This window comes from Saccopteryx leptura, chromosome 5 (assembly GCF_036850995.1).
Source record: "Saccopteryx leptura isolate mSacLep1 chromosome 5, mSacLep1_pri_phased_curated, whole genome shotgun sequence".
Lineage (NCBI taxonomy): Eukaryota > Metazoa > Chordata > Mammalia > Chiroptera > Emballonuridae > Saccopteryx > Saccopteryx leptura.
Genome location: NC_089507.1, coordinates 120,595,475 through 120,699,590, shown reverse-complemented (window position 1 = coordinate 120,699,590; position 104,116 = coordinate 120,595,475). Strand labels below are relative to the sequence as shown.

At 39.1% G+C, this 104,116-nt stretch overlaps 1 protein-coding gene and 1 pseudogene across 2 annotated transcripts; one reads left to right on the top strand and one right to left on the bottom strand.

Moving 5' to 3' along the window:
- Positions 1–12,905: 12,905 nt before the first annotated feature.
- RAB18 (RAB18, member RAS oncogene family) lies at positions 12,906–65,718 on the top strand. Of its 2 annotated transcripts, XM_066384543.1 has the most exons (7): positions 12,908–13,118; positions 18,368–18,423; positions 49,364–49,425; positions 58,498–58,570; positions 61,097–61,215; positions 61,645–61,711; positions 63,453–65,718. In XM_066384543.1, the coding sequence occupies exons 1-7, from the start codon at positions 13,051–13,053 to the stop codon at positions 63,626–63,628; spliced, it is 621 nt and encodes a 206-aa protein (XP_066240640.1). In that variant the 5' UTR covers positions 12,908–13,050; the 3' UTR covers positions 63,629–65,718. The 2 variants fall into 2 exon arrangements, with proteins under 2 accessions (XP_066240642.1, XP_066240640.1); XM_066384545.1 differs by lacking the exon at positions 61,645–61,711 and having other exon boundaries at positions 12,906–13,118.
- LOC136405608 (iron-sulfur cluster assembly enzyme ISCU pseudogene) lies at positions 59,788–60,973 on the bottom strand (annotated as a pseudogene).
- Positions 65,719–104,116: the final 38,398 nt, after the last annotated feature.

The window sequence follows — 104,116 nt, the reverse complement described above, 5'->3', positions numbered from 1 at the left end:
ACTGTCCTTATGGTGATCAACTTCTTCACCTGATCTTGGGAATCTTTTAATTAGAAACGACAAATACTATTTGTGGTGACCAGTCCCATCCTAAAGCTATCCAGGAGCCTAGCAAGAGTTGCCTCATTAGAACAAAAGTTGCTTCTTTCATCCAAGAAATTCCAAAGGACTTAGAAGATGCTCCTCTAACTCCCATAACTCAGGAAATTATAAGGGTTTTAAGGGCTCTGTATCAGGACCTAGGGGCAGACACCAAATATACCTTCCTTATTATGTCACACTCCCAAATCTTTTATTTTACCTGAGGAAACACATCAGAAAGACTAAGTGATTTACCAAAGGCTACAGAGTAAATGTGTGGCAAAGCCAGGAATATAACTCAAGTATCCTTACAGAACAGTAACTTTATCACTATGTGATTTTGACTTCTAGGTATATCCATGCTGGGTTTATCTCTGTTTTAGATTCTCATACTACACTGACTAATAATTTACAACTAACTTTACAATAAAAATCATACTAACCTCTAATACTATATTTTCTATTGATGCTGAAGGAAATGTTTAACTCATGTTCTTTTCTTCAACTAATTCCCAACCCCCTTCATTCAGATTCCTCCTCGGGAACAGAATGAGAAACAGCTAACCTGTTTACCAATCCCCCAACCCTCTTTGTCCAGTCATCTGGTTGTTTCTGACCATTCCTCAACCCCCTTACCTAGTTAATGATATCCCCATCTCTCCTTTCCACCTTTGTACGGCCATTTAAACTAGCCAATCAGGAAAAAATAAGATTGTACGGTCAATACTCCAGGAAATGGAGCAAGATTCATCATCCTAAGGCCTGCGTTTGGGATAAAAACAGAATTTGCCCTCTGCCTGGGGCCTTGATGGATAGCTTTCAACAGCGGCAGCACTCCCTTCTGCAGAAGTTATTAAAGTTGCCTTGCCGAGGTATTTTGTTTCCACAAGTCTTGCTTAATTTAATTTCTAATAATGCTATCTCTTGTTGGCTTTTAGTAGTTCAAGTGGTTGGCTATTGGCACCATATTCTTCTTATCAGTCACTCCAAGTTTAACTATTCCCTTAATATATCTTCAAGAAAATCTACTGCTTATCTTAAATTGTGGTACATTTATTCTACCCATCATCAAATATCATCAGGCTGTTCACACAGCACTTGGAACTTAAAGTATCAGCATCAACATGAAATATTTAAGAAGTTCTAGTCAGTCGTGAAAATGAGAAAAATGCAAATATTTGAATAACACAGAACTCATATCCACTTAATCAATGTTCTTCAAAGTTAATTTCTCTTCTTGGTGGTTAAGAGGTGGAACTAGAAAAGAACCAGATTGATGGGGGAACTCAAGAGTAAAAAATGTTAGCTTTAGTCATAGTAGCTTTTCATTATAATTAATAAGCTTATTATTAATGCAAGTAAACAGCTTTGTTCCAGGAACTGGGATATATGAATGAGCTTACATGACTTCATAAGGGTTGCAAGCAATCCACCCTTTGTGACCCAGAAGTTTGCAAGGAAAGAATTTGTGCTCTGGGGATGGAATGCCTGCTGACCATCATGCAAATAAAGAATTACTAGTAGTACTAGAAACATATCTAGAATGCAACTTTTATATGATTAACTTTCCCCTGAGTTCCAAACCCCTTACCTACCATTTTCTTTCCCTTATAAAAAAGTTGGCATGAGATGAGATGTTAAGATGGTTTTTTTTTTTTTTTTTTTTTTCTGAAGCTGGAAACAGGGAGAGACAGTCAGACAGACTCCCGCATGCGCCCGACCGGGATCCACCTGGCACGCCCACCAGGGGCGATGCTCTGCCCATCCTGGGCGTCGCCATATTGCGACCAGAGCCACTCTAGCGCCTGAGGCAGAGGCCACAGAGCCATCCCCAGCGCCCGGGCCATCTTTGCTCCAATGGAGCCTTGGCTGCGGGAGGGGAAGAGAGAGACAGAAAGGAAAGCGCGGTGGAGGGGTGGAGAAGCAAATGGGCGCTTCTCCCATGTGCCCTGGCTGGGAATCGAACCCGGGTCCTCCGCACGCTAGGCCGACGCTCTACCTTAAGATGGTTTTTAGGGTACATAACCTATGGTCTTCTCCAATCACTGGCCCTCTGAGTAAAGTATCCATAACTATTAAGTCATTGCCTCTACTTATTTGGCTGAGTGGTGACAGGCATCACGAATGTCATTTTTTCTGGTTTCAAGATTAGTTAGAACTCATCTTCTTACCACTGGGTACTGATAGTTGGGGAAACAAACTTTTCAATGTCCAGCTAAAGTGTGTATGATTACAGTGATGTGGTGAAATAATGAAAATATATCAGGAAAGCTGGATTTAATTCTCATCCCCTGTCCTATGACCTAGGGGAAATCCCTTCAACCCTGTATGACTTCATTTCTTTAATTGTAAAGGGGAATAATACTAGGTTCCCAGTTCAATGAAGAAATGATGGGAATGGCTGCATCAATCAGGGCCTCAGAAAGAGACACAATCTAGCTCAGGTGTCTCAAGAGACTATAATTAAGAGATTATTCATCATGGTCAGGATAGGACAACCAAAAGGGGGAAACTCATAGATTAATTTAGTGGGAAGCCTTTTCTACTCTAGATTTGAAGGAGAAGAGGCAGAAAATAGTGTTAAAAAGCCCAGTGAGAACTGAAGCTATGGCCTGATCAGATGGTGGCACAGTGGATAGATTGCTTGAGACACTGGGGACCCAGGTTCAAACCCAAGATCACTGGCTTGAGCATGGACTCGTCTGGCTTGAGCGTGGGCTCACTAGCTTGAGTGTGGGGTCACCAGCTTGAATGTGGGATCATAGATATGACCCTATGGTCACTGGTTTGAACCTAAAGGTCTCTGGCTTGAAGTTCAAGGTTACTGGCTTGAGTCCAAGGTCACTGGCTTGAGTAAGGGGTCATTTGCTCTGCTGTAACCCCCTGGTCAAGGCACATATGAGAAAGCAATCAGTGAACAAGTAAGGTACTGCAATTATGCAATTATGAGTTGATGCTTCTCGTCTCTCTCTCTTCCTGTCTGTCTCTCTTTTGAAAAAAAACAAAAACAAAAAAGAACTGTGCTATGGTAAGAACACATAGGAGAAACATCTCATATAGACTTGAGAAGTCAAATGCTCCTCGTTGACTATAAATTCTATTAGAAAAGCAACATTATTTGTATGTTGCAGGATTAAAGTTTTTATTATATCATGTAAAACAGCAACTGAACCTCACGGGATATTGTCATCTTGCTGACAGTTAATTGAGCCTACCATAGGCTGTTGAGTCAATCAGACCAGCTCTTTCTGGATGGTGGGGTTTAGTAATAACATCTATAAAGTCTAAGGGCATGCATGAGCCCACTGCCACATTTCTTTTGCTGCAAAATAAATTCTTTCGCAGGAAGTGAAATTGTATGGATTATAATGGGTCTGGTCAAATGAAGAATAACAGCACAATTGCTTTCTTCCCAGTCTGAGCTAAACTGTCCCCAGGGCCCTGACCACAGCACTGTTTGTGTCAAGCTACAAAACTTTATCAGGTTCTTGACCCTGACCCTTTTTATCTTCGGGGTAAAATTACCCAAAAGGATACACTGTTTACCTTCTCTAGGGACTTATCACCCATCTCTCCCAAGTTCCCAGGGCTTTATCAAAACAACAACAAAAATATGAAATGTTCTCTCCCTTGATTGTAAACCATAGCTTCTGTGCTTACCAACAGAAGCAAAAAGATATTTGGAAGGGAGGGTGTAGTTTTGACACTTCTACTGGGGGGTGGGTAAGAGGTGGAGAAGAATGATGTAAAACTCCTACTACCAGTAGCACCTGAACTCCACCCACAAAGGCCTGTTACATTTGGACATAGCAGCCCTATACATGCTATGAGTCACAATGCTCATGCTGCTACCTGTTCAGAGCATGTGAATTCTGCAAGCTGCTTTTCTATTCTTCACCACTTCTAAGTGTTTCTTAATTAAAATCCCTTCCTCTATACTGGACTTGCTCATAGATCATGTTAAATCTCAGGTCTTAGAAATTCCTTATTGAGATAATCATATCTTTGAATGTGGCCAAAAAGAAGAAGAAGAAGAAGAAGAAGAAGAAGAAGAAGAAGAGGAGGAGGAGGAGGAGGAGGAGGAGGAGGAGGAGGAGGAGGAGGAGGAGGAGGAGGAGGAGGGAGAAGAGGAGGAGGAGGGAGAAGAGGAGGAGGAGGAGGAGGGAGAAGAGGAGGAGGAGGAGGAGGAGGAGGAGGAGGAGGAAGAAGAAGAAGAAGAAGAAGAAGAAGAAGAAGAATAAGAAGAAGAGTAGGTTATGTCTGAAGTCTAGAATGGAGGACTGTTTTTTTCTAAGGTTTTAAGTATAAGACTATATACATGAAACGGAGTACCTCAGTCAAATCATTGGTTAAGAATGTCATCTTCCTGATTCTTCTGTTTCGGTGTCTTGTTATCTGCCCTGAATGTTAGAGCCACTGCTCTAAAACAGTTCTGAAAAATTTTGCTTCCAAGGCCTACCTTCACATAAAATTCAACATGGTTAAAATGACATGCTTCTTCCCATTTCTGTCATGAGTTGTCTTGGCTCTGAGGTTTAAATCATTAGAGAAGTGCTTGATATTTTTCTCTCCTTTTTCTTCTTGTCCTTCAGTGGGGCAATTATTCCTTGTGCCTCTTCATAGTCCCTCCATTTTTCAGCTCCCACTTCCATCACCACATGTAGGTCTTCCAACAGTTTCCTATGAGGTGTCTATGCCTTTACTCCTGCTCTCTCCCTAATTACTGTCCAGATCTAAGACATATAGATATATATAATGATATCCAATACATATCATCTGATACCTTCATTTTTACTGAACTCATTCTGCCTGAAAAGTCTCTTGTATTTTCCTAAACTTTACCTTTCTTTTAAGTCCTGCTTCCTCATGAAGCCTTTTATGGGTGTCTTAAACTTCAGTGACCAATTACTCTTGTCTGAATTTCTGAAGCATGTGTTGTCTGTATCAGTGATTTTCAATCTTTTTTTCCATGGCACAAACACACACTAATTACTAAGGTCAGTGCTCCTGACTAAATACAACCATTTTCATCTCATGGCACAAATAAATTAGTTACTAAGGAAGAAGAGGCCCCTTTTTCTTTAGTAATTAGTTTATGAGTGTGTGAGAAACAAAGGTTGAAAATCACTGGTCTGTATCACCCATTTAGCACAAAAAATACTACTTTGCCTTATCTGTATGTGAATGCTCACTTCCTTTCTAGCAGTACCTGGCAATGGTTGTGCATTAAGAGTAACTGAGGGTTTTTTTTAAAATCCTCCCTGATGTTCAATATAGAGATTCAAGAGACATCTCAATCTACAGAAACAACAAATAATTAATTAGATTAATGTTCCAAACTCCTGAGATTTAGTTGAGGTTTTTATATTGCTATTTTCTGAACTGCTCTAGGATAAGGCATTGTACTAGATGCTAGAGGCAGAAAAATGAACAGAATATTAACCAATTCTGTTTTCAAAAAACACACACATTCCTATTGAGGAACAAACAATAAATCATGCAATTATAACACTGTGGAGCACACACCATAATAGATATATAGGACACTATCAGAACACAACAGAGGAACATGTAATGCCAATCTGGGAGGCCAGAGAAGTCATCCCAGAGAAAGGGATCCAAAAGCTAGACCATGAAGGATGAGTAAGAGTTGCCTAAGCAAAAGTGTGTGACTTTGTGCATGGATTGGGAAGAGGGGTTGGAGGACAGAAGAGTGCTTCAGGCAGAAGAAACAACACACTGAAGGTCCTGGACACAAGAAAAACTTGGTTTATTGAAAATATGACAGTTTAATTTGGTCCGAAAATACAGTGCAAGGCATGGGATATCAAGAGATGAGGTTGAAGGGATAATCAGGGCTTAATGATAAAATAAGGGCTTGTAAGGGCAGCAAGCAGTATATGGAAGGTGGGATGACTCAATCAGGTTTGCAACTTATGAATACCACTTTTGCCACAGAGAGCTATGAAAGAAGAGAGAAATGGAGGCAGAAAGGCCAGCTGGGCAGCTGATATAATAGGTAATTCTACTAAAAAAGATGATAATGATTACCTGACCATAACAGTGGTAGTAGGGTTGGAAAAAATAGATAAACTTCAGGGATGCTTATGGAGCAGAAATGTGAAGACTAAATGTTTGGGTATGAAAAGTGAGGGAGAGAAAGTTAAAGGGTAAAATGGGAGAGGATAAAGATCCGCAATAGCAAACAAAGGAGGATAGACTGCAGAAGCACTCATGAGATAATGGACACTAGTAAATATGATAAGTGTATTTTAATAACCTAAGGGTCACCATTCCCAAAAATGCCACTACTGAAACATATAGCTTAAAAAAAGAAGAAACAGAGGAAAGAAGTATGAAATACCACCAAACAAAAATAACTGACAGAAAAACAAAAGAGAAGAACCAAACAAGACACAGAATCATCAGAAAGCAATATATAAAATGGCTATAGGAAACTCTCAAGTGCCAATAATTACACTAAATGTAAATAGATTGAACTGACCAATAAAGAGACATATAGTAGCAGATTGGATCAAAAAGCAAAACCCAACCATATGCTGTCTTCAAGAGACACATCTAAGCTACAAGGACAAAAGTAGATCCAAAGTGAAAGATTGGAAAATGATTCTCCAAGCAAATAATATCCAGAGAAAAGCAGGTGTAGCCATACTCATATCTGGCAATGCTGACTACAAGACAACAAAGTTAACCAGAGACAAAGATGGTCATTTCATAATGAGAAAGGGCACATAATATCAAGAAGACATAAAAGTTCTTAATATATGTGCACCAAACCATGGAGCATCAAAATATTTAAGACATCTAATAACAGATCTAAAAATAGAAACTGACAAAAATACAATCCTACTTGGAGATCTCAGTGTACTATTGATGGTTCTAGATTGCTCATTGAAACAGAAAATCAATAAAGAAATATCAGCCTTAAATGAAACACTAAAACAAATGGACATAATAGACACATCTACAGGACATTTCATCCCAGAACCTCAGAGCACATCCCAGAACCTCCAGTGTACATTCTCAAGAATATATACCATATGTTGGGCAACAAAATTAACATTTACAAATTCAGAAAGATTGAAACTATACCAAGCATATCTTCTTATCATAAGGCTTTGAAATTAGAATTCAACTGCAAAAAAAAAAAAAAAAGCAAATCAACCCACAAAAATGTGGAAATTAAACAACATACTTCTAAAAATCACTGGGTCACAGAAGAAATAAAAGCAGAGATAACAAGATATATACAGACAAACAAAAATGACAACATGACATAACAGAACCGCTGAGATGCAGCAAAAGCAGTAAAAAGAGGGAAGTTCATCTCATTATAGGCTTATATCAAAAAACAAGAGAGAGAGCCTAAGTAAACAATTTAACAACACATCTTAAGAAACTAGAAAAAGAACAAACATAACCCAAAGCCAGCAGAAGAAAGGGCATAATAAAAATCAGAGCAGAAATAAATGAAATAGAGAACAGAAAAACTATAGAAAAAATTAATACAACAAAGAGCTGGTTTTTTTAAAAGATCAACAAAATTGGCAAGCCCCTGGAAAGACTCACTAAGGAAAAAAGATAAAGGACTCATATAAACAAAATCCAAAATAAAAGAAGAGAAATTACCACAGGTATCATAGATATACAAAGAATCATTGTAGAATACTATGAAAAACTATGTATATGTCACCAAATTCAACAATCTAGAAGAAATGGATGAATTCCTAGATCTATACAACTTTCCTACACTGAGTCACAAAGAAGCAGAAAGCCTAAATAGACCCATAAGCAAGGAGGAAATAGAAACAACTATCAAAAACCTCCCCAAAAATAAAAGTCCAAGGCCAGACAGCTACACTAGTGAATTCTACCAAACATTTTAAAAAGATTAGGTTCCTATCCTTCTCAAAGTCTTCAAAAAAATTAAAGAAGAAGCAATAGTTCCAAACACATTTTATGAGGCCAACATAACCCTCATACCATAACCTGGCAATGACAATACTGAAAAAGAAAAGTACAGACCAATATCTCCAATGAAAAAATAACACATCACAATCAAATGGGATTCATCCCAGGAGCACAAGGATGGTTCAACATATGTAAAATGATTAACATAACACACAATATCAACAAAACCAAGAACAAAAATCATATAATCCTATCAATAGATGCAGAGAAGGCATTCAGTAAGATACAACATCCTTTTATGTTTAAAACACTCAATGAAATGGGTATAGACGAAAAATACCTCAATATAATAAAGACCATATATGACAAACCATCAGCTAACATCATACTAAATGGTGGAAAACTGAAACCTTTTCCTCTAAAATCAGGAACAAGACAAGGCTGCCCACTTTCCACTCCTATTCAACATAGTGCTGGAAGTTCTAAGCAGAGCAATCAGACAAGAGAAAGAAATAAAAGGCATTCATATTGGAAAAGAAGTAAAGGTTTCACTTTTTGCAGATGACATGCATATAGAAAATCCCAAAGTCTCCACAGAAAGACTATTAGAAAAATAAACCAATACAGTAAGGCAGGGGTCGGGAACCTTTTTGGCTGAGAGGGCTATGAACGCCACACACTTTAAAATGTAATTCCGTGAGAGCCATACAACAACCTGTGTATGTTATGCATGAGCCAATAAAAATTTGGTGTTGTCCTGGATGACAGCTGTGATTGGATCCAGCGACCCGCAACCATGAACATGAGTGGTAGGAAAGGAATGGATTGTAATACATGAGAATGTTTTATATTTTTAACATTATTACTTTTTTATTAAAGATTTGTCTGTGAGCCAGATACAGCCAGCAAAAGAGTCACATCTGGCTCGCGAGCCATAGGTTCCCGACCCCTGAAGTAAGGTCACAGGATACAAAATTAATATACAGAAGTCTATTGCTTTCATATACACCAAAAATGAACCTTTGGAAAATGAACTAAAGAAATAATCAATTTTACAGTTGAAACAACAATAACAAAAATACCTATGAATAAACATAACAAAGAATGTAAAGGACCTATATACTGAAAACTACAAAGCATTATTAAAGAAATCAAAAAAGACACAATGAAATGGAAAAATATCACATGTTCTTGGATTGGAAGAATAAATATAGTTAAAATAGCTGTATTACCCAAAGCAATATACAATATACATTTTTTAAAGAAATGGGACAAAAAACTGCCAGGTTTGTATGGAACCATAAAAAACCCCGAGCTGCTAAAGTAATCCTGAGAAAGAAAAAAACAAAACCGAGGCCAGAGGCATTATAATACCTGACTTCAAATTACACTACAGAGCCATGATAATCAAAGCAGCGTGGTATTGGCAGAAAAATACACACACAGACCAATGGAACAGAGTTGAGAGACCAGAAATAAAAACACATATATATGGAGCAAATCATCTTTGACAAAGGAGCCAGAAACAAAACACAATGGAGAAAAGAAAGCCTCTTTAGTAAATGCTGCTAGAAAAATTGGAAATCCACATGCGAAAGAATGAAACTTTACTCCAGTTTGTCCCCTTGCACAAAAATTATTTCAAAATGGATCAAAGACCTAACCATAAGATCTGAAACAATACATTACATACAAGGAAACATTGGTACTAAACTCATGGACCTTGGCCATAGAGAACATTTTATGAATTTGACCCCAAGGCAAGGAAAGTAAAGGCAAAAATAAATGAATGGGACTATATCAAACTAAGAAGCTTCTGTGTAGCAAAGGAAACTGAGAACAAAACAGACAGCCAACTAAATGGGAGATGATATTTTCAAACAACCACTCAGATAAGGGGTTAATATCCAAAATACATAAAGAACTCACAAAACAAACTATCCAATAAATAAATGGGAATAGGACATGAACAGACACTTCTCCCAAGAAGAAATACAAATGGCCAACAGATATATGAACAGATACTCATCTTCACTAGCTATCAGAAAAATGCAAATCAAAACTATGATGAGATACCACCTCACACCTGTTAGATTAGCTATTATCAACAAGACAGGTAATAACAAGTGTTGGAGAGGCTGTGGAGAAAAAGGAACCCCCATTCATTGTTGGTGCGAATGTAAATTAGTACACTACTATGGCGGAAAGTATGATGGTTCCTAAAAAAATTAAGACTAGAACATATGACCCAGCAATCCTCTACTGGATATATATATCCCCAAAACTCGAAATCATTGGTACATAAAGACACATGCAGCCCCATGTTTATCGCAGCATCATTCACAGGGACCAAACATGGAAACCAACACGCCCTTTGATAGATGATTGGATAAAGAAGATGTGGTATGTATATACAATGGAATACTATTTAGCCATACGAAATGATGAGATAGGATCATATACAACAACATGGATGGACCTTAATAACATTACAGTGAGTGAAATAAGTAAATCAGAAAAAGCTAAAAACTGTATGATTCTACACATAGGTGGGATTCCAAATTGAGACTCAGATATAGATAGGAGTGCAGTGGTTACCATGGGGAGTGGGGGTTTGCGGGAGGTTATAAAGAGGGACAAATATAAGGTGAGTGAGAATGATTTGACTTTGGGTGATAGATATACAACATAACTGACTGTCCAAATGACGTTGAGACCAATGTACTGTTGTTAACCAATGTCATCCTGTTAAATTTAATTTTCTAAAATAATAAAGAATGTTAAAGGGGGTGTTAATCATTTCTTAACAATGAAATCAAGAGGAAAAAACTTAGTCTAGAGGGAAAGATAATGAATTCAGTGTCAGACATGTTTCCCTTGGCATTTTCCACCTGGGCATACCCACATGGAGATGTCTTAGCAGTTGTGTATGTTAGCTTGAACCTCAGGACAGAAATCTCTACCAGAAATGTAACTTTGAGAGTCCAGGAGTAAAGGAAAAATCTAAGAGATTATAGTGTTGCTGAAGTAGGTCAATGACCTTCCATGCAGCATCAATAAAGCCAGGCATGGTGTTTAAATTTAAATTTTTATTTTATAATATTGTGAATAGTACCATGTAACAGATCTCATAGTGTTTGGTTGTACAAATTACTGTATACGCTTACAAATTACTGAGGACTCAAAAGAGCTGATTACGTGGCTATATGTATTAATATTTACTCAGAATTTAAAACAGAAAAACTTAAACATATATATTAATTTATTTAAAGAAAACCTAATACTAGTTAATTTATGAAATAGTTTTTTTAATACAAAGTATTAGTGAGAAAAGTGGTACTATTTTACATTTTTTGCAAACCTCTTTAAGGGCTAACTTAATAGAAAATAGTTGGTTTCTTATATTAGGTTCTGCCTTCAATCTGTTTTGCTGTCATGATTTGTGGAAAATTCCATTGTAACCTCAGAGAACAAGCATGAAAAAAGTAAATAACATCTTGATAATTATGAAAATAGTTTGAGCAGGAGTCTGAGGACCTGCGGAGTATAGTTTTATAATTATTGCCCTAGAGTGAAAGAGCATAACAATAGCATGAACCTCAGAAATATGGTCATTATGCTACAGCCTGGACAGACTTGATTGAGGTTTCAAGAACCATTTTATGAGAGGTTGAGGTTGTTTGGATTACATCACCTTCCAAAGTTAGGAATGGACTCCAGAATACTTATTTAATTAATTCCTTCAATAAATATTTACTTAGCATATATTATACATATGCCAGGAACTACTCTAGGCACAGAGGTTACATAACTAACCAAACAGACAAAAATCCTTGCTTTCATGAAGCTTGCCTTCTTTTGGGGGAAGATTAAACTAGTTTCAAAAATCTATTATATGGAAGAGTGGTGCTATGCAGACCAATAATGCAAAGAGGATTTGCAAATTTCTGTAGTATGTACAGGGATGTCCTCATTAAGAAAGTATTGTTTGAGCCAAGACCTGAAGGTGGTGAGGGAGCCATTTGAACTTCTGGTGAAAGAGCTTTTCCAGGTATTAAAAAAAAATTAATTTCTTAATTTATCCTGTTTTATTAATATGTATCCTTTATTCAAATATCTAGCAATAGCTGCAAGTATAAGAAGATAAAATCCAAGAACTAATTTTTATTTAGCGTCTGTCATGTTACCATTTTAATCGTTAATATGTATGCGGTTTGTGAAGAAGACAAAGTGTATACTGTACATACAATTCCTGCGGTCGTGGTGTAGCAGTCCTTGTGACGAGTAATAGTTGAAGTTGCACCACCAAAGGTTTTACGCACCGGATCTACCCGAAGTTTACATCTCCCTTTCAAGATGACCTCAAGGATGAAGAGTACTCTTCAATCTAACAGAGGATAAGCCACGTGATGAATAACACCCAATCACATCTTTTATATAGCACTTGAGTTTACTAAGTGCTTTCACAAATTAACTTAATCTTCTTAACAATTCTATTCTGAGGTATTGCGTTGACTGTGAGATAAGAAACAGGCTCAGAAGGCCAGGTAATATTAAGTGGTAATACGATGGAGTTGGGACCTAAATTTAAAATAATCTGCCTTCATGCTAAAAAAAAAGATAAGAGTTAAAAAACACACACAGTAAAATAATCTGCCTTTAACCACAAAATTTTTCGAACTGTAATGCAACTGTGAGAAGCAGCTGCTAAATTTTTAAATAAAGCTTTATAGTCCCTCAACTCAACGCTTTGCCAAGCGCACCACCAAAGGGGGTGCTGGGAAGGAGGTGGAATCACACACGGCTTTCCCCCCCCCCCCACCCCATCTGCGCTTGCGCAAGAGAGGCAGGTCGGCTAGGACCCTAGTTCTGCGCAGACGCAGAAGTACCTCAAGGCGGAAATAGGGCTTCAGCAACTAAACACCCGCTGTAAAAAGGTGGCGGCCTCGGAGCATTGCGCATGTACGGCCAGCCCTCTCGGGTGAAGGGTTGAGAGCCAGACCCGGGCGGCTGGGCTCGGAGCCGACAAGGGTCAGGATGGACGAGGACGTGCTGACCACCCTAAAGATCCTCATCATCGGCGAGAGTGGTGTGGGCAAGTCTAGGTAAGGAGGGTCTGCGGGCTGTGACGGGGCAGCTGGCTCCTCTCTGCCTGGGTGGCTGCGGTCTCCCGGGCCGCGTCGGGAGGTAACTGGTGGCGGTGACCTCCGCCCGCGGCCCCGCGCCCAGTCCTCCGCCAGGCCCGGGTTCTCTGGGTCGCTCCCCTGCTGTGGCACCAATAACGAAACAGTTCCGAGGCCGCTCTCAGCCGGCGTAGTGCAGGGCGTGGCGGCGCCTTTAGGCCGGAGTCTCTCCGGGAGCGGAGCCTCCGCCAGGCCCCTGGGGCTTCACTGCCTGGCACTTCGCGAGTTAAGAGGGGTCACTTGACCACTTCGGGCTTTGTCTCGACATGTAGTGCTCTAAGCTGGAAGTTTCGCGACGCCTTGGGTCACATTCCTGGCATGTTTCGGTGCACCCCGTCGTCGCTTTTTTTTTTTTTTTTTAAATGAGTCAGCTGTGAAAGAACTTTGTTAGAAGAGTTCCCTTTGGTCTGAGACGGTAGAGATTACGCTCTGCTCCACCTTTGAAAATAAAGGGTCATTGTTCCTTCTCATTCTGCCACGCTATATAGAGGTAGAAGAACAAATTACTGTTGTGCTTTTTCTTTCTTGACACTTCTTTTTGGGGGAGGGGATAACATCTACACTTGTTAGAGCTGGGTATAATAAGGTAAGATGTGAAGCTGGGTGGGTGTTGCAAGAGGGTAGTGATTTCATCAGGTCTTAGAACAAAGTTCTCCAGGTGAAATTATCCTTGCCATCTAATTATGAGTCGGTTATATTCTAGGGTGCCTTTGTCTTTAAACAGTATTCAAATTCCAGGAGCTGTGAGCAGTTTCACATTTTAGCTATACCTCCTGATTAACTTCTCTTTCAAGTCACTTCTTTCAAGTCATACTTTTTTAGATACCTAAGGATTTGAAATCTTACTTTGAAATTTTATATACGGTATTTTTGAAATATGACAACACATAGTTTTCCTTATTGAAAGTACTCTGTGTATATTTGAGTAAGGGATATTTGTACATAACAAGGAATAAATTAATGAAACACTGTGGGCTAGCCAAATAGTGTGATTTGTTTGTGTGTTGTGTGTGACTCAGAGGGCTAAATAAAATAATTTTTATGATTACCATTTATTATGTTTGAGTGTTAAAAAGTTAGTTACGTAATATATTGAACATTGTCTTCATAGGAATTCGATAGCCTTGCAACCTTTCTTTCCTTTTCTTTTTCTTTTTTGAGATGTGACCCTTATTTAAGTTGATTTTGAAGTCAGTAATTGGTGAATGTCATATTATGTGGTTCAACCCAATACATGGTTGGTTGGCACTTCTAAATATATTGGATGGATGATTAGTTAAGCTATGTTAAAATTTTCTGGAAGCTTAACCGGAGGTACGTGCAATGTTTACATAATTGTGGTTCTTCCTCTAGAATAAAATCTATTATGTGTAATTTTTGGTTTCCTTGGTTCCCTTCTCTCATACAAACTGATTTGGATCTAATTGCCCTCCCCCCAATTTTTCTCAGTACTTCGTGGTGAGTTGTCAACTGCTCTCTGCAGAATTTTTAACACTTTTAACTATCTCTTTCAAGAAAGGATGGCATTTAAGGAGAAAGTTGGCTTGTTTTTCTAGCTAGATAAACGTTATTGTATATGTAGTATGCTATGGAAAACACTTGTCTTTCTGGATGAGAATAAGTGACTCGACTAAAATAGAAGCTTGTGCTTTTAAGACCAGTTAGTACGAAAACATATGTCATGACTGTAGTCTTAAAGAATTTTAACTGATAGTTCATTTCTATTTCTTTACATATCTAGAGTTAATGGAAGTGAGATATCACTTGTTGAAAAATCATTGCACACAAAAGATATCTTAACTAGTTCTAATAGTAGATTATTTTTCCAGTTCATTTCAGACTCTTGGAGTGTAATGAGCATGTATGTTAGCAGCCAGGAGATCAGGATTGTAAAACTAGTGCTGTCACTTAGTGTGACCTGTCTGTCATACTTGAACACTTGAGGTTTTCATTTCTTCATTTGAAAATGAGGATGGAATAGAAATCTCTCAAACTTTATTTAATGTTAAATGTGTAAGATTCTATGATTAGCCAGGGTGAAATAAAGAAGTTGCAAAGTGTTTTAGAAACTGGAAGGGATTCTAGAGATCTTCTATTATTATCTAAGTTGCTGTCCCTCCTGTGTACCTTATATCCCCATCCTTTTTGGCTAATTTTATTTGTAAATTAAGAAATACAGATTAGGCCTGACCTGTGGTGGCGCAGTGGATAAAGCGTCGACCTGGAAATGCTGAGGTCGCCGGTTCGAAACCCTGGGCTTGCCTGGTCAGGGCACATATGGGAGTTGATGCTTCCAGCTCCTCCCCTTGTCTCTCTCTCCTCTCTCTCCCTCTCTGTCTCTCTAAAAATGAATTAAAAAAAAAGAAGAAATACAGATTAGTTATAATCACAATGTTTATTATAAATTTGATCTCCTTTTAGTGGAATGGTGGTAGTTACTCTTTCCAGCTCTGCATAAAGAGTATTTTGCTCCTTTAACTTTGAAAATATGAAAGCTTAAACTACATACTTTAGAGCAGTGGTTCTTAATCATTTTCAGGTTGTAGATGCATTTCAAAATCTAGTGGAGAAATGGACTCTCTGTATAGAAGAATGCAAGCATAGCATTTTGGATATATTTTGAGCTACCAATGTATTCTTGGCGCTAAGATCTGCTGACTTTTATTCAGAGCCTATATTAAAATTTTTGTTTTATACCATACCAGTTTCCTGACAAAGTATCATGGACGACAAGGTTGTAAGGATTAGCACCCTTGGCCCAATGTCTGGCATTTTGTGTATGTTCTGTAAATAATAGTCAATACTGTTATTATTTAGGTCAGTGATTTTCAACCTTTTTTGAGCCGTGGCACATTTTTTACATTTACAAAATCCTGGGGCACACCACCTACCAAAATGACACAAAATGACACTCTAACACAGTACATATTATACATATAGTTAATAATATAGTTTCTAAATGTATTTATACCCAGTGTGAAACCTGGGCCTGTTTCGATGAACACAAAAGGGATATCCTGGCAGGAATGGTAGAAAGACACACACGAAGCTCTTCCTTAACAGTTCTCAGTCTCTCTCTGTTTTTAGTTTTTATCGCAGTCAAGCTTGAGAAGCTCAGCTTACATAGATATGTGGTTGAAAATGGGAGCAATGTCAAAATAGCTTTGTTGGCCAGAATGGGGAACTCCTTGGCAACAGATAACCAAAAACTGTCCAAAGGAAGATCAGCAAACTTTAGCTTTAAAGTTAGATAACATTGTGATGCATTGTATATCACCCTCTGCGGGGGCCTCTTTTTAAAAAGAAAAAGGTCAAATATCTATATACACCAACAGGATAGACATAACCAGCTGAGGCTGAGGCTTCATCTAGTGGTGGCAACATTTACCTCCGGTCCTGACCAGGATTAGAAATCTGAGACCATGGGGAGGAGTAGCAGCTTTAACTACTCGCTGTGGCCACATAATGACAATCGGGGGACCTTCCTGGGTGTGGATGAGAGGCGGCCTACTATTGGTTCATTGCTAGTGGTTGGGATGAATCCTAGAAGGTGATTGGTCAGTGAGTGTTCCCTGTGCCTCCACTCTTCCTGTCACTGATAGCTGGAGGGATTGTGAGGGGAATGTTTATGTTCAGACGGGGGTGGCTGGCGGCAGGCGGGATAAATAGCCTCCGCAGGCCGTATCTGGCACACAGGCTGTAGTTTGGGGACCCATATTTAATTTCCCCATGGCACACCTGACCATGTCTCACGGCACACTGGTTGAAAAACACTGATTTAGGTAATACTACCGTTACTGCTCTGTAAGGTTATGTTAATTTACGTTTTTGTAATGAAATTTTTTATGGTGACCAGGTACAGCTACATACATGCTTTTATTAATTTAAATTTTAATGTTATAGAGAAGAAAATTTTTGTAAGTAGTCTTTTAGAATTTTAATTGCTGCTGTTGCTTAACTCATGTTGAAAGTAAGTAAAAATAGTTACAGGCAAGTGGGTTCAATGTTACGTATAAGAATTTGCAATTTGACTCCTGTTTTTGCTTTGGTGGTGCTGGTTTTATGGTAATCTTTTAAATACAATCAGTGAGACTAGGTTTGGACATTCTTACAAGCCTACTCTGGAGGGGAAAATCTCTGACAGCAATAATTATAATTTATAGAAATATTTTTCTATAGCTCAGACATCTGATACATATTGCCTTGATTCTATTCATGATTTTATTCATGCAAACAGGTCAATAGAACAATCTTGTTCTACCTTAGAGATAATGTGAGGGAAGATTGATTAACTTTATAAATCTAGGGTTTTAATAAAAGCTTAGATTTTATTTTTGAAGAGCTTCTAATTGACACTTCTGCCTTATGTTAAAATAATTCTGGGAGATGTAACTGAGAATATTCTTCTACTTTGATATCTTTTGCTTTCATTTCACCCCTTCCTTCGTTTCTTAGCCATTTCCTAGCTTTAATCCTTTTTTAGTCTCTCACCATAACCATGACAGTGGTCTTCTGTTGATTTTCCTACATTTTTATGCAGCAGAACTTTTCAAATGTATGGCAGTTCTTTCTTTAAAAACCTTCAGTAACTTCCTGTTGCCTACTTGGTTTCACACACCCTGCTTATCATTCGCCAGAGTATATATACTCTGGACATTGTGTGTTCTGTCTGTCCTACGTTTTTTATCTGACTTAGGTAGTAGTCATACTATGTCACAAAATACTAGATGCTCACACTTTTCTACTTTACTTGAGTTCAAAGTGGATTACACATCAGATAAAACATTAATTCATCGCATCCCAAGACACTTCTTTCCCCCGTTTGTCCTATCAGTTAAAGAACAACATGCTACTGTGTCCTGCTCTCTGAAGGACATACCAGTAGTTAACAAACATGCACACAGACCTTTCACACTTAGGGGGTTGTGTAGGGGAGCCTGGGGAATATGTTTTCGAGTATACTTTGCTCTTGAGATTTCTTTAATTGCCTTTTTAATAATTTAATTTGTCTGTATATACCTGCACTGAGACAATATTTTGAAAGCAAACCTACAACAGCTATTCTTAGATGCATATAATTCATGACAAAATACTATAATCATGAACACATTTATCAAATGATCAGAAAAAAAGGTCTAATGTCTAATCTGTCTTTTTAACATCTCTTTTAGCTTGCTCTTGAGGTTCACAGATGATACTTTTGATCCAGAACTTGCAGCAACAATAGGTAAGCCTATGTTTAAAAATTCAGTAGAAATGTCAAACATTTTCTTACCTTCAGGCTGTTTTATCTAACTCTCCCTACTCTCCTCTCTACACCCCATTGCTTTTATGTCTGTTGAAATCTTATTTGTCTTTTGAAGCTTAGTTTTGGTGACATTAAATTTATGAAGCCTTTGTAGATCTTACCAAGCAAAAATAACTTCCTTATCTGTTGTCTCATGGCACTTTGTTAACACTGGATATTATGATTATCTGCAAACACAGTTTCAGTCCTGCACTGTGGATTGTCTTTTATTCAGTAGCATCCAGTTACCTGAATATTTATTGTATGCCAGGCATTGTCCTGAGAGGTGAGGTTATAATCATGAATAATACAGACTTGATCGCTATCATCATGGGCTTAGCAGTGTCACCTTATAGTTGAATGTGTCAATTTTGTATGTTTAGCATTTTCCATAGTATCTGGCATGAATTCTGAACTCAACATAGTTATTAATATTAGTTATTAAAGATTGTTAGGAGCAGTGATACCTAAATGCCTTTTAAAATTGAAATTTAGATTGCCTAACAGTGGTTTGCCACACTAGCTCCTTAGAATATACGAGAAGATAGAGCTAACATTTTGATATCATAGGTTTAGGGAGTAGGCATCAATATATAGATACCAAGAGATAGCTTGTCATAGTTGAAAGAACTAGTCAGCAAGATAGCAGTTTGGGTTTTGCCTTGAACTAGTTGTGATTTTGAACAAGCATTTAATTTTATTTTCTTCATCTAAATTTTAAAGTTTTTGTGAGGGAGAATGCATTTTTCTTTCAGCTCTAAAATGTCATGATCTGATGAGTAGAGTGTAGTAAGGATGATCCTCACATTGCTGTTAGGGAAAATGATTTCTCTTAACTGGCTTCATTTGTTGTCACCTATTGTGGGTGTCTTTATTTTTATTTAAAATAATTTTATACTTAGAGAAAAGTTGTAGGAATAGTACAAAGAATCCTGTATAAGCTTAGTCAAATTCCCCAAATGTTAATATTTCTCACATTTGCTTCATCATTTTCTCTCTACATACAAACAATGTTCTTGTCTTTTTCCAAATTGTTTGAGAGTAAATTGCAGATCTGATGCCTTTAACTTTTAAATATTTTGTTTTGTATTTCTTAAATGAATATGGATATACTTTTACTGTATACAATCAAATTTCATTAGTTTCTTGTTCAGGATCCAGTCTGAGATCACACATTGAACATATATCGCTGTCATTTCTCTTTAATCTCCTTTAATCCAAACAGTTCTTCAGCCTTTATTGTTCATGGCCTTGACATTTTTTAAAAATAATTTTTCATTTTTTAGTTAGAGTTGACATACAATATTATATTAATTTTAGGTGTACAACCCAGTGATTAGACATTTTTCTAACTTATGATCGATCACCCCACTAAATCTAATACTCATACTCATCTGACATTATACATAAGTCTTATAGTATTATTGACTATATTCCGTGTGCAATGTCTCTGACTATTCTGTAACTACCAATTTATACTTCTTAATCCCTTTACCTTTTCTACCCATGTCCTCTACTCCTCTCCCATCTGGCAACCTTCAAAATGTTCTCTGTATCTATGAGTCTGTTTCTGTTCTGCTTGTTCATTTATTTTTTTTAGATTCCACATATAAGTGAAATCATATGACATCTGTCTTTCTCTGTTTGACTTATTTCACTCAGCATAATACCTTCTAGGTTCATCCATGTTGTTGCAGGTGTCAAGATTTCATTCTTGTTTATGGCTGAGTAATATTGCAGTCACTTTTTAACCATTCATCTATTAATGGACACTTAGGTTGCTTCCATAGCTTATAAATAATGCTGCAATGAACATATGGATGTATATCTTTTCAATTTAGTGTTTTGGAATTTTTTGGATAAATACCCAGAAATGGAATTGCTGGGTTCTTTTTTGTTTCTTGTTATAGCCATTTTTTTAAAAAAAAATGTATTTAGATGGTTAAATATAACAGGGTGGCATTGGTCAGCTAGAGTACATAGATTTTGGGTAAACATCTTCACAGCATTTGAACAGTCGATTATGTTGTGTAGCCATCACCCAAAGTCAGATCATCCTCTGTCGCCTTATATATATTTGTTCCTTTTTATGACCCTTCCTCTCCCCCACCTCCCTCCCCTCACCAACCCCCTCTCTCCCCCAACCCCTCCCTCTACCCCACCTCCCTCCCCCTGATAACCACTGCACTCCTGTTTATGTCCATGAGTCTCAATGTTGTGTCCCACCCATGTATGGAATCCTACAGTTCTTAGTTTTTTTGTGATTTACTTATTTCACTCAGTATAATGTTCTCAAGGTCCATCCATGTTGTTGTAAATGATCCGATGTCATCATTTCTTATGGCTGAGTAGTATTCCATAGTGTATATGTGCCACATCTTCTTTATCCAGTCCTCTATTGAAGGGCACTTTGGTTGTTTCTGTGTTTTGACCACTGTGAATAATGCTATGATGAACATGGGGGTGCATGTGTCTTTACGTACCAATGTTTTCGAGTTTGCGGATTTATGTACCCAATAGAGGATTGCTGGGTCATATGTTCTAGTCTTAATTTTTTTAGGAACTACCATACTTTCTTCCATAATGGTTGTACTAATTTACTTTCACACCAACAGTGAATGGGGGTTCCTTTTTCTCCACAGCCTTTCCAACACTTGTTATTACCTGTCTTGTTGATAATAGCTAATCTAACAGGTGTGAGGTGGTATCTCGTAGTTTTGATTTGCATTTCTCTGATAGCTAGTGAAGATGAGCATCTTTTCATGTATCTGTTGACCATTTGTATTTCTTCCTGGGAGAAGTGTATGTTCATGTTCTCTCCCTATTCTTTTATTGGATGGTTTGCTTGTTTGTTGCGAGTTTTGTGAGTTCTTTATATACTTTGGATATTAACCCCTTATCTGAGCTGTTGTTTGCAAATATCACCTCCCATTTAGTTGGCTGTCTGTTTTGTGTCAGTTTCTTTTGCTCTACAGAAGCTTCTTAGTTTGATGTAGTCCCATTTATTTATCTTTGCCTTTACTTCTGTTGCCTTTGGGGTCAAATTAATAAAATGTTCTCGACGGCCAAGATCCATGAGTTTAGTACCTATCTTTTCTTCCATGGAATGTATTCTTTCAGGTCTTAGATATAGGTCTTTGATCCATTTTGAATTAATTTTTGTACAAGGGAACAAACTGTAGTCAAGTTTTGTTCTTTTATATGTGGATTTCCAATTTTCCCAGCACCCATTTATTGAAGAGGCTTTCTTTTCTCCATTGTATGTTGTTTCTGGCTCCTTTGTCGAAGGTGATTTGCTCTGTATATATGTGGTTTTATTTCTGGGCTCTTGATTCTGTTCCATTGGTCTGTGTGTGTATTTTTCTGCCAATACCATGCTGTTTTGATTATCATGGCTCTGTAGTATAATTTATTTTTATTTTTTATTTTTTATTTTTTTGTATTTTTCTTAAGTTGGAAACAGGGAGGCAGTAAGCCAGACTCCTGCATGTGCCCGACCGGGATCCACCCGGCACGCCCACCAGGGGGCGATGCTCTGCCCATCTGGGGCGTTGCTCTGTTCCAACCAGAGCCATTCTAGTGCCTGAGGCAGAGGCCACAGAGCCATCCTCAGCACCCGGTCCAACTTTGCTCCAATGGAGCCTTGGCTGCGGGAGGGGAAGAGAGAGACAGAGAGGAAGGAGAGGGGGAGGGGTGGAGAAGCAGATGGGCGCTTCTCCTGTGTGCCCTGGCCAGGAATCGAACCCAGGACTCCTGCACACCAGGCCGATGCTCTACCACTGAGCCAACCGGCCAGGGCCTGTAGTATAATTTGAAGTCAGGTACTGTAATTCCTCCAGCTTTGTTTTCTTTTCTCGCAGGATTACTTTGGCTATTCGGGGTTTTTTAGGGTTCCATACAAGCCTGGTGATTTTTTTGTCCCATTTCTTTAAAAAATGACATTGGAATTTTTATGGGAATTGCATTAAATTTGTGTATTGCTTTGGGTAATATGGCCATTTTAACTATATTTATTCTTCCAATCCAAGAACATAGGATATTTTTCCATTTCATTGTGTCTTTTTTGATTTCCTTTAATAATGCCTTGTAGCTTTCAGTATGTAGGTCCTATACATTCTTTGTTATGTTTATTCCTAGGTGTTTTATTATATTTTTGTTGGAACTGTAAAAGGGATTATTTTTTTGAGTTCATTTTCTGAAGATTCATTCTTGACCTAAAAGAAAGCAGTAGACTTCTGTATATTAATTTTATATCCTGTGACCTTACTGTATTGGTTTATTGTTTCTAATAGTCTTTCTGTGGAGTCTTTGGGGTTTTCTATGTACAGGATCATGTCATCTGCAAAAAGTGAAACCTTTACTTCTTCTTTACTAATATGAATGCCTTTTATTTCTTTCTCATGTCTGATTGTTCTGTTTAGAACTTCCAGCACTATGTTGAATAGGAGTGGAGAGAGTGGGCAGCCTTGTCTTGTTCCTGGTTTTAGAGGAAATGTTTTCAGTTTCTTACCATTTAGTATGATGTTAGCTAATGGTTTGATGTAAATAGCCTTTATTATGTTGAGGTATTTTCCTTCTATACCCATATTATTAAGTGTTTTAAAATAAATATTGTTATATCTTACCAAATACCTTCTTTGCATCTATTGATAGGATTATATGTTTTTTGTTTTTTGTTTTGTTGATACGGTGTATTAACGTTAATCATTTTACATATGTTGAACCATACTTATGATTCTGGGATGAATTCCACTTGATTGTGATGTGTTATTTTTTAATGTGTTATTCTCTTTGATTTGTTAGTATTTTGTTTAGGATTATTGCATCTGTATTCATTAGAGATATTGGTCTGTAGTTTTCTTTTTCAGTATTGTCCTTTGTCCTTTGCCATGTTTTGTTGTGAGGGTTATATTGGACTTATAAAATGTTTTTGGAAGTATTGCTTCTCCTTCAATTTTTTCAAGACTTTGAGAAAGATAGGAACCAAATCTTCTTTGAATGTTTGGTAGAATTCACTAGTGTAGCTGTCTGGTGCCGGACTTTTATTTTTGGGGAGGTTTTTGATAGTTGTTTCTATTTCCTCCTTGCTTATGGGTCTATTTAGGCTTTCTGCTTCTTTGTGACTCAGTGTAGGAAAGTTGTATAGATCTAGGAATTCATCCATTTCTTCTAGATTGTTGAATTTGGTGACATATACATAGTTTTTCATAGTATTCTACAATGATTCTTTGTATATCTATGATACCTGTGGTAATTTCTCTTCTTTTATTTTGGATTTTGTTTATATGAGTCCTTTATCTTTTTTCCTTAGTGAGTCTTTCCAGGGGCTTGCCAATTTTGTTGATCTTTTAAAAAAACCAGCTCTTTGTTGTATTAATTTTTTCTATAGTTTTTCTGTTCTCTATTTCATTTATTTCTGCTCTGATTTTTACTATGCCCTTTCTTCTGCTGGCTTTGGGTTGTGTTTGTTCTTTTCCTAGTTTCTTAAGATGTGTTGTTAAGTTGTTTACTTGGGCTCTCTCTTGTTTTTTGATATAAGCCTGTAATGATATGAACTTTTATTACTGCTTTTGCTGCATCCCAGAGATTGAGATGTCATGTTGTCATTTCTGTTTGTATGTATATATATATTTAAGATTTTATATATTTATTTGAGAGAGAGGAGAGAGAGAGAGAGAGAGAGAGAAGGGAGACACAAGGGGGGAGGAGCAGGAAGCATCAGCTCCCATAATTGCCCAGACTTGGCAAGCCCAGGGTTTTGAACTGGTGACCTCAGCTTTCCGGGTCAACGCTTTATCCACTGCGCCACCTGTATATATCTTTTGATCTCTGCTTTTATTTCTTCTTTGACTCAGTCATTTTTTAGAAGTATGTTGTTTAATTTCCACATTTTTGTGGGTTTTTTTATTTCTTCTTGTAGTTGAATTCTAGTTTCAAAGCCTTATGGTCAGAGAATATGCTTGATATAGTTTCAGTCTTTCTGAATTTGTTGATTTTAGTTTTGTGGCCCAACATATGGTCTATTCTTGAGGATGTTTTATGTGCACTGGAGAAAAATGTATACTCTGAGGTTATGGAATGAAATTTCCTATAGATGTTTTTTATATAGATTTGTTCTAGTGTTTCATTTAAGGCTGATATTTCCGTATTGATTTTCTGTTTAGATGAATGATCTAGAACCATCAATGGTGAATTGAGATCTCCAAGTGGGATTGTATTTTTGTTGGTTCCTATTTTTAGATCAGTTAGTAGATGTCTGATATATTTCGGTGTTCCCTGGTTTGGTGCATATCTATTAAGAAGTGTTATGTCTTCTTCGTACAGTGTCCCCTTTCTCATTATGAAATGACCATCTTTGTCTCTGGTTAACTTTGTTGTCTTGTAGTCAGCATTGTCAGATATGAGTATGGCTACACCGCTTTTCTTTGGATATTATTTACTTGGTGAATCATTTTCTAACCTTTCACTTTGAATTTATTTTTATCCTTTCAGCTTAGATGTGTCTTTTGAAGGCAGCATACAGTGTGGTTTTGCTTTTTGATCCAATCTGGTACTCTGTACCTCTTTATTGATGAGTTCAGTCCATTTGTATTTAGTGTAATTATTGACACTTGAGGATTTCTTATTGCCATTTTATATATATACAGCTTTCTGATGGCTCTGTGTCTTGTTTGGTTCTTCTCTTTTGTTCTTCTGTCAGTTGTTTTTGTTTGGTGGTATTCTATCCTTCTTTCCTCTTTCTTTTTTTAAGCTATGCTTTTCAGTGTTGTCATTTTAAGGGGTGGTTACCATTATGTTATTAAAAGAAATTATATTTATTAGGTTCTATTATCTCATGAGTGCTTCTGTACATCATTCTGCTTTGCTAGTGCTGATCTTTGTCCTTTCCCCTTTTATGTATTGTTGTCACATATTATCCTTGTTTTTATTGTGGTTTTGTTGGAGCTTTTACTTGTAGTTTTGTTTTGTTTTGCTTTTTGTATTTGTATTTGTATAATCCCTTTTAGTATTTCCTGAAGTGGGGGTTTTCTGGTGATAAATTCCCTCAGCTGCTCTATGTCTGCAAATGTTTTTATTTCCCCTTTATATTTGAAGGATAGTTTTGAAAGATAGCTTTGATGGATATAGTATTCTTGGCTGGTATTTCCTCTCTTTTAGTACTTTAAATGTTAGGGTCTACTCTCTTCTGGCTTGTAGAGTTTCTGCTGAGACATCTGATGATAGCCTAAGGGGTCTTCCTTTTATATGTTACATTCTTCTTTTCCCTAGGTACCTTGAGGATTTTTTCTTTGTCGTTGATTTGTGATAATTTCATTACTATATGCCTTGGAGTAGGTCTGTTTGGGGTGAGGTAACTTGGTAATTCTGTTTGCTTCTTGTAATCTAGGCTCTAACTCTTAGTGCAGGCTTGGGAAGTTCTCGATTATTTGTTTGAATATGTTCTCCATTCCCTTTTCCCTCTCCTCTTCTTCTAATATACCCATTATTTTTATATTGCTCTTCCTGATGGAGTCAGACAATTCTTGTAGGGTTTTCTCATTATTTTTAATCTGTAGGTCTCTCTCTTCTTCTTTCTGTAGTACCTCTAGTTGCCTGTCTTCAGTGTCACTAATTCTGTCATTTATCTGGCCTGTTCTATCAGCTAAGCTTGTTAACTCATTTTTCAATTCAGGTATTGAGTTTTTCAGCTCTGGTTCTTTTTTTGTAGTTTCAATTTCCTTGTTCATTAAATTGTTTTTTTTTTTTGAGTTCACTAAATTGCCTTTCAATATTTTTGTATTTCATTGAACATTTTTAGAATTTGAATTTTGAATTGTCATTTAACTTCAAGGTTTCCATATAATTGAGATTTTTTTCCGGAGATATTTTATCATCTATCTGACCTATGTCTCTGTCTTGTGTATCCATGATATTTGATTTCTTTTTCCTTGGTTGCATTTGAGAGTGATATTGCTAATAACACTAACAGATAACTAAAAAGAATAAAAATAAGAATTGAAAACATACAATGAAAAAATGGAAATTTTATAAATAATGGTAAGTAGAACAACAACTACAGAGAACAAGTAGCAGGAATTGAGGAAAAATGAAAAAAGAGAAAAAGTGAAGTAAAAAACAGAATGCCACAAAATAGTATGATTCCAAAATATATATAATGATTTGTCGAAAAAGGGCGTTCAGATGAGAGAGGAAAGAAAAGAAGAAAAGGGAAGAGAGAAAAAAAGTAAAAGAGTCAAATGAAAACTTCATAAAAAATAAGAATAAAAATATAACAACTATGGATAATGAAGTTCAAGTGGGAAAAAGAGAAAGAAGAAAAATGATAAGAAAAAATTGTTTTGAGAGGTAACTTTTTCTTTTTCTAGCAGGTGGCGCTGTTCTACAAGCTTTGCCTCTGTGAGGTTTTTGGGTGGAGTTCTGCTGAGGCGTTGCTGTGGTAATGATGTAGGCAGGGCCGCAGTCACGTTGGTAGGAGGGACTTGTTAGGGCTTTGCAATTTTGTTGCTTTAGCAGTAGCTGTCTCAGGTTTCTCAGTGCCCTTCCTGACGCCCCAAAAGAGCAGGGAATCAAACCCTGGGCACCTCTGCCTCTCATTGGAGAGAGCAGCTGGAGATTCAGTTGTGGGCGATATGCTGCTGCCATTGTTGGCAGCAAGGGTAGCAATGCGGAACTTGGGAGGCGTTTGGGAGACACAGCCGGGACCTTCCACCAATGCCATTCAAAGTGAGGTCCTGGTCAGGACAGGGGCTGCGCAAAGGTTCCCTCCTGAGCTGAGCTTCTGGGGCAGGTGGTGCACAAATTGCAGATCAAGCGTGCCTTCATATCATGTAGGCCAAATTCCGTGGGTTGTAGATGGAGTACATCTCAGTGGCCCAGGGCGATCTTCTCAGCTTACTTCTGCGCCCATCTGTGGGGGTGGGGGTGGGGGTAGGGAAATGCAGCGGCCTATGTGCACGCCCAGTTCCTGCAATGGCAGATGGAGCTCAGCAGTGCGGACAGACTGGGAACCCACTGTGCTCCTTCTCTTGGTTGGGCGCTCACCTTTATTCAGTTCCTTCTCATCTGCCCCTCAGTTTCCTCTTCTCCCAGCTCAGAAACAAAACCCATGCTAAAAGTGCCTCCCTCCCTCTGTCAGATCAGTGAGGAAAGAGAGAAATTCCACACTCCGGCGTTTTTCCTCCTTGAGTGGATTCTATCTTCGGCTGCCTTCTCACCCAATCATACCTTTTTCTGGTGTGTATATATTTCAGGTTCATCTGAGTTTTTTTTTTCTGCATCTAGGTTTTGAATTTGTTGAAATTTCAAGGAGAGAGATTGGGAGTATCTCTCATGCCACCATTTCTCCTAGAGCCTTTGTTTTAAAGCCTCTTTTAACGTCTGTTACACGTTTTAAAGTCTTAAGTATTCCTTCACAATGTTTTTTGTTTTGTTTCCATTTTCATGAAATATCTTTTTTTTTTATCCCTTTCGGTCTCTGTGTGTCTTTAGATAGCATACGTTTGAGTCATGTTTTCTTACTTCTTCAGCCATCATGTCTTCTGATTGGAGCATTTAATCCATTTGCATTTAAAGTAATTGTCAATAGATTATTGCCATTATATTCATATATTTTATCTTTACTTTTGTTAAAGAAGTCCCTTGAACATGTCTTGTAATATTAGTTTGGAAGTGATGAACTCACTTAGTTTTTTTTCTGGGAAGCTCTTTATCTGTTCTTTGATTCTGAATGATAGCCTTGCTGGGTAGACTAGTCTTGGTTGTAGGTCCTTGCTTATCACTTTGAATATTTTGTGCTAGTCTCTTCTGGCCTACAAAGTTTCTGTTGAGAACAGCTGACAGTCTTAAGGGAGCTCTCTTGTATGTAACTGCTTTTCTCTTGCTGCTTTTAAGATTCTCTCTTTGTCTTTAACTTTTGGCATTTTAATTATGATATATCTTGGTGTGGGCTATTTGAGTTTATCTTATTTGGGACTCTCGGCTTCCTGGGCTTATAGGTCTATTTCCTTCACCAGGTTAGGGAAGTTTTTATTGTGTTGTTTTATTCTGACTGATTCTTTTTTTATGTTTTATGTCTCTGCGTTGAAGTTCTCACCACATTCATTTATTCTTCCCTAAATTCATTGAGCATCCTTATAACTGGCTTTTTGAAATGGAAATAAGCGTCATGTAGATTGCTTATCTCCATTTTGTTTTGTTCTTTTTCTGGAGTTTTGTTCTGTTCTTTCATTTGGGACATGTTTCTTTGTCTTTTCATTTTGGTATCCTCTCTGTGTTTATTGCTATGTATTAGGTAGAACTGCTATATGTCCAGGGTTGGTAAAGTAACCTTATATGTAGTAGGTCTCATTGGGCGCATTGGTGCAGCCAGTCCTATCACTTAAAACTGGATGTTCCAGGTGTGACCTGTCCTATCCCCACCCTTCCTCCTGTGTGAGCTGTGTATACCCACCTGTGGTAGTTGAGTCTTTATTGCTGTTGGCAACTCAGTGCAGGGGGTTGACCCCCTGGCCAAATGGCTGTGACAATCAGCCGTGACTACATCAGAGGAGCTGCTGTTCAGGGGCCCACCCCACAGAGCAGGACTTACTTCACTAGGGCTCTGGTGCCAGATGAGTCTTTCCCTTGAGCATGTCACTCGTGGAGGTGGTTGTGTGGTGCTTTGGAGTGGTCTGAAGATGTCTATCAGGTGTGCTGGGTATGGGGCCTTGTAGGAGTTGCACACTAAGGTCAGCCATCACCTGTGCTGTGCCTGGGACCACAGGGTGATCTGCAGATGGCTGCTACTTGTGCTGGGCGTGGAGGTGCCAGGAGAGGCCACGCTGCAAACAAGAGCTGGCTGCCACTACTGCTGGGCCCCGGGCCACTTAATGAGTGGTATAGAGCATTTCAAGGTCAGATGCTGTTAGTTGGGGGTTTGTGGAGATTTTAGGTGAGTCCACAGCATGAACCGAGACAGCCTTGACATTTTGAAGAGTACACGCAGGTCAGTTATTTTCTAGAATACCCTTTAGTTGCACTTGTCCATTGTGTCCTCACAGTTAGACTCAGGTTATGCATTTTTGGCAGGAATTGCACAAAAATGCCTCTCAGCATGGTGTGTATTTGTTCCATTGCTGGTGATGGAACTTTGGTTACTTATGTGCCAGGTTTTTTTATTGTAAAGTGTCATCCTGGCATTCCAACTATGGTTGTCAGATGGTGATTTCAAAATCATTAGTCTGTGTATATTTTTAATTTAGAATTCTGTGAGGAAGAGGTCTTTGTATTAATAGGAACTCATAATGCCTCTCTACATGTTTTAATAAGTTATGTCAGGCATTATGTAGCTTTTGTCTGGCATATAAGCATTTATAAGTTGACTCATGTGTGTGAAAGGGAATCATTTAATACCCTAGTAATTCAAAATTCATTTTGATTTGTCTTTGGTATATTATTTGTTCCTTTGAAAAACTAGTTAGGGCCCTAGCCGGTTGGCTCAGTGGTAGAGCGTCGGCCTGGCGTGCAGAAGTCCCGGGTTCGATTCCCGGCCAGGGCACACAGGAGAAGCACTCATCTGCTTTTCCACCCCTCCCCCTCTCCTTCCTCTCTGTCTCTCTCTTCCCCTCCCGCAGCCAAGGCTCCATTGGAGGAGAGATGGCCCAGGCGCTGAGGATGGTGCCTTGGCCTCTGCCCCAGGCGCTAGAGTGGCTCTGGTCGCAACAGAGCGACGCCCCGGAGGGGCAGAGCATCGCCCCTTGGTGGGTGTGCCGGGTGGATCCCGGTCGGGCGCATGCGGGAGTCTGTCTGTCTCTTCCCGTTTCTAGCTTCAGAAAAATACAAAAATAAATAAATAAATAAATAAATAAAAACACTAGTTAGTAGTAAAACTTTATTTTGTTCAGAACATCCCTGATAATTGGTACCAAGGAGTAAAAGAAGAACATCTGGCAGGGAAATAAACTTGCTTAGAGCTAAAATCTTTGTAAGGCAGTGATCTGATATATTATGTAAAGCACTTTGTCTTCATTTCAAATGGAATCCGGGGACTTGCAGAATGACAGATCATATGTTGCCCTTATTACTAAAAAGGCTTTGTTTGCTTTAAAAACAGATACCATACTAAGATCGTAGCATACTTATAAGAATACATAAATTTGTTCCCTAAATGGAACCTGGGTCTGAAAAGTGTCCTTTACATTTAGGCATCAGATTATTTTCTGCCTTAAGTTATAAGCAGTATACATGTGAGTTTGTAAAATAAACAGTTGAATTCCTGATGGCCTTGTGAAAATTAGTGTTTTGTGGAAAATTAGTGTTTTACTTCATAGTAAAATAGTAAAGAAAGCACACTTTTATCTTCCAGTACCAGGGTGAGACATTTAAATATCTTTCTTGTAGAAAATATTCTTTTAAGATAATTGTTGGATTTAGGGTGTGACGATGGTAATATAAAGTTGGCATTTCTTGTTTTCTGGGAGTTAACTATTAATAACAAAGAGAGGGAAGAACTAAAATGCAAACCCATGTTCCACTAAACAAGACAGCTAAAGCCCCGGGCCACAGAACAGGTGGAAAGCTTGCCAACAGCAGGGGAGCTTAAGCAGGTGGAACATGGGAACATATAGGGAGATGCCTCAGCTGCAGGGCCCAGTGCTAGTGACGGATGCTTCACGAAGTCGAGAGGCCCACCCTGAGACGCAAAACCCAGAGTCTGTGTTACAGAAACAAAATGGGTTTCTTGAGCTAATGGCAGGAGTTTTCCCTGAATCTGGCTTGATTCTGAGAATTAGAGAAATGAAGCCAAAGAGTTGCACAAATGAGCTACTTCTGGTTTGGATGTGTCTATTTTGAGGTGCCTTTGCAGAGTGAAAAACCACACGCTGCCTATCTTCGTTGGCTGGTGAGAAGTAAAAAACAATTCTCAAGTAAAATCTTAAATCAAGAAAGGATATAGCTGGTTCAGCACTGGAGCCACTTTGACTTTTTGCATGACCCTCCTATAAATAGCTTGTCCAGGAAAATCTCACCTCCTTCAAAGATGAAGAATCAGAAGGAATCCAGCTCTAGGCCACTTCCACCATTCAAGAATCAAAAAGGAAGAAAGGAACGGAAAAGGGACAAATGAAGAATATTCCCCAGGAAAATTGCTGTAAAGAAGATGACAGTTATGACCAAACATTTTGCCATGAATTTTAAAACTTTAATGGAAGTACCGTATTTCCTCATGTATAAGACAGACCCTTTTCCAAAAAATTTGGGGTCTAAAAACTGGGTTTGTCTTATACAGTGGTTGTGGCATTTCAAATGCCATAGGTAGAACTGAGGACAAGGCAGTATATGAAGACAGTGATTCATTATCAGACAAAGATGAGTATGAGCTAATGCATGGGAGTTTTGACAGTAATGAGGAGTTGTATGAACTTTATGATGAATAAAACTTGAGTTCAATAACTATGTAATACATTTTTTTTTTTCAAATTTCAGGCCCCCAAATTAAAGTGCGTCTTATACATGGGGAGATATGGTATTTACTGCTGACAGCACAAAGCTGTGATATAAGAAGCCAGGGAGGAGATAGTATGACTATGAGAAAATGAAATGTGAACTTATTGAATGGAAAGAAAAATGAAATAAAACCATAACTGAAATTCAGGTGAAACCAAGAGGGTCAAAAAGGCCAATAGGTACTTGGAAAACCCAATAAAGGACATAGAAGCTAGAAATGAATGGACAAAGTAGGTAAAATTTACCAAAATGAATAAAAATGTTAAAAAGTTTTAAAGAGAAAATGATAGCTATAGAACTAAGAAAAAGAAGAACCAACATATGCATGTTTGAATCTCAGAAGAAGAAATATAATAAAACACAACGAATATTTAAACATAGAATTCAAAGTAACATTTCTGACAAAAACACACACACTTAACTCACACACACCACACATGCACACACCACATCACACACACACCATACCACACACACCACACGCACACACAACATTGTAAGAATATTTTGACCATGTTCTTTTTGTTTGTTAAACAGTAGTGTTTTGGAGGAAAAGATAACAGACTTATTTTTCTGGTACTTAATAACCTGTGTAGATAAAATTGGTTGAAAATTTTTTTTAAATTTTATTTATTTATTTTATAGATTTTTATTAATGTTAATGGGTGACATCAATAAATCAGGGTACATATATTCAAAGAAAACATGTCCAGGTTATCTTGTCATTCAATTATGTTGCATACCCATCACCCAAAGTCAGATTGTCCTCCATCACCTTCTATCTAGTTTTCTTTGTGCCCCTCCCCCTTCCCCTTCCCCTCTCCCTCCTTCCCTCCTGCACCCCCCCCCAACCACCAAACTCTTGTCCATGTCTGTTCGTCTCGTTTTATGTCCCACTAATTCACTCTGTATAATATTATCAGGATGCCACCATTTTGTTGTAAATGATCCGATGTCATCATTTCTTAAGACAGAATAGTATTCCATAGTGTATATGTGCCACATCTTCTTTAACCAGTCTTCTATTGAAGGGTTTTTTGGTTGTTTCCATGTCTTGGCCACTGTGAACAATGCTGCAATGAACATGGGGCTGCGTGTGTCTTTACGTACCAATGTTTCTAAGTTTTGGGGGTATATACCCAATAGAGGGATTGCTGGGTCATAAGGTAGTTCTATTTTCAGTTTTTTGAGGAACCACCATACTTTCTTCCATAATGGTTGTACTACTTTACATTCCCACCAACAGTGAATGAGGGTTCCTTTTTCTCCAAAGCCTCTCCAGCATTTGCTATTACCTGTCTTGTTGATAATAGCTAATCTAACAGGTATGAGGTGGTATCTCATTGTCGTTTTGATTTGCATTTCTCTAATAAGTAATGAAGATGAGCATCTTTTCATATATCTGTTGGCCATTTGTATTTCTTCCTGGGAGAAGTGTCTGTTTATGTCCTCTTCCCATTTTTTTATTGGATTGTTTGTTTCTTGTTGAGTTTTATGAGTTCTTTGTAAATTTTGGGTATTAGACTCTTATCTGAGCTGTTGTTTGAAAATATCATTTCCCATTTAGTTGGCTGTTTTTTCTGTTGTCAGTTTCTCTTGCTGAGCAAAAACTTTTTAGTCTGATGTAGTCCCATTCATTTATCTTTGCCTTCACTTCTCTTGTCTTTGGAGTCGAATTCATAAAATGCTCTTTAAAACCCAGGTCCATGAGTTTAGTACCTATGTCTTCTTCTATGTACTTTATTGTTTCAGGTCTTATATTTAGGTCTTTGATCCATTTTGAATTAATTTTAGTACAAGGGGACAAGCTGTAGTTGAGTTTCATTCTTTTGCATGTGGCTTTCCAGTTTTCCCAACACCATTTGTTGAAGAGGCTTTCTTTGCTCCATTGTGTGTTGTTGGCCCCTTTATCAAAAATTATTTGACCATATATATGTGGTTTTATTTCTGGACTTTCTATTCTGTTCCATTGGTCTGAGTGTCTAGTTTTCTGCCAATACCATGCTGTTTTGATTATCGTGGCCCTATAATATAGTTTGAAGTCAGGTATTGTAATGCCCGCAGCTTCATTCTTTTTCCTTAGGATTGCTTTGGCTATTTGGGGATTTTTATAGTTCCATATAAATCTGATGATTTTTTTGTTCCATTTTTTTAAAGAATGTCATAGGAATTTTGATGGGAATTGCATTAAATTTATAAATTGCTTTGGGTAATATGGCCATTTTGATTATATTTATTCCTCCTATCCACGAACAAGGAATATTTTTTCATCTCATTGTATCTTTTTCGATTTCCCTTAACGATGCTTTGTAGTTTTTGTTATATAGGTCCTTTACATTCTTTGTTATGTTTATTCCTAGGTATTTTATTTATTTTTTGTTGCAATTGTGAAGGGGATTATTCTTTTGAGTTCGTTTTCTGATATTTCATTGTTGGCATATAGAAAGGCTATGGACTTTTGTATGTTAATTTTGTATCCTGCGACCTTACTGTATTGATTTATTGTTTCTAGTAATCTTTTTGTGGATTCTTTGGGGTTTTCGATGTATAGGATCATATCATCTGCAAAAAGTGATACCTTCACTTCTTCTTTTCCGATATGGATGCCTTTTATTTCTTTCTGTTGTCTGATTGCTCTAGCCAGAACTTCTAGCACCATGTTAAATAAGAGTAGAGAGAGTGGACAACCCTGTCTTGTTGCTGATTTAAGGTGGAAAGCCCTTAGTTTTATACCATTTAATATGATGTTGGCTGATGGTTTATCATATATGGCCTTTATCATGTTGAAATATTTTCCTTCTATACCCATTTTGTTGAGTGTCTTAAACATAAAGTTGTGTTGTATTTTATCGAATGCCGTTTCTGCATCTATTGATACGATCATGTGGTTTTTGTTCTTTGTTTTGTTGATATGGTGTATTACGTTAACCGTTTTACGTATGTTGAACCATCCTTGAGATTCTGGGATGAATCCCACTTGATCATGATGTATTATTTTTTTATATGTTGTTGTATTCGATTTGCCAGTATTTTGTTTAGTATTTTAGCATCTGTATTCATTAGAGATATTGGTCTGTAGTTTTCTTTCTTTGTGCCATCCTTGCCAGGATTTGGTATGAGGGTTATGTTAGCCTCATAAAATGTGTTTGGAAGTATTGCTTCTTCTTCAATTTTTTGGAAGACTTTGAGTAGAATAGGAGCCAAGTCTTTGAATGTTTGATAGAATTCACTAGTGTAACCTTCTGGGCCTGGAATTTTATTTTGGGGAGGTTTTTAATAGTTTTTTTCTATTTCCTCCCTGCTAATTGGTCTGCTTAGGCTTTCTACTTCATGACTCAGTCTAGGAAGGTTGTATTGTTCTAGGAATTTATTCATTTCTTTTGGATTGTTGAATTTGGTGGCATATAGTTTCTCATAGTATTCTACAATAATTCTTTGTATATCTATGATGTCTGTTGTGATTTCTACTCTTTCATTTTGGATTTTGTTTATATGAGTCCTTTCTCTTATTTCCTTGGTGAGTCTTGCCAAGGGTTTGTCAATTTTGTTGATCTTTTCAAAGAACCAGCTCCTTGATTTATTAATTTTTTCTATAATTTTTCTGTTCTCTATTTGATTTATTTCTGCTGTGATTTTTATTATTTCCTTTCTTTGGCTGGTTTTGTGTTGTCTTTGTTCTTCTTTTTCTAGTTCCTTAAGGTGTGAAGTCAAGTGGTTCACTTGGGCTTTCTCTTGTTTGTTCATATATGCCTGAAGTGATATGAACTTCACTCTTATTACTGCTTTTGCTGCATCCCAGAGATTCTGATATGTCGTATTGTCGTTTTCATTTGTCTGTATATATCTTTTGATCTCTGCACTTATTTCTTCTTTGACCCATTCATTTTTTAAAAGTATGTTGTTTAGTTTCCACATTTTTGTGTTTTTTTTTCCCTCTTTTTTGCAGTTGAATTCTAGTTTCAAGGCTTTATGATCAGAAAATATGCTTGGTACTATTTCAATTTTTCTGAATTTGCTGATGTTATTTTTTGGCCCAACATATGGTCAATTCTTGAGAATGTTCCATATACACTAGAGAAAAATGTATATATACTTTGTCGCTTTGGGATGAGGTGTCCTGTAGATATCTATCATATCCAGGTGCTCTAGTGTTTTGTTTAAGGCCAATATTTCTTTATTGATTCTCTGTTTGGATGACTGATCTAGAGCCATCAGCGGTGTATTGAGGTCTCCAAGTATGATTGTATTTTTGTCAGTTTTTGTTTTTAGGTCAATAAGTAGCTGTTTTATATATCTTGGTCCTCCTTCGTTTGCTGCATATATATTAAGGATTGTTATGTCTTCTTTTTTTTGTGTGTGTTTTTTTTGTTGTTGTTATGTCTTCTTGATTCAGTGTCCTCTTAATCATTATGAAATGACCATTTTTGTCTCTGAGTACTTTTGCTGTCTTGTAGTCAGCATTATTAGATATGAGTATTGCCACACTTGCTTTTTTTTGGATGTTATTTGCTTGGAGTATTGTTTTCCAGCCTTTCACTTTGAATTTGTTTTTATCCTTGTTGCTTAGATGTGTTTCTTGTAGGCAGCATACAGTTGGATTCTCTTTTTTAATCCATTCTGCTACTCTGTGTCTTTTTATTGGTGAGTTTAATCCATTTACATTTAGTGTAATTATTGACACTTGTGGGTTCCCTATTGCCATTTTACAAATTGCTTTTTTTTAGTTTTGTATCTTTTTTTTTTTTTTTTTTTGTATTTTTCTGTAGCTGGAAACAGGGAGAGACAGACAGATTCTCGCATGTGCCCAACCGGGATCCACCCGGCACGCCCACCAGGGGGCGATGCTCTGCCCATCCGGGGCATCGCTATGTTCTGACCAGAGCCACTCTAGTGCCTGAGGCAGAGAGCACAGCGCCATCCCCAGCGCCCGGGCCATCTTAGCTCCAATGGAGCCTTGGCTGCGGGAGGGGAAGAGAGAGACAGAGAGGAAGGATAGGGGGAGGGGTGGAGAAGCAGATGGGCGCTTCTGTGTGCCCTGGCCGGGAATCGAACCCGGGACTTCTGCACGCCAGGCCGACGCTCTACCAGTGAGCCAACCGGCCAGGGCCAGTTTTGTATCTTGTTTGATTCTTCTCTTTTGTTTTTCTATCATTTGTTTTTGTTTGTATTTCATACTTCTTTCCTCTGTTGCTACCTTTTTTAGTCATGTGCTTCTGTGGTGGTTTTTTCATGGGTGGTTACCATTAAGTAATGAAATGGGTACTTACCATATATTCATTGTAGTACCCTATCTTATGAGTGTTGCTGCACTTCATTGTCCTTTGCTACTGTTAATCTCCCCCCCCCCTTTTTTTTATTGTGTTCTTGATGGAGCTTTTACTTGTGGTTTTGTTTTGTTTTGTTCTTTGAATCTGTTTGGAAAACCCCCTTTAGTATTTCCTGGAGTGGGTGTTTTCTGATGATAAATTCCCTCATCTTTTCTGTATTTGTGAATGTTTTTATTTCTCCTTCGTACTTGAAGGATAGCTTTGATGGGTATAGTATTCTTGGCTGAAAGTTCCTCTCTTTCAGGACTTTAAATATTCAGGTCCACTCTTCTAGCTTGTAGAGTTTCTGCTGAAAAATCTGATGATAATCTAATAGGCCTTCCTTTATATGTTGTATTCTTCTTTTCCCTGGCTGCCTTGAGAATTTTTTTTTTGTTGTTGGTTTGTGCCATTTTCATTATGATGTGCCTTGGAATAGGTTTGTTGTGGTTAAGAAAACTTGGTGTTCTGTTTGCTTCTTGAATTTGAGGCTTTAGTTCTTTCCACAGGCTTGGGAAGTCCTCATTTATTATTTGTTTGAATATATTCTCCATTCCATTTTCTCTCTCTTCTACCTCTGATATACCTATTATTCTTATGTTATTCTTTTTGATGGAGTCAAACAATTCCTGTAGGGCTTTCTCATTTTTTTAAATTTTTGAGTCTCTTTCTTCTTCTGTCTTTTGTGCCTGAAGTTGTTTGTCTTCTATGTCACTAATCCTACCTTCAATCTGGCCTGTTCTATTAGCTAAGCTTGTTACCTCAGTTCATGAATTGAGTTTTTCATCTTTGTTTGATTTGTTTTTATAGTTTCAATTTCCTTGGTAATATATTCTTTGTGTTTGTTGAGCTCCTTAAATTGCCTCTCTGTGTTTTTTTGTATATCTCTGAGTATTTTTAAGATTTCTATTTTAAATTCTCTGTCATTGAGCTCCTAGGTTTCCAATATATTAAATGTTTTCTCCATAGATTTTTTCATCTATTTGTGTTACTTCTCTATCTTTTGTATCCATGATATTTGATTTCCTTTTTCTTAATGGCATCTGAGGGTGGTCTTGTTGAATGCACTAATGAGAATTAAAAAAGAATAAAACGTGGCCTGACCTGTGGTTGCTCAGTAGATAAAGTGTTGACCTGGAAATGCTGAGGTCGCCGGTTCGAAACCCTGGACTTGCCTGGTCAAGGCACATATGGGAGTTGATGCTTCCAGCTCCTCCCCCCTTCTCTCTCTCTGTCTCTCTCTCTCTCCCTCTCTCCTCTCTAAAAAGAATAAATAAAATAAAAAAAGAATAAAAAGGAAAAAAAAAGGAAAAAAATTTTGAAAAAAACACACACAAAAAAATAATAATTTATTATTTCCCTCCCCTTATCTTTCTTTGCTTCTCCTACTCTCCCCTCCTCCTTAGGAAAATATTGTGATGAACTGTGAATTATGCTAAATGGAACAAAAACTGCGTATAATGGAGGGCCTGAGTTGGGGGGAAGTGTTCAAGAGGCAAAAAAGGAATTGGGGCCCACAAAATGCAAAAAAGGAAAAAATTTGGGTCAAGTATAAAATGATTTGCTTGTAAGTGATGGTCGACTAAGAGATATAATGAGAGGGATAAGAGGGAAACAAGAAAAAGGAAAAAAAAGAAAAACTATTTTATTAAGTGGAGATCCTGGGTTGGGAGGACTGTTAATGAGTTAAAAAGCGAAGTAAAAAGCACCCAAAATGCCACACACAAAGAAAACTTGAGTCCCAAATTAAATAATTTGTTCGTGATTGAGGATTGAATGAGAGGAAAAGTAAAAGGAGAAAAGAAGAAAAACGGGAAAAGGAAAGGAAGAAAAAAGAAAAAAAACGAGAGAGTTAAGGGTTTTGGAGTGTAACCCTCATGGAGAGTAAGGAAGAAGAAAAGAAATAAAATGTAACACTTATGGGTAGTGTAGTTTAAGAAAAAGAAAGAGTAAGATGGTCAGAGAATAAAAGGACGAAGGTGGAGGAAATAGAAATAATAGTAATAAAGGCAAGAAGATGAAAGAAACAAAGAAATAGTGGAACAAAGTATAAAGTCTGTGCATTTTTCTTGATTTTGAGAGGTTAACTTCTTCCTTTTTCTTTCCTCTCCCTCTTCCTGTTCGGTGACTCTGTACCCCAGGCTCTGCCCCTGTGGCATGCTTAGGTAGGGATTTGCAGTTGATGAGACTCTACGGCAGGGGTCCCCAAACTTTTTACACAGGGGGCCAGTTCACTGTCCCTCAGACCATTGGAGGGCCGGACTATAAAAAAAACTATGAACAAATCCCTATGCACACTGCACATATCTTATTTTAAAGTAAAAAAACAAAACGGGAACAAATACAATATTTAAAATAAAAAACAAGTAAATTTAAATCAAGAAACTGACCAGTATTTCAATGGGAACTATGGGCCTGCTTTTGGCTAATGAGATGGTCAATGTGCTCCTTTCATTGACCACCAATGAAAGAGGTGCCCCTTCCGGAAGTGCAGCGGGGGCCGGATAAATGGCCTCAAGGGGCCGCATGTGGCCCGCAGCCGTAGTTTGGGGACCCCTGCTCTACAGCAATGTCATATATTTGGCTTCAGTCTCATTGGTAGTCAAGGCTTGTTAGCGTTTGCAGGCTCCGGGAATGAGAGAGTCCGTTTTCCCAGAACCTCTCTCCTAGTCTCTCCTTCCTGAATTAGCAGCCTGATGATCCAGCTCTGAGGCTACCGCTGCCTCTGCCTGGGGAGTAAGAGGCTCAAAGAGCTGGCAAATCCTCATTCTATCCCCACTCAATGCAGGGCTCTGGGTAGGGCTTTGGCAGTCAGAGCCACCAGCGTAATCAGGTGGGGCTGGGAGCCAATTGCTCTCAAGGCGACTTTCTATGAACCTCCAGGCCTGTTCAGCACGCCTAGCACTCTGTGGGACCACTCTCCCCAGGCTTTCTGCACTTTGTAGCCTGTTTTGGCTGGGAAGAAGATGCCCTAGTCATTGCCCGCAGTACAGGAGGTCTTAACATCTGCCAAGTCCCTCTTTTTATTTATTTATTTTAGTTATTTATTCGTTTTTTCAGAGAGGAGAGGGAGCGACAGAGAGAGAAAGGGGGGAGGAGCTGGAAGCATCAACTCCCATATGTGCCTTGACAAGGCAAGCCAAGGGTTTTGAACCGGCGACCTCAGCATTTCCAGGTTGACGCTTTATCCACTGCGCCACCACAGGTCAAGTCCATCTTTTTAGCGTAAATTCCTTGAGTATGGAAGCTCTGCCAATCAGAAGTTGCCCCCACCCCTTTAGCAAGAGACACTAAAAAATATCACGCCTCTTGTCTTGGATCGCTGAACTGAGAGAGATCTTGTCAGTTAGAGCTGCGTAGGTCAGTTGGGAGGTGAGCAGACTGTGGGTTAAGCTAATTTCAGCTATTGGATCCGCTGATCTGCTCCAGAAAGGACTGCAAGCTGCCCACGTGCCCCTCCCCCGAGGCTTGATTGTTAGCTTGAATGGCTGGGTGAGGTGCCCCGCCCGCTTAGAGAAGCTCGGGCGTAGGGAAGTTCGCTTTGGTGCACTCCCAGCACGCCGCTGGCAGCTGCTGCTCGTGGCGCTAGATGTTGCTCACCCCCCAGGGCGGGCGGTTTCTCGCGTGGGCTGATTCACCACAGGCACACTCCTTCCTCGGCTTGAATGAACGTCCTTGCTGCAGCCCAGCTTCCTCCACACCTTAGCCCCCCCCACTCTCAGTTCCAAGTGAAAGCAGCCTTTGCTCAGGTTAGTGAGGAAGGCAGAGTGTTCCTTTGTCCGACTTACTTCCTTCAGGGTTGACTGTATATTTAGTCATTTTTTTGCTCCATCCTACCTTCGCCTTCAGTGTGTGAAACTTCCATACGCTCCAAGGATAGATTTTTCTGTCTCTGGTTGATGAACTTGTTGAAATTTTGGGGAGATTTGTCGTTCGCTCTCCTCACGGCACCATTTCTCTGACGTCACTCTCTTTATTTTAGAGAGAGAGGGAGAGAAAGGTGGGGGTAAGAGTGGACACATCACCTTATAGTAGTTACTTCTCATATCTGCTTTGACTGGGCAAGCCTGGGGTTTTGAACTGGTGACCTCAGCATTCCAGGTTGACTGATGCCTTATCCACTGTGCCACCACAGGCCTAGCAAAATTGGTTAAAATTAAACATGGAGATTAGATCCTTGGAGATATTAAGATATTAGTTGCACTCATGTTATATAATTTGGTTAAATAGGCAAAATTTGCTTCATCTTCAAGTGTTCTTTTTTTAATTTAGGTAATCTTTAAATATAAAAGCGTAACTAATGTGAATATAAAAATTCAAAATAAAAATGAAATTTCAAAATAAACATGAGAAAATTTAAAGCAGTTCTTTACTTAAGACAGGCTCACAACCTATTTCTTCATCTGTTTTTAAGACTTATAATTGTTAGACTATGTGAAAATGCTTTTTGATGGTTGATATATTTTAACTAAGAAATTTTTGTTGACTTACATTTTTTTTTTTTTTTTTGACAGAGAGTCAGAGGGAGGGACAGATAGAGACAGGCAGACAGGAAGAGAGATGAGATGCATCAATTCTTCATTGTGGTATCTTAGTGGTTCATTGATTGCATTCTCATATGTGCCTTGATGGGGTGAGGGCGGCCACAGCAAAGTGAGTGACTCCTTGCTCAAGCCAGTGACCTTGAGCTTAAGCCAGCAAGCTTGGGGTTCAAGTCATCAACCTTTGGGCTCAAGCCAGTGACCATGGGGTCATGTCTATGATCCCACGCTCAAGCCAGTGACCCTGTGTTCAGGCCGGATGAGCCTGTGCTCAAGCCAGCGACCTTGGGGTTTTGAACCTGGATCCGTCATGTCCCAGTCCAGTGCTCTATCCTCTGTGCCACCACCTGGTCAGGCTGACTTACATCTTTGATTCTTGTCATGCCCTCAGTGATCTTTTAAAAAAAATATCCATGATTATGCACCACCCCCCCCCCCCAAAAAAAAAAAAAACCACAATGAGAAGGAAGGTTGAAGCAGGGATTTTTAAATCCCTTGATAAGAAGGGGAAATTGACTTAAAGCAGGGGTCTCAAACTCGTGGCCCACGGGCCGCATGCGGCCCGCCGAACAATTTTGTGCGGCCCGCAGACTAATCCACGAAGTTCAAAATATTTTGGATAAAATTAAGTAAGCCTAGGGGCCTACTTGTATTTTTCATTTCTCTAGCATCCTAGCTAGATATTAGCTTAGTTAACAGCAGTTGTGATGCGAACTACAGTTTCTGGTCGTTTTGTGACACTGAGTAAACTGCATGTACGATTGTGCTTGTTGTACTGATTTTTTTTTTGTTTTCAACTGCAGTGAGAAAAGTGTTGTGTAACAGTTGCCTTTTGTAGACCTAGTGCAGCCCACTGATCAGCTGTGATCTTGCTCTGCGGCCCACATGCTGAGTTGAGTTTGAGACCCCTGACTTAAAGGGATTAAATTTACCTATCTAGATTTTAGTAAAGTTGCTAAGACTAAACCCAGCCTCTTCATATCTAACTCGGTATTCTTTTAATCACATCACAGTAATACAACTCATCAATAAGAAGCATCACACACAGATTTGAACAGAATGTCAAAAATGCTAAATATAGAAGAAACAACAATTAAATATACAGGCTAATTAAATGTGAATAGGGCCTGACCAGGTGGTGGTGCAGCGGATAGAGCATCAGACTGGGATGTGGAGGACCAAGGTTCGAGACTTTAAAGTTGCCAGCTTGAACGCAGGATCATCTGGTTTGAGCAAAGCTCACCATCTTGGACCCAAGGTCACTGGCTTGAGCAAGGGGTTACTCGGTCAAGGCACATATGAGAAAGCAATGAATGAACAACTAAGATGTTGCAAGAAAAAACTGATGATTGATGCTTCTCATCTTTCTCCATTCCTGTCTGTCTGTCCCTATCTGACTGTCTCTCTGTCTCTAAAGAAAAAAAATGTGAATGGGTCCTATTCTCCTAATAATTCTTATGTCAGGTACAGTTGAAGAGCACTTAAATAAGGAAAGGTTGAAAATAAAGGGATGAGCAAGGCAAGTGCAAATAATCCTAAAGCAGATTTGGTGATATAAAATAGGGTAGAATTTGAAGTTAATGCACTGGACAGAATAAAGTAGTATATTATGTAATGATGGATGAAAGGTCCAATTAACAAAGCAGCTATAACAGTCATAAACAAGTAGGTACCAAACATAGAAGCCATGTATGTATTTTTATATATATGTATATATGTGTTTGTGTGTGTGTGTATATATATATATATATGCAAAATATGTCTATACATAAGAGGATTTGATTAAAATAGTTATATTAGATTTGTTACATTTCTTTTATAATTAGATCGATCCAAAAGACACAAATAAGGCTATAGGGAAATAGAATAACATAATCAATAAGTCTTTTGAATGAAGAACTTCATTAGTTTAAAAGCCCATGGAATTCTTTTGCAGAATCAGTTTTGGACTTGCCAACATAGTAAATCTTACATTGGAAAGAAGCAGAAATTTTACAATACAAGTTATCTGATAATTTATTCTTTCAGAAAATATTGTTGACCTAGTATGTTTTTGACATACGAGTTAGTAAGCCATATTTGACAGTATCATACAGTAAAACTGACTTTTTTGAGGTATACAGATACTGAATTTTAGCATATGTATTATAACAAATGTGTATAGTCCTATTTTTACCCCCACAATTGGAATACCATACAGCTGTATCAATCCCCCAAAATTGTGTAAATACTCAGTAATGAGATTGCAAGATTATATGGTAAATGCATATTTAACTTTGGAAAATAGTTTGTCCATTTTAAAATAAAGTATCATTTTACATATTCCCACTAATATTATATGAAAGTTTCTGTTCTTGCACATCTTCACCTTTTATATAGGGGTTGGCAAAAGTAGGTTTATAGTTGTTGGTTTGGAAAATAATACAATAATAAATAAATAACATAAGAATAAACCCTGTGTTTTGCATACTCACAACTATAAACCTGCCCTTGCTCCATCTCCTATACTTCGTATGATAAGCCTTTTAAATTTTAACAATTCTAGTAGGTGTGTATTGATATCTTGTAGTTTAATTTGCATGATCTAATGACTGATAAGGTTGAGCATCTTTTAAAGTACTTACATACCATACACCCACATGTGTTTGTCAAGTGTTCAAATCTTTTGTTCCATTCCTTAATTGGATTTTTTCTCATTGTTGAATTTTGAGAGTTCTTTATATATTCTATATATAAGACCTTTATTAGATGATTTATTCTTTGCAAATATGTTCCTCCAAGTCTGTGGCTCCTCTTGTTATTTTCTTAACAGTAAAAGTTTTTTATTTTAATGAAATCCAATTTGTCAATCTTTTCTTTAATGGATGATTTCAGTGTTGTATCTTTTGCCTAACAGAAGGTTGCAGTGATTTTTCTCTATGCTTAATTCTAGAGCTTGTATACTTTCATGTTTTACAGTAGGTCTGTGGTTCATTTTGAATTAATTTTAGATCAGTTTGGGGAGAATTGACCTTTTAACAACATTGAGCCTTATGATCCCTGAGCAAGTTCTCTCTCCATTTATTTATGTCTTTTAAATTTCCTCTTGAGTGTTTCCTTTCTTGTCTTTTGCATCTTTATTTTAACTCAGCCCTAAATGGTTCATAGATTTTTATATAAAATAGTATTTAAATAAATTTTCAATTTCCCTTTTGTTCATGACTGGTATGTAGAAATAAAGTTGATACTTTAAAAAAATGTTTATTTTACATCTTCCAATCTTGCTAAACTTGGTTATTAGTGCTAGCTTTGATGATGATGATGTATATGCCATTGGATTTCTACATTCTTCCTTTTCAATCTGGATGCCTTTTATTTCTTTTCTTATACCCCTTGCTAAAAATCTTCAGCACAATGTTGAATAGAAGTGGTAAAAGCTGGTATTATTCTTTTTTGTGATATTAAAGGGAAAAGGTTCAGTCTTTACCATTAAGGACAATGTTAGCTGTGTGTTTTTATTTCCCTTCTGTTCCTAGTGTGCTGTGAAAGGGTTTATCAGGAATGTGTGTTGATTTTTTTTATTGCATTTTTGGCATCTGTTGAAATGACCATATGAACTTTCTTTTTAGTTTAATGTCATAGTAAACTTCACCATCTGAATGGTGGTGGAGGGTGGGGAGTGGAGAGTGGGCATCTGAAGTGAGGAGGTCCTAAGGGGTTGACCACTCCCCTCCCCCCCCCCCCACCATTCAGATGCCAGTTGAAATTCCAGGTTGTCACTTGTGCTTCTGAGTTGCTATACATGGGGGTTCCCCACAAACCGCTCCTTAGATTTCAGATGTCAGTCAAAAGATCAAGTTGTTACCTGTACTTACGAATGATTGGCTATAAATTGGAGTTTCCCTCGAGTCCCTCCTCAGGTTCAATTAATTTGCTAGAGCATCTCACAGAACTCAGAGAAACATTCTACTTACTAGGTCACCAGTTCATTATAAAAGGAACAGGCAGATGAAAGGGCTGCATTGGGCAAGGTGTGTGGGAAGGGTGTGGCGCTTCCATGCACTGCTGTTCCCGAATTTCTCTGTGTGTTTACCAACTTGGAAGCTCATGGAGCCCCCTGCTTTTGAGTTTTTATGGAGGTTTCATTACATATGCAGGATTGATTAAATCATTGGCCATTAATGATTGATTCAATGGTGAGAATTGGTTCACCTCCAGCCCTTGTCCCTTGTTCTAGAGGTCAGGGGTGGAACTGAAAGTTCATTCCTCTCATCCAAGATTTGGTCCTCTGGCATCCAGCCCCCATCCTTAGGTAGAGACTGAAAGCAACTTCATATACATTTCTGCAAAAAAGCTGTTGGCACTTTTCCAGAGATGGTGTTGAATCTGTAGATTGCTTTGTTTGGGTCACATTGCTGTCCTCACAAGTCTTTCAGGTCATAAACACAGCCTGTCTTTTCACTTACTTAGGTCTGAATTTCTTTCAGCAGCGCTTGTCAGGTGTCAGTGGATAAGTCAGACCTCCTTGATTAAATCTATTCCTAAGTATTTTATTCTTTTTTATATTAATAGAAATGGAATGGTTTTTAAAAATATTCCTTTTGGATTGTTCATTGCTAGTGTATAGAAATGCAACTGATTTTTGCGTGTTGATTTAATATTCTGCAACTTTGCTCAATTTATTAGTTCTTGTAGGTTTTTGTTTTGTTCATGTATGGAATAGAATCAGTAGGATTTTCTATGTATTAAAGAGTATATTGTTTGTGAATAAGCTGATTTTACTTCTTCCTTTCCAATTTGGATGCGTTTTATTTCCTTTCTCTTTCCTAATTGTTCTGGCTAGAACTTCCAGTACTCTGTAGAAGTGGTGAGAGTAGGCATCCTTGTCTTACTCTTGATCTGACAGCAAGAGCTTCCGTGTTGGCAGACACTTAGCGGTGCTGGGAGGATGGTGGGCTTGGAGGAGGGCCGGAACTCCTGTGCCCTTCCTACATATCTTGCCCTCCATCTTACTGTTCCTGGGTTGTATCCTTTTATATTAAAATTATAGTCTAAATACATGGTTTTCCTGAGCTCTGTGAGCTGCTGTAGCAAATTAATCAAATTGAGGGGATCGTGGCAATCTAATTAGTAATCAGTTATTCAGAAGCACAGGCAACAACCTGAATTTGCAGTTGGCATCTGAAATGGCGAATGTAGCAATCTTGTGGGACTGAGCCCTTATTCTATGGAATCTGACTCCTAACTCCAGGTAGAGAGTATCAGAGCTGGGTTGAGTTGTAGCACACACAGCTGGTGTCCCTGGAGAGCTGGAGAATTGCCTTTTGTGGGAAAAATCCACACACAGTTGGTCACAGAAAATGTGCAGTGTGGTCCTAGAGGAGAAACACAGGACTGCTTTTTCCTAGACATTCTGTTTCTGTTATGAGCTCCTTATTATCCACATGAGGAGGTTGGTTTAATCAAATCTAGTAAGAAGTTGGCAAAATCAAATTTATCATAAAGACTGCTGCCACCAAAGAAGACACATACACCTGGAAACAGGAGAACTAGGCTTGGTAAAGGAACAGTTGAGCGTGTGAGAGCTAAAGAGCTCAGTGTCAGCACGTGAGAATCACTGGAGAAGACGAGATGAATAGGGACCTTGAGGAGCTGGGATCCAGATGACATGCCCTGTTAGGCTAGCAGTGTCTATTGACATCGATGGTAGGACTCAAGTGGGCAGTGGTTCCTGATGGTGTTCTCTGTAACTTGGAGACAGTTATCAACATACAAATTACACATGACAGAGACAGTCATTAGGCTGTCCACAAACATGCCAAAACAGGAAATTATAAAAGAGATTGGGGGAAGGGAGGAAAACAAACATTCTGGGAACAGTGAGTTTCTTTTCTTAGGTAAACTAATTAGCTGGTAGCTAGCAAAAAGGCCAGCTCGCCCCTGATCATGCTATCTGGGGTTATTAAGGAAAAAAATAAATTCTTCACTCTCTGAAAACCTTGGGAATTTAACTGTAGAATATATATTATAGGCTATCTCTCTGTAGTGTCTACCAATGGCCTTCATTTATACTTGGACCAAGTCAGAACCATTTCCCTCATCTGGATTTTCTTAGGTTTTGTTTTTTAAAGCAATATGAATAAAATGTAAGTTATTTCGTATTATTTATGTAGGTGGTGTGGCGCATGTACATATATTTAATCTAGACCTGGTGAATACAAGATTATTTAACATGGGATTTTTTTTTTCTTTTTCTTTCTTTTTTGGACTGCCAAGCAACTTTATACTTAGGTTTTCCTTGGACTACATAATTGACACTGTCCTTTAATGGTTACTAATGGTTGCACATCATTCTAGGCCTGGCTTTATCAATTCCTTGATTACTCTAGCCCAAAACACCAAACTCTTTTTCTTAATCTTTGGTATACAGAAAGACAGAGACCTGGTATAATGCGCATTGTGAAATGCATTTTTATTTTGGATGTGTAAAATATAAATTTCTAGTGTAATGGAACACTAGAAATCATCCAAAAATTACTAATATATTTCTAAATTGGTGACAGGTGTTCTATTAAGCATTTAGTATATGATGAGGTGCGGTTTATCATAGTTGTGGCTTTTCTGAATTAATTGTGACAAGCTAATAAGATCTTTTGAAAGTTTCTTTCCAAGCTTCTTGAGCTGATGTTTTTTACCTTTGGCCAGTGGGGTAGACTATATATTATTTTTGATACTCTTTAAAGACATGTGGGGACTTACTGTTCACTTAAGCCAGATGGCATTGTCAACTTCTTTTCCTGAAAAGGGAGAGCTTTGGGGGAGTTGCAACAGTAAAACCTCATGTGCCTTTTAATGAAGCTCTTCTCTTGACATAAATTAGTACAATAGGAGGTTTTTACAGAACTGACCACTCCTCTTTCATGTATGAAGATTCTTAGAGGGCTGGGCACAAATGTATTTGTGGGTAAATTCTCTTTGTGAAATTTTGCAGTAGCAAGTTCATAAGGTTGTATAAAAATAATACTGTTTTATAGGATAAAAACAAGCAAAGAATTTACAAGCTAAGGAGTAGCTCTTTTATATTTATACCAGTCATCCAATTGGCCTGTAGTCAGAATCCAAGGTAGGGGTCCGTCAGGTGTGAACAACACTTTTAATAATAGTGTGTAGATGCATTGGGAGTCCCTGAAAATTGCCTGGATCCACAGTCAGCCATAGTTTTTTTCTACAGTAGCACCATGAATATCACTTTTGGCTTTTAATGTGCATAGTCAATCTGCACCTTAAAATGAATTTTATTTTTTCAATGATATTTTTAGTTTTTCAAGAACACTGATAGGTGAGTGTTTGAATTCTACAAACAACTGGTTTTCAAGTATCCTGACTAAATCCTAAGGTGCTAAGTTTGGTGATACTTTTTCTTTTATCTTCACATCATAACTCTTAAGAATTTGGGGTATGAATTAGGGCATTTGATAAAGTGGCATTTCTGTTCTCTGGTTTTCTTGGTAATTGATTTAAAAAAATATATTTTACTGGGATTCTTACCAAAATTTTCATTTTTTCAAGGTGTTGACTTTAAGGTGAAAACAATTTCAGTGGATGGAAATAAGGCGAAACTTGCAATATGGGTAAGAGTTTTAAAAATGTGTTTGTATAAATATTAAGTTGAACTTTTTAAAGAGGCACATATTAATGTATATAGTGTTCTGGAGGTGAATGAACCATTTGTATTAAATAATTTCGGGGAAATTTGATGTTGACTCAAGGATAAGCAATAAATAGGTGTGTCTTATAATTGGGTAATTAAGCAGAAACTTGTTTTACTTTTTAAAATATATAATCCCTTCATAATATTGAAAAACTGAACAAACTATTTAAAAAAAATCATCCTGCCTGCCAGAGAGAATCATGGTTGATGAATGTATTTCTTTGAAATTTAAAAAAGACAGCTTAGACTGAACTAACATAACACTAAAGACAGTCGTTGGGGAGAAGGGGAATGCAGTCATACTTAGAAAAGAATTTATTTTTTCATGTTTGTTAATATAAATATTTATAAAATTTGAGTTTGCCAACTTTGAGCTTATTTTTTAATGCTGGTGCCCAATTTTTATATACTGGCTTTGTTTTTGTTTCATTTGCCCTTGAACCAAACCATTCTCTTCCACACTGCTCTGCTGACAAGACCTGTTCATGTTAATGCTGAATGGGTAGCTGTATTTAAAAAAAAAAATTATGGACTTTATTGGGGTGGCATGATTAATCAAATTACATGGGTTTCAAGTGTACAGTTCTATAATATGCCATCTGCATATTGTGTTGTCTGTTCACCTCCTAAAGTCACGTCTCCTTCCATCACCATTTATCCCCTTTACCCTCTTGTACCTTCCTTCACCCCTCTGGTAACCGCCATATTATTGTCTGTGAGTTTTTCTTTCTTTCTTCCATCAAGCCTCCAACCCCCTCTAACAGCTGTCAGTCTGTTCTCTATATCTGTGAGTCTGTTTTATTTGTTAGTGTATTTTATCCGCTAGACTCCACATACAAGCAAAATCATGTGGTACTTGTCTTTCTCTTGACTGACTTATTTCACTTAGCATAATAATCTCCAAGTCCATCCATGCTGTTGCAAAAGGTAAGATTTACTTCTTTTTTATTTAGAACAAGTGTTTCACCTTTCTTCAGATAAATTCCCAGAAGTGGATTGCTGGGTCATAAGGCAGTTCCATTTTTAGTTTTTTGAGGTAACTCCATACTGTTTACAATGGTGGCTACACCAGTTGCTTTCCCACCAACAGTACACAAGGGTTCCCGTTTCTTTCTTTCTTTTTTTTTCTTTTCTGAAGCTGGAAACGGGGAGAGACAGTCAGACAGACTCCCACATGCGCCCGACCGGGATCCACCCGGCATGCCCACCAGGGGGCGACGCTCTGCCCACCAGGGGGCGATGCTCTGCCCCTCCGGGGCATCGCTCTGTTGCGACCAGAGCCACTCTAGCGCCTGGGGCAGAGGCCGAGGAGTCATCCCCAGCACCCGGGCCATCTTTGCTCCAATGGAGCCTTGGCTGCGGGAGGGGAAGAGAGAGACAGAGTCCCTTCTCAGAAGGAGAAGGGGAGGGGTGGAGAAGCAGATGGACGCTTCTCCTGTGTGCCCTGGCCGGGAATCGAACCCGGGACTTCTGCACGCCAGGCCAACGCTCTACCACTGAGCCAACCGGCCAGGGCGGGTTCCCGTTTCTTTACATCCATGCCAGCACTTGTTTGATTTATTGATGATAGCCATTCTGACAGGTGTGAGTTATTATCCCATTATGGCTCTAATTTGCATTTCTGATGATTAGTGACATTGAGTATCCTTTCATGTCTATTGATCACCTGTATGCCTTCTTTGTAGAAGTGTCTATTCAGGCCGTTTGCTCATTTCTATTTATTTTTATTTATCTTTAATTTTTTTTATTGAATTTACTGGGGTGATGTTGACTAATAAAATTATAAAAGTTTCAAAGGTACAATCTATAACACATCTTCTGTATATTGCACTGTGTGTTCACCACCCCAGGACAAGTTTCCCTCCATCACCATCTATCGCCCTTCTCCCTTCCAACTCCCCCCCAGCCCATTTGCCCATTTTTAAATTGGATTGTTTAGTGTTGAGTTATATGTTTTTTATAGATTTTGGATATTAATGTCTTATCAAATGTGTCATTGGCAGATATGTTCTCCTATTCATTGGGTTGTCTTTTCACTTTGATGGATTCCTTTGCTGTGCAAAACCTTTTTAGTTTGATGTAGTTTCAGTTTATTTTTTTCTTTAGTTCCCCTTGCCTTGGAGAAGAAAAAATAGGATTTTTATGGTTTCAAGTTTTATATTTAAGTTTTTAATTCTATTTTTAGTTTATTTTTGTGTATGGTGTAAGAAGTGGGTCTGGTTTTCATTTTTTTCCCTGTATCCATCCAGTTTTCCTAGCACCACTTATTGAATAGACCTGTCCTTACTCTGTTGTATCTTTTTGCCTCCTTTGTCAAATATTAATTGGCCATTTTAGGTGCTTGATATGATTTCATTCTTCTTAAATTTATTGAGACTTGTTTTGTGTCCTAACATGTGGTCTGTCCTAGAAAATGTTCCATGCCCACTTAAAAAGATTTTATATTCTGCTGCTTTAGGGTAGAGTGCTCTGAAGATAACAATTAAACCCAGCTGATTTAGTGTATCATTTAAGGCTGCCATTTTCTTGAAAGATCTATCCATTGTTGTCAATGGGATGTTAAAAATACCCTACTGTGATTGTATTAGTGTGATTCCTTCCCTTATGTGTTCATCAATTTGTTTTACGTATTTAGGTGCTTCCATGTTAGGTGCTTAAATGTTTACAAGGATTATATCCTTTTTTTTGGATTGCTCAGTTTATCATTATGTAGTGTTCTTCTTTTTTCTTTTTAAAGCTTTTGTTTTAAAGTCTATTTTCTTCTATATAAGTATTGCTACTCCAGCTATTTTTTTTCCTTTCTATTTGCATGAAATACCTTTTCTTCCATCCCTTTACTTTGTGTATATCTTTCGTTTGAGGTGGGTTTCTTGTAGATGGCATATATAGGTTCTTGTTTTCTTATTCAGCTACCTGTGTCTTTTGATTAGAATATTTAAGCCATTGACATTTATAGCCAAGTGGTTATTTATAGCTATATATTTATTGCCATTTTATTCTTTATAATTATGTTCCTCTGTTTTCTTTTTTCTTTTTTTAATTCTTCTTAAAGAAGACCCTTGAATCTTTCTTGTAATACTGGTTTGGTGGTAATGAACTCCTTTAGCTTTTTCTTGCCTGTGAAGCTCTTTATTTCTCCTTCAATTTTAAATGATAGCTTTACTGGGTAAAGTAGTCTTATTTGTATGTTTTTTGCTTTTCATCACTTTGAATAATTTATGTTAATTTCTTCTGGCTTGAAATATTTATGTTTTAAAATTTGCTGATTGTCTTATGGGAGCTCCCTTGAAAAGGTAACTAGCTGTCCTTCACTTGCTGCTTTTAGTTCTCTTTGTCTTTAACCTTTGCCATTTAACATGATATGTTTTAGTGTGGGCCTTTTTGGGGTTCCTTTTGTTTGGGACTCTGCACTTCCTGGACTTGTGTGTCTTTTTTTTTTTTTTCCTTTATCATGTTAGGGAGATTTTCAGCCACTATTTTTTTAATTGGTTTTCTGTCCCTTGCTCTTTCTCTTCTTTGGTTCCCCTATGATGCGAATGTTATTACACTTCAAAAGGTCTCTTAAACTATCCTCATTTTGAATAGGTAGCTTTAACACTCAGAAACACCCAAGATGCTTAGTGTCTTTGCCTGCCTGCCTGTCTCCCTCGCTTCTGTATACCTTCCTGTTTGTCTTTCTCTCTATCTAAATACTATTGCTAACATATTAAAAATGTATATTATATATATGTTATAAAAGAGTACTATATTAGCCTGACCAGGCGGTGGCACAGTGGATAGAGCGTCAGACTGGGATGCCGAGGACCCAGGTTCGAGACCCTGAGGTCACCAGCTTGAGCACGGGCTCATCTGGTTTGAGCAAAAAGCTCACCAGCTTGGACCCAAGGTCACTGGCTCAAGCAAGGGGTTACTTCGTCTGCTGAAGGCCCGTGATCAAGGCACATATGAGAAAGCAATCAATGAACAACTAAGGTGTCTCAATGCACAACGAAAAACTAATTATTGATGCTTCTCATCTCTCTCCGTTCCTGTCTGTCTGTCCCTGTCTATCCTTCTCTCTGACTCTCTCTCTGTCTCTTTAAAAAAAAAACAAATAAATAAATAAAATAAAATAAAATTTTATTTTATTTAAAAAAAAAGAGTACTATTTTATATATCTCATTTATCTACTGTGATAATATATAAATATATTTTTATAGCATAAGGTAAATAATATTAGAAGTGGTCAGCAATTCTCAAACTGAGACATACTTCAACATGATGGTTAAATATTAAGAGCTGTCTAGATGTCAGTTACAGATTGAAACAAGTATTCATGCATTGTATGATCTCATTTATTTTCCTGGGATTCTTTGAATGGCACACTATTCCTAAGAAACTTTTTATCCCAAATAAAAAGTAACTATGTAAGTATGTCTAATGTTTTCCTGTTATTTTTTTCAAACAAACAATATTTTACATGGTTTTTTAAGTTGGGTCCTGATATTTTATATTCTTGAAATGATTGATTTGTCACCTTTCTCTGCCCCTGCTACTGCTCAGCGCCTGGCCTCTGTGCTCTAACCAATCGAACCATGGCTGTGGGAGGGGAAGGGGGGGGAAGGGAGGGGGTGGAGAGAGAGAGGGGTGTAGAAGCAGATGGTTGCTTCTTCTATGTGCCCTGTTTAGGAATCAAACTCAGGACATCTACATGCCGGCTGACACTCCACCACTGAGCAAACCAGCCAGGGCCAATGGAATCTTTATATATTAAAAACATTAGTTTTTGCCAAAATACTAATTTTTTCCACTGTCAGTTGTCTTTAAATTTTACTTAAGATGAATATATATGTTAATGGTTTTTTAAGATGAATATATATGTTTATGGTGTGTAATACTCTGCATATACTACAAGTTTTTTGTTTTTTTTTAACTAGTCTCGTTTACCTTCAAATCTTGTTCAGGATAAGAGTGTATGGCTGGGGAATATGTGGAGGCAGGGGTCAGGGGAGAAGTGTTCTTGCCATACCATGGTTTTAGAATTTATGTAGTCAGATCAGTTATTTTCTCATGGCATTTGGGTGTCATGTCATATTTAGGAAGACCCTCTCACCCAGTATTAGAATTATATGGGCCTGGCCAGCTTGCTCAGTGGGTAGAGCGTTAGCCCCACATATAGATGTCTAGGGTTTGATTTCCAGTCAGGGCACATGGGAGAAGCTACTATCTGCTTCCTCCCTCTCCTCCTTCTCTCCCTCTTCCTCTCCCGCAGCCAGTTGCTAAATTACTTTGAGCCTTGTCCTGGGCTCCGAGGATAACTCATTGGTCTAAGCATGTCAGCCTCAGGCGCTAAAAAATAGCTTGGTTGATTTTAGCATTGGCCCCGTCAGGGGTTGCTGGATACCCAGTCGGGGAGCATGCGAGTGTCTGTCTTACTATCTCCCCTCCTCTCCCTTAAAAAAGAAAAGAAATATCATATATGAACCTATAGTTTCTTCTAATTCTTTTTTGGTTTTATTTATATAAAACCTCTTCCACTTGGAAGCTCTTTCTAGAATAAATCAAATAGAATAATCAATCATAGCCCTGCCCTCACTGCCTCCTGAAAGTGCTGCCATAGGTATTTACTCTTAAGGTTGTTTTTCTCTATATTTTCTTTCACTTCCATTCCCACATTCTGTTATTTAGCCTTTCTAGATCCTTTCTATTTCTTTATACATCTCTATCTTTAATAATCTCTTTCCATTGGAAAATAAAACTGCAGGATAAAGATAATAAGCTCTATTGCTTCTGTCTTACAAAGACTTTACACTTACTGCATGTTCCTGTTTTGAAAACAAACACAAGCGCCTTACCAGGCGGTGGTGCAGTGGATATAGCGTCGGACTGGGATGTGGAGGACTCAGGTTCAAAACCCCGAGGTCGCCAGCTTGAGCGCGGGCTCATCTGGTTCGAGCAAGGGCTCACCAGCTTGAGCCCAAAGTCACTAGCTTGAGCAAGGGGTCACTCTCTCTGCTGCAGCCCCCCAGTCAAGGCACATATGAAAAAGCAATCAACGAACAACTAAGGTGCTGCAACGAAGAATTGATGCTTCTCATCTCTCTTCCTGTCTGTCCCTATCTTTCCCCTCTCTCTGTCACAAAAAAAAAAAAAAAAAAAAAAAAGAAAAAAAAGAAAAAGAAAACAAACACAAGCAAAAATCTTTCTGAGCCCTGGCCGGTTGGCTCAGCGGTAGAGCGTCGGCCTGGCGTGTGGGGGACCCGGGTTCGATTCCCGGCCAGGGCACATAGGAGAAGTGCCCATTTGCTTCTCCACCCCCCACCCCCCTCCTTCCTCTCTGTCTCTCTCTTCCCCTCCTGCAGCCAAGGCTCCATTGGAGCAAAGATGGCCCGGGTGCTGGGGATGGCTCCTTGGCCTCTGCCCCAGGCGCTAGAGTGGCTCTGGTCACGGCAGAGCGATGCCCCGGAGGGGTAGAGCATCGCCCCCTGGTGGGCAGAGCGTCGCCCCTGGTGGACGTGCCGGGTGGATCCCGGTCGGGTGCATGCCGGAGTCTGTCTGACTGTCTCTCCCCGTTTCCAGCTTCAGAAAAATACAAAAAAAAAATCTTTCTGACTACTTAAGCATATAAATTTTATAGTTGTTATAAATCCTGACCCAATACTGCAAAACAGGGTTTTTTGCCAAAATTATCATATCTCCATAAACATTTTTATAGGTGAAAAAAAGTCAAGATTTAAACACCTGACCTAATTAAATATTTACATTTAAAGTGTCAGACTCATGTGCAATATTTTAACACTAAAACATTTTTTGCTGTAGTTTTTACTGTAAAACACTGGGCTTTATGCAAATTTTAACAGGGATTACAGTTGATTTTCATGTCATGTTTCATCAAGGCAGTTACTGAAGTTGATCTCAATGAAGATGAAAGTAAACAAAATTTATATTCACATGGCTTTATGCTACTTCTGGAAATTAATTGATTAAAATGTGGATATTTTTACTATGCAAATAGAATGACATTTTTCCTGTTATAACAAAAAGGCTTGGGACAGAAATATTTCGTGCTTGGTCCTTGGCCTGATCTATATCATATTGTCAAATTATAATATGCTTTAGGTAGTAAATTCACTCACTATATGTATCTTTTAATTTATATTACTGTTTTGAGTAAACATGCAAATTGAATAATTTTTAATATCAGAGGCAGGTTTTATAAGAAACTGAGGCAAAAAGAATTTTTGTAAAGAGAAATCTTTTTATCTCATAAATTCATCTCTGTAGAAAGTTTAATTTTGTTACTTTTTCACTGTACCATGGTGATGTGGGTAGGCAGTTTCTGTGGTAGTGACACTGGAAGCCAGGGACGTTCTGCATCTGTGGAAGGTGGCCCATCTGTGGGGGAGCAGTGGATGTGCAGAGTGGGTTACGTGGAAGTTATTTTCTTGTTTCTCTTCTGGGCTGTGAATTACTTCAAACACTCTGTACCTTATTTTTATTTCCTTAAAGCTTTCTCTACTTTGGCCAGGCAAAGAAACTAGGTATTGCTGGAGCCCATCCCTGCTAGCTGAAAATGTCTCTAGAATCTTATAAACCTCTTAGAGGTTATTAACACTTTATATGTAAAGGAACTGCTGTTTGCTCCATAGCTAGACTCACATTTACAACCAGGAGACTGGTAGCCAAGCTGACATTTGGTATATGTCTTTTCTGTTTTCAGGGTACTCTACATTAGCAGAGTGCGAACATTTTCTTTTCTCTTATTTCATTTTTTAATTACAGTTTACTACATTCATGATTATTTTGTATTAGTTTCAATTCAGGTGTACAGTATAGTGGTTAGACAATCATAAAGTTTACAAAGTATTCCCCCAATATTTTTAGTACACACTTGGCATCATACATAGTTATTATACAGTGTTATTGGTTATATTCCCTATGCTGTGTTTTACATCCCTGTGACTGTTTTGTGACTACCAATTCATAGTTCTTAATCCTTTCAACTTTTTCATCCATCCCCCAACCCCTGTGCCCTCTAGTGCAAACTTTTTCTTGAGGCTGAATAGTAAATATTTAGTCCAACCTTAAGGCAGGCTGTATGGCAGTCCATAAGTGAAAGGGCCTGGCTGTGGTCTAATAACACTTTAGTAAAACTTTATGTAATAAAACAGGTGGTGGGCTAAGGCATTAAATTGCCATCTGCTGCTTTGCATAAACTTAGGTACCTTGAAGCTGCAGTCCAAAGATGGTAGAAAAAAGGCAGGAGGAACCATCCTGAAAGTAGAGACTTGTTAGTTTTCTTACTTTTTTTCCCAACAGAAGTTGAGCGCTATCTTGTGGCAATACTTTTTCCCTGCACTGAGGTTAAACTGGTGACTAAGCAGATGAGGCTCCTTCCTTGTGAAACCCTCATTTTCCACTAGTGTACATCTTTTATGTTTATTATTCCTGGCATGAGTCAGAAAGAAGGAGTGGTTTGGTTTTATGCATTTTCCTAAAAGAAGATACATAGAAAACATTTTTAAAAGTCCATCCTAAAAGTTACTACCCTAAAATAAGACGCCCCTATAATGCTCTTCAAATAGTTGGTTCTCAACCTTTATTCTATGTTAGAATCACCTGGGAAGATCTTAAGAACTTTCCTCATTCCCTAGACCAGTTAACTCAGAATATTTGTGGGTTGGACCCAGGCATCCAGGTTTTTTGTTTCCTAGGAAACTTAATTGTGCAGCTAGAATTGAGAACCATGGCTTTCAATAAAGTGTGTTTCATGTGTGATGAAAATCTTAAATCCAAAGTGGTAGAACACCTTTACTTATTTGCATTTTTTAGAGACAAGTCAGCATTTAATTTTATTTAATGTAACATTTTTCATGAAGAAAATACATCTTATTTAAATTTCAAATGAGCTTTTAATAATGCTGTTTACTTTCTACTCTTAAATTAGTACTTATGTTGAATGTCTGTTGTTTATACTTTGTTTTCTTTAATAGTAATTGATTGTCACTTTTAGGATACTGCTGGTCAAGAGAGGTTCAGAACATTAACTCCCAGCTATTATAGAGGTGCACAGGGTGTTATATTAGGTAAGTTTTTACTTTAATATGCTTTTTTAAAAATAGTGTTGTTTATTACTAGAATTTTTTATTTTGCTTATTCTGTAAAGGTCAGTAAGTTTTTGTTTTGTTTTTCTTTAGGGCTGCTTTATGTAACTTGATGTTGTATTAACTTCATTTAATATTAATGAATATTGACTCTTTTAAAATTTATTTTCAACCTTTTGTCCAGTAATTAAAAAATAAAGATCATACTTATTTGATTTAAGAGCACATGTTAATAAAGAAATAATTGAGGATAAATCCACATATAGCTGGTCTTAGAGTATCAGAAACTGATCTTCTGTTAGCTGCATTTTATTAGTCCTAGATGATAGCAGATAACACTTAACACTATTTATTCATAATCACACAAAATTTAAAAACCAAATTTGGATTCTCAGGTGTAACTTGTTGAAAAGTGCTTGTCCTTTTTTTTTTGGTCTTATATTTTTTAATATGTTAATATATGCAAATCTGTTTTATGTAAAATACTTGGCTCTATCAAATAATGATATCAAGACATTCTTTTGGTAATTCCTCCAAGTAGATGCAGGTAAATTAGATCTTTGTGCACTTGAGACATCTTTGTGCACTGAGATTTCATTACTGACTTCAGTTTTGAGGCCTGTTGGGAAAACAGCTATGTTAGGCTTGCTTGCTTGCACTTTGCGTGATTAGTTTGTGAGCCCATGGCAGAGTCACATGTGTATAACCTATATTAGGCTATGGGTGCTTTCCCATGGCGCGGATCACTTGCCCGCCACTGTGAGGGATCATTTGACAGATCGCTTGCCTGCTGCCACAAGGAAAGGTTTTCCCCTGCCTGTTTGCTCCCCCACCATTGTGAGATTCTAATAAACAGGAATGGCCCACCACTTTCCAGCTCTGTTCTGCAGTTCCTCTACCAGCTGTCCAGATCCAGTGTGAGTCTGCCTGGTCTTGGCCACTGGCATTACAATTCAAAATATAAACAAATTGGGTTTAGATGGTAAAAATGGGCTGAAAAAACCCACAGGAAACAACAATTAAACTGTATATTTAGCGTGCAGTAGAGCCACAATGTGGACAGCAAGTGTTGTGGGTATCGCATTGCTCTTTCATTGTAATGCAGGAGGGACTTTTGAAATCTTTGTTTCCTGCACAGGTTGACTGGTCGGTGGGTAGGCAAGCAGCTGATATGTCCTGCTAGAGGCTTAGCCAAGGGCTTATTTCTTCTCCACCTCTCCTTTCTTGGGTTCCTGTTACTGGTTCTAATCAGCAAGGCAGCCTTGATAGCATCTTCAGCCAGCACAGAGCAGTGCAGTTTCACAGGGATAAGGCACAGTTCCTTGGAGATATCTGTGTTTTTGATGGTCAAGGCTTCCTCCCTGTCTTCCCTTTCAGCCATTCAGTGGTGGCTAACAAGCTGGAAGCAATTGCAGAACCACAGCCGAATGTTTTAAACCTGGCATCCATGATCTTCCCCATTTCATCCACTGGAATCTGTAATTTCATGCATCTCCACATGCTGGAGCCCCCACAGATCCAGTTCCAACATTTTTAGATGTCTTATTGAGAGACCCCACATTTCTGGGATTTTTTCATAATGATCAACAACCTTCCTGTGAAAGAGCTGGCCCAGAGCTGAGCACTGCCTGGCCGGGCTCCGGAGCAGACGTGCCTGCACAGCCCACCTCAAATGGCCGCCGCTATCTTGCAAGCTTGCTGAAAAGTACTTTTTTTTTTTTTTTTAAATAATTCATTTTAGAGAGGAGAAGGAGAGTGTGAGAGAGAGAAAGGAGGGAGGAGCAGGAAGCATCAACTCCCATATGTGCCTTGACCAGACAAGTGCAGGGTTTTGAACCAGCGACTTCAGCAGAAAAGTGCTTGTTCTTAATATGGTTTAAGGTGAATATCGATCAGTTGTAGGGAGAATTCTTTCATATTGTGACTTGTGAGGCTTTGGTTTTATTTCTATTAATTTGACAGTGAGTCTTATTTTGGTTTTAGCATCTCCTAAGTTTAGGAAATACTGTAAATTAATAAGGCTCTCTATGATAATGTGGAACAGTGTGAAAGTGATCACAGAGGAAGGTAATCAGGATTCCATTTGCTAATTTTACATAGTTTTTCAGATTATGATCTTTGTAAGAAACAAATTAACAGGGTCATAGATGTTTAAGTTCATATAAAATTCTTGGTATTTTTGCCACAGTTTTGAACCTGAGCACTTGGACACACTTTCTTTTGTTGTAAGGAAGAGGGCCCAGCAGTTTTTTTGCTGAAATTAATTTTCAGTTATCACACAAGTTATCATTTCATTCCTCTTATAGTGTTTGTTAATAAAATTGAAATGTGTGCATGCTTGTATTTTTTTCTTGTACTTGTTTCTTCCATTTGATTGGTAAACATCAATGACTTAAAAAAATAGACTTGCCTATATAGTAATGTTAGCTCCTATTTACATATCAGAAATATGATATCATTGCTTCTTATTTTTAAATGCTTAATTATAAATGACTCTTTTTACTTTAGTTTATGATGTCACAAGAAGAGACACCTTTGTTAAACTGGATAATTGGTTAAATGAATTGGAAACATACTGCACAAGAAATGACATAGTAAACATGCTAGTTGGAAATAAAATTGATAAGGTAAGAAGTTAGATACTTGGCTCTTTGGCTCTGTGTTTTGGTAGTTTTTCTTATTATTATTGTCTTTTTTTTTTTTTCTGAGAGAGACAGGAACATCGAGCTGCTCCTGTATGTTCCCTGACGGGGGAATCGAACCAGCAACCTCCATGCCAGGATGATGCTCCAACCAACCAAGCTATTTGACCAGGGCTTAATTTTTATTGATTTTTTTTTTTTTTTAAAGAGAGAGAGCAGAAGAAAGAGAGAGGGGAATGGAAAGGGAAGCATTCATTTGTTGTTTCACTCAGTCGTGCATTCTTTGGTTGCTTCCTGTGTGTCCCCTGACCAGGGATCAAACCCGCAACCTTGTCTTTTCCTGATGATGATCTTAACTGACTGAGCTGACCAGCCAGGACCTTGGTAGTTTTAATCTTTGCATCTGTCTTTTAGGAAAATCGTGAAGTTGACAGAAACGAAGGCCTGAAATTTGCACGAAAGCATTCCATGTTATTTATAGGTAGGTGTGTGAATATTTATGTTTTCATTATTAAGGAGGAATTTAAAAATGAAATCTCTTCTAAATTTTTCTCTATGAATTATAAATGATATGTATTTAGTTCATAGTTGTACTGTAAACTAACTATAGAATCAGAGACATCAGTTGTTATTCCACTTATTTATGCATTCATTGGTTGAGGCTTATATATGCTCTAACTGGAGATTGAACCCACACACAACCTTGAAGTATCGGGACAATGCTCTAACTAACTGAACTACCCAGTCAGGGCTATTTTTCCTTCTGTAAGAAAAAATAGGAACACATTATATGAAGTCCTACAGAACACAGGCAAATCATTCCTCTCAGTATGCAGTGCCTTTCCATAAAGCCAGGCTCCAGTACTAAAGCTGTGCCTTGTTGGTTCGTGTGCTTTCAACAGTGATACCACCTGGGAGCTTGCTAGAAATGTTTCATCTCAGGAGGTCCCCAGATTTTCTGAATTAGAATCTGCATTTCAATAAAATCTTTTTGTGACTTGTATATGCACATTAATATTTGAGGAGCATGGTAGAGCAGGGGTTAGTAAACATGTGGCCCCATCATTTGTATTGGACCACAGCCATGCCCAGTCACCTACGTATTGTCTGTGGCTACTTTTGGGTTCCTGGCAGAGTTCAGTTACAACAGAAACTGCGTGGCCTACAAAGCCTAAAATATTTACTCTCTGGCCTAAATTTTACAAAAAAGTTTGCTGATTTCTCATTTAGAAAAGTGAACTGCCTGTGTCAGAAAAACCTGGGGAGCTTCTGAACCTTATAGGTCCTGGGCTTTGTCACAGGTCTGAAGGAGGGCTTATAAAGTAGTATATGAAAACCACTGTAGTTAATTCTATTGGGAAGCCAGTTTTAGGAATGGCCAAGTTAGCTGTTAGAATTGACTAGGAATGAAGAAATGGATATGGAAGAACATCATATAGGTAGAAGCAGGTGGTATAAGTGGAAGGCATAGTGAGTTTCAGAAAAGAAAGGAACTGAGTATTACCTCTGCTGTGTACTTGCTGGGTGTCCTTCATTTCAATATCTGTTCATCTATTCAATAAATATTGTTTGAACACTGAGGATATAATAGTGAATAGAACAAACAAACTCCCTGCCCTTAGGGTGCTAATGTTGTAGTATGGGAAACAGCTAAATAAGTAAGTAATGCTGTGAAGGGAGTGGAACAGTAAGAGGAAAGGGAGGGCGACAGGCTGGGGACTGACTGGGGAAGGTTCTTCAAGGCAGTGCCATTTGAGCAAGAATCACTCAGATGAAGACTTTTAGAGGGAGATCAGCTCAGGCTAGAGAATAGCAAATATTTCCTGAGGTCGGAACCAGTTTAATGTAGTTAAAAAAGAAGAAGCTTGTAGGCTGGAGCAGTGTGTTTTTGGGGAAAGGGAGGGTGGTGATAATTGGAGATGAGATTTAAAAAGGTCATGCTGGACCTCTCTCTTACAGTAGCCTGAATGAATGACGCCAGTGGCTGTGGCTGCAGTAGCAATGGTGGTGATAGAAAGTTGACAGATCTGGGAGGTGCTTTGAAGGTAGAGCTGACAGGCAGTGAGAGTTGGGGGAATTCACGAACATTGAACCTATGGGAAGAAATTATTAATTTGGCTCTTTACATATTGTTGGCCAATATTTATGTCATAATAGTTTCCCAGAAGAACAGGAGGATGACCAGAAAGGAATATGCTAAGACATTTTCTCTCGAATTTCAGAGGCAAGTGCAAAAACCTGTGATGGCGTGCAGTGTGCCTTTGAGGAACTTGTTGAAAAGATCATTCAGACGCCTGGACTGTGGGAAAGTGAGAACCAGAATAAAGGAGTCAAACTGTCACACGGGGAGGAAGGCCATGGACGAGGAACCTGTGGAGGTTATTGTTCTGTGTTATAAACTCTGGGAAATGCCATCTCTTGCATATTTGATCAGATAGTAACATCTTTCTGTATATAAACTCTTTAACTGCTATTTTAGGGACCTTGCAGTTTGCACATATTTGTTTTGTATCATGGCAGTAAATATTTGCAAGAAATTCCACGCAGTGGCTTTTCCAGGTAAAACGTTATGGTTAAGCATGCACAGTTTGCAATCTACAGTTTTTTTCTGTAACATAAAATTGGTGTACCTTTATGAGTACATTTGATTTTATGATTTACATTTATCATGTGATTTTAAAATCCACCCATCTAATATGCATTGAGAACAAGGTCTACTTTTGGTCTTCGTTTTGCTTAAATACGCCTATCAATTACTGAATTAATTGATATGTAGAACTCCTAGAACCACAGGGGAGATGACAGGTGTCGTCAACCTGGTGAATTTCTTCAGGAATAACAAAGAGCATGATTCCACAGCTTTCTAGGATTTTTGCTGACAGGTTCTCTTTTAATACTAAGCAAAATTCCTTTTACAGGATGCAGTCCAGGCCAATTTATAATTAAATCTCTGTTCTGATGATACTTCTAAAATAGCATTGGTATGTTAAAGAAGTTTGGTCTTACCTTTTAATTTACTTCAATGAGTAGCTCAGTTGCTTAACTGGAGTTTTAATTGTGTGATATGTACATTATGTACATTGAACTTACTACTCTCTGTGCAGCGTTTTTAGATATATGGTGTTTAGCAGAATGGCAATAAGGTTTTCCCCCATTTTGGTTTTGGAAGGACATGAATAGTGTGTTTATGTATTCATGTTATTACTTACACTTTTAAACCAACACTTTTTTTCTATAAATGTTGGTGGTGTTTGCCCAGGTGCATCTATTGTAGCTTGTGTCATGTTTATGAATATCTGTATCTTATGACTTCCATAAATGGCTTGTTATATCAAAGAACCTATGTCTGTGTTTTCAGGGTTGGGGAAAAAAACACTAAATGACAATTTAAGAAAGACTTATTGCTTCCAGATTTTGATGTGTGTGGAAAAATACTGTTGCAATGAAAATCTTGTTAATTTATTGTAACAAGTAGTCAATATTTTATCAAAATCAACTTGTACAGACTAATAAATTTTTCCCACAGTGTTTGATTTTCTAACCTTTAGCTATTGTACATTGTATATTTTCTTTACTCATGTAATTTAATTCATTGACTTCTGCTATGTAAGCCCCCAAATAAGTAATTTATCTCTTTAGGCTGGTCACTATAATACCCTTCAGTAAGATTCTGATGTTAATTTCTGGGCAGTTCTTGGGATGCAGTTGCAAAGGATAAGCATTTTTGTGAGTCATATTTGAAGTAGATATGATAATGGATTTACTTTAATTTGGGTTCCTTCTGAAATGTTCACCTTCATATAAGCAAGCAAACCTTAGATTATACTTGGTTCACACTTGTTAGATCTTATTACATGTGATTAAAGGTTTCACATAATATGTTTTTTACCAGGTATAAAACATTTACTGCTTGAATGTTGGAAAACGGTAACCAACACATGTATTTAGAATCTGGTTTAAAACTGTGGATTTGTATGTTCATGTAGTGTCTTTCTGTTTATTGCCTTTTGCTCCTTGGGCTATATAATAACCTTTCTGTACAGTGATTGTTCCCTTGATTTGGTCAGAATTTGGACACTTATGAGTAACTTAACTTTTAAAAACTAATTTTGTTTGATTTATATTGTAACCTTTTATAGTTTTGAATAAATATAGCTTGCTTTCCCTAGATGCATTTGTGTAGGAAGTAGTAGACATTTCTGGTATTCTCATTGGCCGAGACCCCCTGAATAGAGTGTTACTCAAGTTCTGTGGCTTTCACTTTATATTCTTGCTGCAAGCTTACTGTTTCAGATTGGAAGTTTTCCAGGTGATGTATTTATAATATCTAAATTAGTCACTGAAAGGGTTTTGTTAATTTTTCTTTTGTAATCATTTGAAGTAGTTTTAAAGTGATTTTTGCAGACGGTGCAAATTAGGATATAGTGTTTGTGTTCTAGGAATACTGACATGGACCTAAGAAAATAAGTAAGTAATAGTTAGCATTTATTGAAGTTTCCTTGGTGTGGGGTGCTGTTCTAAGTGCTGGATTATCTCCTGAAACCTCACAGCAACCTGAAGAGATTGGTTGGTACTCCTATTATGCCCATTTTAAAGATGGGGACAATGAAACACAGGTATGTTAGGTAGCTCCCAGTGATCACAGAGCTAATCAATGGTGGGTTGGATTGCATCAGTGTGCCTCACTGCTGAGTGCGTGCTCTTAACCGCTGCTCCCTCGGCTGTGACTAGTTGCTGGCTCTGTGTTAACACAGCAGGGTTGAGAGAGTTTCCCTATTTCTTATCGTTCTTTTTAACTATGTAATAGAAGTACTTCATATAGTTTGGGTTATAGAGTAAATCCCATTGATGTAAGCCAGCCATTTTTAACCAGAAAGTTAAGGTAGTGGAGTAGTTGTCTCTTAGTGGAATGAAGATCTCTGGCTTGGTACAAAGTCAGGGATTTATGGCACCTTAACTTCCTATTCGTAGTTGGATTTGAGAAAAATTAAACCTGGGAACAGTCTTTTCAAAGTCAAAATCTGGGGGGTATTTTCATTTCAGGTACTTAATTGTCATCTACAAATTCACACTTGGTGTCGACTTTGTAATTGAGTGTAGTGGAACGGACTTCACTTTGATTCATTGTAGTTTGCATACCTAAGAAATGTACATGATTCTGTACAAAGTGTGGCACTGGCCCCATAGCTCATAAGAGCATCCTTGTTATGCCCCTACTTATTCTACCTGTAGGATGGCACAGACCTACCTCATAGTCATAATACCTTCAAATGCAGTTTAGTGTACTGTATATTTATTTCTGGGTCTCAGAGGACTGGAGTAATCCTGTAGGTACTCTGTAGATTGTTAAGTCTTCTCCATATTCAAGCATTATGCTTCTATGTCTTGAGGTCTATTTTAGCAGTCCTACTTAGGAAGTTTTTTGTCCTTCACGTATTTTTCCTAGTTGGATGTGGAGTAAAAGCATTTAATCAGATTTCAGAAGACATAGTATGAGTTCTGACCCCAGTTATGCCAAGGTTAATCTGCTATGGGCTTCTTCCTGGGTTTTGTCCAGGAATGTTGAAAGAAGAGAATAGAAATAGATAGGCTAAGCCAAGACTTCAAGCTAAGGAGTATTGATTTACCTAGTAATCTCTGATTTGTTTTTTCAAAATGGAAACATCTATCAGGTTGGAGGGGGGGAAGGGCAGTCAGTCAACTTCTGTAAAGTCAGAGGGCTTTACATTTTACTAGTTGTTGCTAGCTTTTTGTTTCTAATTTTGGTGTAACATTTGCTTAAGTGCCTTTCAGTTCAAACTAAGTTGTTTGTATACAAGCAGCTTTCCAACAGCAAGGAGAGCTCCTGTTCTCAGTCCTGCCTCCTCGCCATCTCTCTCACACACACAAATAATATTTCTTTTTTAATTAACCCAGGAAGCAACAAATTATGTGATTTTATTTGTATTTCTTTGAATACTACTGAGATCGAGCATTTTTAATATTCTGTTGGGTGAATTCCTTGTTCATGTAAGTTGTGGTTGCTCTTCTGGCGTCCAGATCCTTCTGTCACGGTACCACCCACTTTGCCTTTGGTGCTGCCCCCCGCCCCCATGAACACACATGTGGTTTAGATGGGATTGTCACGCCTCTAGCTCTAAGTTAGCCCAGTGACTTTCACTGCCACACACACAGTAAGTGGTTCAGGGATAAGTGCCTGACCCAGATCGGGCTGCGTAGGTACAAGGCATTTGCTGAGGCTTCCTCAGGAGCTGCTGACGAAGACACCTTCTTGGGGATGGTGTGGTGTGAGAATTCTCCACTGACCTTGCTATTGTTCATTGTTCAACTGTAAAGAAGCCAGCCCGAGGGCAGTACCAAGGAAACAAGGGGTTCCCACTGGAGCCCTGACACAATTTGGAACCTCAATCAAATTGGAACTAAAATCAGATTGTTTCTGGACTTTTCACTTATGAGAGCCAATAAATTCTCTTTTTGGTTAAGCCAGTTTGTGTTGGATTCTTTTTTTCTCACAACCAACCAAATGTATGCTGTCTGATGAATATCACTTGAAAAGCCGTTACTCTTAAATAACAATATTTTAGTGGGGCTACTTTCATATATTTCTTTGTGTTTATATTCATATAAATGAGCTTCATACGTGTGATTTTAAGGACCTCTTGTTTGATAGGGTCTCATGTGTTTTGGTTTAATTTTCTCTGTCACTGGAACTCACTGTTCCCTGTCCTGAGGAAATCAGCGTTACTGCTTGCCGGGGCACCCTCTCTTCGTTTCTCATGCCTCTGTAATCGGAGTTAAATATGCAGATATGTTAATTTACTCTTGTTTATTTTACAAAACAGTGAGATCACCTATATATCTCTGCATGTTTCTGAGTTTTTTGTTTTTTGGAGGTTTTTGGGTTTTTTTAGCAAGAGGGGGATAGATGAGAAGCATCAACTCTTAGTTGCATCAACTTTAGTTGTTCATTGATTGCTTCTCATATGTGCTTTGATGGGGATGGGGATAGGTCAAGTCGAGCCTCTGACTCCTCACTCAAGCCTTGGGCTCCTCACTTAACCTTTGGGCTCAAGCCAGCAACCATGGGGTCATGTCTATGATCCCACACTCAAGCTGTTGAGCCTGCCCTCAAGCTGGTAACCTCGGGGATTTGAATGTGGGAGCTTAACATCCTAGGTCGACACTCTATCCACTGTGCCACCACCGGTCATGTTGCTGTTCTTATCTAACAGTGGATTGCGGAAGTCCCTCCAGGACAACTTCGATTCATCTACCATTGGCTTCAGTGATTGTTTTTAAATCTTTAATAACTTTGAATTCACTATTGCTTATAACACAAGATAAGGAGTGATCTTATTCATATGGAAGCCAGTTGTGCCAGCACTATACATTGAATAAACTATCTCCCACTGAGCTAAAAAATACCACTTTTGTCCTAGATAAAATTCCCATAAAAACTAGAGTCTAAACTGCTCACAAAAATTAGGAGATATTTCAAAATGAATATGAAGCTATAAAATATCCTCTAATTTTTGTGAGCACTGTACATTTTGGCCTTCTATTTTATGGTCTCTTAATGTTGGAAGGTAATGTGTTTCAGTTTAATTTTTTTTTCTTAAATCCTATGTGTTTCTTTGATGCTTTGAAAACATTCTCAGAGGGGCTCTGCAGATGTCATCAGATTGCCACAGAGTCCTGGTGAAACAGTTTTGATGATAGTGGTTCTGTAATATCCTATATGTATGGCTAGCAGGGCAAGTCCTTTCTCACTCTTTTTCAATTTGTTTTTTATATGTGTGTCTTAAAGATCACTTTATTATCCTTTGCCCATTTTGTTTGTGTGTAGTTTCTTCTTTTTAAACTAAAATTTCTTTTAAACTAAGATGAATATTAATCTTTTATCATTAAAATATATTGCTAAAGTCTTCCAACCAATGGTTTGTCTTTTGAATTTGAAATATTATATAATTAAAATATTTTAAACAAAAAATTTAATTATTTTAATCAGTTCTTAAAGACTGGGATTTTGCCCTGGCCGGTTGGCTCAGTGGTAGAGTGTCGGCCTGGCGTGTGGATTTCCCGGGTTCGATTCCCAGCCAGAGCACACAGGAGAAGCGCCCATCTGCTTCTCAAGCCCTCTTCCCTCTCACTTCTTTCTCCCTCTCTTCCCTTCCTGCAGCCATGGCTTGATTGGCCCTAGGTGCTGAGGATGGTTCCATGGCTTCCGCCTCAGGTGCTAAGAAGAGCTTGGCTGCTGAGCAATGGAACTATGCCCCAGATGGGCAGAGCATCGCCTGCTATGGGCTTGTGGTGGATCCTGGTTGGGATACATGCAGGAGTCTGTCTCTGCCTCCCTTTCTTTCACTGAATTAAAAAAATGTGGGATTTTTATTGGAATCCCATGTTATTTGTGCATTGATTATGAGAAAACTTAAGATTAAGGCTTGCCATTAGGAAACAGGATATCTTTCTGTCTATATACTAGTTTTTAATGTTTTTTTTTTTTTTATTATTATTCATTTTAGAGAGGAGAGGGAGAGACAGAGAGGAGAGACAGAGAGAGAGAAGGGGGGAGGAGCTGGAAGCATCAACTTCCATATGTGCCTTGACCAGGCAAGCCCAGGGTTTTGAACCGGCGACCTCAGCATTTCCAGGTGGATGCTTTATCCACTGCGCCACCACAGGTCAGGCCAGATTATATACTAGTTTTTAAATTTAGCGTTTTTTTTACATTGTTCCTGAACCTTCTTTTTAAAACTCATTCCTAGAGATTTTTTTCCCTTAGTGTAAATAGAATTGGTTTTCTCGTTTCAGAATCTATGTAGTTTTTGCTAATTAGGAAAAACTGTTGACTTTTTTATCTACCCAGCTACCTAATCAGTTTGGTACTTGGATCTAAACTAGGGTTCTTTAGTTTTCTAAGTGAAATAGCAACAATATAATTTTTAATTTTTAAAAATATGTTTAGGGGAAGTTGCCGGCATCTGTTTTGTTTCTTTTGAGTCTGTTTCCTGACAAAATGGAGGAACCATGTACCCATTTCAAAACCGCTGCTAAGCAATACATACTTCAGCCTACCGCAGGGGCAACTCAGGTCCAGCTTGTCTGTCAGCGGAAACAGCTCCTCCCCGCTCTCCGTGGCCAGGGCTCTTGGGTTTCCATAAGCCAAGCTTTCCCTAGCATTGCTTTTTCTTCTGTAGTCATTGTGAGATTGGACTGTTGTTTCTGTTGTTGCTAACATCATGTTTTTTCCAAAGTCATACATTGGGGAAAATTCTTCTTCTACATGCTGGCATACTTACTTTTTAAAAATGGGTATTGTTTGTTTGTTGCAAGTTTCCTACAAGTCAATATAGCATAATTGGTTAAGTGGCCTTTTGGAATCATGGTCAGCCCAGATCCCAGCTCAGTTATTATACTTCTGTGTGACCTTGGTCTAGTTACTTAACCTTTTGGGGTCTGTCTTCATATTGAAAATTGGATAATATACTCAAACAAAGGCTGTTGAAGGCATTCTGTGAGTTACGGAGTGTGAAGCTTGACACGATGCACTTCAGTAGGTGTTAGCTGTTATTAGTGAATCTGTTTTTTTTTTTTTTTTTTTTTTTCATTTTTCTGAAGCTGGAAACAGGGAGAGACAGTCAGACAGACTCCCGCATGCGCCCGACCGGGATCCACCCGGCACGCCCACCAGGGGCGACGCTCTGCCCACCAGGGGGTGATGCTCTGCCCATCCTGGGCGTCGCCATGTTGCGACCAGAGCCACTCTAGTGCCTGGGGCAGAGGCCACAGAGCCATCCCCAGCGCCCGGGCCATCTTTGCTCCAATGGAGCCTTGGCTGCGGGAGGGGAAGAGAGAGACAGAGAGGAAAGCGCGGCGGAGGGGTGGAGAAGCAAATGGGCGCTTCTCCTGTGTGCCCTGGCCAGGAATTGAACCCGGGTCCTCCGCACGCTAGGCCGACGCTCTACCGCTGAGCCAACCGGCCAGGGCCAGTGAATCTGTTTTTATGTTGTTCCTTAAGTCAATTTTTATAGTTCATGTAGACAAAATGATACAATTTTTTTCCTTTGAGGTTTAAAATTTTTCTAGAACAAAATTGGCTATATTCATTTGAAAATTATTTTTCTAAGATTAGAGCTTCTTGTTTTCCTTTTTTTTGCAAGCAGTCTGTGTGTGTGTGTGTGTGTGTGTGTGTGTGTGTGTGTATGTGTATTTTATTTATTTTTGCACGCAAGAGAGGGACAGACAGGGACAGACAGGAAGGGAGAGAGATGAGAAGTATCAACTCATAGTGACGTCACCTTAGTTGTTCATTGATTGCTTTTTCATATGTGCCTTGACTGGGGGGTTCCACTGAGCCAGCAACCTTTGGGCTCAAGCCAGCGACCATGGGGTCATGTTATGTTCCCACGTTCAAACCACTGAGCCCGCGCTCAAGCTGGCGATTTTGGGGTTTCAAACCTGGGTTCTTAGCGTCCCAGGCCAACGCTGTATTCACTGCACCACCGCCTGGTCAGGCATATATATATATATATATATATATATATATATATATATACACACATACATACATATAGATAGATATAGATATAGATTTTTTTTTTTAAACAGGCAAGAAGGTAGTATAGAGCAGTCAACTCGGAATATACAATGTAGTGATTTCTAAGTAGAGTAGATAAATGCAAATGAGGCCCATGTTACGATTCTGCCAGGTTCTCCTCATTGCAAAGATCTGGATGACAGCTGACCTCACCTCAAGCTACACAACAACCTTGAGTCATGGCCCTCTGAGGCTCACACGTGTCACAGGGGCTCTAAGCATTGTTTGCCATGTCAGGAAATAGTATAGGCTCCTGACTACAGACTGTCTTTTTAAAATTCATATTCCTGTAGCCATATTTTCTTCCCTAGGAATTTTAAGCTAGTTAAATATTCCCATATGTCACACTCATACCACCTTTTTAGGTTAGACACAATATTTTTCTAAAATAGCACTAGTAGAATCTTGTAGTGTTAGAGAACCATGTACATTTATAAACACCTTACATATAACTTCTTTCACTGTTCACTTCTTATTAATAGAAAGACAAATCAGGCCCTGGCGGGTTGGCTCAGCGGTAGAGCGTCGACCTGGCGTGCGGGGTACCCGGGTTCGATTCCCGGCTGGGGCACATAGGAGAGGCGCCCATTTGCTTCTCCACCCCCACCCCCTCCTTCCTCTCTGTCTCTCTCTTCCCTTCCCGCAGCTGGGGCTCCATTAGAGCGGGGATGGCCCGGGTGCTGGGGATGGCTCCTTGGCCTCTGCCCCAGGCGCTGGAGTGGCTCTGGTCGCAGCGGAGCGACGCCCCGGAGGGGCAGAGCATTGCCCCCTGGTGGGCAGAGCATCGCCCCTGGTGGGCGTGCCGGGTGGATCCCGGTCGGGCGCATGCCGGAGTCTGTCTGGCTGTCTCTCCCCGTTTCCAGCTTCAGAAAAAGAAAAAGAAAAAAAAAAAGAAAGACAAATCAGTCTTACCAAATGACTTCAGTGTTATAATACCAATAGATATACCAGCCATTACGCTAAGAAAAAGTAAAAATGTATTTGCATTCTTTTATCCTTAGATGTTATCTCACTATGGATATGGCCAGTGTTCAAATTACTTGAATAATTTTTTTCTATGTGGTTTTATTACCTATTTGATATGTTAATTTGTTCCTGCTTGTGTTCAGTTTTAGGGTTTACTTTTTCAGCCTTTTTTTTTTTTTTTTGTATTTTTCTGAAGCTGGAAACGGGGAGAGACAGTCAGACAGACTCCCACATGTGCCCGACCGGGATCCACCCGGCACGCCCACCAGGGGCGACGCTCTGCCCACCAGGGGGCGATGCTCTGCCCATCTGGGGCATCGCTATGTCTCTACCAGAGCCACTCTAGCGCCTGAGGCAGAGGCCAAGGAGCCATCCCCAGCGCCCGGGCCATCTTTGCTCCAATGGAGCCTTGGCTGCAGGAGGGGAAGAGAGAGACAGAGAGGAAGGAGAGGGGGAAGGGTGGAGAAGCAGATGGGCGCTTCCCCTGTGTGCCCTGGCCAGAATCGAACCTGGGACTTCCGCACGCCAGGCCGACACTCTACCGCTGAGCCAACCGGCCAGGGCCTTTCAGCCCTTTTTAACTTATTTAATCTTTTGAATAATTAAAACTTTTACATGGCTCAGAAGTCAGTACCATATGAAAAACTAAATCAGACAGGTCATTTCTCATCCCTGCTAATTCCATCCTGATCGCATGCCTTTCCTCTCTTGTATTTCTTTTCTTTGCAAAAATCATGCAATAGTCTTTTCCATTTCTTACACAAAAGGTGGCATACTGTATGCGCTCTTGAATTTTCTTTTTTCTTTATTTCTAAGAGAGAGGAGGGGAGACAGAGAGACAGACTAACAAATGCACCCTGACCAGGATCCATCCAGTAACCTCCATTTGTGGCTGATGCTCTGCCCATCTGGAGCCATACTCACAGCCAAGCTATTTTTAGTGCTTGAGGCAGAGGCTCCAGGTAGCCATCCTCAGCGCCCAGGGCAATGCAATCGAACCATTGTGCCATAACTGTGGGAGGAAAAGAGAGAGAAAAAGAGAGAAGGGGGAGGGGTAGAGAAGCAGATATTCGCTTCTCCAAAGTGCACTGATTGGGAATTGAACCCAAGACATCCACACTCTGGGATGAGCGTCTGGCAGACGCTTTATCACTGAGCCAATTGGCCAGGGCCATTTATTTTTTTGTTAGTTAACAATGTAACCTGAGAAAGCATTCTGTCTGTCTTCATTTCACAGAGCTCTCCCTCATTCATTTTTTAAGGTTGCAAGTCCTTCCCTGTGGACTACTCAGTTTGTTCAACCAGTTGTCCATGAATAGGCAGTGAATAACTTTCGTATTTGTAAAGGGTAAGTTTGTAGGGCAATTTAAAAAATCTTTATTGAAGTATATTTTACATAAAATGCACCCATTTTAGGACTACATTTTGATGGATTTTAATAAATATATATATTTCTGTAGCCATTATAACAATCAAGCTCTGAAACATTTCTATTACCAAAAAGTTTGCTTGTGTGTTTTGGTCCAAATCTTCCTCTCACTCCCACTCTCCCTGATGCTGCCTGGGCTTCCTCTCTGACTCCAGGCAGATCGGCTCTGGCCTCTGCTCCAGTCTCCACCTGCGTATTCTAGACTTCCTTTTTCTCCTCTTTTATCCATTAGAAGCACTCATCTTTTCTCCATTTTGCATCTAGTGATATAATTTACTTTAAATTCGGAAATAACTTACGTTTTTTCAGAATTTTGTAACTCTATTTACTCATGAAAAACACTTAAACATGAGCAATCTGCTTTTATACTGAACTTGTGTGCTGGTAAATAAGCAGATCATCCTATTTCATAGGATGATATTCTTCATTATTAAGTATTGTTTTTTAATTTCTTTAATGTATTTTTATCATGTTTTGGGGAGCACATAGACACAAATTCATGTTTGGATGTCCGCTCCTAAGTTGAAGCAGTCATTGATCTTTTAACTAGTGAGATCAGTAGGAATTCTTTTTATTGGCCTTTTAGATAGTGAGATCAGTAGGATTTCTCCCTCCCTCCCTCCCTCCCTCCCTCCCTCCCTTCCTCCCTCCCCCCCTTCATTTTTAACAGAGACAGCGAGAGAGAGAGTCAGAGAGAGGGACAGATAGGGACAGACAGGAAGGAAGAGAGATGAGAAGCATCAATTCTTCATTGAGGCACCTTAGTTCTTCGTTGATTGCTTTCTCATATGAGCCTTGATGGGGTGGCGGGGAGGGGCTACAGCAGAGTGTGTGACCCCTTGCTCAAGCCATTGACCTTTGGGCTCAAGGCAGCAACCATGGGGTCATGTCTATGATCCCACACTCAAGCCAGCAAGCCTGTGCTCAAGCTGGTGAGCCCGCGTTCAAGCCGGATGAGCCTGTGCTCAAGCCAGCAACCTCAGGGTTTTGAACCTGGGTCCTTTGTGTCCTAGTCCAATGCTCTATCCACTATGCCACTGCCTGGTCAGTCAGTTGGAAATTTTTGATAGGGAAAATAAAATAGTAGAACCAAAGGATGGAAGTTCCTAATAAGTTCAAATATTTTGGAATGTACATACCAATACAAGTGAGCTGGAAATACAGTTGTCCCTCGCCATATCGCGATTCACTTTTCATGGTCTCACTGTATCACAGATTTTTAAATTGTATATATCTAATTTTGTATTGCAGATTTTTCACTATATTATGGGGTTTTACATAGGTTTAAGAATGTATAAAGTGTTTAAGAGCATAGTTAAGTGTTTATAAGAGTGTGGGGAGGATTTAAAAAGCCTTAAAATATATATATAAATAATAAAATAAGTAAAAGGTTGCTACTTCACAGATGTTCGCCTATTGCGAGGGGTTCTGGAACCTAACACCCACAATAGACAAGGGACCGCTGTATTGACATTGTTGCGCCCTAGCTCAGTGGGTAAAGCATCGGCCCGGCATATGGATATCCCAGGTTTGATTTGCGGTCAGAGCACACGAGAAGTGACCATCTGCTTCTTCCTCCTTTACTCTCCTGTTCTCTCCTTCTTCTCATCCTGCAGCTGGTGGCTCAATTGGTTTTGAGTGTCTGCCCTGGGTGCTGAGAATTGCTTGGTTGATTCAAACATTGGTCCCAGATGGGGGTGGCCCAGTGGATCCTAGTCAGGGCGCATGTTGGAATCTCTCACCATCTCCCCTCCTCTCAAAAAAAAAAAAAAAAAAGGCAATGTTGAACAGATTGTTGACTGAGATTTTGGTAGTAGATGTTATAAACATTTATAGGTGCCTGAGGTGGACGAGAAGAAAATATAGTTAGAAGTGAGGATGCCAAGATACTGAGTGGGTCACGATATTTCTTCAGTAGATAATACAGTTGAATTCTTTGTAGATTCTATTCTGTTCTACTGATGTAGTCCTCTGCCAAAATCATAGCCATTTTAATTTACAGTTTATTTGTAAGTCAAGTTCTCATACTTTTTTTTTTTTTTGTATTTTTCTGAAGTTGGAAATGGGGAGGCAGTCAGACAGACTCCCACATGCACCCAACCGGAATCCACCCGGCATGCCCACCAGGGGGCGACGTTCTGCCCATTTGGGGCGTCGCTCTGTTGCAACCAGAGCCATTCTAGCGCCTGAGGCAGAGGCCACAGAGCCATCCTCAGTGCCCGGGCCAACTTTGCTCCAGTGGAGCCTTGTCTGTGGGAGGGGAAGAGAGAGAGAGAGGAAGGAGAGGGGGAGGGGCGGAGAAGCAGATGGGTGCTTCTCCTGTGTGCCCTGGCCGGGATTTGAACCCGGGACTCCTGCACGCCAGGCCGACGCTCTACCACTGAGCCAACTGGCCAGGGCTCATACTATTTTTTTTAACAACTTATTTTGGCAATCATTTTCTCCACTTACACAATAAAGTGCTTTGGGGTTCTGACAGGAGTGGTATTAAATTTATATATTAATATAAACTGACATTTTTAAAAGTCTTCCCATCCAGAAACATGGCATATCTTCCCTATCTTTCCATTTATTCAGTTCTTGTTTATATGTTCTTCAATAAAGTTAAGAAATCTCATTTATATATACCCTCTAGCTATATTTCTTAATGTATTTCTGGGCACTTTACCATTTTGTTACTATAGTGTATCAAGGTTCTTTTTTAAAATTTTTTATTAATTTAAATTTATTGTGTTAACATGGATTCAAGTGTCCCACTCAATATAACTCCCTCAACCCTCACCCCGGTGTCCCCCACTATACCCCTTTTATTCCCCCCAACTCTCTCTTCTCTTCCCTCTGGGATTTGCTGTCCTGTTATCTGTATCTATGTGTTATGTATATATAATTTCACTAATTCCTTCACTTACTCTGATACCATCCCCTCATCCCCCTTCCCTCTGACAGCTGTCCCTCTGCTCCCTGTGACCCTGCCTCTGCCTCTATTCTGTTCTTCAGTTCACTTTGTTCCTTAGATTTAAGTGAGATCATATGATATTTGTCTTTCTCTGCCTGGCTTATTCCACTTAGGATAATAATTTCCAGGTCCATACATGCCATAGCAAAAGGTGAAATTTCCTTCTTTTTCACAGGCACATAGTATTCCATTGTGTATATGTACCACAGCTTTTTAATCCACTCGTCCACTGACAGACACTTGGGCTGTTTCCAGATCTTGGCTATTGTAAACAATGCTGCAGTAAAAATGGGAATGCATGTCTATTTTTGATTCAGCAATTTGGTATTAGGATATATTCCTAAAAGTGGGATAGCTGGGTCAAAAGGCAGTTTCATTTTTAATTTTTTGAGGAATCTCCATACCGTTTTCCACAGAGGCTGCACCAGTCTGCATTCCCACCAGCAGTGCACGAGGGTTCCCTTTTCTCCTCACCCTTGCCAGCACTTACTGTGTGTTGATTTGTTAAAAAGCACCATTCTGACTGGTGTGAGGTGGTATCTCATTGTTTTAATTCACATTTCTCTGATGATTAGTGACATTGAACATTTTTTCATATGCCTATTGGCCATCTGTATGTCTTCTTTGGAGAAATGTCTATTCAGTTTCTTAGTTCCATTTTTTAATTGGATTGTTTACCTTCTTGGTGTTTTTAGAAGTTCTTTATAAATTTTGGTTATTAACTCTTTATAATACCTATTGGCAAATATCTTCTCCCATTGTGTGGGTTGTCTTTTTATTTTGTTAATGGTAATTTTTGCTCTGCAAAAGCTTTTAAGTTTGATATAGTCCCATTTGTTTATGTTGCCCTTTATTTCATTTGCCTGTGGAGATAAATCGGCAAAAATATTGCTACAAGAGAGATATTGGAGAGTCTACTACTGCCTGTGTTTTCGTCCAAGATGTTTATGGTTTCATGACTTACATTTAAGTCTTTTATCCATTTTGAGTTTTATTTTTGTGAATGATATAAGTTGGTGGTCTAGTTTTATTTTTTTGCATGTACCTGTCCAATTTTCCCAACACCATTTATTAAAGAGACTGTCAGCCCTGGCCGGTTGGCTCAGTGGTAGAGCATCGGCCTGGCGTGCAGGAGTCCCGGGTTCGATTCCCGGCCAGGGCACACAGGAGAGGCGCCCATCTGCTTCTCCACCCCTCCCCTCTTCTTCCTCTCTTTCTCTTTCTTCCCCTCCCACAGCCAGGGCTCCATTGGAGCAAAGTTGGCCCGGGCACTGAGGATGGCTCTGTGGCCTCTGCCTCAGGCGCTAGAATGGCTCTGGTTGCAACAGAGCGACGCCCCAGATGGGCAGAGCATTGCCCCCTAGTGGGCGTGCCGGGTGGATCCCGGTTGGGCGCATGCGGGAGTCTGTCTGACTGTCTCCCCATTTCCAACTTCGGAAAAATACAAAAAAAACCCTATCTTTACTTCACTATATGCTCTTACCTCCTCTGTCAAATATCAATTGACCATAAGGCGTGGGTTTATTTCTGGGTTCTCTGTTCTGTTCCATTGATCTGTATGCCTGGTCTTATGCAAGTACCAAGCTGTTTTGATTACTGTGGCTTGTAGATTAACTTGATATCAGGAAGTGTGATACCTCCCATTTTATTCTTTACTTTCAAAATTGATGAGGCTATTCCTGGTTTCTTTTTTTGGTTCCATAGAAATTTTTGGAATATTCTATATTTTTGAAGTATGCCATTAGTATTTTAATAGGAATTACATTGAATCTATGGATTGCTTTGGATACTATAGAAATTTGAATGATGTTTATTCTTTCTATCCATGAACATAGTATATGCTTCCACTTGTTTTTATCTTCCTTAATTTCTTTTTTCAATATCTTGTAGTTTTCTGCATACAAGTCTTTTATCACCTTGCTTAAATTTACTCTTAGGTACTTTATTTTCTTTTGTTGCAATAGTGAAGAGGATTGTTTCCTTAATTGCTCTTTCAGACAGTTTGTTGTTGGTGTATAAAAATGCCACTGATTTCTGAATATTAATTTTATATCTGGCCACCTTGCTGAATTCGTTTATCAGATCTAGTAGTTTTTTCACTGAAACTTTAGAGTTTTCTATGTACAGTATCATATCACTAGCAAATAATGATAGTTTTACTTCTTTTTCAGTTTGGATGCCTTTTATTTCTTCTTGTCTGATTGCTGTGGCTGGGACTTCCAGAACTAGGTTGAATAAGAGTGATGAAAGGGGACACCTCTGCCTTGTTCCTGTTCTTAAGGGGATTGCTTGTAATTTTTGCCCATTGAGTATGATGTTGGCTGTGGGTTTGTCATAGATGGCCTTTATCATGTTGAGGTATGTTCCCTGTATTCCCACTTTGCTGAGATTTTTTATCATGAATGGGTGCTGGATTTTATCAAATGCTTTTTCTGCATCTATTGATATAATCATGTGATTTTTTTTCTTCCTTTTGTTTATGTGATGAATCACATTGATTGATTTGCAAATATTGTATCAGCCTTGCCTCGCCAGAATAAATCCCACTTGATCATAATGTATGATTTTTTTTCATGTATTGCTGGATCTGGTTTGCTAATATTTTGTTGAGAATTTTAGCATCTATGTTCATCAGGATGATTGGCCTATAATTTTCTTTTCTTCTTTTTTTTTTTTTTTTTTTTTGTAGTGTCTTTACCTGGTTTTGGAATGTGGATAATGCTTGCCTCATAAAAGGAGCTTGGAAATCTTCCCTACTGTTGAATTTTTTGAAATAGTTTGAGAAGAATATGTGTTAGTTCTTCTTTGAATATTTGGTAAAATTCACCCATGAAGCCATCTGATCCAGGACTTTTGTTTGCTGGGAGTTTTTTGATAACTGTTTTAATTTCATTTGTAGTAATTGGTCTGTTTAGGTTTTCTGATTCTTCCAGATTGAGTTTTGGAAGATTGTATGTTTCTAGGAATATCCATTTTACCTAGGTTGTCCAGTTTTTTGGCGTACAGATTTTTATAGTATTTTCTTACAATCTTTAATATTTCTGCAGTGTCAGTTGTTACTTCTCCACTTTCATTTCTAATTTTACTTATTTGAGTCCTGTCTTTTTTTTTCTTGATAAGTCTGGTTAAAGGTTCATCAATCTTGTTTACCTTTTCAAAGAACCACCTCTTGGTTTCATTGATCTTTTGTATTTTGTTTAGCCTCCATGTCATTTATCTGCTCTGATCTTTATTATTTCCTGACCTCCTACTTCCTCTGGGCTTTATTTTTGTCCTTTTTCTAGTTCTATTAGGTGCAGGCTTATGTTGTTTATTTGAGCTTTTTCTTTCTTCTTAAGGTATGCTTGTAATGGTATGAACTTCCCTCTCAGGACTGCTTTTGCTGTGTCCCATAAATTTTGAGTTGTTGTATGTTCATTTTCATTTGTTTCAAGGAAATTTTTTATTTCTTCCTTGGTCTCATTGTTAACCCATTCATTATTTAATAACATGCTGTTTAACCTCCAAGTGTATGAATGTTTTTCAGTATTCTGTTGTAGTTGATTTTTAGTTTCATGCCATTGTGATCAGAAAAGATGCTTGATCTGATTTCAATCTTCCTAAATTTATTCAGACTTGTTTTGTGTCCTAACATGTGGTTTATTGTAGAGAATGTACAATAAGCATTTGATAAGAATGTATATTCTGCTGCTTTGGGGTGTAATGTTCTGAAGATATTAAGTAAATCTAGTTGATCTAGTGTGTCATTTAAGGCTGCTGTTTCTTTGTTAATTTTCTGTCTGGAAGATCATTCCATTGATGTTAGTGGGGTATTAAAATCCCCTACTATTATAATAGTGCTTTTTATCTCACGCTTTATGTCCATGAACATCTGCTTTATATATTTAGGTGCTCCTATATTAGGTGCATAAATATTTACAATGGTAATATCCTCCTGCTGGATTGCTTCCTTTATCATTATATAGTGACCATCTTTATCCCCTACTATATAGTCTTTGTTTTAAAGTCTATTTTGGCAGATATAGTTACTGCTACCCCAGCTTTTCTTTCATTTCCATTTACATGAAATACCTTTTTCTATCTTTTCACTTTAAGTCTATGCATATCTTTTGTTCTGAGGTGGGTCTTTTCTAGACAGCATATGTATGGGTCTTGTTTTCTTATCCATGCAGCTACCCTGTTTTTTGATTGGAGCATTTAATCCATTTGCATTTAAGGTTATTATTGATATGTTCTTATTTATTGCCATTTTATTTTTTAAATCTATGATCCTTTTTTTCTCTATTTCTTTTATTTTTCATTTGCTTTTTTTTACAGTGGGCTCCTTAACATTTTCTGCAGTACTTGTTTGGTTTTAATGAGTTCCTTGAGTTTTTCTCTTTTTTCTTTGTCAGGAAAATTTTTTATTTCTCTTTAAATTTTAATGATAGCCTTGCTAGATAAAGATTTCTTGGTTGTAGGTTCTGTTTTTGCATCACTTTGAATATTTCTTGCCAGTTCCTTCTGGCCTCAAGTGTTTCTGTTGAGAAGTTGGATGTCATCCTTATGGGGGCTCCTCTGTAGGTAATTAACTACTTTTTTCTTGCAGCTTTTAGTATTCTTTCTTTGTCTCTTAACAATGGAATTTTAATTATGCTGTGTCTTGGTGTAGGCCTCCTTGAGTTCCTCTTTAATGGAACTCTGTGCTTCTTGAAGTTGTGTGACTTTTTTTTGTTGTTGTATTTTTCTGAAGTTGGAAATGGGGAGGCAGTCAGACAGACTCCCGCATGCTCCCGACCGGGATCCACCTGGCATGCCCACCAGGGGGCGATGCTATGCCCATCTGGGGTGTTGCTCTGTTGCGACCAGAGCCATTCTAGCATCTGAGGCAGAGGCCATGGAGCCATCCTCAGCGCCCAGGCCAACTTTGCTCCAATGGAGCCTTGGCTGCGGGAGGGGAAGAGAGAGACAGAGAGGAAGGAGAGGGGGAGGGTTGGAGAAGCAGATGGGCGCTTCTCCTGTGTGCCCTGGCTGGGAATCGAACCCAGGACTCCTGCACGCCAGGCCAACGCTCTACCACTGGGTCAACCGGCCAGGGCCAAAGTTATGTGACTTTTTCTTTCACCAATTTATGGAAATTTTCAGCTATGATTTCTTCAAACATGTTCTCTATTCCTTGTTTCCTTTCTTCTCCTTTAGGAACCCCTATGATGCAGATGTTGTTTCTCTTCATGTTGTCACAGAGGTCTCTTAGTTTTCTCAGTCTTTTTGAACCTCTTTTCTTTTTGCTACTCTGTACTGTGCTTTCATTTATCTTGTCCTCTAAATCGCTGATTCGATCCTCTGCTTCATGCAGCCTGCTGTTGATTCCTTCTAGTGCAGTCTTCATTTCTGATATTGTATTTGTCACTTCTGACTGGTTCTTTTTTGAAGTGCTTATTATATCCATCCATTGTTGCTCTAAGATCCTGGAACATTCAAAAAATCATTATTTTAAACTCTGCATCTGGTAGTTTGGTTACTTCCATTTCATGTAGTTCTTTTTCTGGGGATTTCTCTTGTTGATTCATTTTGGTTGCATTTCTCTGTCTGCTCATTTTGTCTGTGTATTAGGTAGCAATGACTTTGAAATTTTTGTGGTTTTTATATGAGGAAAATAGGCTCGGTGGTACTGACCTCCAGCCCACCTGTTTTCCCTGCTCTAAGAATGCTTCTTGAGGGTACTGTTTTCCCTCTTGTTGTATTTGAGTGTTGAAAGCATTTGTTTTTTCCGTGGGTAAGGTTATCTCTTCAGGCTGGCTGGCTCTAAGGGTCAACCTTGATCATGTGTATTAGACACTGTACAGTGTCTGTTCTGTTGGTTGTATTTATTCTCCACAGTGTCTGGTGCCTGCTAGACTCCTCCTTTGGGTGTGCTGCTTGTGTAGCTAGCTGAGTCTAGGGTTGGTGCTGTCTGCCACCCATTACTGGTTGTGTTGACTCTTGTTCTTCTTCGGTTGGAATCAGCTGTTGTTTGTAACCCACTTTGGGCTACCTGTCTGCAGGTACTGTTCTTTTTGATGTTTGTGTTTCTGTGCCTGGGTAGTGTGGGAGGAGCCAACCTTTGTATAAGGATCAGATTCTTCCTACTTAGAGATGACAGAAGCTCCATCAAAGCCCCAAGCTCTGTAAGATTTGCCTCCACTTTTCAGCTGCTCCTCCTCCTCTTGCAACTGCCTGGTCCTCCCAGAGTCTTCTGTAGAAGGACTGTAGTGTGGGCTCAGACTGGCCTCATCCAACCACCCCCTCTATTGATTGCACGCTTGGTGAGTTAGGGCAGCTGAGTGTGAGAATACAACATTAGTGGGAACCCCTACTTCAGGGGTCTCTTGTTTAGGAGCTCAGTATGAGGAATATGACTCCTACTCCAGAGCCTAATCCCTTAGCCACTGGTGGATACTCAAATTTTATTTCTCCTCAACAAGGTGAACAGCAGGTTCAGATTGACTGTGGGTGACAGTTCCCTCTGCAGAAGTTCTTACAGCTGGTGAGACAGGTCTCAGGGAGGAAGATTGAGAGGTGAGAGAGTCCTCTCCTTGGGCTGACTATGTTCCCCCCAGATGTTGGCTAAGCCCCTGTACCAGATCCAACAATAGGCTCACAGAGACCCACATGTCTATACTCAAAGCTTCTTTGTCTTCCCCCTGTGGAATCTAGCCCAGCAGGGAAGGATTTCCAGCGCCCAGGCTGACTGACTGTGAAGCTCCACCCTATCCAATGCACATGAGCTGCTGTGCCAGTGCTGATCACAAAGCGGACCTCGCCTCAGCTGGACCAGGTGTAAGGAGCCCTTCCTTAGGATACAACTCTAGCAAGATTTGTTAGGTCCTGATCTGATGCTCTCCACAGCTGGCCACTGGATATGCCAGCTCCGGGTGCCCCTGGCAGGAACCCAGTGCAGACCAGTGGGAGACACTCCCGTGACTGGTCCTCAGCCACCTTCTTGGAGCTACAAGCAATTCAGAGTTTGTGGTTTGTGGTTGCCTCTGCTGGTCCCAGGTGCACATGAAAATACCAACTGCACATGTAGGCTGGCTTTTACCCACTCTGGGCCTAGTGGAAGGTCTGCTTAAAAGGCCGAGGTTCCCTGAGTCTCGCCTTCTACAGCCTTCGTCTGCTGGCTGTTGTTGGGTTCCACCACTGAAAAAACCTCTGATACAGTCTAAAGCCATGATGGCCAACCTTGTTATAAAAACCACCCACTTTTGCAGTGCTGGTCAATCTGGTCCTTCCCGCCCACTAGTGGGCGTTCCAGCTTTCATGGTGGGCATAGTGGAGCAACCAAATGGCACCTCGATTGGCTCTGTCATATAATTTGAAGTCAGGTGGTAATAGTGTGATACCCCCAGCTCCATTTTTTCCCTCAGGATTGCTTCGGTTATTCAGGTTTTCTTGTGCTTCCAAACACATCTGGTGATTTTTTTGTTATATTTCTTTAAAAAATGACATTGAGATTTTAATGATGATTGCATTAAATGTGTATATTTCTTTGAGTAATGTGGCCATCTTAACTATGTTGATTCTTCCAATCCACGAACATGGAATATTTTTCTATTTCATAGTTTTTTTCAATTTCTTTCAATAATACTTTGTAGTTTTCAGTATATAGGTTCTTCACATCCTTTGTTAAGATTATTGCTAGGTGTTTTATTTTGTTGTAATTGTAAAAGCAATTGGGTTTTTTTAGTTTATTTTCTGAAGTTTCATTGTTGGCGTATAGGAAAACTGTAGACTTTTGTATATTGATTTTGTATCCTGTGACTTTACTGTGTTGGTTTATTGTTTCTCATAGTTTTTTGGCAGAGTCTTTGGGGTTTTATATGTACAGGATCATGTCATATGCAAAAAGTGATACCTCTACTTCTTTTCCAATATCGATACCTTTCATTTTTTTCTCTGGACTGGTTGCTCTATCACATTTTAAATAAGAAAAATATAGAACAAAGGCAACCCAAGGTTAGCAGGTAAAAGGAAGTAGTAAAAATGAGAGAACTAAATGAAATAGAGAACAAAAAAACTATAGAAAAAATTAATACCACAAATAGTTGGTTCTCTGAAAAGATCAATAAAATTCACAAACCCCTGGCTAGACTCACTAAGGAAAAAAGAGAAATGGCTCATATAAACAAAACCCAAAATTAAAGAGGATTAATTACTGCAGGCGTCATAGCTATATAAAGGATCATATTAGAGTCCTATGAAATATTATATGCCGCCAAATTTAACAATCTAGAAGAAATGGATAAATTCCTAGAACTAGACAATCTTCCTAGACTAAGTCACGAAGAAGTGGAAAACCTAAATAAACCCATAAGTAGGGAGGAAATAGAAACAACTATCAAAAACCTTTCCATAAATAAAAAGTTCAGGACCAGATGGCTGCACTAGTGAATTCTACCAAACATTCAAAGATTTGGTTTTTATCCTTTTCAAAGTCTTCCAAAAAATTGAAGAAGCAGCAATACTCTCTAATACATTTTATGAGGCCAACATAACCCTGATACCAAAATCTGGCAAGGACACCACGAAAAAAGAAACTATAGACCAGTATTCTAATGAATACAGATGCAAAAATCCTAAACAAAATACTAGCCAATTAAATACAATAATACATTAAAAAAAATAAAACATCATGATAAAATGGGATTCATTTCAGAAGCACAAGGATGGTTTAGCATATGTAAAGCCATCAACATAATATACAACAACATCAACAAACCAAAGGACAAAATCATATTCTATCAATAGATGCAGAAAAGGTGTTCGATAAGATACAACATCTCTATGTTTAAAACAATAAAATGGGAACATGACAAGGTTGCCTACTGTCTCTACTCTTATTCAACATAGTTCTGGAAGTTTTAGACAGAATATTTTAAAATGAGATTGTTCATTTCTCCATGAGGTGGCAGCAGCTCTTCAATTATCTGAGAAGTCCTTCAGGGAAGGTCATGTTCAAAGCCTTAGAACTGTCCATCTGAGAATTTTTATAGACTATGCTTGTGTGTGTGTGTGCATGCGTGTGGCGCACGTACACACGTGCGCAGGCGCGCACATGCCATATTTCTTCTCTTTCTCCCTCTCCTCCCTCTGTCTCTCCCTCTTCCTGTCTCATTTTTTGGAGGTAAAGTTTAGCCATGAATCACTTTTTTATTAGGTCAAAGTCTTTCTGTTCTGAAACGGCCTACTTATGCTGAAGTCAGTAGACCTCACAATAGTCCTTAGGACCAAATTACAGTTCAGCATCCATAGAGTTTCATTTGGCTGAAGTTGGAGACAATGGAAGCAAAAGAGATCTTGCATTTTAGAAGAGAAGATTGCTTCCTCCTTATGGTTTGCGTTTATCTTTTCTAAGGAGACTTCAAGGGATTGAATAAAGGCATTACAGATTAAATGAAGATGTCACCAATATTTTGTAAAACTGAGTTAATTTAAGGCTTTAAAATGATTATGTTTACATTTTTCTTTAAAATCATTTCAGAGCTTAAAATTGAGACTAGATTAAACTTCTTTTTGTGAAGAGAGAGAACTGTTTTCTGGAAACAGTTAAAGGATTTAAAATTGCACTTCATTTTCCATCAAACTTTTAAAATTAAATTGGCGATTTTGACTCCAGGATATTGAATACATTATATTCTAATAGACTTTCTTATCCAAATGTTTCAAATTATAAACAATTCTGTCATTGTATTCTCTATGAGAATTGGCACTACCACTCTTTCTCTACTTGCTTTGCTTAAATGACAGTATTTCTGGACTGAGTAATGACGGACTGAGTATGCTTGACATGATATATGTTTATAATGTAGAGTCATTTTTAGAACTCTTTTCAACTAATGTTCTTTATCATACTTGCCACTTTAAAAATATTGGTTTTATTGTAGCATCGACATTTTTATTGATAATGTTTCTATTTCTTTAATTTTTGCTTCTATATTGGTTTATTTTTTTTTTTTTGTGTGTGTGTGTGTGTGTGTGTGTGTGTGTGTGACAGAGAAAGAGAGAGGGACAGATAGGGACAGACAGACAGGAAGAGAGAGAGAGATGAGAAGCATCAATTCTTCATTGCAGCTCCTTTGTATCCTTTGTTATTCACTGTTGCTTTCTCATATGTGCCTTGACTGGGAGGACTACAGCAGAGCAAGTAAGTGACCCCTTACTCAAGTCAGCGGCCTTTGGGCTCAAGCCAGTGACCATGGGGTCATGTCTATGATCCCATGCTCAAGCCTGTGACCTCAGGTTTTTGAATCTGGGTCCTCTGCATCCCAGTCCAACTCTATCCACTGCGCCTCTGCCTGGTCAGGCTATATTGGTTTATTTTGCTCTACTTTTTTTTTTTTTTTTGGTATAATTTTTTTTAAATTTTTTTATTATTAATTTTAATGGGGTGACATTGATAAATCAGGGTACATATGTCCAGAGAAAACATCTCCAGATTATTTTGACATTTATATTGCATACCCCTCACCCAAAGTCAAATTGTCTTTCGTCACCTTCTGTCTGGCTGCTCTACTTTTTAAACTTTCTTGAAACTCATTGAATTGTTTACTTAAGATCTATACATTTTACTCTATGTAAATTTTACCTCAGTAAAAATGTAATGACTCTCCTTCCTCACTCAACACTGCTGAGCCTAAACTCTTTACTGGGGCACACTTTGTGATCCTTTCATCCATCTCACCCCTTTGCGAGAGTTCTTAGCATGCCATCCTGTCTTTAAAATGACTCTTCTCACTGTGTTGTTCCCGTTTTGCCCAGCAGTGATTTGTAGATAGGGCCTCCTGTGCTTATTAACCTACGTCTCTCCCTGTGACACAGAAGGCACTTCTGTTACTTGTATCTTTTAAACAAAATATTTTTTGCTTTATGTTTGGCTGACATTAATGGTGCCAAAGTGTTAGCATTTACCTAGTTTATTTGTTTCCACTCCATTATTTTTCATTTCTTGTGTCATTTTGATTTGTGCCTTTTCTTTAAAGCTGAACTTCATTTATTTCTATTTTTAAAGAATTTCTGTCCTTTTTGTTTTCAATTTAACCCATCTATTTTTATTGTAGTAATTGATATATTTAGTATTATACCTCTTACCCTGGTGTATGTTTCCCATTTATTGTAATTTCTCTTTACGTATCCAGTGTTCTTATTTCTTTCCCTCTTTCCCTCTCCCATTCTTTCATTGCTTCCTGCATCTCTTTTAGCCTACCTTTTAAAATATATACATCTTATTATTCTTAAAATTGGTAACCATTTATTTATTTATTTATGACAGAGACAGAGAGAGAAAGAGACAGAGAGAGGGACAGATAGGGACAGACAGACAGGAAGGGAGAGAAATGAGAAGCATCAATTCTTCCTTGCGGCACCTTACTTTTTCATTGATTGCTTTCTCATATGTGCCTTGACCGAGGGGGGGGGGCTACAGTAGAGCGAGTGACCCCTTGTTCAAGCTAGCGACCTTGGGCTCCAAGCCAGTGACCTTTGGGTTCAAGCCATTGACCTTTAGGCTCAAGCCAGTGACCCATGGTGTCATTTCTATGATCCCACACTCAAGCCAGCAACCCTGTACTCAAGCTGGTGAGCCTGCACTCAAGTCAGATGAGCCTGCGCTCAAGCCGGCGACCTTGGGGCTTCGAATCTGCATCCTCTTTGTCCCAGTCTGACACTCTATGTACTGCGCCATCGTCTGGTCAGGCATCTTTTATTTTTCTGTCAAAATTGACAATGAGACCCTAGCCGGTTGGATTAGCAGTAGAGCGTCAGCCCGGCATGTGGATGTTCCTCATTTGATTCCCGGTCAGGGTACAGGAGAAGCAACCATCTGCTTCTCTTCCCCTTCCCTCCCTCTACCTCCCTCTCTCTCTCCCTCTCTCTCTCTCTCTCTCTCTCTCTCTCTCTCTTACCCTCCTGCAGCTGTGGCTCAATTGGTTCAAGCAAGTTGGCCTCAGGCGCTAAGGATGGCTCTGTGGAGCCTGTGCCTCAGGTACTAAATAGCTCAGTTGCAAGCAGCCCCAGATGGACATAGCATCGGCCTCAAACACAGTGGGGGTGCATGCGGAAGTCTGGTTTTCTATCTCTCCTCTCACTTGAAAAGAAGAAAAAAAAACATTGCCAATCCATTTTTCTTTTTTTTTTACCTGCTTCTCTCATCACATGAACTGTCAGATTTTGGCATACTTCAGTCCCCCCTTCTTTGCCTACCCATTGTTTTTACTTTCTAAAAATTGAAATTGTAGTTTCTTTTTATTATTCTAAAACCACACTTCCTCTACTTTTAGAGAAATGGTTTCTGAAGTTATGTTAAACTTCAAAACCATATAGAATAAAAATGACACGATTCAACCCATTTCTTAATTTTACACTATTTCTTAAATTCCATAATGACTTTTTCCAGCTTTTAATTTTTTTAATTTTTGTTTATTTAATTTGTTTAGTGAAGTACATGATTTAATAATTCCTAGGCAAGAATTCTGTGAGAGATGAACTTTCAGAATCTTTGACAGAGACATGAGAAGCATCAGTTCTTTATTGCAGCTCCTTAATTGTTCAATGAATGCTTTCTCATATGTGCCCTGACCAGGGGGCTGCAGCAGACCGAGTGACCCCCTACTCAAGTCAGCGACCTTGGGCTTCAAACCAGCGACCATGGGGTCATGTGTATGATCCCACATTTAAGCTAGCGACCCTGCACTCAAGCTGGTGAGCCTGTGCTCAAGCTGGCAACCTCAGGGTTTCGAACCTGGGTCCTCTGCATCACAGTCCAATGCTGTATCCACTGCACCACCACCTGGTCAGGTGAAAAAAAAAGAAAAATGAAAAAAAATATATATATATATTTGTCTTCTAAATTATGTGATGGTTTGGTTCTATATTTGAGTTGTAAGTTTAAAATTATTTTACTTCAGAGATAATATTGCTGTATTTCTTACAGATGTGTAGTTATATGCTTGCTTACTTAAATATTTTTGTAAATGACCTGTTTTGCTATACCCACTGTAAGGTATTTTTCCCTGCCGAGAAGGAAGGAAGGGGGCTGGAGCCATGAAGTGTGGAATAACAAAAGGCTTTATTGAGTACAGTGCATCCTGCCCAGCAAGATTCCCTGGCCCCGAGGACAGATGGAGGCCAGGGAAGTCGCACAGAGTGACCCGTGTGAGGGATATTTAAAGGGGTCCTCTAGGCCGTCGGGCTAATATGACGTAGTGAAATTTCACTGGCTGGCAGATGGTCGCTTTTTCCCAAAGGGTTCCTGTGAAGCCTCTGTTGGCGCACTTGGTTGTGGGCGGTCCTAGCCAAAGTTCACGGGTCTGAGTTCCCCACGTGACTATCCCCATTATCCACCAACCTTACATTCTGACCTTTGTGTTAAATAGAAAAAGGGCGCCATTTATTCGTCTGGCTACTTCCTGCTGATTAGGGGCATTGTGGGGAGGGGGAGATCGGAAGGTGGTGGCTTTGAGGGGTGTCAGGAGGAACATCTGTTTGGTTGTGAGTTGATAAACTTCACGGATGCGACCCTGTAAGGATTTTATAAAAAAGAGGAGTGATAGGGGGATTTGCAGGGTCCAGCCTTTTGGTGAGCTGGAGATGGATGGAGTCCAGTGGTTCCGACTGCCAGTGGTCCTGTAAGGAGGCAAGCTTGAGGCAGAACTGCATGTCAGGAGTGGTGTAAAAAGGGGAAAGGAAGGGATCCCATCCATTCCCATAACCGAGACCTGTGAGGGAACTAGAGGCTCAGAGTGTGGTGGCAAAACAGAGAAGGTAGCCCCGTGTCCACAAGAAGTGAGATGGACTTAACCACTTGTTGCAGCATACCCTGGGTTCTCCGAGTCCAGGCCGTGTCCTAGGAGTTTGAGCGATGCACCCACCTGGCTGGATTGGCCTCCCATTTGGGCGGCTTGTCCCCCACGTAGAGGTGCCAAGGAAAAACCTGTTGCCTAAAGGGGCAATCATGACGCCAGTGACTGGGCTGTTTGCAGTCAGGGCAGGGCTCAGTGGGCAGCCGCGGGCAGGGGCTCTGCCGGGACCAGTGGTCCTGCTTGCCACACTTAAAGCAAGCTGCTGGTGGGGTTTCTCTTTGTGGCTTGGATTTTGGTCGGGCACTTTCTGTGCCTTGCCTCTGTTGTTCTACTGGTCTCAGGGTTGCCACAAGAGCCGGGGTTTGGAGCATTACCTTCTGCTGCATGTGGGCCTGGTGAACAGCCTTGTTCTGTTTCTACTAGTTGGGGACATTAAAAACTTTAAATGCCGGGTTCACAGGTCCCAGATAGGGGTTTCAGGGTTGAGAATAAGAAGAGGGGGGCTCGTGGGAAGCCCGGCACCCAGATCCGGCAGGAAACGCTGGAGCCAAAGGCAGGACAGGGCAGGATCTTCCTGCAAGAAAATTAGGGTTAGTCCTTGGGGTCCTGCAAACCAGTGTAAGAGCCAATAGTAGGTGGAGAATGGCCTGACGGGGGAGGGACTTAAGGACACAGTAGAGAAGGGAAGGGCCTGGCCAACAATGGAGGAGAAAGGGAGATGGTAGTGGTGAATAAGAAACAGGTTTTTGCGAAGGGAGGGAAGGGGGCTCTCAGAGGGAAGAGACCCAAGCACAAAAGAGGTCTGCAGAGGGACCAGAGAAAAGTCCCAAGAGGGAGGGCAACCCCGGGGGTCAGGCAGGAGAAAAAGAGAGTTGGGAGTCTGCGGAGAAGGAAAGATCAGGAGTGGAGGTTTTAGGTGAGGTTTTTTTTTGTTGTTGTTTGTTTGTTTTTCCTGTATTTTTCTGAAGCCGGAAACGGGGAGAGACAGTCAGACAGACTCCCGCATGCGCCCGACCGGGATCCACCCGGCATTCCCACCAGGGGGCGACGCTCTGCCCACCAGGGGGCGATGCTCTGCCCCTCCGGGGCGTCACTCTGTTGCGACCAGAGCCACTCTAGCGCCTGGGGCAGAGGCAAAGGAGCCATCCCCAGCGCCCAGGCCATCTTTGCTCCAATGGAGCCTTGGCTGCGGGAGGGGAAGAGAGAGACAGAGAGGAAGGAGAGGGGGAGGGGTGGAGAAGCAGATGGGCGCTTCTCTTGTGTGCCCTGGCCGGGAATCAAACCCGGGACTTCCGCACGCCAGGCCGACGCTCTACCACTGAGCCAACTGGCCAGGGCCTTAGGTGGGTTTTTTTTTTGTATTTTTCTGAAGCTGGAAACGGGGAGAGACAGTCAGACAGACTCCCGCATGCGCCCGACCGGGATCCACCCGGCACGCCCACCAGGGGCGACGCTCTGCCCACCAGGGGGCAATGCTCTGCCCCTCCGGGGCGTCGCTCTGCCGTGACCAGAGCTACTCTAGCGCCTGGGGAAGAGGCCAAGGAGCCACCCCCAGTGCCTGGGCCATCTTTGCTCCAATGGAGCCTTGGCTGCGGGAGGGGAAGAGAGAGACAGAGAGGAAGGAGGGGGGGGGGTGGAGAAGCAAATGGGCGCCTCTCCTATGTGTCCTGGCCGGGAATCGAACCTGGGTCCCCCGCACGCCAGGCCGATGCTCTACCGCTTAGCCAACCGGCCAGGGCCTTAGGTGAGGTTTTAATGACCAGAAAAAGGCCTGCGCGGTAGAAAAAGTGGCACAGGTGGCACAGAGATTAAGGACGGGTGCGCGAATTATTAGAAGCCGTGTATGTAAGAGATCTCCAATCAGTTCCCAGCTTTTTTAGCGATAGTTAAGTTGGTGAGGGTATTAACACCGAAAGTCCCTTCAGGAGGCTAGTTCAGTGGGTTCTGTGGCCTGGCCACAGCGGAGAAGAAGAACAGTTTCTTCTTCTTTAGGGAGGGATATTCCTGTGACCCTGCAGCCGCCCTCAGTCCTCGGAGTGGTCAGATTTGAGCATCAGCGTCCTAAAACTCAAGGTCTGGCCACGGACGGAAAAGGTAAAGTGGACGTGCTCTGGACATCTCCACAAGCACACGCACTTGGACGGAAAAGACTTCCCTGACATAGCTACGGTTTTAGACAGGGAGTCTCGGAGGAAAGAACTGAGGGGTGGCTGGAGGCAGGGGACTTACTGCACTGTGTGCCGAAGTGGGTGGAAGGTCGGAGATCCTGGTTCTTTCTCGGAGGGGATGAGGAAGAGGAGTGGTCCTTGCGGACTTCAACTCCTCCCGGGTTTTCAGCACCAAAATATAAGGTATTTTTCCCCGCCAAGAAGGAAGGAAGGGACCGGAGCCACGAAGTGTGGAATAACAAAAGGGTTTATTGAGTACAGAGCGCATCCCACCCGGCGAGGTTCCCTAGCCCCGAGGAAAGATGGAGGCCAGGGAAGTCACAAGTGGTGACCCGCGTGGGAGATATTTAAAGGGTCCCTAGGGTGGTCAAGCTAATATGACATGGTGAAATCTCACTGGCTGGCAGATGGCCGCTTTTTTCCAAAGGGTTCCTGTGAAGCCTCTTTTGGTGCGCTTGGTTGTGGGCGGTCCTAGCCAAAGTTCTCGGGTCTGGGTTCCCCATGTGACCATCCCCCATTATCCACCAACATTACACCCACCCTCACCCCTCTCTTCCTTGTTCCCTTCCTTCCTTTCTTTCCTTTCTTTTTCTTCATTTATGCTTTGGTGCCTAAATCACTTTATCCTTACCAAAAATTTCAATTAGATGTATCTGATATGCCTTTTCCACACAACTTCTGCTGGACTTTCAGTGGACTCATCTGTTTTCCTTGTCTCTCTCTTTTTTTGTGTGTGACAGAAACAGAGAGACAGAGAGGGGGACAGATAGAGACAGACAGACAGGAAGGGAGAGAGATGAGAAGCACCATTTCTTCGTTGCAGCACTTGAGTTCATTGATTGCTTTCTCATATGTGACTTGACCGGGGGGCTGCAGCAGACCGAGTGACTCCTTGCTCAAGCCAGCGACTTGGGTCCAAGCTGGTGCACTGTGCTCAAACCAGATGAGCCTGCCCTTAAGCCAGCAAACTTAGGGATTTAACCTGGGTCTTCTGCGTCCCAGTCCAATGCTCTTCCACTGCGCCACTGTCCGGTCAGGCTCCTTGTCTCTTAACCTGTTTCTCATAATTCATTACTTTTTATATTTTGTGCTCTATTCCAGACGAATGCCTCAGCTTGCCGTTCCAGGTTACTGCTTTAATCTTCACTCACTTCTGTATGTAATTCAACTCCCGTACTAAAATTTATTTGTGGAGTTGGGGGATGACACTTGTTTTTCTTGCCCAACTTTTCTGATTACTTTTTCATACCAACTTGTTCTTTTTGTTCTAGCCTCTCATCTGTCTGAGGATATTAATGACTCTTTTGCCATTTCCTCTGGTCTTCTTTGCAAATTCTGTTTCCCCAAGTGGTAGTTCTTTTTCATGTTGGTGATTCTCCTTAGGTATCTGGTGGTTTGGGGGCACCCTCCAAATGTCTATTTTAGTGCTTTTAGGTGATAGATGTTCCTTCAACAAGTTGAGAATTTTTATGTTACTGGAAGTGAATATAGATTCTCAAAGTTGTACGGAAAAGACAGAAAGGCTGTGTAAGCAGCTCGTTTTTCTTACTATAATTGGTTACCTTGTGGGCCCATCCTTATCAGCTGAAATGGATGTGGGATACCACCACATTCCTGTGGCTCCAGTGTTTTTAGCTTAGAATCTTTAATATCAGAATTCATAATTTACTAGAGGAGTATACTTTGAGCATATTAATAAAAAAAATCCAACGATTTCTTATAATTATTTAGTTAGTAATTACTGAAACATAAAATTGGAAGTTTGGAAGGGCCGTAAAGGTTTGAGGGAACTGGCTTATAAACCAGTTACTGTTCACTAGATAGAGAACTGTATTCGTTTCCTATTGCTGCTGTAAAAAGTGACTGAAAAGTTAGGGCTTAAAACAACACAGATTTGTTCTCTTACTGTTCTGGACGTCAGAAGTCCTAGTGTTGCCAGGGCTATGTTCTTCTGGGGAGAACCCATTTCCTTTCTTTTTTTCTATTTAGAGGCCGCCTTTGTTCCTTGTCTCATGGCTCTTTCTTCCATCTTCAGAGCCATCAGTGCAGTAACTTCAACTCTCTCTCTGCTTCTGCCATGCATCCCCTTCTCTGAGTTTGATCCCCTCCACCCTTGTGAGAGGATCCTTGTGATGACATTGGGCCCACTCAGATAATTTAGGATCGTCTCTCCACCTTGAGATCCTTAACTAAGTTGATTCTATGAAGTCCCTATTGCAATAGAAGGTGACATATTCACTGGTTTTGAGAATTAGAATGTTACACCTGTGGGGACCATTATTTGCCTCTCTAAGAGGTTTGTGTCTCTCTTCGGGCTGGTGAGGCACAGCAGTGGGTGATCTTGGAAGCAGGTGTGAAGGAGGCGTTCTAGTCTTGGGGTAGAGTCCCTAATTGTCCAACTGCTCTTTCCTGTTGGTCTTCCCACTTCCATCACCTCCACATTCTCACCTCTCCTGCTCTCCCCACTGAGCCCATTTATTCCTTTTCTTGTTCCTTGCTGCTCCCCAAAGTCATCTTATAGGATACAGAGGCCATACCACCCAATTAACACAATAAGAGGATAAATGTCAACGTTTATATAAAACATTGTCAGAAAAGACTATAAAAAGTAGGTAGACTTCCTTATGGATTCTGCAAGGGCCTGTAAAATCCAATTTATGTACCAGAAATTACTACATATGTTATACAATCGAAATACCTCTACTGAATCCTGAAATGTGTATGTGTTGAGCCTGCATTTAATCTAGGGTTCTCTCTTTAGATTTCAATGCAAAGTGCACTTTTGAAGTCTTTGATTAGAACCACATGGCAGCACCTGGTCACTTTGCTATAGCATGGGGTAGGCCCTCTGGAGCTTTCATGATTCGTGGATGGCTTGGTTTTCTGTGTACATAACAGATACATCTTTCTGAAGCAGTGAAACCTGATGATAGAGACCATATTTAGTATATTTAACCAGAGCTGTTGATAGAATTAAATCCTTATTAGCTAAGGTTGCCATCCATTTTCTACATTGAAAATAGAGGGGTTTTTGTTTTTATTGTTGATTTGGCCAATATTCTCTTCACAACACTGTGCTCCCAAGAAAGTGCAGACAAGCAAAAAACAGACACAGAATGGAGCCCACTTTTCTAGAACCAGGACAACCCCGTTTTGGCTACAGCGGCTAGTTCCTTTTATTCTACTCCCTTTTCTTCAGTTACATTGCATGGACACCGGAGTCACCTTATCATTGGCATCTTAATACTATATTTTATTTCTTCCACTTCTGTTTGAGGGGGGGCTTAGGTGCTTTTTTGAGCCTCTACAGTGTGAAGGTTTTAAGTCTGAGCCATGTGTGGAGTCCTAAAATCAAAATTGGTCTCCCTTGACATGCTATAGTGCCACCTTGGCTCTGCGAGCTATTGCTTTGCCAGGTGTATGGGGCTTTGTCTGCAGCCTCTCTAGGAGCAGAAAGGTGAGAAAAGCCAACATCTTGGGTTTGTTTAGCCCTTACATTTCTCAGGTCTTTCTAAATTTCAAGAAGAAGTAAACACTCTAGCAGGATTTACTTGCAATTTTTTTTTTTTTTTTTTTTTTTTCCATTTTTCTGAAGCTGGAAACGGGGAGAGACAGTCAGACAGACTCCCGCATGCACCCGACCGGGATCCACCCGGCACGCCCACCATGGGGCGACGCTCTGCCCACCAGGGGGCGATGCTCTGCCCATCCTGGGCGTCGCCATATTGCGACCAGAGCCACTCTAGCGCCTGGGGCAGAGGCCACAGAGCCATCCCCAGCTCCCGGGCCATCTTTGCTCCAATGGAGCCTTGGCTGCGGGAGGGGAAGAGAGAGACAGAGAGGAAAGTGCGGCGGAGGGGTGGAGAAGCAAATGGGCGCTTCTCCTGTGTGCCCTGGCCGGGAATCGAACCCGGGTCCTCCGCACGCTAGGCCGACGCTCTACCGCTGAGCCAACCGGCCAGGGCTACTTGCAATTTTTTTTTTGAAACTTTCCTCCCAAGATTCCCTGAGCTTTCTCCCATTTTGGCAACTTCTCTTTCTGCATGATTTAGTGAGATACAACTCTTTTTTGGAGACCTATTCCTAAAAGAGAATTACTGCTTGAGTGCAAAATTTCAAAGAGCAAAATAAGAAGACAGCTTTTTGGAGCAACTGCCGTCATATCTTTTCAGCTCTGTGTCCTAGAAACACAAAATTGTCATATAAGAAACACAAGTAAGACATTTTCTCTGGAAACCAATAACAGTAACAACAAAAATCCCTTAAACTGCAACAAAATTTAAATAGGTTATAATTAAGGAACTATTTTATACAAAATCCAGCTGTTAATCTAAATACTGATGTTTTTATCCTGTTTATAATAACTTTGGATTGAAAAGATTCAAAGAGAATGTCTCAGGGTAGAATCAAAACTTATTAATTGTATCTTTTTCACCTATTTTCTTTCCTTTTTTTTTTTACAGAGAGAGAGTGGGGGATAGACAGGGACAGACAGACAGGAACGGAGAGAGATGAGAAGCATCAATCATTAGTTTTTCGTTGCGACACTATAGTTGTTCATTGATTGCTTTCTCATATGTGCCCTGACCATGGGCCTTCAGCAGACCGAGTAACCCCTTGCTTGGGCCAGCGACCTTGGGTCCAACCTGGTGAGCTTTTTGCTCAAACCAGATGAGCCCATGCTCAAGCTAGCAGCCTCGGGATCTCGAACCTGGGTCCTCTGCATCCCAGTTTCATGCTCTTTCCACTGCGCCACCGCCTGGTCAGGCTCACCTATTTTCTGAGCAGAAATTTATTCTACTTGGCTCATATAATTATCATACTAATAGTACAAGGAACAAAAGAAGGTCTATTGAAACACAATTATAAGTTAGCTAATGTTTTCCTAGAATATTATATAAGCTCAAATATTTGTTGAAAGAATTAATTGAATAAATGAATTTAATTACCTTTAATTTAAAATAGACTGGTGAAATTTATATTTAAATTACACAAACAGTATAAAGTCATTTTAGGAATATTAAAAAATGTAGATAATCAAGGAATATGAACATATAGAGCAAGCTTACGTAGTACTGATCACGATTCTTGACCCCCAAATCACCTTCAAAAGAAAGACTAAAAAAATATAATTTAGGGGGTAAAAGTAAGATATCCTGAATTAAGGAAAGTGCCGACTATCTTGTACAAACATCATGGAATTCCTACTGCACAGATTACGGTTTGGATCAAATGGAGGTAGACACAAAGAGCCATGGGTCTCTTCCTTTCCTGAGAAAGCAGTCTGTACTTTGAGAAGTAAGAAAAGCACACTGGTGGTAGGGATGGGTGTGGGCAACAACACTGTGAGGGACAGCTCTGGAGGTGCTGGTGGGTGATTAGACCAGCCAGCACGCTGTGGTCCCACCTTCCTGCTGCAGATCATGGGGAAGTTAGAGACTATAAATCAGGGGTGCCCAAACTTTTTACACGGGGGGCCAGTTCACTGTCCCTCAGACCGTTGGAGGGCCGGACTACAAAAAAAACTATGAACAAATCTCTATGCACACTGCACATATCTTATTTTAAAGTAAAAAAACAAAACGGGAACAAATACAATATTTAAAATAAAGAACAAGTAAATTTAAATCAACAAACTGACCGGTATTTCAATGGGAACTATGCTCCTCTCACTGACCACCAATGAAAGAGGTTCCCCTTCCAGAAGTGCGGCGGGGGCCGGATAAATGGCCTCAGGGGGCCACATGCAGCCCGTGGGCCGTAGTTTGGGGACCTCTGCTATAAATGGTGGGGCTGGAAGGGAAAGCAAGTGACTTGCCCTACTAGGTTCCTATCTCCTGGCTTCCTCAAAGGGTGTGGCCACCTTTCCCCTTGGGGATTTCCCTAATTTCAGGGGCTGGCTTCTTAAGGTGAAAAATAGAACAGGGAAGAAACTGGGTCATATTTACTTGGGGTGTTTTCCATAGCTTTGTACCAATAGTGGCAAAGCAAGAGTAGAAGGAAAGCTATGTGTACCCTCAACAAGCCAAAAGCTCACTAATATATATATTTTTAATTCCTGAAGTTCTTGTTAATATGGCCGATTAACACTGCTGCAAAGAAACAAGAAATGAAAAGGAATATAGAAAAGAAAGAAAATTGAATAAAAAGATGACTAAAACCTAAATATATAAATAATCATGATCAATATAAATGAACTAAACTTGTAAATGAAAAAATAGAGATTGTTGAAATGGATTTTAAAGTCTAGTTATGGGTTGCCTGACTGGTGGTGGCATACTGGATAGAGCATCGACCTAGGATGCTGGGGTCCCAGGTTTGAAACCCCGAGGTTGCCAGCATAAGCATGGGCGCATCTGGATTGAACTCACCAGCAGGGTCACTGGCTTAAGTGCAGGATCATCAACATGATCCCAAGGTCACTGCTTGAGCCTAAAGGTCGCTGCTTGAGCCCAAAGGTTGCTGGCTTGAGCCCAAGGTCACTGGCTTGAGCAAGGGGTCATTGGCTTGGCTTGAAGCAATCATTGAACAACTAAAGTGACAAAACTACAAATTGACGCTTCTCTCTCTCTTCCTCACACATGTGCACACACAAAAAAATTCAGTATTGTGGTGATTTATAAGATAACCTAAACACATAAGACTATGTAGAAGTAGAAAGTAAAAGAATATGAAGTATATGTTAGGTAAGTGCTAATTAAAAGAAAGGTGGTATGACTTAATATAAAACAATATAGAAATATATACTTTAAAAAGCATTATCAGGGGTATAGAGATTTATTACATAATAGTGTTCATTCACCAAGAAGATGTAAATAAAGAAGATATAAATATTACATTAAAAATTCTAAAAATGTATGTACCTAAATTAATTTGAATATACAAAATTGATAAAACTACAAGAAGAAATTTACAAATTCAATGATGTAGCAGGGAATTTAGCAAACATCTAATTACTGATATGTCAAAAAGAACATAATCCAGTCAGAAATATAGATTTTTATGACAAAATTAAGAAGCTTTATTTAATAGACAAATTTAACAGTTATAAAAATTCATCATTCTCTAAGCCATAAATCAAATCTCAACAAATTTCAAAGAAAAAGTATTATACTGACCAAAATATAATTATATCAAAATTTAGTGACAAGAAATGGTATTAAAATTTTTCATTATTTAAAGAGTTAAACAACCTACACGTCTAAAAAACTCAACAAAATTTGAAAATACTTAAAATTGAATGACATTCTTTTCAATTACATGAACATTTTAAAAATGATCTATATATTGTGGTTCTTTGAACACAGTATATTAAGCTACAAACAAAATGTAACTAGGAATCCTAATGTTACTGGAATTTTTAAAGTGTACTTTTGGATAACCCATGTGTTGAAGAAATAATAAAAATTAGAAAATGTTCTAAATAACAAATATTTCATATTAAAACATGATGTATTACCTTACTACATTAAAATATACTGCAGAAAAATTATAGCCATTCATGCATAAATTAAAAAACATAAGTGCTGAAAATTAATGTCAGACAAAATGAACTATCAAAATAAATAATATTAGAAAGGAAAATAATATTTTATGACAGTGAAAATAACTAGTTAAATACAATAATATGAACAATAATTTAGTAATGTTAGTGAAAAAAGATTACATTTAGCATTTGCATTTATTTAGTAATATTTATATGATAAATGACAACAAAATTTACCGTCTTAACCATTTTTAAGTGTATTGCTGTGAAACAGTTCTTCAGAATGTTTTCATCTTGTAAATCCAAAAAGCTATACCCATTAAACAACTCCCCTGTGCCCCTGTCTCCAGTCTCTGCTAACTGCCTTTATATTTCTTATTTCTGTGAATTTGCCTACATTCGACCACTCAGATAAGTGGAGTTATCATATAGTGTTGGTCTCTTTATGATTGGTTTATTTTAGCTAAAACAAAACAATGTGTTTCAGGCTCATCCATGTTGTAGCATGTATCCGAATTCTCTTCTTTCTTAAGGCTGAGTAATATTCTATTGCCTGCGTATGTCACATTTTGTGTATCCATTTATCTATCAGTGCACACTTGTGTTGCTTCTACTTCTTGGCTATTGTAAATAGTACTGTTATGAACATGATACCGGTCCATTTCAAGAGAAGTTCAGAGGACATTCAGAACTAAAAGCTTTTTAAAGTCATGTGAGATAAAATATTCTAAGATATCAGGGGAATGCTAAATAGGAAATTTAAGGTAGTTGGCAATTTTAGCAGGATTTTTGAAGGTCAGGGTGTGAAATGGGTAGAAGTGATGATTAGAGATATTTATTTGGCCAGGTACTCATGACATTTCATAATATTATGATAAATATAAAAACAAAATAAACAAGACTATATATAAACCAGGAATAGTGAATCATATACTGAAGAATTCTTTATATTCAATTTATTTGTTCACTTGAGACTTACTAGAGAAACAATTGTGGGTGACTCTCCTCAGAGCTGTCTTTAAGTGGCTCACAAATAATTTGTTCAGTTTATTGTTTAATATATAAAATTCAGAGTAAATTGCTTTTTATTGTCTTTTAATGGCTTTTTTCAATAATTGTTATAATTAAATAATTGGATCAGTTTTGACATATTAATGCACCCATGAAACCATCACATGATGAAGGTAATGAAAATAGCTCAATTCTCGACAGTTTTCTACTGCCCCATTGTAACCCTTCCTTCTGATTTTCCCCATAATCCTAAGCAACCAGTGATCTGATTTCTTTTCCTGAAACTAGGTTGCCTTCTCTAGAGATCTATATAAATGGAATTGTACTATGTATTTTTGTTGTCTGATTTCTTTCATTCAGAATAACTATTCTGAGATTCATTCATGCTGATCATGTTCATCAATAGGCCAGTCATTTCTATTGGCAGATAGTATTCCATTGTATGGATATACTGCAATTTCTTTACCCAATTTCAGCCATTTTAGTAGGTGAGTAATGGTATCTTGTATTAAATTTGCATTTTTCATAACAAATGAGGATGGGCATATTTTTATATGTCTATTTTCCATCTATATATCTTTTTTATTGATTTTTAATTTATTGTGTTTACATAGATTCAAGTGTCCCACTGAATACATCCCCCCACCCCCGTGTTCCCCTTAACATCCAGCTTGCCCCCCTCCCCCCTTGCCCTTCCCCCTTCCCTCTAGGATTTGCTTTCCTGCTCTCTATAATGCTGTGTTATGTGTATATAATTTCACCAATCTTTTTCCCTTCTCTGATCCCATCCTCTCATCCCCTTTTCCTCTGTCCACTTTCCCTCTGGTCCCTTTAATTCTGCCTCTGTCTCTATTCTGTTCCTCAGTTCACATTGTTCATTGGATTCCTCAAATGAGTGAGATCATATGATATTTTTCTTTCTCTGCCTGGCTTATTTCACTTAGCATAAAGTTTCCAGGTCCATCCATGTTGTTGCAAATGGTAAGATTTCCTTCTTTTTCACTGCCGCATAGTCTTCTATTATGTATATGTACCACTGCTTTTTAATGCACTCGTCCACTGATGGACACTTGGGCTGTTTCCAGATCTTGGTTATTGTAAACAATGCTGCCATAAACATAGGGGTGCATTTCTTCTTTTGAATCAGTGATTTGGTATTTTTAGGATATATTCCTAAAAGGGATGGCTGGGTCAAAAGGCAGTACCATTTTTAATTTTTTGAGGAATCTCCATACTGTTTTTCACAGTGGCTGCACCAATCTGCATTCCCACCAGCAGTGCAGGAAGGTTCCCTTTTCTCCACATCCTCGCCAGCACTTAACTATGTGTTGTTTCGTTAATGAGCGTCATTCTGACTGGTGTGAGATGGTATCTCATTGTGGTTTTAATTTGCATTTCTCTAATGATTAGTGATGTTGAGCATTTTTCATATGCTTATTGGCCATCTGTATGTCCTCTTTGGAGAAGTGTTTATTCATTTCTTTTGCCCATTTTTTGATTATTTATCTTCCTGGTGTTGAGTTTTACAAGTTCTTTATAAATTTTGGTTATTAACCTCTTATCAGACATATTGTCGAATATGTTCTCCCATTGTGTAGTTTGTCTTTTTATTCTGTTCTTATTGTCTTTAGCTGTGCAAAATTTTTTTAGTTTGATATAGTCCCATTTGTTTATCCTGTCCTTTACTTCACTTGCCCATGGAGATAAATCAGCAAACATATTGCTGCGAGAGATGTCGGAGAGCTTACTGCCTATGTTTTCTTCTAAGATGCTTATGGTTTCGCAACTTACATTTAAGTCTTTTATCCATTTTGAGTTTATTTTTGTGAATGGTGTAAGTTGGTGGTCTAGTTTCATTTTTTTGCAGGTAATGTCCGATTTTCCCAACACCATTTGTTAAAGAGACTGTCTTTACTCCACTGTATGCTCTTACCTTCTTTGTCAAATATCAGCTGTCCATAAAGGTGAGAGTTTATTTCTGGGTTCTCTGTTCTGTTCCATTGATATATGCCTGTTCTTATGCCAGTACCAAGCTGTTTTGAGTACAATGGCCTTGTAGTATAACTTGATATCAGGAAGTGTGATACCACCCACTTTATTCTTCTTTTACAAGATTGCTGAGGCTGTTCGTGTTCTTTTATGGTTCCATATAAATTTTTGGAATATTTGTTCTATATCTTTGAAGTATATTATTGGTATTTTAATAGGAATTGCATTGAATTTATAAATTGCTTTGGATAATATAGACATTTTAATGATGTTTATTCCTCCTATCCATGAACACGGTATATGCTTTCACTTGTTTGTATCTTCCTTGATTTCTTTTATCAATGTCTTATAATTTTCCGAGTACAAGTCTTTAACCTCCTTGGTTAAATTTACTCCTAGGTACTTTATTTTTCTGGTTGCAGTAGTGAAGGGGATTGTTTTCTTAATTTCTCTTTCAGAGAGTTTAT

Excerpts from the sequence above, each read along its gene's own strand:
- RAB18 (XM_066384543.1), top strand. The coding sequence starts at position 13,051 with ATGGACGAGGACGTGCTGACCACCCTAAAGATCCTCATCATCGGCGAG. Across the intron at positions 49,426-58,497 it reads AGGCGAAACTTGCAATATGG|GATACTGCTGGTCAAGAGAG; the intron begins GTAAGAGTTTTA and ends TGTCACTTTTAG. Across the intron at positions 58,571-61,096 it reads TGCACAGGGTGTTATATTAG|TTTATGATGTCACAAGAAGA; the intron begins GTAAGTTTTTAC and ends TTTTTACTTTAG.